This window comes from Gracilinanus agilis, chromosome 6, assembly GCF_016433145.1.
Source record: "Gracilinanus agilis isolate LMUSP501 chromosome 6, AgileGrace, whole genome shotgun sequence".
NCBI lineage: Eukaryota > Metazoa > Chordata > Mammalia > Didelphimorphia > Didelphidae > Gracilinanus > Gracilinanus agilis.
In genome coordinates this window covers 165,859,881-165,985,649 of record NC_058135.1, presented here as the reverse complement: position 1 = coordinate 165,985,649, position 125,769 = coordinate 165,859,881, and the positions used below count along the sequence as shown (strand labels likewise).

Here is a 125,769-nt window from a genome sequence, read left to right as displayed (position 1 = left end):
CCTTTCTTTCTTTCTTTCTTTCTTTCTTACTTTCTTTCTTTCTTTCTTTCTTTCTTTCTTTCTTTCTTTCTTTCTTTCTCTCTCTCTCTCTCCCTTCCTTCCTTCCTTCCTTCCTTCCTTCCTTCCTTCCTTCTTTCTTTCTTTTTTTTTCTTTCTTTAGAATGATTAGGGGAGTGGAATGTCCTTTCCTCCACCATTTTAGCTTTTAGCATACAAACTGCTGGTTCAAAGTATCCTTTATTCTTTCTGAATCTACCCCTGCTTTGTGTCCCTGATGCCTTCTCCTCCTGGGTCTAATGGAATTTTGTCCTTCCTGATTGGGACCTTCCATCCCCCAGCTACTAGAGTCTTTGCTCTTCCAATTTGCTTTGCATGTTTTTTGTATATAATGTATATATTTATAGATGTCTTTTCCAATAGGATATAAGCTCCTTGAACCCTCTTTTCTTTTCTTTGTCTATATTCTTTCTTGATGAGCTCATCAGCTCCCTTTGATTCAATTATTATTTCTATACTGAAAACTCTCAAATCCAGCTCTCATTTCTTTCCTCAACTCTGATCTCATTTCTCAGACTATTGAACAACTCCAACTGGAACTTCTACAGACATCTCAAATTTAACCTATCCAAAAGAGAACTTATCTTTCCTCTTAAATCCACCATTCCTCCTAATCTGTCTATTTCTGTTAAGAGAATTCTTCTTTCAGTTACTCAATTTATAGCCATCATCCTGCATTTTTCACTAATATCCAATCAATTGCTAAGTTTACTTCTTCAATTTTTTTCTAGTTATGCCAGTACCACCCTAGTCCAGACCTGCTTCACTTTTTGCCTAGACCAGTGATGGGCAAACTTTTTTAAGGAGGGGGCCAAAGGAAAGGATATGCTCATCCATCAGTCTGTTTCTAAGGCAACTCTTTTGAAGTTTCATTGTATTGTGTCCTACCCATTGTATTGGTCAGATTAGGAATAATGTCGTGTAGCCCTATAGAACATTTCAGGGAGCCACATCTAGTTTGCCCATCACTGACCTAGACCATTGCAAGAGCCTCCTTATTCCTTGCCCTGTCTCCAATATCTTGCTTTACTAATTAATTCATCGTCCAAATAGCTGCTAAATTGATTTCCTAATGCAAACATCTGATGAGCTCACTCTTCTGTTCAGGAAGCTACAGCGGTGCCTCATTGCCTAGAGGATCAAATATAAATTTCTGTGTTTGGCATTTAACGTCCTTTAAAATCTGGCTCTAGTCTATCATTCTAGACTGATTATATTTTATTCCCCTTCACATACTCTAAATTCTAGCCAAACTGGCTCTCTCCCTGTTCCTCACAAATGTCATTCCCTCTTAGTCCAGACTGTCTGTCATGTCTAGAATGTTCTCCTTCCTCACCTGCTTCTCTGGAAAGCCTTACTTCTCTTTAAGACCCAACTCAAGTGCTACCAGCTTTAGAAGTCCTTCTCTGACTCTCCAAGTTGTTAAGCCTCCAACCATTTTGCATTTATTTTGCCCCTACTTTACATTATTTATTTTCTATATACCTTGCATTATACTGACTTATCTGTGAACTGACCATATTCTAACAGTTTGTAAGCTCCCCAAGGATAGAGATTGCTTCATCTTTGCATTTATATACCTTGTGTTCAATTCTGGGTGACACAGTATAGGAAGGACATTGTTAAACTGGAAAATGTCCAGAAGAGTTTGAACAAGATGGTGAAAGGTCTTGAATCAATGTTCAATGAGGATTGGTTGAAGAAAATGGGGGTGGTTAACCTGAAGAAGAAAAACCTTAGAGAGTACATGCTAGTTGGGTTCAAGTTATCATGTGGAAGAGGGACAAAATTTATTCTGTTTGGCTTCATAAAGAAGAACCATGGACAATAGTTAGAAATCACAGACAAATTTAGGTTTGATGCTGGGAAACAAGTAGAACTATCCAAGAAAGGAATGGGTTGCTTCAGGAGATAATGGGTTCCCCAGCCTCTTTGAGGTTTTTCAGGAGATGTTGGGTTGCCATTTGTGGAGTGTTATAATACAGATCCCTTTTGGGGTAATGGGTTAGATTAGATGGCCACTGATGTCTGTTCCAATGATAGAATTCTGAGTCATAGAGAAGAGAGTCTATGGTAATCATCTCATAGTATACTTCCAAATTCTTAGGACATTTTCATTAGACTGTAAGTTATAGATTTTATCAGACAAATTCTGGTAAATTTTCCCTTAGAAATTTCTATCCCTTTTGTTCCTTCTTTTATATTTCCATCGCCACTGCCTGAAGATTTGTTACCTCAAGGCTGGACATTTGCAATAGCCTAGTGATCTTGACTTCAGGCTCTTTCCCCTCTAATATATACTACATATGACCCCAAAGATCGACTTTCCCAAATGTCAGTTTTGCCATATCACTGTGATCCCTGATTATGAACTTCCCATAGTTCTTTGAGGTTGACTGGATAAAATCTGAATTGATTAGGAATTCAAGGCTCTTTATGGTCCAGCACCAGGGTAACCATGCAAATTTACTTCTGCCTTTTTTCTCCTTTCTTCAGATTGCTCTCCTCTCTGAGCACTGAGTAGGGATTAAATAGTTTTTTCTCTCAAAGTCCTCTTCTGATATCTCATCATGGTGTAGAGGTGAACCTGAGTTTCTATACTTATTTTGGTTGTAAGGAGTTGAAAAATCTCCCTCTGTTCAAGCTGCCATCTTGGCCAAATCAAGAAGTCAGATTTTTCAAACTTTAATTCCTGGAACACAATATTAAAGAGATGTTTTATGATCACTTAAAAAGGAAACAGAGATCACCATGAAGCAGCATTGGTTCAGAAGAACAAGTCATTCCAGACTTATCTCATTGCCTTTATTTGACAGGTTTACTCACTGGTAGATCAAGGAAATAATGTTGGCTCAATGTGTCTGGAATTTAACATGACATTTGGCACACTATAATAATAATAACTAACATGTATATAGCTCTTTAAGTTTTGCAAAGTACTTTAGATATATTAAAAATATCCTCATGGGCAAGGTCTGAAAAGATCTTGAGATGAGAACACAATTAAGTGGATACAGGACTGGCTGCATTCCCAGACTCAAAGAAAGATGATGAATGGATTCATGGTAAGCAGGAAGATTTTAGTGTAGTGCCCTAGGAATCACTTCTTGATCCTATTTGATTCAATTTCTTAGACGGAAACCTTTATATAATTTGCAGATAACATAAAGCCACTTGTGAGGAAGAACTAACATATAGGACAAAAGAAAGCAGGGCTTATCAAAAGATTCTGACACATCAGAATGAGTTCCTGAATCTAAGAAAAAATGAAATTTAGGAAGGTTAAATGTTGAATACATACATAGTATTGAGAATGTGAAAAAGATTGGGCATTTTAACATACTGATTGATAGCTTATGAGCATGGCTCACTAAAAGAATAGTAGGAGCTTTCTTAGGCTGCGTTCATACTACTAATGTAACACATTTAAATAGCACTTTATGGTTGACAAAGTTTGTTATATATTATCTCTTTGGAGCTTCACAATAATCCTCTAAGGCAGATAGTATTATTTCTAGCTAAGCTAATGTTTAGCACAGTGCCTGAGACATAGTAAGTGAATAATAATATTTCCTGGACTTCTTTATTAATTTTACAGATGAGGAAACTGAGGCTCAAAAAGATTGTAAGTTGCCTAGCTTGTATTGTCTGCAAAAGGATTTGAAGAATGTAGGTCTTCTTGACCCTCAGGGTCCCAATGTTGTTGCCTCTCCACAACTGAAGCAATGTCCAGATTGAAGAAGGGGTTAGTTAACTCTGCTGTCCTTGGCCCTGGTCAGACCACATGGAAAATATTGCTGCAGCTTTGAGTATAACCTATATGAAAGAAAGTTGACAAGTGCATCCAGAGGAGGGTGACTTGAAACTATACTACGGAAAGCAAAATAAGAGACTGAAGATAGTAAGTCTAGAGCAGTGATTCCCAAAGTGGGCGCCACCGCCCCCTGGTGGGTGCTGCAGTGATCCAGGAGGGCCGTGATGGCCACGGGTGCATTTATCTTTCCTATTAATTGCTATTAAAATAAAAAAAAATAATTTCCAGGGGGCTAAGCAATATTTTTTCTGGAAAGGGGGCAGTAGGCCAAAAAAGTTTGGGAACCACTGCTCTAGAGGAATGAAGGCTGAGAAGTGCTAGGAAAACCCTCTTCAAGAATCTGAAGGGCTGTCATGGAGAGCAGGAATGGGACTTGTATTGCTCGGCGGCGGCTCACAGTGAAACCAGGAGTAATAGGTACAAGTCGGGGGAATGTACCATCTCTGGAGTTTCTGGGTTCTCTGTCACCAGCAGGCTTTAAACAGAGCCTCGATGACTGTTTTTTGGGCTCATTGTAGAAGATTTCAGAGGAGGTAGATGGGCTACACTCACCCAAGGGAAGGAAGAAGAAACATTTATATAGTGCTTATATACCAGGTGCTGTATGAAGTGCTTTACAAATATTTTCTTTGATTCTTCTGACCATCCTGCAAGGTAGGTGCTCTTGTTATCTCCATTTTATATTGGAGGAAATGGAGGCAAACAGAGGTTAAATGCTTTGCCCAGGGTTACATCTTTCTGAGACTGGGTCCAGGTCTCTATCCACTACGCTATTCTAGATGCCTCCAAAAAAAAAGTAGAGGTTCTTTTCATTTTTGAGATTCTATGGTTCCCTGAATTTCTGTTAAGATGTTAGGGCCCAGCTCAGATCCCATCTCTTCTGTGAAGTCTTCCCCAAACCTCAGTGGTAGATAATTTGTCACTCTCCTTGGATTTCATAAAGCTTTTAAAAAACTTTCATGCACTTGTACTTCTTCAATTTGTATTACACACATCTATGTATGTTTCTCATTTTCCACAAGAATATAAGCTCCTTTAGGGCAGTGGCTTAATCATTTTTTGCATTCTTCAACACTCTGCAAAGTCCTTTTTATGGAGTAGAATATTAAAACATGGTTGTTTCATTGGATTAACTTCCTAACTCCTTTTGTACACAAAAGGATACAACCTTTTATCCATAAATAATCCCCTTGTCAAAATAATGTTTTTTTTTGTTTGTTTTTTAATTTTAAACCCTTAACTTCTGTGTATTGACTTATAGGTGGAAGATTGGTAAGGGTAGGCAATGGGGGTCAAGTGACTTGCCCAGGATCACACAGCTGGGAAGTGGCTGAGGCCGGGTTTGAACCTAGGACCTCCTGTCTCTAGGCCTGGCTCTCAATCCACTGAGCTACCCAGCTGCCCCCTCAAAATAATGTTTTTAAGTAATTGAAGGGTTAAATTTCATTTAGTGCTTAATAAAGATTTTAATTGTAATAAATAAAAATGAAAAGTTTAATAACATTAAAATAAGGATGTAATTTTCCTCCATCAAAATCATGAACCTCTTCAAATCTGTTCTGTGAACAGTCCCCCCCCCCAACTTTGAAGTTTGTTAACTGCAGGTTAATAACTCCTGTTACAAGAGTTTTGTAAGAAGAGTTACAAATGTCCTGGAGAACATAGTGATGAGAGATTTATAACATCTTTGTTTTATGCAATTTCAGGGAGCTAAGTTTGTAAATTTATTATATATAAATATATGAGTAGTTATATAAAATTTATACAAAAATATAATAGTAAATATCTATTTACTTAATATCTATTTATATCATATATATGTTTAAAACTTATTTATAATTACAATCTTTAAATACAGAAATGTTTATCAAACTGTCACAAAAAATAATATGATCAGCATTTGTTGTAAGAATAGTTAAAAACCATCATTTCTTTATTGAACATTCACTGTCTACTATGTAAGAAACACAAAAATAGATGGAAAATAGACTGTGCTCTCAGGGGAATCTAAAGTGGAGAAAGCCAAGTATACAAATAAATATGATACAAGGGATAGTGAGATAAGGGTAAAGAAAAGCTCCAAGCAGAGCAGGATAAGTAATATGAGCAGGAGCAATCTTTCAGCTGGGGGATGGGATGGGATGGGGCAGGGAAGATTTCAGAGACCAAGGGGCATTTGAGTAAGGGTTTGCGGGAAGGGAGGATCTTGGGAAAGGGGAGATTGTGCAATTCTTTGAAGAGAAAGATGGGGTTAAAAACAATTTTTTGACGAGAGATTTAAACATTTCTATGTGAAAAATCATTTTACCTTCTTTTGTTTGTTCTTATTAGGTCCCCTTGCACATTGCTGTTGTCGAACCAGTGTTTCATTAATGTAATATGCCTTGGGCTCTGGTCCCCTCACCTCCCACACCTGATTGGTCTGGGCTTCTCTGCAGCAGCTTTTGGACAGAAACATAACAACCATCAGGGGACTTCAGTCTGGGCCTCCCAAGGCATGATGGATGACCTGGGCCACACTACTTGCTATAATACCCCAACAGACATTTTCTAAGTGCCCCAGTATCTGTTTTGTTTATTCTTGCTGTGTTAGGGCAATGCTGACCTCCTTTTCCTTTGTTAGATGTTTCAGATTTCATCCCAACATTGAACTTGAGGGGGGATGTTGGCATAGGAGCCCTCTAACAATCACATTACCACCAGAATACTGACGTTCAGAATAGAGAGATGGAAGAAACCTTCGTATGCCTTAAGGTGAAAGATTTTCATTTCTCAAATTGAAAAAACTACAATTATAGAACAAGTTTCTGTGGGAATTGGAAACTAAAGTAAATGTACAGGTTTTTTCAGGGGATGGAATAATGGGACATATGGAAGTGGGAAGTGGAAGGATAAGAGGAAAAGCAAAACCATGCTAGCAAAGGAGAAATAGAAAAAAATGAAGGAAAAAGCAGATGAGACATTCATGGGATCACAATACTTTAGTTGGAAAGTTTTTGTTGAAAATGAAAGTGTTCTAACATAATTTAGGAGGTTCTATCACTTTTAAGACAATGTACATTTTTAGATTCTTGGGTGAATTGAAGGTACACTTAAAATAGATTCACTTTTACTTACTCTTAGGGTAATCAGATTGAGAAGGGACGGGGGGCAGGTCTTCAGGTGACCTTCTGAAGTAGTCTGAAAATATTGGTAGCAAGCCTCTTCTCTAACTCGGACTGGGCTATCTTCCTGTGAGCATAAACTGGCTTACCAGGCTATGCTCACCAGGGCATAGTGAGATAGGACATAGCAGGAAGCTAGAGGCCAGCCACCTCAGTGGAGACTAAATTAATAATAATGTCTTTAAAAGCAACAACAACAGCAATAATAATGTCACATTACCAAATGACATTTAATTGTATTAACATGGATTCAATTTTCAAATAGAAACCTATTAAAACATGACTCAACAAATCGGCAGAAATGTATTTATATCATCTTTATTGTAAACAGAGGTTATTAACATGTTACATCAACTAAAGTTAGCAATCTGGAACAGAGTTATAGAATTATTTTTTGTATGGCAGAATTGGTAAACACCAACATCTTTGAAACAAATTACAAATTATTAGCATTTCAAAGGTACAATGGTCTCTTTAGTGTCATGTTTAGCACCACTGAACTCTCACCTCCTAAAATGAATTTAATTACTAATGGGCAACAATAATTACCGTAAGTAATTACTACACAAATTATAATGAAATAATACAAATATATATCTTAAAATGTGTAGACCAGCAAGTTATGTATAGGAAGTTCACGCTTTTCATAGTATCACAGATTTAGAGCAAAAGGGTCCACGTGTAAAAAGGTAGGGAAAACCCCTGTGTTGTTCACAGAAATGACTGGTCAAGTGGTTTGAGTAACTTGACTTGTCACGGTATTCCCCACCTTTAGAACACAGAGTAAATGGCTACCTGCCATCGCTAGACAAAGGAGAATGGTGGGTGAAATGATGTAGCAGTCTGTATCAGGACAGAGAACACCTCAGGAGGAAAGGATAGACATTGGGCTAGGAAATTCTGCTTTAACCTAGCCCTCCTTTGGTGAACTCCTCTGAACAAAACTGCTACCAGAGGGAGAGCAATGGCAGGAGACTCAGGAGGTTTGACTTGACCCAAGTCTGTGAGAGCTCTCCCTTTGGGGAAAAACCTCTACCCACCAAACTCCCTTTGATCTTCTTCTGTTAATAAATCTGACTGCTTTTCCTAAATGTTGGTTGAAGTTTATTACAAGGGTATCAAGGGACAAGGATTGGGGAAAGAGGGCAATAGGAGTTCCCTCACTGAAGGTAATGATCAGTAGTAGTCCCAGTCTTTCAGCTCTTCAGCTAAAAGCCCTGACTGGCCTGAGCCTCTCTGTCTGATGATGAAGTCTGTTATGGCTAACCTAGACTAAATATGAAAAGAGTATAGTCTCTAGAATTAGCTGGTAAGGGACAGATGATCTTCAGGTTTGGCCCAGTCCCTCTCAGGGTGACCCCTTTGAGGTAACTAGCCATTGATCTGGTTTACACAGATATTCCCTCAGTCTAGCACAGCAAGATGTCTTTAGGCTAGTGGTTTTTCTGAGCAGTTGGGAATCACAGCTATCAGGGAAATTTCCAGTCCTCCAGAAGTCCTGGGAGCTGGCTCTCCTTTCAAGTCCAAGACCAGACTACCCCCCCCCCCCAAAAGTCTGTTAAATTTCCCAGCAGCCCCTTGCTTTAGGGTTCCAAATGACCTTTGGTCTGCTCACTGCCTCCTGCATTCTATGGCATATCTGTGTCAGAAATTCAATCCTTCAGACCATCCCCTTTCAAGATTTCGACCTTACCAAGGTCGATGTTCGTGAACCTTATTACGGTTACCTTTAACCTTACTCTATGCTATTTACTAATCCCCCCCAAATAAAAACAAAAATCCTACACTATTCTATGCTATTTCTATATAATTATTCCTAATTCTAAGACATTCCCCAGGAAAGATATGGGTTAAGGGTTTGGGGTTTACAAAAATGACTACAGAAAACAAAATGGAAATGTTGAACATAAGAACATACCAAAAATCAATAACACTATTACCTGTTTTTACAATTCTAGACTAATACAACAATTCTCTAACTATGCTTATCACCATGCAAAAATAACTTCAACTATAAATCTTCCATTCATTCCTTCACAAGTCTCTCATTTCACTGATGAGACTAAAAAGAAGTGACCTGCCCATGGTCACAGAATTATTATATGGCAGGGCTGGGATTAAACCCAGATTCTTTGACTCCAAACCCAGTGCTCTTTCCAACATAACATGGCCATGTCATGAGTCAACTGCTTATTCTAAATATTGTTGAAGCCCAATCCTGAGTTTCAGAACTTTACCCATCCTGGGAGAGGAAGGTTTAGAATCAATAGAAGGGAAATATCCTAGTTAAGAAGGCTGTTCCCAAGTGGATGGGCTGCCTCTGGAGGTAGGTGATTCCCCTTCAATGGAGCTCTTCAAGCGGAGGTCAGATGACCACAGAGAAAGAGCATTATTAGAGGGGATTCCTTTTTAGGTGTCCTTCATAAAGTTAAATCTATGAATTGCATGAACTTGGCTTCAGGAATAGTCAAGCACCATCTGGTGGCAAGGGCAAGTAATGACAAATTTATATTTCATTAAAGCTGTATGGATGTTATGATTACTCCCTTCCCTTCCCTTTTTTTTTTTCTGTTTAGTTTTCCTATGCTGTTTACAAGAATGTATTGTAGCAAAAAACGGGGACTGCTTATTTATGAAGTCTTTTAAGATGCTATACCTTTGAAATAATTCTGTCAGCTGGACCAAATGATCCTATTTAGTCAAAAGCACTTTGGGTGGGGATGAGCATATATATACATAAATATATATACACATGCACATATAAACAAAAAACACAAATGACCAATAAAAGAGAATTAGATAATTTTTGAATATTTAATAAATAATATTATGTAATAAACTGTTACCTACAGTTTATGTAAAATAACTTAAATAATCTGAATAGAGCACATAAACATGCAAAAAGAATTGTCAGGGGAACTTGAATTGAATGAGACTTCCAATTGGAGTATATGTGGAAGGACAAAGTGCTAGCAAAACAGATGCCATAATTAATAGAGGCCATAATTTTGTCATCGATATTTAAAGTGCATCTTTCAGGATTAGGAAAGGATTCAATAGTTATTTCAATTAAATTTAATGTATCCAAGGTAATTATTTAGATTTTGACAAATATTGTTTTTATGCTATTTACATAGATACACAGTAACACTATAAAATATTAATTGCTTTTTTTAGACTTCCTTGTCTACACAATTAAAAAAAATACTTGCTAGATTAAAACACTATATAAATGTGAGTTTAAATCTATTTCCTGGATAAAAAAGAAATAGGTAGAGCCTGTGGTTTATCACCGATGACTTTTTAATAGTAGGCCAATAACTCACTTTAAGGAATCCTTAAAGGGACTTGTTTAGCCTTACATATGTGTATATATATATATATATATATCATATATGTAAATAATATTTAACAAAATAATAATAGTACAAATATGAAATATGTTAAACAATTAAACTGTTGGTAGAAGGGGAGCAGAGGGGCATGTCAAGAACAGAACTGTAATCTTATTTTATTAACTTAAAAATTATTTGTGTTAAATTATTCTTTAATGAAGAAAACAGCTAGCTGTATAGGGCTTATTTTAGTACAGTGCTTTGGAACCAGCTTATTTCTGATTTTTAAAATTTGGCAATGACTAGTCGAATTCTCTTGACAGACTTGAAATTTATTTACTATCTCTTCTGTTCTAGTAAATACATCTTGTCTTCTTAAACAACAAACAAAAAACAACTTAGAGGTTAGTCTGAATTGGTCTTTTGAGGACCAAATACTTTCTTTTTCATCTTCTTAGAGCTTCAGATTAGATATTAAAATGTTTGCTTATACTATTCATGCAATACTACCAGAATGAAAACATTAAATACTCATTAGTATTAAGTGATAGTATAGTTATACTCAACAGTACTTTAAGTAAAAATTTGGCATCACAAAATATTTTCTTCAGGACTTCCAAATAGGTTTCTATTTTCTTAGTACATATAACATGTGTTTAAAATTCCTATGATTTCATTGACATGTAAGAGAGACTCTGGCCAAGACTAATTCAGTATGAAATTTCAAAGTCATTATTCTTAGAAGCCCAAACCACATATAATCTATAAATGCAATTTTAATTTTTCCAGATTTAAAAAATATATTTATAATAGATTGTTTATCTTTTTACTAATTTGATGAGTGGTCAGTCCTCATAATTATCAAAAGCTTACTTATATTGTATCTAACAGCTAAACCAGCCCTTTGTTCTATGGACAAGAAATGATGTTTAAAAAACATTTCTTGAAAATGTTTCATTTTGATTTTATTCATTTCTCATAATATTTAAAAAATAGACTTGTCTGATACCCAGCACAGTGTAACCTAATGGAAAATTTTAAGGTTCTGGCTATTTTCATTCAGAATACTTTAAATGTAGAGATTATATACCAGATATATTAATGCTAGGCAGTTAAAATAACTACAATGCATTATCACAAACTCTGTAAAAACAATGGCTTGCATGCATACACTTAAAAAAATGTAAAGACGAATATAAACACACTGATGACTTTTCTCTCTCCCCCAGCTCATCTAATGTGTGTTTCCACAAGGGTTGTCTGAGATTTGGCAGCCCATATTTTGGCCTGTCACTTGCACTTTGAACAGAGTTCCATCTGCACACATACAGAGCTTGTAGCGTACCCAGTCACCATTGTTTAATTGATCTCCAAAGGAAGAACTTGGTAGGCGAGAGGTGCTGACCATCACAGATCCATTTAGGATGATGCTGTGTTCCTATTGGGAGAGTGATAATATGGTTCATTTACTATTAACAGTAGTAGTGGGAACAATAGTTAATAAATGCATTTTACTGCAAAATAACAAGAGGATTACAATAGACATGAGTTCAAATTTAACTAGACATTTTTTGTCTTAACTTTAAAGTTTGATATGTGATAGTCACCTGTCCTACATTTTGTTTTTCAACCATTAAATTAGTTTTACATTAGAATTCTACTGGTCATGTTAGGTTTATAATGCATGTAAGCATCTACTGAAGATTAAAAAGTAAAACTCAGTTGAATGTCTTTTATAAAGTCTTACACATACCAGGTCATAATGACAGAATAAAGAGTAGACCTGTAACTTCATTTGTAGAGGGAACTCCAGGGATGAAGAATATTTCTTTCTACCAATATAGGTCAGCAACTACTCTGTTAATCTTTGAGTTGCCTAGGCCACTTGAGAGGTTAAGTAATTCATCCATGGTCATAAGACCAGGGCATGTCAGAAGCTATGCTAGAACTCAGGTCTTCCTGGTTCTGAGTTAAGAATATAATGCCACCTCTCAGTCATACTATTAATCATGATGCTACTGACTAAAAATCTGCACAATGATTTTGATAAATAACATGAGGAATGTATAGTTTTTCTAGATCAGGAAAATTATTTAATTCCTATAGCTTTGTCATTACTATAGGATTAAAACCATTATATATCAACATTCCAAACAATTTGGTACAGACCAGACTCCCCAAACTTTTTTTTTTGGTCATGTATGTATTCTAGATTATTTTTCTGTGGGAACCAGCTGGAGTGTTATGTTATAATTTGAACTAAATTTATGTTAAATGAAACTATTTTGGATATAATCTATTAGCTCCGAAAAGTAAAATAAAGTCATTTTTTGCTACAGGATTTCAGGAAGATTATATTACAACACTTCTAAAGTGTTTAACAGTCCTATTTGTTTGTTATCCTGTCTAACCAAATTAATATGTAATTTGGCTACAATTATGATTTGAGCTTTTGATTCTTCCTTGGTATCACTCTTATCAAAGAATCTTCATCAGAAAAGAGAATTTTCTTCTGTAGCAACTAAGATGAATCTGGTAGCATAAGTCTAAAATAATCATTTAACAAAACTGCTAACTCAATCTTAATCGTATTTAAACAAAAAATGCATGCTGAAAAAGAAAACACATTTAGGAAGCATGGAAATCATGCATTTTTTCCTGCTTTTGGCAGTACATAGATTTATATGACTGTATACATAAGTTGGCCTGAACATGTGATTTTTAAGTATTTAGAGAACTCTGAGTTATGAAACTCCCTTTTACCAAATGCAGACTGGCAAATGTTCTGCAATTTGTGGCCTATTGCAATGATGGTGAACCTATGACACGGGTGCCAAAGATGACCCACAGAGTGCTCACTGGGGCATGTAGCCACTATATCCCCCACCTCTCCCCTACCCCAGTTTGTTACTAGAAAGGTAGAGGGACCGGGGTGGAGCTGCTCCCTTTCCCCTCTCCATGCATGCCTGACAACATTTTTTCACATCCCCCACCCCTCTGCCCAATGGAAGTGCTTTCTCTCTCCCCTGTGTGGGGTTAGGGGGGTGGAGTGTGTCCAGCACTTGGTGGGGGAGAGGGGTAGGGCACAAGGTCTCTGGGGGTTGGAGTGGGGCCCAGCACTCTGTCTCTAAAAGTTTCGTCATCACTGGCCTGTAGAATTGCCTGGAGCATCAAGAAATTCTGTGACTCCCTAGGTCAGTGATGGGCAAACTACTGCCCGCGGGCCAGATGTGGCCCCCTGAAATGTTCTATTCGGCCCCACGACATTATTCCTAATCTGACGAGTACAATGAGTAGGATATAATATAATGAAACTTTGAAAGAGTTGCCTTAGAAACAGACTGACAGACGAGCCTTTGCTTTCCTTTGGCCCCCTCTTTAAAAAGTTTGCCCATCACTGACCTAGGTGAAATAATCAGTTTATCAGAGGCAGAATCATCTAAGATCTTGGCGCTGAGGCTACCTCTCTAGCTCCTATGCCACAGTGATTCATATACTAAATTATTTATGCTATTGTTACTTCACAATGATTTCTTTAACTGTATCTTGAAACAAACACAGGAATAGTAACTTTCAAAATCCATACTGCTTCTGCCACCCAGTGGCCAGTTTAATCTCTTAAAACTTAATGTTCTTATTCTAAGTAGTCTATTATGAAAATTTAAATTACTTACTATTGTTCCCATAAGTTGAATTCTATATCTTTTAAACTTGGTTTATTTTAATTTAACTACGGATAAATGCTACTTTTCTACTATTTCAAAGTGCTTTCATAGTTGTGGAATCATTTGTCCTTTTAAGTGCTAATACACTTGACTGATTAAAATGGTAAATTATTCCCGTTTTCAAAATATGAGTGGTACACATGGATCACCACGTTTATACCCATTTTTTATCATAACATTTCTTTGCATACATTCATTACAATTCCTTTTTAGTTTTATACTGCAGCCCATTCACACCTACTATGGGCTTCTTCATTGCCCTAGGAGTGGCACATTAAGCACAGAGGGATTTCAGATTCTCTACATCTTTCAGTTAACTGTGGGATGGTGAAGATGTAGACTACAGTAGAATATCACTTGCAAAACCTGGCTATTCTCTATCAAATACCTTCACAAATGATGCTCTTACACATACTCATATTTTGATGTTTTTTCAATTACCTTTATCTCATTAAGGTTCAAGAATCTTTCCAAACCTTTACTATCTTTTTTTTTGGATACCTTGTGATGCCTCAATGCTCCTACAATTATGTCACCTACAGTATGGATCTGTGTATATGTGATATGATCTGCTCTGTGTATATGTGGTCTAAGATGACTGTTTTTGCTTTTTTCCTCGTTAGTGTTATTTCTACATTTTCTTTAAACACATTTAGGACTGTGAAATTAAGAGTCCAGGTGTGGCTTCTCCACTGTTCTTGATGGTGAAAAAAAGCTGCCATAAATTTTTTTTAGAGCGATTCCATTTTTTCTCTTTATCTTTCTATTTCCCTGAAATATTTTTTTGGGAGGATGAATTCTTAGTTGATTCTCTTACAAAGATTCTTATTTGTTTTACCCTCCACTGCTTATATTTACTTGAATGCACTTATTATTAAAACCTTACTAAATGCCAAGCATGGTGCTATGAGGAAATTTTGCTCAAAATTTCCATTTATCTTTCTCTGAAAGATTTTACAGATGAATTTATATTTTTAACTAGCATTGCTTTTGGCTGTCTTCTTTCCTTCACAGTAAAGGTAAATATTCGTTAAGATCTTTTGGGGGATCTTTTTGCCTCCTTGTTATGGTAAATGTTTTACACTGGTTAAATATCCTTCTGAAATCAACGTAGTGTCAACGTTCTTTTTCTATTCATATCCTATTTTCATCAATAACTTATTTATTAAAGGTCAATTGTACTTGTTTTCCTCATTTTTATCCTAATTTTGATCTTTGCTCTTAACAGGATGGTGATCTGATTACACATACAAGGCTGACATAGAAATGATCCTAAGAAGAGTGATAGGTTGCTGGGTAATAGAATAAATTTCATTTTTTTTTTGTGGTGTTGCTAAGTGCTTATCACATAATGCACTTTTCCCCCTCAAAAATAGTACTTATGATATACAAATGTGAGGCTTTTATGTAGTGGAAAGGTCTTTGATCTCTCTTATTCCAGTTTTCTGATCCATATTTTCCAACAAATTCTCACCTTCTTGATTTATGTCTGCTGTGCACTGAAGTCACCAAGTATCAAAGAAGAGGTTGATTTAATTGGGAAGGTCCAAATGAACCTTTTAGAGTTCTTGACAAAAAATGTATCTACCTCTTCATCTTCTGCAACAGATGTTGCTTGATATTTTGAAATCATTTTTCATTGTAGAATTTTTGTAAATATGTAGCATGAATATTACATTAGAAGATGATAAATGTTTCATAAGTTATGTTTCTTGGGGGGTTTTGTGCACAATAGAGGAAACTTCAGTAAATCAGTATGGCATAATAGAAAAAACACTGGCTCTGAAATTAAAGAATGACAGCTCAAATTCTGTCGTTTATTCTACATGTATAACCTTGGATAAATTACTTAACTTTTCTGCAAAATAAAAATTAGACGAGGTGGCTTCCAACTCTTTGTCATCAGGATCTGATGTCTTTTTTGCATAAGAAAGAACCTGCCACTTTTCCCTTTAGCTATAAGCTTCATTCTTTTTTTCTGGTTTCATATGCAGCATGAGTTTCAACTAATATTTCTCTACTTTCTCTTTTATGATGCATATATACATAGGACAAAAACATTACTGCACCTATCCACCAACAATAATTCCTGAATGCAATGGGTGATCGCCAAAGTGTTCACTACTGCTGCTACTTAACTCCTTGGCAGAATCATGTTTTAATCATTCTTTTAATATCAAAGTACCTTATATCATGAGACATATACCATACATACTTTAAAAATTGCTTAAGAAAAATAAATCTCATTCTCCAAAGCCAAATTTTAAAATGTATTACTGGGGCAGCTGGGGGCCTCAGTGGAGAGAGAGCCAGTGGAGTACTGGGTTCAATCACTATCTTGCTTTGTGATCCTAGGCAAGTCATTTAACTCCAACTGCCTAGCCCTTATGGCTCCTTCTGCCTTGGAACTAATACTTAGTATTGATTCTAAGACAGAGGGTAAGGGTTAAAAAAACATATTACCAAATTATGTAGAATATCAAGTTATTTATTATTATGCATTTTTAGAATGTGTTTATGTTGCTTGGTTTTTTAAATGATGACAATGAATGATTATTAAAGGTGACTAATATCCACCAGATGAAAGAATAATTTGCAAATGCATTTAATTGCTAGGTTGTTTACACTTCTAGTAGCAAGTCTAATTGTTTAAACCCCTTCACACACCTGAAACTACTCTCTCCAAGGTACCCATACCTCTACCCATTGTTAAATCTGCCCTTAATTGTTAACCCCAATGGTTTTTCCCCTCAGTCTTCACCCTTCTTGACATTCTTGGCATTTTGGACCACCGCCTCCACCTGGATACTCTCTCCTGCCTGGGTTTTTTGTAACACTGTTCTCTTGGTTCTCCTTCTACCTCTCTGGCTACTTCTTTGCAGTCTCTATATCCTGTCCTTATCTATGGTTGTCTGCCAAAGTTTTGTCCTATCCTGCTCCTTTTCTTCTCTCTAAATACTTTCACTTGAAGATCTCATCAGTTCTCATGGGTTTAATTACTATCTCTATGTGAATGGCTCCAAGATCTGTATGCATCTCTCTTCTGAGCCCTACTCCTCTCACCAATGGCCTATTGGACATTTCCAATTCAATGTTCAGTAGGCATCTCAAACTCAGCATATCCAAAACAGAATTCATCATCTTTCTTCCCGGAATATACCAGTTTTCACAATTTGACTATTTCTGTTAAAAGAACCAAAATCTTTCAACTAAGTTCAAAAAAGTCATTCTCTATTCCTCACTCTCTCTCACTCTGCCACCCCATAATCCTCCATATCCATTTAATTGCCGAGCCTTATACCTCCACAACTCATACCTCTGTCCCTTTTCCTCCATTCACATAGCTCCACACCAATTCAGGTTATCTTTGCCCCTTGCTTACACTACCTGCAATAACCTGCTCATCCTAGCCTAGATTTTTCTCATCTCTCCAATTCAGACTTCACAGAGTGCCAAATTACTATTGATTCCTAAAGCATACTAACCCTATGATTCTCCTGTCCTCTAGTGGTTCCCTACCACTGCACGTCATTTACAATCCTTCACACTCTGGCTCTAGCCCACCTTTCTGGTTGTATGGCATATTATATCCAAAAAAGGACTCACCATTTTTCCTTCAATACTCTTCCCCTTTACAAACTTTCCAACTTCTGTCAAAGGTACTACTGTCCAATACAATGACCTGGGACAATTCTGGAGGACTCAGGACAGGGAATGCTATCCACCTCCAGAGAAAGAATTGGTGAGTCGGATGGATGAGGATCAAATTGTTGACATCAATGTATTTATGGTTTTATTTCTGGGTTTTGGTTTTGCATGAATGTACTCTTATAACAACGACTAATCTGGAAGTGTTTTCCATGATAATGCATGTATGGTCCAGATCAAATTGGTTATCATCTCCAATTAGGGGGGAGGTAAGGAAGGGAGACAGTGTTGATCTTATAATTTTGGAAAATATATGTTGAAAATTATTATATGTATAATTATAAATTGTAATTGGGAAAATAAAATATCTTCCAATTAAAAAAAGGTACTGCTGTCCTTCTAGTCTTACAGTTTTGTTACCTTGATGTTGTTGTCATCAATTCCACATTTTCCCTAACCCCTAATTAGATGTCAGATCTCTCTATTCCTTCCTTCCTCTACATTACAGTAGTTCCCAAACTTTTTTGGCCTACTGCCCCCTTTCCAGAAAAATATTACTTAGCTCCCTGGAAATTAATTTTTAAAAAAATTTAATAGCAATTAATAGGAAAGATAAATGCACCTGTGGCCATCACCGTCCTCCCTGGATCGCTACAGCACCAACCAGGGGGCGGTATCGCCTACTTTGGGAATCACTGCGAATATACCTGGCTCCAATTGCTTCTCTAAAGAACTAGCACCCGAGTTCAGGCCTTCATGACCTTTTACCTAAATCAAGAGCTTTTAACCTGAGGTTGATCAATTTTTTTTTCAAGTCATGATTATTTCAGTATAATTGGCTTCCTTTGTAACCCTATATATTTTTATGTATTTTAAAAGCATAATTTGGAAAAGGGGTACCTGGGATGCCCCATTTTTCCAAGGGGGTCCAAGACATAAAGGTTGATCCTGGCAATTTCAATGGTTTCCTTTTTTCTCCCTACTTCAGTTCATCCTCCCTACTGCAGACAGTGATTTTCCATAGGCACAGAAGTGATGTCATGCCCCTCCTCCACAAATTCTAGTGGCTCTTTATGTCTCTTGGATAAAATACAAACTTCGATTAGCTTTTAAATCCTCACAGGACTTTACCCCAATCTTTCTACAACATCAGGGTGCATATAGCCTTTTATACTCTTTAATTCAGCCTAACTGTCCTCCTTCCTGTTCATTCACAAAGGAACATATCTTCTACCTCCATCTCACAGAATTCCTTCTTTCTTTCCTCAAGATACAGACCAAGCACCACTTTCTTTTTTCCCCCAAGTTTAGTGATGTTTTGTTTTTACATTGCATTTATAGATTACTGTAACTGTGAAAAGCCTCTTGTTAAACTAAACAGAGCTGACCCCATAGTTATTTAAATTTTTTTGAAAGATTAACTGAAATCTCTTTTTCCTCTGACCCAACCCTAACTCCACTGGAAAAAAAAAAGAATAACAAATTCCTTTTAACAAATATGCATAGCCAAGCAAAACAAAATCCCTCATAGGCTGCATACAAAAATATGTCTCATTCTGTACCCTAAATCTGTCATCTCTGTCAGGAAGAGGATAGTATGTTTCATTACTGATCCTTTGGAATCAGAGATGAGTCACTGTACTGTATTGAGCCTTCAAAATTGTTAGTCTTTAGAGTATTGTTGTTGTTGAAGAAATTATTCTCTTAGTTCTGCTCATTTTGTTTTCCTTTTATTTTTATTTTATTCTAGCTTATTATTATTAAATATTAGATATCACAACTAATTGTAAAATGCAAATTAGAGCAATTATGAGATTCTACCTCATATCAATTGGATCAGAAAAGATGACAAAAAAAGAAGAAAGATAAATGTTTGAGAGATGTAGAAAAATAGGCACATGATGCATTTCTGGTGGACTTGTAAATGGTTATAATCATTCTGGAAATAAATTTAGAATTATGAACCAAAAGGTTACTAAACAGTACACACCCTATACAACTGTAAGGTCTACTGCCCAAAAATGATTTAAAAAGTAGGAAAAAAGTCCTATGTGTACAAAAATATTTATAGTAGATCTTTTATGGCACTAAAAAACTGGAAAATAAAAGGATGTCCAACAATTGAGGAATCTGTGCCCAACCTATGGTAAAGGTTTTTGATGGATTGATCTGATCAGCTACACTTGGACATGCAGCAACTATCTTGTACTGAACTACTTTGTACAGGGTATCCCAAAAATCAATGCAGTTTTAGGCTCTTAAAGCTTAAAGGGGGTTTTGTAAGGCAGGTAATATGTCTATTTTGTATATAAAGAAACTAATATAAAAAGATATTCAGTGACTTACCAAATGATGTACTTTTCTCACTACATATCTATCCTAGTATAATTCTAAAATAGATAAAAACATTTATATTTACAGTTTACAGAATAAGCTTTTAAAACTGCACCAAGGCTCTTGGGATACCCTGTATTGATTCCTTTACATTTATTCTGTATAAATTTATATGTCCTTTGTGTCTCCATCTTTGGAACTTAAGCTCCTTGCAAATAGGTATTGTTTCATTTGTAGTATTTACATCCTCAGTATCTAGCAGAAGAATAGTTGCTTAAGAAATACTTAATGAGTGCTACTATTCCTAATCCCACATTCTATGTTTCAGCCAAATTCACCTATTTGCTAGTTCTTATCTAGGACATACCATCTCCTGTCTCCAAATCTTTGTAGAGGTTATCTTCCTGTACTGAAATATCCCTTCTCACCTCTACCTATTGGAATTCTAGTTTTCTACAAGGCTTGGCTCAAGCCTCTCTCATACCTGAGGTCTTTCCTTATCCCCCTAATTATCAGTGCCCTCCCCTTGCCAGAAATGATTTCTTATTTATTTTGTATTATATTTTGTATTGGCTATTAGTGTGGCCATTTTTTTCCATTAGGCTCTTGAGGGGGGAGGAACTGTTTCATTTTTGTCTTTGTATCCCTAGTCCTCAGCATAATCCTTGGACTTGATTAATAAAAGTTTATTCAATCAATGACTTAACAAGCCTTTATTGTTTATTTTCTACTAGGTTCTGTGCTAAGTACTGATGATATAAGGACAAAGATGAAACAGTCCCTATAGTCAAGAACCTTTCAGTCTACTGGGGGAAAAAATGACTAAGTATAAGCAGGATAATGTGGGGATGGGAAGAAAGCACCAGTATCTGGAGAGCTCATGAAAGAATTCAAGTAGAAGGTGGCACTTATGATGAACTTTGAAGGAAATTAAGAATTTTAAGAGGAAGAACTGATTAATGAACTAATGAATGAATGTACTCTGGTTAGAATTGAGAACATGTGAAAGCATTTAGTAAACCCAGCTTTGTAGCGTGAAACACAAACATTACAAAATTCAAACATGTTTTTGAAATCTAAATAAAATTTCCTGTATATATATGTGTGTGTGATCAATAAACCCTTTTAAAAACAATTCATCATAATAATGGAAATAAAAATAGAAATATAATTTATGACTCTTCTATTTGTTTTCGTGCTGTGTAATCTATAACTGTGTATCTGAATAAGTGATTTCAAATAATTTGTTTTTGACTTCTTAAAATTTGAAAATTTAGTAGCAGTAACAAATGGGAAATGAAGTGCTATATTTTTAATTCTCATACTGAAATAATTTTCTCAATTTTAAAAATATGTACTCACAGCTTTTAATTCCATATTACCACCCACATGAAATTCAATGGTTTTGCCCATAATGAATACACCTTCATTCCCTCGGACAATGGCACGCCCATCAACTTTTATATTTAAATCACTGGTTGCATTACTGGTAATCTAAAAAAGACAAAGAAGTGTATTAAAATATCGCTTTATAAATCTACGTAAGAATTGTTACCACAAATAGCTACACTATGTTTGTAAGATTAATTTTATTTCAAAAGGAAGACTATCCCTGGGAATTTTGAAAAGTAGATATTATGATGTCCATTTTGAAGATGAGGAAACTGAGCTAAAAAGAAATTAAGAGACTTACCAAAGGAAATATAGCCTCATATTCTTCTTATTCAATGAAACTATGTATCTAACCTTGTACAAAGTGTAATTACATAAAACCATACTTCTATTTTAAAGAATCAAAAATGACTCCACTATTATTATTCATATAAAAAACAAAGATAAAATCCATACCCTTTCAGTAGATGCTTTTTGTACATTCAAACTCTTTACTCCACTTGGCAAATGAAATTCGTGGGTTTCATAGTCTGTACTGAATAAAATATTTTGAGTCCTTGGGTCAAAAAACTGCATGCCAATGTCACTTGTAATAGAAGTTTTGTTCTTTTCTACACTGAGTTTCGTTGTTCCTTGCTGAAAAACAATCTTTAGAAACATACTTTATGGTGAATATAGTTTCAAAACATATCATAAACAAAATCCATGGAAATATATTTTAAAACATCCCTCAACAACAAAGATTTTTTGCAGCCCCAATTTTGTTCTATATGAAAAAGCAGCTGCTATAAAAGGATATCTTGTGTCTTTTATATGGAAAAGGGAATAGCAATGGCTACTCCTAATATGATACAAAACAAAGTTTTGAACAAGGCGCTTCAGCATTAGGCTGGTAAAAAGGGACATTGGTAGTGGCACCTATACAGGAAAAGCTCTGGAATAGTGTAAGTTTTCTGGTCCAGAAAGGAACATATTAATAGCCACCTTCTCCTGAAGTAGAAAATGAATATAATGTATATTCTTAATAATGATTAGTAGTGAAATTCCCCATGTAAAAGACTAATCATTATATACTGTGAAAGAATAAAATATGGAATTTGACTCTAAAATATAGAATACACTCTAGTAAAAATAGTTTGATTTTCTACAGAGAAAAATTCTGACTTCTAACATTTCATAAAAAAATTGCAAATCACTGAGTTGGAGGAGACCAGAGAGTTCATATGGTTTAATGTTCACTCTCTGATTAGTAATAAAAATGAGCATACATTCTTTCATAAATAAAAAACATAAATAACTTTCATAAATAGCTAACATAAATAAATCATAAATAAATAAATTATTTCTAATAATATTCCATTCCCATTTTAGATTTAATTAGTATGATAACTTACTGGTTGGTTGTTGCCAGTGATAACCAAATTTTCATTACGTCTGCCTCCTACTGTGCTCTTATAAAGAGGATGTATAACTCCCATATCAGATACTTGTTTAAATCGAAGCAAACCACTCTCATGGAATTCCATACTGTCACAGCCATTGGGTCCAATTCGGATCACAGCCCAGATAACCAGTGTTATCTAAAAAAGTGAGATAAGCTCAATATTACATTTAATATAACACCAGACATAATTAGGGTAAAAAAGAACCCTGTGAATCCTCCCAAAGAAAACAAAAAAGAAATAATGAAGTAATTTCTAAAAGAAATAAAGTGTACATAGTATGATCATAGAAATGATAAACTTTTAAAGAATGTCATTTAAAAACAAATGAGTAATGAAAATAAATGTGTAGTAGACAGTTGGGTAGTTCAGTAGATTAAGAGCCAGGCCCAGAGACAGGAGGTCCTAGGTTCAAATCTGGCTGCAGACATGTCCTAGCTGTGTGACCCTGGGCAAGTCAGTTAACCCCTATTGCCTAGCCCTTACCACTCTTCTGCCTTGGGACCAATACATAGTATTGATTCTAAGACAGAAGGTAAGGGTTTTTTTTTTTTTAAAGACAAAATGGATTATAGTTAGCAGCCTTATTTTTGTGAACAAAACAAATAGTTATTGGAAACCTACTGTGCTAGAGGTAACCCCTCCCCCCATAAACACCACTTAGCCCTTACCCTTGAGTACTTTACTTATCTAAAAATATAGTTGGGGAAACTAAAGAAATGTCTGGCTATATTTGTTTATTCTTATATCACATCTGTATTTTCTCAATTAAGTTACCAAATGATTATGTTAGTGATAGAAGTAATATATTGTTGGTTTTAGACAATAAAACCCAAAAATGAAAATGTGAGAAATAAGAAATTGGGATATAGGAATGCAAGCAAAAAGGATATAATCTGAGAAATCAAGAAAACAGTTTATATCACTACAAGTCTGAAAACCAGAGGAACAAATGAATGCTTTACACTAATAATGGAAAACATTAAACATAAATGTTTTACTTACAATTAAGTTGATGACAGCCAAGATAAAAAGGAGAACAATCACACAGATGGCTAAATTGCCCTTTCTCCCCCTCAGGCCAGTTTTATGGAGCCTATCTTCATCAATTGGAATATATCCAGCTTTAAAGTTACTGTTATGCTCTTTATTAACATTTCTCCTCTCAACAGCCTTCTCACGCATAGACTTCTTTACAGGACCATTTGAACTTTGCTAGACAATGCAAAATAATACCAAGTTAATAAGCATAAAACCTCATATTCATAGTAATTAAAGTTGAACTATCGAATGGAATTTTCACTAGTCATGACAAAGTAAATTTTGTATAACCTGTATCTATAGCAGTCAGCCACTCTATTGTATTAATTAAAATAGAATAGAAGGTTCAGACCACTGTATTCTGTCCTCTCCTCTTCTTGCTGGCCATCTTGTGCACATGTAGTTTAGTTCTGGGAAGAGGTTAAAATGTTCATGGGCATATACGAAAAACCTACATTGTCATTCAACAGCAAAAGCTGATATAAAACCTTTGGATGACCATATTGCACAATGGGAATTGAGCAGAATCCTAAGATTGAAGAGCATTTGGGGGAAGTATATGGAAAGTAACGTATGAGAAGCCAGGAAAGGTCATTTAAATACCAAATATAGGAGTTTCTACTTAATCCTAGAGGTAAAAGGGGGTTAGAGTTTATATTAAGTATGCAGGAGAGGGTAACATGATCATCCCTGTATTTTAGTTAATTACTTTGATGTTTGTGTGAAGGATGAATTAGAGTGGGGATACTTTTGAGGTAGGGAGATTGATGAGAAGTACTAAGAGCATGAAGTAGGGTGGTGGTCGTATAAGTAGAGAGAAGGGGACTTTTTATAGGGATGTTATGGACATAGAAGGGTTGAGGTAGGAGATTTGGGCACATGAATAGATGCATGAGGTGGGAATGGAAAGTTGAGGATGACAGAAGTTGTGAACTTGCATGACTGGGAAGAGGGTAGTGTCTTAGACAATAATAGGAGCATTTTAACAGGGATTACAAATACTCTTCTTCCTAGTTCATGAGTGGGCAAGTCAAGAATGAGATCACAGCTTTCTGTTCCCTCTTCTAAAAGATTTTGGGAAGCAGCCTCAGGTAACTATATGGGGGCCAAAAAAATTAGTGAGTGGGGTGCTCTCTGAGCTTCTAAACGCAGGAAAAAGAAGTATGAAATCAAGGAACACTCTGTTTTAACACCAAAAAAAGAAATATGTGACAGTAAGTTAAAATGGTCCAAGATAGAACTAGAAGAGCTTTACTTGTAAAGCACAAAGCCTAGGACTGTGGTGCCAGTATATGAATTTGAGTTTAAGAAAATAGTCACTCTGGTCTGAAGGTGCCTTTGGAATATAAAAACACTTAGCTAAGACAAAGACTCAGAAGTATCCTTGAATATGAGTTATATGAAAAAACTAGTTCATAGGAGAAATGAATAAATATCATCTGCTAGAGGTGAAGAGAATCCTAGAAGACCAAAAGAAAGAGAGACAAAAGACTTCTTTCCCTGCTGGAAGCTGAGGAAAATGGAGGAACCGTGAAAAATGAAATAGCAAACAGTGATATCTGCTGAGAGCTGCTGGGAAAAGAGCATGACTGAGCAGACAGATGAAGAGGGCTGATGAGGTACCTCCTCCTGGAGCCCTCCCAAAAGTAAGGCTAAATGTGGCTGAGACTGTAGGTATGTGGAAGTGGAAGGGGAAATAGGTTTACTAACTGATGAGTATTACTGATTTTAATCCAAGTCTCATTTATATCTCTTAACTTATCACTGTATTTTGAGTCTTGAGGTCTTGAGTATTTATAGGAGGAACTAGTGACAACATGGGGATGAGGTTACAGAAGTTTCCAGATTATTTGGATGGGATTTTCCTTTCAAGGAAATGATAGTGGGTCCTTTCAAGCCTGTGCTACTGTAGAGATCTAGTCCCTTTCAAGCTGGGCCCTTTCAAGCCTGTGCTGCTGTGGAGATCTAGTCCCGGGCAAAATAACTCACAGTGCTGAGCCTTGCAAGGCAGCAGTAGAGGACAGAGAACCAGTAGCTTTCAGAATTCCCAGTACACAGGCAAAAAAAAAAAGGCTGGGAAAATTAGAAAATAGCAAAAGAAATACCTAACTAGAAAATCTCTATGGAGACAGAGCAAAACCAGAGTCAGTAGGGGATGGTGAGATCCAAGCGACCACATGCAAAACTTCAAAGAAAAATGGAAATTGATCTTGAACACTGGAAGAACTCAAAAAGGAATTAAAAAATCAAGTAAGACAGGTCAAAAATGGGAAAAAGAAATAAAAGTAATGCAAAAAGAAAACAGCTTAAAAAACAAAATTGGTCAAGTGGAAAAAGTTACAAAAACCCAATGAAGAAAATAATAGCTTAAAAATCAGAACTGATGTACTGGAAAAAAAAGAGGTTAAAAAAATCCAATGAAGAAAAGAGTTTCATGAAAAGTAGAATGGCCCAAATGAAAAAGGAGGATCAAAAGGTCATGGAAGAAATTCAGTCTTTAAAAATTAGAATTAGGCAAGTAGAAGCTAATGACTTCACAAAACATCAAGAAAGAAAACAAAATCAAAAGAATGAAAAAATAGAAGAAAATATGAAATATCTCATTGAAAAAGCTGACCTGGAAAATAGATCCAGGAGAGACAATTTAAGAATTATTGGACTACCTGAAAGTCATGATGAAAAAAAAAAGCCTAGACAGCATTTTACAAGAAGTCATCCAAGAAAACTGTGATATTCTTGAATAAGAGGGTAAAATAGAAATTGAAAGAATCCAAAGATCATCTCCTGCAATAAATTCCCAAATGACAACTCCCAGGAATGTTATAGTCAAATTCAAGAGCTCCCAAGCCAAGAAGAAAATACTGCAAGCAGCCAGAAAGAAACAATTCGAATATCATAGAGCTCTAGTCAGGATTACACAGGATCTGATGGCTTCCACGATGAAGGACCAAAAGGCTTAGAATATGATATACCAGAAGGCAAAGGAATTGGGTTTATAACCAGGAATCACCTATGAATCAAAACTGACTATATTCTTTCAGGGGGAAGTATGGTCATTTAATAAAATAGAAGATTTCCAAGCATTCCTGAAGAAAAGACCAGACTCAAACAGAAAATCTAATGTCCAACTACAAAATTCAAAAGAAGCATAAAAAGCTAAATAAGAAAGAGAAAAAAATTTAAGGGTTTCAATAAGGTCAAATCGTTTATATTGCTATATGGAATGATATTTGTTAACTCTGAAAAATTGTTATCATCATCATAGAAGTTAGAAGAAGTATAAATAGAGGGTGTGGTAGTAAGCTGTTAGGATGATATGTAAAAAATATCTAGGGGTGAAAAAGAGGATTATATTAAGAGAAATGGGAAGAGAGAAATAAAATGAGATAAATTATATCACATAAAGAGGCAGAGGGTGGGGGGAGAAGAACTATTACACTGGAGAGAAGGATGAGGGTAGTGATGGGTAATACTTAAACCTTACTCTCATAGGAATTGACTTAGAGAGGGAAAAACAGCCAGATTCATTGGGGTACAGAATCTTTTCTTACCCTATAGAGAAGCAGAAGGGGAATAAGAAAAGGGGTGATGGGGGGGCAGCTGGGTAGCTCAGTGGATTGAGAGCCAGGCCTAGAGATGGGAGGTCCTAGGTTCAAATCTGGCCTCAGACACTTCCCAGCTGTGTGACCTTGGGCAAGTCACTTGACCCCCATCGCCTACCCTTACCACTCTTCCACCAAGGAACTAATACACAGAAGTTAAGGGTTTAAAAATATAAAAAAAAAAAGAAAAAGAAAAAGAAAAGGGATGATGGGGAGGGGAGTAATATAAGGAAGGAAGAAGTTGGGGGGTGATTAAAAGCAAAATACTGGTGGAGGGAAAGAGTGAAAGGAGAAAGAGCAGGATTAAAAGAGGAAATCAAATGGAGGGGAATATGCAGATGGTAATCATAACTGTGAATGTAAATAGGATGAATTACCCAATCACTTCTTGAGGGCTTATCCCATTCTTAATTTTTTTATCTGTATCCCTAGGACCTAGTATAGTGCCTGGCACATTATAGGTACTTAATGGACATTTGCTGAATTGAAATATAAAGTCCTCTGCCTTTTAAAGCTCTTTATAACCTGACCTCTATATTTCCAGGCTTCCTATGCCTTATTCCCCTCCACATATTCTGTGATCCAGTGATAATGGCCTCCTTGCTCTTCCTTGAACATGATACCTCACCTCTGAACATTTTCTAAGTCTATTTTCCATATCTGCAACTTTCTCCTTTCTACTCTCTACTTCTGGCTTCCTTCAAGTATAAGCTAAAGTCTCAACTTTGCAAGAAACTTTTCCAAGTCCTCCTTATTCTTATTGTCTTCCCTCTGAGAATTCCTGAATCTAAGAACAACTAAAGAGTCCTCTAAGCCACTCACTATCATGAGGCTACTCACTGGTGTGTAAACTGGTGTTTAAATGACCATGATACTTATTAGAGCTGGTAATGGAACTATGAACAATAGAAAATGAATGGTTCAAATGATATCTAGGAAGAAAAAGATAGGGAGCAAATTGGGGGAGCACTTTGAGAAGAGGGGATCAAGTTAGACTTGCTATTTTTGAAGACTCAATAGATTGGGGAAACTGGTCAGCTTATATTGGAGAAAGAAGCAGAGTGGAACAAGAAGTAGGATATAGATTTCTTGGCTACTTAAGAAGAGAAACTATATCAGAAACATATTGGACTGGGTAACTAGATAAGAGTCATCAAGAATGATGGGATCTCAAAATAAATTATGGGCTTTCTAAGTAAGATACTTCCAAAGTAGGTCAATGGACTTTTAAATCTTCTCCCTCTGCTAATTATCTATACAAAAATATAAACAAAATACTTCTATACTTGGGCTTTTTATAAATGTTCATGTTTTTAATATTTTGTCACATTCAAGAAAAAAAGACATAAGAACAACTTGCTACTGAGGAGAAAAGAAAAAAAATGAAGGCTCTTCCTGTAGCCATAACCATAAGAATAAGTACCAAGGCTTAGGTGGTATCATTGAAGGGAGCCTGGAATTTTAGGTTCAGAGAAAATTAACATGGAGACCGAAGATCAGGCAGGAAAACAGGTTAACAAAATAGTCATATTTTTTTGAGATATCCAGGAATGGAGAATAGACATGAAAATGCTTGGAGTCCAGAAGAAAGAGAATGGAATATGTACAAGGGAGTTAGGCATAAAAACCCTGGAATTATAGGAAGAGCCCAAGTTATAAAAGACTTTGAATGCCAGCTGAGAATTTTATATTTGATCCTGGGAATAATAGGGAGCCATTGGAATTTTTTGATTAAGAGTGTGAGAAGTGAATGGAAAATGTACTATAGTGGGGAGGCCTGGGACAGGAAGACCAACAAGCAGGTTCTTGCAAGAGTTTAGGCTTGAGGTGATGGGGGCCTGCACCTGGATGGTGGTAGTTGTAACAGGAGAGAAGGAGGTGTGTGTATGTATGTATGTGTATATATATACACACAAAAGAGATGCTCTGAAGATGGGTTCAACAGGACTTGTCACCAGATTGGCCATGGAGAGTGAGAATGGGAGGTTGAAGATAGCAACTCTTTTGAGTTTGGGCAACTGGGAAAATGGTGGTATCCTTAACAGTAATAGGGAAGTTAAGAAGAGGGAAAGGTTTTGAGAAAAAGACAATGAGTTCAATTATAGACTTGCTGGGTTTAGTTGAAGATGTCCAAAAGGCAGCTGGCTATGTGAGACATAAGGTGAGCAGAGGTTGGGGCTTGACCAATGTATCTGAGAATCATCTGCTGAGAGGCAATAACTGGTGAACTCTGCGCCAAGTAAAATAATATAGAAGAGCTTAACGTTATCAACTGAGTAAACAATTCGCCATGGAACTCCTTAGAAGCTTAATACAAAATGGGATTAATGATCAGAATTTTCACATCTTTCAACAGTACTAAATATGATTAAATTTTTCTGTAATAATCATATTTTGTTGTAAAAAGAAGGGGGTGTGTTTTAAGTCTCTCTGTATATTATTTTTGCAGACCCATAAAGTTTTCTTGGATAGGTAGATAATGTATTTACTAATCTAATATTCACACATCTTAAGATGAATTAAAAAAAGAGAGGGGAGTTTAAAACTACACATTAGGAGGTATATGAAGCCTTTATCTCTAGCCCTCACCTACCGGGATTAAGTCTCAGAAACCAGAGCAGGAGAAGGGAGGGTGGAGACTGGAATGACAGGACAGGGTGGGGAAGCAGGTTGATAGCTTGGGAACAGCTGATGGCGGAGGATCAGAGGATGAGGGACAGAGGCCATGCCAGGCAGCAGGGCCCCAGGCTGAGAGTTCTATTTGCCCGCAACTTTTACAGGCTCCTCTCCAGAACCCTCCTTTCTCCCCACTCCTCCCAGGCCCCTGCCCGGCTCCTTCCCTCCCCATCACAGAGAGGCCTTACTACGCAGCTCCAGGCCCCGGCAGGGAGGACCACTGGTCCCCTGGAGGGGTGGGGATGACAAGCTGGTCCGAGGCCCCGGGAGAGGCCCAGAGGGTCCCAGTGTGTGTGCGTGTGTGTCTGGGGAGTAAGGGGAGAAAGGGAGGGGTGTCGATGCAGGCTTACCGACCCTTTCCCTTTTATTTAAAAGCCCCTTCACCCCCCACCTCACCTCCCGCCTTCCCCCAACAGCCCCGGGGCAAGGCCGCCTCCACACGCCTCTTTCTCTCCGGACTGACCTGCTCCGCCGCTGCCCCCGCCGCCGCCGTCGCCATCTTCCCGTTCCCGATCCCCCACGGCTGCCGCCTCCCGCCGGAGGCAGCGCCCTCAGCCCCTGCCCGCCCCCCGCCTCGCGCCCCTGCGCCTGCGCCCGCGCCCGCGCCCGCGCCCCTGTGGCCAGAGCGCGACCGGCGCGCGCGCGGATCTTGCTGCTGCCGGGCTGAGGCGGGTAGGAACAGCGGAACGAGAGGGTTCTTTGCGTGAGCCAGCCCGCCTTACCCGAGGTCTCCTCCTGCTCCCCAGCTTTGCGCCAGGGAGGAAGACCCCGACCAGGTCCCCTCACTACCACGACCACAGTGGCCTGGGGTGGTGGGGCTGAGGGGTTCTGAGGGGCTCTGAGGAGGCCCTAGATATTAAGCCCCACAGCGGCGCTTGAGCTTCTTCTGGACAAACACAAAATACACTCAAACGTGTGGGCCGGTTCTCTGGACAGTTGTGGTGGGAGAGCAATGCTTGCAGGGCCAAAGGGCAGATATGGACCAGAGTCAGACGGGACCAGAGAAAGGCAGAATCATTCAAATTCAAGGTTGGAAGGGACTTTAGACCTCCCCCTAATTCCCCCCCACCCCCACCCTTTACCCCCAACCCCGCCCCAACTTTCCTTTGAGGATTCTAAGGTTGGAAGATCTAACACAGGTCATTGAGCTAGTTGGTGGAAGAGTGAGGATAAAAACCCTATGGCTCTTTGAAAAAAAAGAAAAAGATACTTAAAAATATATATATATATATATATATATATATATATATATGTGTTTCCCAATTCTATTTCCCTGACCCAAACTTTGTAATAGAGGTTTGAAAAGGGGGAGAAAAGCCTCAGAAAAGCCAAACATTTCAACTAAATCTGATTTAGGATGTGATATTCCGCACCCATAATCCTCTCCCCTTTAAACTCTTACTTTATGTTTTAGAATCAATACTGTGGTTGGTTCTAAGACAGAAGAGTGTGGTAAGGGCTAGGCAATGAGGGTTAAGTGACTTGCCCAGCTAGTTAGTCTCTAAGGTAGGATTTGAACCCAGTACCTTCCATCTCTAGGCCTGGATCTCAATCCACTGAGCAACTCAGCTGTGCTGCTCCCCCTACCCCACCAATTGCAAATAAGGGAACGACCTGCCTATTCTCATCTCTTATTTCGAACAAGCTTTCATAGTACTCAGTTTAAGTTTTTTAGAGCCTACCACTCTACTCCAGGTCCATAGATCCTTCTACTTCTATGCTGTGGTCCACAAATTGTCTTGTAGGAGTCGCTTAAAGTGGACTGGTAGATTGGAGAAAAACTCTTTTGTCTCATTCCATATGAAATCCAGGAGCCTAGGCTTCCTCTAATTTTTAATGGTGCAGAGGGGTTCAGTCATAAAAGGGGAGTAAATAAAGTAGGCAGCAATGGTAAAATAAAAACATAGTTTACAAATAAATGACTCATAAAAGTCTTTACTTATGGATAGTGGAATAGGAAGAACTTTGAGCTTGAAATCAGAGCATGTGGTTTTGAATCCTGGATATCCTGAAAAAACAGTTGTGTGACCTTAAGTCATCTAACATCTCCATGCCTCAGTCTTCTCATGTGAAATGAGGGAGTTTAACTAGATGATCTTTGAGAACTCTTCTAGCTTACTGTATATAGTCTAATGATCCTCTTCAAACAAGTGAGATGGGTTGTAACAAATAAGGTGCAAAAATCTATTTGATCTCAGCATGATCCATGAGAACAAATCTGTTGGCAAAGAGTAATTGTTTCTTGTTAGCATCTTCAGTCCCAAGGCAATACATGCTCAACAATGGGGAGATCAGAAGACTAGATCTCTTTTCTATATGATAAGGGTTACTCTTAATTTCTGATTTCTGATGCTCTTATCTTTTTCTACCCTATCCTCCTGGTACCTAAATCTTTGTTTTCCTTGACTTGCTGGAGTTGGTTGCCTCTTTCTACTTCTGCCTTGATCTCCTAGTTTTCAAATCTTTGACTTGTCCCTGGTCTTCCAGATACCATAAATTCCTTAATCAATTTTGATTTGGTGGGTTCTCAGATATTGATTTACTCCTGACAACTTAATGATAGCCTAAACTCCATCAACTGCTTCCTTGACTTCTAAATTTCAGAGTCTTTTGATTGTTAACTTCTACTGTAAATTGAAAATTTCAGGTAAGGTGGTAAAAATATTTTGGGGCAGCAAAAAATTATAAAACATCAGAACTGGAAGGGTCCTTAGAACAAAACCTTCGTTTTCTAGATGAGGAAATTAAGGTCTACAGAGGTGATGACTTCCCCAAATCACAGTGACATAGTAGTGCCAGGACTGGAATCTAGATCACCTGAGTCCTAAGCCAGTACCCTTCCTAGTATACCATGTAATTTTGGCCCTTAAAAACCAAACAAGAGCTTTCCCTTCCTTTTCTTCTTTAGAAACATGAGTCACTGAAACTGTACCATATTTTTATGTGCTAAAATGGTACATTAGTGCTATGTTAAATTGTTCTATTTTAAAAAATGGTTTAGTGCTAGATGTTGGGATTATGACATTGAAAGACCAGTGGTGCCAAAGAGAAATGGGACCACCAAACTGTACATCATGATTCCTACTCACTTAGAAACCATATTATCTCTGTTTTATTGTATTTTGATTTATTTTGTTAATTATTTCCCAATTACATTTTATTTCTGTTCTGGTCCTATACAGACCAGATAGTGGATTTGATACCTCTGGTGTACACTATATTTATTTGAAATGATTTCTTATTTTTAACTTTATATGTGACCTATGTGTACACTATATTTATTTGAAATGATTTCTTATTTTTAACTGTATATGTGACCTAAAAACTACATACAAAATATGTATTTCCTCAAAGATTAATAAGAATTGTGGTTTGAATACTCTCACTTCTAAAGCAGGACATGAAAAATTAGTCAAATTCCCTTTAGTTAAATTGCTTTTTTTTTTAAACCCTTACCTTCTGTTTTATAATCAATATTGTATATTGGTTCTAAGGCAGGAGAGCAGGCAGCGCTAGGCAATGGGGGTTAAATAACTTGTCCAGGGCCACACAGCTAGGAAGTGTCTGAAGCCAGATTTGAACCTAGGACCTCCCATCTCTAGGCCTGGCTCTCAATCCACTGAGCCACTTAGCTGCCCCCTAAAATTGCTTTAAGATAGCTAAAAATGGACTCCAAAAGTTTTAGTGTGTTCATACTCAATTTAAAGCTCCACTTGAACTGAACAGCATTAGTATGCAAGATATCTTTAGATATGTGGAACTGTACTAGATCTTATATTTATCTCCTGTCTTTGAAATATTGTTCATCCTGATTGTAGCAGCATATTCATTTATATAAAAACCAAGTGCTTTTTTAAGGATAAGTTTGGATTTTACACATTTCAGATATTTTGGCATTTCTAGATCTCTTGTTATGTTAGAGATATACAATAACATGGAAAACATATCTTTTTGTTTCCTCATGTATATGAAGCTAGAAATGTTAATTATTCCATTAAAGAGCATAGAATAATTTGTATTCAGAACATATAATCTACTTACATGGTTTTTAAATTAGAAAATAATGGCTGATAATAGTGTTATAACCAGGACTTCAAATTAACTGAACTGCCAACCTTGAATTGGAATGGATAATATCATATTCATTTGTTCAATCCAGAACCTAAGCTGAGTTTCTTCCTCCCCAAATAATCACAACCTAGTTCAGAAGGGAATTGAACCTTCCTTCCCACTAAAACACAAACATCTATTTTCTAAGACTACTAAACCAGAGCAGAATTCTCTAAATAGAATCTGTATGAATATTCATCTTTTTTGAGTCCACTGGTATCCCTACATTTCATTATGAAAAAACATTTATTCTTACTCCAAAGGGCATTAGATATAAATTATGAACCCTGTACTGAAGAAATTTGTAATCTAGGGGAGAAGAAAAGAAACAGAGATAAAAAGAGAAATAAAACTACAGGATAGCGTATTAAAGAGTGGCACAAGTAATAAATGCTCTGACATTGCATATTAGACAAAGCATATTCCACTTTGGATTTGTATAATGAAGCAGATGTGAAATTTAGATCAACATTTCTCTGTTAAGATTTTGACTAAAACAGTTTAGCAAAGAGGATATTCAGTTCTACTATAGGATTAGACCTTTCACTTTGGTATTTATGGAAGGAAGGAATTTAAAAGAAATAAAATTCAAATTGTTCCCTTTTTTAAGGAATGATGTTTGTATATCTACAAATATTTAAAATATTTTTTGTGAATAAGCCACTTTTGGTTGCATGGGAAATAAGCTTGTTTTCATATTCCTCTTTTTAAAAAGACATATCATTAATATTGACATCTTTGTAGACCCTTTCTAATATTAATTTCTCTTATTCTAATCCCACAAAAAGTGTATTTGTGTTAAAAATGATATTTAAAAATGATATTTCAGGTGATACTTCAACATATATGTCTGTTTCTGAATGGACTTCTGTTCTTTGTGCTATTCAAAAAAGATCAGGAAGAGAGAAGGATTTAGAAATATACTTTGGGACTGAATACAGTAAAGCTTCACCATTTAAAAAAAATTGTGTAGGGACCTAAATTATTGAAGAACCAGAATTGTAGAATATGTGACAATAAATGGTTTTAATGCTTTCAAGTACATGAAGTCAAATTAATAGGTTTGATCAGCAGGGGAATGGGCTTAAAAGACCAGATTAGAAAGATATGCCATCTAAAGAGCTGAGGGTGTTTGGAAAGTTTGTTTCCTAAAATATTAAAGCAATTTCCTTGCACTGTTGTTTGGAAATTCTTTTTAAGCAAATAATGCCAGTCGTGTCTTAATTACCAGTTTTTAAATTAAGTAGTTTCTGGATTAATGAGGTTTTATCATATAAGTAACTTTTTATACCATAAAACCTTGTCCAAACCTGTGAAGTTAGGCCTTCATATATGCTCATCTTGGAACCCCCAAAGCCATCCGTCTGCACTGGGAAAAACAAAAAAAAAAAAAAACCCAAGGCAATTAAGGCTAGAAGTTTTTGGTCAATGGTGGTTTCATGTGCATCACCCACAATTTCGCTTACATTAGTCAGGGACGCGATTCCTGGGACATAGTCCACTCATATTGGCGTCTTGCTCATTCCATTGATTTAAGTATTTGGAGCAAAGATTTGCTGATTTATGTGAAGAAGACCTTAAGAGGGATTTGAATTAGATTTTGAAGTAGCATCTGCTTTCTCCTCTAGTTTCATGCCAAAGTTTTCACGTTAGGATTTCACAGGCGCTCAGATTTAGCAATTTCTTTTTTCCTGTTTAGAAGAAGTACTTTTTGGGAGAAATATCTCCCAATGTGTTCTAAGATAGCATTTAAAGATAGCATTTAGGGGTATTGAGCTGGCAATTTATAACATTTTCTTTTCACATTAAAGCCCTTGCCCCTCTAGTTTTCCTCATCCTCCTTACTCTTCAACTTCACCTGCTCTTGCTAAATCTGAAGGCATAGGTGTGAGGAGATAGAGAATGGGTCGAAACACACTGGCTTTCTGTTCTTTCCTAAAAACTGAACCAATTGCTAAACTGTAAAATAAAACTTGCCTCTCTGGTGCTTAATAAAGGCCATGGGGTTTTCTCCCCAAACACAGGACTTGAAATAGGGGAGAAGAATCTGAATTTAGGGAGTTGGAGGGAAAAGTTCACTTGAATATTTCTGACTTGGACTTCTGTTCCCATGCTCTGGATTTTAGTGGCTCTTGCTTTGTAAGGTATAAGAGGTGACTCTCCTCTGTATCAAGGCTCGAGTCATGCCTTTCTGCACCACAGTAGCTTCTGGATCCAGGTTCAGGGGTCAGTTCCCGTAAGAGTTCATCTCAATATCCTTGACCTCTTGCGTCTGTTCCCTCCCCTTCAGAAAGCAGCAGCACTAATAGTAGCATCAATAGCATTAGCAGCAGCAAGAACAGCAGCGACATCATAATCAAGTTGGGAAGAGAGTTACCCCTCTTGGTTTCAACACTAGGAAAAAAAATTGGCAGAAAGGCTTGAAGATCCAAGGGTGGGATGGGGTGGGGATGGGGATGGGAATGGGGAAGGGTTGGGGGGGGGGAGGGGAAGGAAGCGAAGGAAGAGGAAGCGTTGCTACAACTGAGAGCTGCCCTCCCTTTCGCGCAGCGGTGGCGTCCTTGACAGCCGAGCAAAGCAAACGTCAAAGTTTGTTTAATAATCGCCTGGGTATAAATATGCACCAGTGGTCTAGGCAGCACCAGCTGGGGCACCGAGGGGCCGTGGATGCAGGTTGCTGAGGGCCTCCGAACATCTCCCTTCCCCTATCCCCTTCCCTGGCCCTTCCCATCCCTCGGCTGCAGGGGCTAAAGACCCCGGGGTAAAGAATGGAAACATCTGGATTCTAAGGCGTCCTCCCTTCCCCCGGGAAAAAACATCCTTCCTGCCCTCTGCCCTCCTTCCCCCAAACTGACATCACCATACACCTGTAAAACCCAAGGAGTAGCCATGGCGGACAGCCTAAGAAGATTAGTTAACAACGAAAGCTGTCGGATGTTGTCGGAGAAATTGGAGAACTGGTACAAGGACTACCATGTGAGTCCCTTTGGTCCAAGCCCCCAGCAGGAATCGCAGGGCTCGGCTATCGGCAGATCCCTGGGCGGGCAGCTTCCGTGTTAGAGGAAGTCCACACTCCCTCCTTTCCCTTTAAGGGGATAAAAACGTGCTTGGTAGGATCATGGGACTTAGTGCTGAAAGGGTCCTTCTACTCCAAGGATCATCTACTCCAATCCCTTCATTTTATAGATGAGGAACAGAGATCAGAGAGGGAGGGTGAGTCCACACAGAAAATGCTCTCATCACAGTGATTTGCCCAAGGTAACACAGAAAATTGATACTGGATACTTTGGAGTCAGTGGACTTGGGTTCAGATCCCCCTTCTGATGCTTACTACCTACATGACTTTTAGCAAGTACTGTAATGATTTACCTTCTGGACCTCAGTTTCCACATTTGTAAAAGGAGAGGGTTGGACTAGATGATCTGTAAGGTTCTTTCCAGTTCAAGAGATGTGATCCTAACCCAAGTCGGTCTTCTGACTCCATACCCACTGCCTTTTCCACTCCTTGAGCTGTAATTATTTCAGATTGGATTAGTAGCCTTCTGAGGATCCCTTCCAGTTCTAAGATTTTGTGATTCTATGATTTTTTTTGGGCAAAAGTCTCTAAATAGATCAGGACGCGGCCACGCACGCAGCAGACCCATAACATGAAAAAGAGAAGACTCCCACTACTTTTGTTTCTTATTTTTCGGACTATCGGGCAGTTCTGGGTGCTCCCGTCTTGGCGGAGCCTAGAACTAGAACGTTCTTTCTGTATAAAAAGCTGAGGAAACCCGGACTGCTGGGATTTCCTGGGAAAGCGGTAACCAGGGACGCTGGTTGCCATAACGACCAAAATTAAAGCAATTGACTAGTCTGGTCTAGCCTACCCTAGACTGAGGTCTTTCTTGCAGTGCATTCGTCACAATCTAATCCAAAAACTAAATATTACTAAAACACCTTTTTCTATAACCACGCAGCTGGATTTTTTTTGTACACTTATTTTCCACCAATCTCCCAGAGGGTGTGGGTAGCCTTAGAATTTATTATTATTTTTAATTCAAAATTTAAATTTTCTCCCTAATTCATGGAACCAAGGAAATACCTAATTAGGTTACTATAACGTTTATTCCATCTCAGTTCACAAAGGAATGGAATAAGATTATATAGGGCTTACTATGTGCCAGACACTTAACAAATATCTCATTTGATCACACAACTCTGTAAAGTATGTGGGAGGAAACTGAGGCCAACAGAGGTTACAATTCTAAAGTGCTATCCTAATCACAGCTCCACCAACAGTATTAGTGTTTCCCCAAAATCTTTGAGAAAAATGAAAAGTAACTGTTTGGTCAATAAATACTGCATTCACACTATGTTTAGATACTGAGGAATATAAAAAATAACCAAACCTTCAAGGAGTTGAAAAATATATTACAGGGATATAAAATGTATACAAATTCTCATAATACATAATAGAATATGGTTAGTGTAAAAAGAAACATACTAATAGCACAGTGGATAGATGGGGCATCCAGAATCTAGAAGATCTGAGTTCAAACCCGGCTTTAGGCACTGCCTTACCTGTGAGACCCTTGGCCAAGTCACTTAAACTATGGACACATCTCCCAGGATTGTGAGGATTAATGAAGATAATATTTGTAAAAGTATTTAGCACAATGCCCAGCCTTTAGTAGGCACTTAATCAATTTCTTTCCTCCTTTACTATGAATATGATTATAAATCTATGGAAGAAAATACTCATCCATTCAGGAAAGGATAAGGAAAGAATCAGAAGAATAGATAGGATTTCAACAAAGAGGAAGGTCAAGAACATTCCAGGATAAGAAATGGTTTGTGATACTTATTGTGTTGTCTGCTGAAAAAAAAAAAATCCAAAACTTTGTAGCTTGACATTCAAAGCTCACCATAAAATAGTTTTGATCTATGTTTTGTGGCCTATTTCCAACTTCCTCTTGCCCTATATTGTATTTCAAATTGGTTTGCTTATATAATTTCCACTATTTTTGCTATTCAGTAACATATATTCATATACACATAAAAAGATGATTAGAATAGAGGTGGAATAGGACTTATCCTTCAAATATTATCCTTCAAATGGTCTCTTCTACCAACTTTTCTTTTTCTAGTCATCTCAAGTCTAAATTTTGATGTTATTTTGATTTATTCTTCTCTTTTACCCAGTCAGTCATGAAGATGTATTTGTTTTTTTCTTTAGAATATCTCATATTCTTTCTTTTCAATCCATTTCTTTAGCTACTACATCAGCTCAGAACACCATATTCCAGGAATTATTGCTATTGCAGCTTCCTAGTTGGTCTCAGTTGCTCCTGAGAGATCTCTCCTCTCCAGAATATATTCCAGCTTTTATCACATTCATTCTTCTGCTAAGAAACCTTTAAAGATTTTCTAGATTCTGCTGCTTCAAGTTCTCTGCCTGGCTTTCACGTCTTTCCATACTTTTGCCTTATATTTATGTAAACACTTGCCTGACTTAAAAAAAAAATCTAATTATTATATATTTTAAGTACCTACTTTGTACTAAAGCACTGTACTAGGCATTGGGATTACAAATACAAGATGAAAAACAGGCTAGTATCTTACCTGGACAAAGCCTTTTAGAAGAAGAAATACAATATAATTTGAGGAAGGAGTGAAAGACCTCCCATAAAGAGGTTGAGTCTTGAAAGGTCTAGGGATTGATTTAGAGGTGAGGGCTAGAGGAAAGTGTGTTTGTATTGCAGTTTTGTGGGACGTCACCTTTGCAAAGATGGGAAATTGAATGCTAAGTTCAGAGAACTGCAAATAAGATTGTTTGGCTAGAAATTGAAAGTGGGCAAGGGGGGTTACTACATAGTATTATGTAAAGTAAATCTGGAAGAGAAAGTTGGGACTAGACTCCAAAAGACTTTAAATGCCAAATTGACTTGACTTTTATTTTCATTGAGCCTCCTCCCCACACATTCTGACTTTCATGCCTTTGCTCATATTTTTCTTGTATGGAATGCCATCATTTTTCTTCTTACCTTATTATTTCCCCAATTACCTTATCATTAGAGGCTCTGATCAAGTTCTATGAAACCTTCCCTTAAACTCCTTCCTTCTGAATTCTAATGAGTCTTATAAACTTCAGCTCATAATTTGTCACTTTATGTTGTTTTATTTATAATTTCATTTATGTAAGCCTTTATCCTTAATATATATAGCTTGCCCTATATATATAGCAAGCTCTTTGAGGTCAGAAACTATTTCTGAGAATATAACCTCAACAGTGCCTAACAAAACTGATTTGTTAATTAATTCATCAAAGATTGTAATGTTTTTGATCCATTTATGCAAAATTAAGAAAAGATATTCAAATTATAAAATAAATTTAAATGTTATAGGGCCATTTTTTAGCTCTGGAAATTTAATGGGACTCTTCAAAGAAGCCTATCTGCCCAAGATATAATTTGATTTTTTCTTAAGACTTTTAATTTCCTATCCCATTTGAAATTTAGGGATTTTTACAACTTGAACTTTTCAATTAAGATGAAATGGCTTCCTTTCTAGTTTAACCACCACTTGAGGGGATTTGTCCTCTACTACTGAGTTTTAATGCTCCATCTACTTTGTTCAAATTTTATTTGACCATTTACTCTATATAAGGCAACTGTGATAATTGTTGTAGATTTATTGGCACCCAATTTGGAGACCAGATGTAAATAATAACCTCCTTTTGGGTCTTAAAGCTGACTTCAGTTTATTTAATTAAAAAAATCTCATTTTCAAATCTGTCTGATTTAGTGACTGAAATACCATGTGATTTAGAATTTTATTTTTTATTCACACTACAAATTAGCCAAATCCAAATTATGGCTAGCAATTAATTCTGGAAATTTTCACAACTTAATGCTACTGCTGGAAGAGGACCTAGGAGCGTTAAATACATATAAATCAATGGATTTTTGTCACAGATCTGAGTTACTTTGCATCTGCCCTCTAATAGGTTTGCATTCTAGAATTTTTTGAAACTTTTTTGGGTCACACTGAAAACCAGATTTGGGGGAAGGAGGGTTTTTAATGTACTTTTCTATGGTAGTTAAAGGTGAAAAAAATGCCATAGAGACACAAAATTAACCTATTCAAGATCTGGTTATATTTAAGATAAAAAAATATTATTAACCAAGACTCTTGATTATTTTATGGGACTTTAATCTTTCATAATATACTTCTACTATAATGAGTTAAAATTGCACATCCAATATGTGCCAATTCAAAAGTAATAAAGAGATCTTCTTACAGAGATACTATCTGTTTATTTAATGTTTTTTGTTGACTAATTGCAGACTATCCCCTATAAGATGCCATGTACTCTTAAAATACAAAAGGACACAATGGTTGCTATAGCTATGTCCAAACATAGTTTCTTGTAGTCAATCTGTTTATGTAGTTTTAAATCTAGTTAGTGAATTTATATAGAATGTATTTTATAGCTTTAAAAACTTTATCATGACTAATAAAGTCATAGTTTCAAAATTAAAGTATTGATTTTACTTATATGATATCAATTTCTAAATATATGATTTTCCTAATGTTTATCAAGAGCAAAATTTGTTCATGTATTTTATTACTAATATACCCCATACTGTTTTATTACTAATCATATTATAATTATATTTAGCTCTTATTCCTCTAGGATCAAGTATAAAATTATAATATGATATATTATAACTAATGGGATATTACTAGTACCCCAAACACTTCTATTAAGTAGGGGGGCACAACATACTAACAAATTTACAATCAATTTTATCAAGTATAGCTCATGATGATAATGGGGAAGGTTAAATAATAAATTTCACATAGTTGTCAGCATTCATTAAGGTTTAAGGTCATTTCCCTATGCCTGAGATCAATGTTTTTGAAATTATTTTTGGTGAATGAGAAATATGGTATTGAAAATAAAATTTCTATGTTAAAGGATGGGGGGGTGGGCAGAGTTGCATTTTTATGTTGTTGATGAATAAGACTTAAAGTAACAATTTAATCAGAGGAGGAGAAGTGGAAAGAAATTTGATGTATTGGGTATGGTGGAAAAAGCACTGGAGTTTTGGATTCCAAGGACTTTATTCAAATCTCACCTCTTCTACTTAGCATCTTTGGTAAGTTGGGCAAATCATTTCACTTGTCCAGGTTTCAGTTCAGTTGTGGAAGTTGGACTGGAATGTATTAAGCAGAAGTGTGACATGGGTAGACCCATGCTTTAGGAAAATAGTACTTTTTTTTTTTAACCCTTAATTTCTGTGTATTGGCTCATAGGTGGAAGAGAGTGGTAAGGGTGGGCAAATGGGGGTCAAGTGACTTGCCCAGGGTCACACAGCTGGGAAGTGTCTGAGGCCAGATTTGAACCTAAAGAAAATAGTACTTTGACAGCTGAGTGAGGATCCATTGGAAAGGAATGATGAGCCAGGGAGACCAATTAGAAAGTTATTTTGCAATAACAAGGGCCTGAATTTAAAGGAAGCTGTGTGAATAGACAAATGAGATGCTGTAGAGAGATGTTGTAAAGGTGGAAATGACTAAGATTTTGCATAGATTGGGTTGTATACAATTTGAATGAGAACAAAGGGAGAGATCCCTTAGTTGAGTCTGAAGTGAAGAGATCACTTAGGAGCAATTGAAACCAGGTGGGAGATGACTGGGTGGCATCACTGATGAATAGAGATGTTTGAAAAAGAGGAGGATTCTTGGGAAAGGGTTGGAGATAATTATTTCTGTTTTGGCTGTTTGAGAAATTTACTGGGGATATCTAGAATAAGATTTCCAAAAGGCAGTTGACAAAATTAACTCAGGGGACACTCTTGATAGCTCTATATCTCCACATCTATACTGATAAAATCTGAAAATTTTCTGCATAGAGATGAAAACTGAACCCTGGTGAATTCCTTGAGGGGCAGGGATTCTCTTTTGCCTTTTTTGTTTCACTACTGCTTAGCACTATGCCTGAAATATATAATGTACTTAATAAATGTTTATTGATTGATGAACAAGTGAGATAATAAAGAGGGCAAATAGAAACATGGAAACAGAGGAGGAAAAAACAATCACAAAAACCTAGAGAGGAGAGAGCATCTAGGAAGAAAATGTGATTAAATATCAAATACTTATTGAGGTAAAAAATGATGAGGATTGAGAAAAGGCCATTAGATTGAACAATTAAGAGATCATTGGTAACTTTGGAGAAGGCATTTTCATTTGAATAATTAGGACAAATCATATTTCAGAGTTTCAGAGAAGAGTGAGAAGAAAGAAAGCTAGAGGAGGTGTCTACACTTTCTTGAGGACCATAAAAAGGGGAGAATTTTTTTTAAGAATGGCTAAAATGGGTATGAAGGAGCTAGTAGGTAGGGAGAAATTGAAGATAAGAATGAGAATTAGTTCGTCAAGGCGAAGGGAGAGATGGGGTTAAGGGTGTAACTTAAAAGGGTTCGTTTTGGCCAGGAAAAGAGCCACCTTTCTATTCAAGGCCATAGTAAAGGAGGATATTGTGGGGAAAGTAGAGCTCTTATTCCTCTAGGATCAAGTATAAAAGTTTCTATTTGGTTTTTAAAGCTCTTTCTAACTAGACCACTTTCTACCTATCCAGTCTTCTTATCATTTCACTTGAACTTTATGATCCAACTTTACTGGGATTCTTGTTATAACATGACATTCCATTTCTATCTTTTGGGATTTGAATTGCCCTTTCCCCTCCAGACCTGGAATGCTTTAGCTTCTCCCTTTTACCACCTGGCTACCTTCAAGAATCAGTTCAAATTCTACCTTTTTTCAGGTTCCTTTCCTGGACCTCCTGCTACTAGTTGCCTTCTCTTCTGAGATTGTGTAATTAATCAGTCAGTAAACATTTATTAAGCACCTGATTGGTTGTTGGTTATTGTCCTTCATGCTCTAAAAGGACCAAAATGATATCACATAATAATTGGATTTAACCAAGGCAAAGTTGCCCAAAGTCAAAATCCTCACTTTTCCAGTCATCAGTGTCCAATGACAAGACAAAAGTCAAGACAACTAGTGATAGCTTGGGATGATGTCCTTGATGTCTAAACAAATTCCAAGCACTCCACAGTATCTACTTCTACTGCCTTCATGACCTTTGCAATAAATTCTTCTCATCTGCCTCTTCTGCTGAAAGAAGTCTTCACATGCTGGGATAAACATCCTCTAACTCACTGTTGGGTTGGATGCCTTTCTTTTATCCTAATCCTAGTTTAGGCCACCTGAAAAAATGTTTTCTTGGGCTGTCATCACTGTACACAGAACCCGGCATTTGGGACAAAAACCCAATATTTGACAATAACTGCTGGGAAAATTGGAAAACAATATGGAAGAGATTGGGCCTAGATCAACATCTTATACCCTATACCAAGATAAACTCAGAATGGGTGAATGACTTGAATATAAAGAAGGAAACCATAAGTAAATTAGGTGGACACAGTAGTATACTTGTCAGATCTCTGGGAAAGGAAAGATTTTAAAACCAAGCAAGAGTTAGAAAAAATTACAAAATGTAAAATAAATAATTTCGATTACATTAAATTAAAAACTTTTTGTACAAACAAAAACAATGCAACCAAAATCAGAAGGGAAACAACAAACTGGGAAAAAATCTTTATAACAAAAAACTCAGACAAAGGTCTAGTTACTAGGAGTTAGGAGTAGGATTAGAAATCTCTTATAACCTTATTCTAAAATCTCTAAATAATGCCCCCCCCCAAAAAAACTCTAACTGCTTTCTTTGAAGCTTCTTCTTGCCAGTGGACAGGCCTAACTTAAACTACACTTACTATCTACAATTTAAATTCTATCTTACTAACCTATGCTAAAATGAAAAACCTTAAGTTTATAATAAACTCTGCCCAATCAAAACAGAGCACAAACCAAAACAGGTCAGGTTAGCTCTTTGAAGAAGGTAATGATCTTGGCGCTATCTCTTCCTATTAAACAAAGCATAATTCAGTAGCTGCCTTTTCCCTTTCTGCTTTTCTCTCAAACAAGAGTGGATGGAAAAGGGCATCAAACATTTCTGAGAAGCTATTTCTCCCTTAAACTTTAGGTGGCAATGAAGGGCAATAACTGAATTTCAATCTTCATCCAATCAATCAGAAATCACATTACTGAATCTTTCTGTTAGCTGTCTGCTTTTGATATTGGTCTCTTCAAACTGTTCTAACAAATAGCTCTCACAATCCCAGCCATTTCTTCAATCCTTATTTTCTATGTTCTTTCCTCTTCAGCCTCAGTCTCCTGTCTCCAATACTTATCTCTATCAATGACTTAAGTCAAAGCCTCTTGACTGTCAGGAAACTCACATTTCACTTATAAAATCTCTCCTGTGAAATTGATAGCCATTTGAAAATAACATCCCAAATGTTTATACCATAAGACTAAATTTAATGGGTATGACCTTAGACCATGAGCTGAGGGACCATAATGCCATGCAGCTTTAAGTTTCCAGCATGGTTCCATAACTTATTTTGTGCTCCTCTTTATGATCTTTGAGCTTGTTTGCTTTCTTAGGAGATAGTGGTTACTTGCTTAGTAGAAAGGGCTTCAAGTGAAAGAATCCTTTTCTTTGATTCTCCTGTCTCTTCAAGAATAAGGGTTAGTGACTAGTCCTATGCATTTCATTGATAACAGGAACTCAAAGTCAGGAAACTCCCCCTCTCAATATAGGTTGTCACCATGTCACCATTTCTGTAATTTGTGGTCTTAGGAAATTACCTGAGGGATTAAATTACTTATCCAGAGTCACACAAGCCAGTAAATATCAGAGGAAGAACTTGAATCCAGGTCTTCTTGATCTTGAGGCCAGCTCCCCATCCACTCAAAATGCCTTTCATTTCCTCACACTGTTATTTTTTTCTTCTCTTGGCTCATTCTTTTTTCTTCCAATGCTTTTGTATTCATCCGCCATTTGCTTCCATCTTCTTTTATTCTATTACCTGCCTTTGCTTCAATCTTATTTGATACATTTTTAGAATCTCAGTTTCACACAAGTCTCTTAAGGAAGATTTTCTTTTTCCTTTGTACAACTATTTCTTTTTGTCTTTTCAGGAATTATTTGTTGGGCTTAAGCTAGTGTATATATAGGTGCCCCTTTGCCCTGAAGCTTTAAAAGGAAATTTTCAATGCACTCAGGCAATTTTCCTAATTTGGGAGGGGTGGTACAATCCAGAAAGAGCTGAGATCTAAGCACAGATTTGGGAAATGGGCACATTTGGGGCATTGGCACAGCCCTGTCTATGCCACCAGGGTCTGACTGACCATTTCCTACCTCATCCCTATAGACCAGTGATGGGCAAACTTTTTAAAGAGGGGGCCAAAGGAAAGGAAATGCTTATCTGCCAGTCTGTTTCTAAGGCAACTCTTTCGAAGTTTCATTGTATGGTATCCTACTCATTGTATTTGTCAGATTAGGAATAATGTTGCATGGCCAGATAGAACATTTCAGGGGGCCACATCTGGCCCTCGGGCTGTAGTTTGCCCATCACTGCTACAGACTATTGCTAGTAGGAGTTAGGCCTGTGGTAGAATAGTAAGAGTCTTTTATGCCAAGTTTCTGAATCCCAAATGCTAGACAGGGAGGGGCAATGAATGGGAGTGGCAATGCAGTGATATATTGAAGTTAGGTATGCTACCAAACATTTGATGACACTAGGAAATAGGTTCCATATAGTTAAGTGATGGGAGTTTCTCAAGCTCTTGGATAAGGCAGAAATGATTTCCTGAAAAATTTTGAGTTCTTGGAGAACTTGGGCCCAACTCTCTGGAAGAGAGAAGGAATTTCTGAGCTTCATTCCAGATGTTTGAAATTTAATCACTCGTTCTCTTTTAGATGTTAATGAACATTTCTGATCAATGTCCTCTCCACCAACTCAAAGAGGTTGTTAATAGAAATATTGACTTCTTCCATGGAGAGATGTGCTCAGAGTCCTAAGCAAAGCTTCACCTTATAACTTTATTAAGTCAATCAAGGAATTTCTTTGATTTATCTCCCTCACAAACCTATGATATATTAATATAATTTTGACATTTATTTGGCATAAACTTACTAATTACTAAGATGTGTTGGTGTTAATCTTTGTATACTCCAATGAGTTTAGTTAGTACTCTAATGGATCTGAGAGCTCACTGAAGTGGGTAATCCCTCCAAGTGAACATTGCAGTCCATCCTTGCCTGTCCATCCAGTGCAACTTGATTCAAGCCCTCTCATAAACTAAGCACAGATCACCTGGTATGCTATTGACCTTACTCGTCTTCTTTTCCCTTCACATTTGTGGACACCATTGGTACACACAGGCTGCCTACAGGCTGTTCTTTGCACTTGCTATGTGACTAGCCCATCTTTTTCCTCATTTGTATCTATGTCTGATAATATCCTTCATGTGACTTCTATACAATTTCTTGTTTATAATGTGTGTAATCTGCTCACATTTATCACATGTTTCTCCATTGTCCTTTGGGTGATCTTCAGTTGCATTTCTCTGGATATGGAATTGTATAGTACTGCCCAAACTCTTTGTATAACACCATCATTTTGCTTATTTATAACCTTTCTCCCAAAGTCCCTAGAGAGATTCCTTTGGTTTTAATTTTTTTCTTTTGCCACATTGTGATTCTTAGTTTACTATGATCTTTTTTTTTTAAACCCTTGTACTTCGGTGTATTGTCTCATAGGTGGAAGATTGGTAAGGGTGGGCAATGGGGGTCAAGTGACTTGCCCAGGGTCACACAGCTGGGAAGTGGCTGAGGCCGGGTTTGAACCTAGGACCTCCTGTCTCTAGGCCTGACTCTCACTCCACTGAGCTACCCAGCTGCCCCACTATGATCTTTTAAAGTAAGATACAAACCTATCTATTTTTCCTTATTGCTTTCCCCTTCATGTTTCTCTAAGCCAGTTCTTCATCCTTATTAATTCTTATCACTGTCATTTCTGACCACTCCTTCTTTTCCCATCTTCTCACTCTGTTCCATATTGGGTGTCAAGATACAAGAATACACAAAGGATCTGTGACTTTTGCCCATGCATGAAGAAACTCTTGGTGTGAGAATGCCCTCTACTAATACAAATTATAGTTGTCTAGGACTTAAGTAAGTCCTAAGAAGTTTACTGAGGTACACAGAAGTTAAATCACTTGTCCAAGGTGACAAAACTAGTAAATGTCAAGTCCATCACTCTTAGATTGTCATGCTGTCACTCAGGATAAACTCATAGAATAGCAGTGCAAATTTGTTGTAGTTGGCAGGAAAGTAGTATGCAATTTGGGATTATGGAATGGAAGCACCCAATAGTTATAAAAAACCTGCATACACTAGCTGGAAATCATAACTACTATTGTCAGTCACAAGAGTTAGAGCAAGCCATCTTCATTAAGATACCAATGAGAAAAGTAGTATAAAGGGACATAACAGTGGAAGAATAATCACAATTGATTGTTTTCTTGTTAATTGTAACTTTTATTCCAGGTAGTTAGAACCAGAGAATTCCACTGAATCTTCTTATTTGGTCAAATTTTTTTTTTAATAATTTTTATTTTTTAGAAAAGTTATCATGGTTACATGATTCATGTTCTTACTTTCCCCTTCACCCCACCCCACGTCCTCTCCTCCCCCCCCCCATAGCTGATGGTACATTTCCCCTGGTTTTAACATGTGTCATCAATCAAGACTTATTTCCAAATTGTTGATAGTTGCATTGGTGTGGTAGTTTTGGGTCTACATCCCCAATCATGTCCGCCTCAACCCATTTGTTCAAGCTGTTGCTTTTCTTCTGTTTCCTCTCCTGCAGTTCTTCCTCTGAATGTGGGTAGGGTTATTTTCCATAAGTCCCTCAGAATTGTTATGGATTATCACATTGTTTCTAGTACAGTCAATAGTTTTTTAAAGTTTTGTTTAGTTTTTTTAGTTTTGTTTAGTTATTTTCCAGCAGGAAATCTGTGCAGATTCATGCAAAGGACACTCATAAGGGACTGTATGAATTGGAGAGATTTCTATCCTGAGACATCTGTGCTCTATCTCCGAATGAACTTTTGTATGTGTATGTGATTCTTTTCCTGTTCAGGAAGGACGTGGGGAAAACAAAGATATGTGTCTTATTCCTGTGTGCCTAGGAGACTGGGGACCCTGCTAATTTGTACCTTTGTAGCAGAGGGAATTGGAAAACTGGTCTGAGCTGATCAGACCATCTGAGGTTGGAGCTGCTGCTCTGATCTCATTTCATCCAGTGGAAGTTTGTTTCCTAATAATTTGTACTAGGATTTTCTTTGTTTCTCTTCCCAAGGAAAACAACACTCATGATGAAGAAAGCTACCCTCTATTATAGACTGTGTATAGTGGTTCAGGCTAAAGTTGAAATATTTTTTGAAAGCCGAAAGTTATAGTATATAATTTATGGTATATACCCAGATAAACTAATTATTTCTTCTCAGCTATTTGATTGATTAGTATTCAGTGCCTTTCTTTTTCAAATTGTCTTTAAAAATATTCAAGTAACAAAAAGCATCTTTATTAATCTCTTCCTCTCACCAACCCCTAATTAATCAAATCTTCAAAAAATAAAAAAAGTTCAAAATGAGTACATGATTTAGACATAAAGGGTGATACCATAAACAAATTAAGGGGACTATGGAATCATTTACCTCTTGATTTATGGATAAGGGAAGAATTTAGGACCAAACAAGAGGCAGAGAAGACCATTACAAGATATAAAATGAATTTTAAAAGGATTTCATATGAATAAAATCAATGTGAATAAGGCTAGAAGGAAAGCAGAAAGCTGAGAAAAAAATTTTTTACATTAAATATCTCTGGTAAAGGTCTCATTTTTCAAATATATTGAGAACTAAGTCAAATGTATAAATATGTCATTTTCCAATTGAGTGCCTATTTTTATAGAATATTATAATAAGCAACACTGCTTGCTTTTTTATAAAAAAATAAATTACACCTTTTAATTTTAAAAAATCCATTCTTGTCTTACCATCATTTCAATTTGAAAAAAGAAAAAGAAAAAAGAAAACTCTTGTAACAAATGAATAGTCAAGCAAAACAAAGTCACTTATTGGCTATGTCCAAAAAATAGATCTCAATCTGCTCTCTGAGTCCATCATGTCTCTATTAGGAGGTAGCAGATAGCATGTTTTATCATCTATCCTCTGATTAGTTTGTTTCCCAAAGAATACAAATCTCTTTGAAAAATTGCTGATACAGGTAAAAATATGTTTTACTTTATACCAGCAGCATATGAAAGAATCTGAACTAGCAAGACATAATTTATGGAGTGATTATTTTTGTAAAAGAATTTTCCCCAATTCAAAAGGATTTTCTGTAAGGTTCCGTTAGACAGATAGCTATCTCTGAATATACTTAAATATGATTCATTTACACACATTTATCTGATGCACAATATGAAACATATCTGTTGTATAAAATTAGATATTTATCTGGCTTGGAATGATTTTCAGAGTGGAGGACTATACTTATCCTTGATGACTTGGCTTTGCAGATAAACTCATGTGATCAAAACTTGAATTGCTGCTGTGAAATGCTTGAACTGAATTCTAAAATACAAGGGCAACTCTTCACAATCCTGAACCTAATAGCACAAGAAGGTAAGAAAGAGCTTTAAACCTTTGCACATGTCATGCATTTGCTCTCTTTTCTTCCTTTCTATGAGTTCCAAACAGTAGATGAAAATGCATGTCCATGCCTGCTGCCTCTCACTGTCTTGACTTATTTATTCTCCTAGGTGGACATTACGCTGGAGTGGAAATAATAAAATCTCGATTTCTGCCTTGGCTGGGAACTTGTTTCTCCAATACTACCATAACAAAATCCACAGACGGCAACTTGATTCTTTTTCAGGTAGCACATATTAAATGAAAAAACCCCAATTTTCATCAGGGTCATACACTTATTACTTATTATGAGCAATGTGTTCTGGTAGGCTCTGTCAAAGGTTAGAACAATGCTTGGCACAAAGTAAATGCCCATTGATTGAGTTGCTTATAATACATAGTGTCCATTCTCAAGTGCCTTACAATCAGTCTGGCAAACAAGACTTATACAAATATTTCTGCAAACTCTCCTCTGCTAGGTGCCAAATGAGTAGTAGAGACAATGTGTTATTGGCCTTCAGAGGCTATCAAGTGGGAGAATGGAGATGCTTTGAATTTTTGATCTGTATTTTTGAGCATGAAAAACAAAACATATTGAAAACTCCCCAGTACATAAAGGCAGTTTCCTTTCACTGACTCAGCAAATCAGTTCCATAAAGACTTATAGCTAGTATAATGGTGGGGCAATGCCAGTTTTTGCTCAGTCATAGAACAAGGTGGGAAGTAGGTATATTTACTTTTCCCAAGGAGATAGGAAGTGTGGTTGTTACCATGGAAAAGAGGACTATAATTAGTGTCAGGAAACCAGGATTTGAATCCTGACTCTGACCACTCATTAATTAACAATGGACAAAACTAACATTTTAGAAAATGATTGTCAAAAATTGTTTTTACATGTATGTAATTAGGAAAAAATAAAATATTTCTTAAAAACCCAGTAGGCAAAACTCTTAACTTCTTTGAACTCTCAGTTTTCTTACCTACTTTAAAGTTTTAATGAAAAAGGTAAGGTACTTTGTAAACTTCTTAAAGCACATTATAAAAGTGAGCTGTGATAATGGTAATAATGGTGAATATTATAGGTATGATTTTGTCTGGGAAAATAAAGCCATAGTAACTTTTACCCCCCTAAACTTTACAAACTTTTGTGACATTCTCTTTATTATATTATTATATTGTTCAGAAAAAATGCTGCTTTGTGCACAATTTTCTGAAGATATAAGATTTTAGACAATTTAAAAAATTTGTTTCATTGAAGGAGTCATGTGAAAAGGACAAACAGCTACGAGAACTTTCTGCTACTCGGGAACGGGAGATACAGCAGTTAGATTCAGAACTGAATTCAACTCGTGTACAGCTCAACATGGTTCAACAAGAGTAAGAGGAAAAATAAGTTTTTTTTTTCTAAGATAAAATGCTATTTTTTTCCATTCAGTTTCATTAAAAATTTTGTTTTAAGCATGGAAATGAACATTTTGACACACAGTTAATGTGGTCATGGAAACTTTGTAGATAAATAATAAGGTTAAAGGGTTTGAGAAAAATGATGACTTGGTGTTTAGTTACCTAATATTTCTTAAAATATGGTGATCTAAAACACAATAGGGTATATATAGGGGAGTATTTATTCCCTTTCTGGTATACTTCTTTCCAAAGGACTTTCAGCTCTCTTTAGCTAAAAGAGGGTAGCTAAAGACTATCTTGAGATTCAAGATCACTTGGGATTGAAAGATAAACAAAGACAACCGAAGGGTAGGGGTAAAATCTACAAGGGAGTAAAATTGGAAGTAGGATAGAAATATAAGACATCATGATGCAATTATCTAGCACCTTTGGCCAGTTTGCAAACAAAGATCAAATGTCAAATATTTGAAAATTAATAAGTATTACAGTTTTTAAAAAGATATATAAGAAAAAATGACAGGTTTATATCAACCAAAATTTGTCAAATACTACTTGTAAAGTACTATGGAAAGAGGAAAAGGCGATAGTTGGTAGAATTTAGCCTCAAAGGGTCTGTAATTTAATGGGACTGAGGAGACAAACATATATATGAAAATTTTAATAAAATATGTATAACCCTTCCTTTCTACTATGGTATCTCTGTTATTTTTAATGATAGGAACAATGGAATACTTTTTAACCAGTTCTAGTTTGTGATAAAAGAAGACATATAGTACCCTGATATAAATTTAAAAAATATATTACAATATATTACTTTAAAAGCCAAGTTAGAAGATTTTAGAAAAAATAACCTCTTGTATAAGATTGTTAATCTCTGCTACAAAGTATATCTGCCAGTTTGGCCCTACAAATGAGTAATAGGTCCATGAGATGATGAATCATTTAAACCAAGCAAGCAGGTAAACACTTGTTGAACACCTATTGTGTACCAGGCACTGTGCCAGGTGCCATAAAGTTTTGAATTAGAAGGAAGATCAGAGAGGAGAAACCCTTTTTGGAACCACATGGAATGGAGAGATATCCTTGGATGAAGTGAGCTTAGGTCCTAGTTTTGGGATGGTTACTAGATCTGATGCCAGTGTGGGATATAAGTGAAGAGGAGACTGGTCTCTCATCCCCAAGAGCAGAATCAATTCAGATAATTTTGTTAGAAGAATTAGCTTCAGGCATACTTGAATGAGATTCAGAGAAATTGATTGAATCAAGAGAAAGAACTTCTCTCTAAGGATAAATAATCCCTGAAAAGACAAAAAGAAATAGTTGTACAAAGGAAAAAAGAAAATCTTCTCTAAGAGACTTGTGTGGAACTGAGATTTTAAAAATGTATCAAATAAGATTGAAGTAAGGGCAGGTAACAGAATAAAGAAGATGTAAGCAAATGGTGGATTACTACAAAAGCATGGAAGAAAAAAGCTTTCACTCAACTAGCATAGCATTTGGATACTCAGGGTCATCTCTACACTGTGAGAAAGGATTGTAGGAATACTTTACAGGAATTCCTCTTATAGAGCTCTGAAGAAAATCTTTGTAATTGTCTGAAAGGATGAAATACTATTTTTAAGGAGAAAGTAAAGGAAGGGAGAAAATGGGGAGAGGTGGAAGAAATTGTATCCTTCCCCTTCACCAGCTGGGAACAAGGAACCCAAGAAATAGAAGGTAGGGAGAGAACAGCAGATAGTGTTTTGCTGACACAAAAGAATAGCAACATCTATCATACAGAAGGGGCCCTTACTGGAGACCAACAAGACACAAAGAATTTGAATGTCTAGGAAGACTAGGAAATTCTAATAGGCATGGGTAAAACAGAGAAATGTTGCCATACTTAGACCTAGAAAAGACCTAGAGAATTGTAAACTGGCCTGTGATGTCAATCTTAAAATTAGGAACAAAACTGGTGGTCAAAGAAAATGAGCAGTTGAAACTATTAGAGGGGTGAGGTAGAAGAAGAAAGATTCTGAGGGATTTATGGAAAAGAACGCTACCTACATTCAGAGGAAGAATTATAGGAGTGGAAACAGAAGAAAAACAACTGCTTGAACACATGGGTTGAGGTGGACATGATTGGGGATGTAGACTCGAAACTACCACACCAATGCAACTATCAACAATTTGGAAATAGGTCTTGATCAATGACACATGTTAAAACCAGTGGAAAATACGCATCAGCCATGGGGGAGGGGAGCTCGGGGAGTGAAGGGGAAAGTAAGAGCATGAATTATGTAACCATGTTAACTTTTCTAAAAAATAAATATTAATAAATGTTTAAAAAAAAGGATTAGTTAAAAGTAACCTTTATTGTGTGTGCTATATTTTCTTAGCACTAATTATTATATAATGTTTTTTTTGAGAAATGGAATTTCAATTATTTTCTGGCATATTTGCTTTTGTTTACCAAAGACCATTAGTAAATGTTAGCACAGAAACCTCACGTGATATTTTTACTATGAATGAAGATATCTATTCACAACTGGGTCTTCTCTCCCTTTCCCAAATCAGTGAATTTTCTGGAAGAACTTGTGCTTAATTTGTAAAGTCTAGAAGAACTGTGAAAATCTTTCGTTAGCTACTGATCTCTCTTACAGTCTGAGAAAAACTAAGATGGATCTTGAGGATGTCAGGACCAGATCAGCTACAGCCCTTTTGGCTGCTGAGGACGAAATACTTCATCTAAGGTTGCAGTAAGAAAAAAACTGCCTCGGCTATATTTGGTGGTGGCCTGTTGATTAATCTTTGCTTTGCCAATTCTTGCCAATTCTATTTCTGTTTTTCATTATTCTCTTATCATATGGGATAATGGTCAAACTTACTAATCAAATGATAGAGGAGAAGAAATCTTTAAAAAAGCAATAAAAATTGTTTAATCATAGGTTAGGTGACTATGTATCAAGCAAAGAAGTTTTTCTTCCCCTTTTTATTTCTGTTCCTGACCCTGAGATATTGCAGAGTTTTAGCCATCAGTAAGAAATTTTAAAAAATTCAAATATGGATTAATGATTTCAGTTGTGTAGAGAACTGATGATGCAGATGAGGAACTCTTCTATAACTTCATTTTAGGCAATTTTTATTTCTCTTTCCACTAGAGGAAAGCTTTCTTTAATTGCTGTCTCATAAGTTGTCTGGTCTGATTTTTCTGATTGTAATCCCTAAGTGATGAAGATCTTGATAATTTGCATCCCTTTCATCTAGGTATTTAGTAATTTTGTTCTCTTCTTGTATTGCTATTCTTGAATTGTGTCAGTTAAGTTTTTAAAATGGGTTCTTTGAAACCATTCAAAGTATTTTTCCAGATAAAAAATAATTCATTTGAGAAATTATAAAGTTTTCAAGATCTTCAGTACTTATTAGTTCATGCCTAAGATGTATATATGTATATATATATATATATATATATATATATAAGATTAAAATATATTTGAGGGTAAAAGCATGCATTTCTTTCCTCCAACCCCCTTTCATTAATTTTGATAAAGTCCTAATAGATTTTTAGAGGCCAAATTCTTTCACATCTTGTCTAATCTAGACAATTGAAAACATATTTTTTACTCTATAAGGACTTCTAGTTGCCCTTACACTGTTCTGACATGACACCAACGACCTAGGTGAGTATCATCTGTAGGAAAAAAAGAGTTATGCATTCTGAGTCAATAGATATAGAATGACATTCTGACACCTGGGTTTCTTTGCATTAATAAACTTTCTCATTGCTCCTTTGTATTTTCATGGAACTTTTGCTACTGAAAAAAGGGATCTGATAGTGGAGCAGGTGCCATGTTAAGCATGAATGCTATTGCTCATTGAATTTTTTCTTCTCTTGTGATTAAGACTCAAGACTCTTCAATCCCAGGAGGAGGCCCGCAAACGTAGCTTTGACATGCTAACTGACTATGAACGCCAACTTCGGAATCTGAAAGATGAGATTGCTGTCCTGACTGCAGAAAAATCTGCCCTCCAGAACAGGTCTGTGATCTAGCCTGAGACACATGCTTCCAAATTCTCTCATTATAGAAAATATTTCCAAATGAGATTTTAATGTTAGAGAGAAAATATGGAATGATGATGGGACCTGAAGTCAAGAGAAACCTGGGTTGGAATCCTAGCTCTTTCCATTTACATTAGGACCTTGTGCAAGTTGCAGCTTCTCTAAGCCCCAATTTCTAATAAATGGGGATAATAATATTACCACTTCTCTCAAAGTTGTTGTAAGGAAAGTGCTTTGTAAATCAAAAGATTCTGTAAATTTGTTATCATTACGTAAATGAAATATCTTTTTGTTACCACATTGATGGAGGACTGTCTTTTGGGTGGAAACAAAGAAAGTTATGTTTTTCTAATATTATAATATTATGTAACTCAAACAAATAATAAAAGATCGTCTTCTTCTACATTCTTCTACAGGATTTTTGCACTTAGACAACATTCTTGCACTGAGTTCTGGGTCTTGCTGGCACCACCAGCCAGAGGGTATTAGGGAGGCCTATGGCACTACAGTGGGAAGTATATGAAGACAGAAATTGTGGGCAGGGGTTTCTTTATACTTGGGAACATATATTTTGTATGTTTAGGAAGCCTAGGAATTTATTAAAGTCCCAAAGGCATGGGTGAAGAAGACAAATGCCTACCAAGGGAATTTTATGCCAATATTGAAGCTATAGGAAACAAGTCAGAATTATATTTTGAGAAAACTCGTGACCTGAAGTCACACTTGAAAGCCTGAACTCATAATGCAAGGAGGCCTTTGTCTGGTGGGTTCCCATTTCCCAAGGCCTTTGGGCCATATAGGGGGACTTTTTGGTGGGGTTTTGGGGCCAATTCTATAAAAGGGGTGACCTTCTGGCCATATTTCTTGTAGGATCCTATCCTTTCTAGATCTGAGCAATTTCTTTCCCTCTCTTTGCGTTATGTCTTTTTCCCTCGTCCTCTTAGAAACTTAAGCAAAATCGTTCATTCCTTAGTCTAGCATTCAAGGTCCCTGACAGTCTGTCACCAACTCATGTTTGTAGCTGGATCCTAATACCATTCCACTTTATGACTTCTACACTCTAGACTAACTAGATACTCATTGAATCATGAAGACACCTCAGGCTTCCTGTCCCCATGCCTTTGTGCTCATCCCTTTCCTCCTGCCTAGAATGCTCTTCCTTTCCCTCTCCATTACTTCCCTTCCTCTTCTCTTGTTGAAATGTTCCTCAACCTTCCACACCAACTCCATGAAACCTGCCCTCCTCTTCCCTCAATAAGAGCTGAACTTTTGCCCTAAAGAACTCTCACTGTCCCTTGTCTGCTCTTCTTAAATGCACTCATTTTATTTTGTGCTGTAATTATTTTACAGGTCTTATGTCCCCTAATGGTGATAACAGCTCTCATTTATAGAGCGCTTTAAAATTTGCAAAACATTTCCCCCCTTAATAACCCTGTGAAGATAAGTAATGCAAATATTATTACGGTCACAAGGACTCAAACCACACTCTTCCAATGCCAGATCTAGTGCTCCTGCCCCAATGGCCCGTATTCCAGAGAGACTATACATTCTTTAAGAGCAAGGCCTAGTTCTTAATCTTGTTTTCATCTGTGCTTTGTGTCACTGAACGAACATTTAAGAAATGTTTGTGGAATTGAATTCAGGTATAGTCAAATGAAATGGGCATTGTGAGCCCCAAGTAAGCTGTCTGGTTTTGGCTCATTTTATTCAACAAACTCCATTCCTCTTCTGGCTCTTTATACTTCTTTTTGGTTCCTGTGAAGATTGAAAAGAAAAACTACCTGACTCTCTGATCTCTTTTGAAAAAACTTTATTCAAAGAAAAAAAAAACCCACTGGGAGTTCCTTAGCTGAAATGAATTACAGACCCAGCTCCTCTGAATCTTCTCAGTCAAAGGCCTCTCCCAAGCACAGGATTGGTCCTTATATAGACCAATCCTGTGCCTGGAAATAGGGGTGTGTGGACTCTTCCCTGCATGGGATTGGTCCTTCGTTGGACCAATCCCATGCCAGAAAATTGGGGGGAACATGGTCCTTCTCCTAGCATGAGATTTGGTCCATTCAAGGGCAAGTAGAAGGGGGACCCCTGAGGCATACTGAGGGATGCAGTCTCCCCCTATTCCCCCTACCCCCCATAACATTTAGAAACACCCTGAATCCCCACTTTCATCTGTGCTATGGTTTCTCATCTTCTTCTTTATCCTCTATTATTGACACTTTCCATACCATTTGTTCCCCACAGGAACGCATCCCTGTTTCTGGTTCCATTTCTTCAAAGCTAGCCCACCGAATACACTTAGTTGTGGCAAGATATCCCTGCATGCTAATAGCAAAATGGCATTTTGGGGGATGTTCCAGGATATCTGAACAGGAGCAATGTGAAGACAAACAATTCTTTAACTGAAGGAACACCCTAATGCTGGGACATGTAAACAAATAAAATCGTCTCTTTGGATCAGAGTTTTCAGAAGGCTCTTATCAAAATGCGTGTTCATGTGTGGGGCTGATGCTGTTTACACTGATAGAAAGGTTCAGGCTATTTTCTGAACTGTGAACACTTAGGTAGAATCTAATATGTAGAGAAGGTGGAATGGTAGAGCAGAAAGTGCACTAGATTTTGAATGAGAGGACCTGAGTTTAAAAGCCCCGCTCTCCCTGTGGGACAAGAGGGAAATCACTTACTCTCTCTGCCTCTCCATTTCTTTATCTCAAAAACAAGGAGTTTGGACTAGATGGCTTCTAAAGCCCTGCCCACATCGAACTCTATGATCCTGCGTATAAGGAGAAGGAGCTGGGGCTCATAGCACAACCTGCTGCTGACTGAGAGTTTTAAAATGCTTTTCATTCCTTTTCTCTAGTAGATGCTCTAGGAGCCCTTCTCCTTGCCGGACCAGCTATCCCAGCAGGCCCGACAGTCCTGTTAAGAAAGAGAAGCCCTCGTTAGAAACATCTATAGCAATTCCAACCAACAAGATGACAAGCAATGCCACTCGCAAAGCTTGTCTCTTGGACCGTTTTAGTGATGCATATGCTTATGCCCGCCTGGAAGCTCAGAACTTGCTCAAGCAATACATTGATCGTTTGGAAACAATACAGAGGATCATCTATATTGCCACAGTGGTATGACCTAAAATTACTGTGATACTGATGTCTTTGGTGATTGTTTGCACATAGTTTGGTATTTACTAATAGGGTTTGGAAAGGCTATAGTAGATCATTAATTTATTAAAGAAATTCCTCCCTCCCTACCTCTTTTCCTTCCTTCCTTCCTTCCTTCCTTCCTTCCTTCCTTCCTTCCTTCCTTCCTTCCTTCCTTCCTTCCTTCCTTCCTTTTTTCCTTCCTTCCTTCCTTCCTATCTTCTTTCCTCCCACCCTCCCTTCCTTTTTCCTTCCCTTCCTCCTTCCCTTCCTTTCTCCCTCCCTCCCCATGATGTATTTATTTATATATATTTGCACATGTGTATATAATGATGTGCACACACATGCTATATATAATTCTGTAAAATTTTAGTACTATAAGAAACTTGATATTATTTAGTCGTCCAACCTATTCATTATACAAATGAGGAAATAAAACCAGAAAGATCAAATGACTTGGTCAAAGTCACAGTGAATTAATAGTAGAACCATATGATTTCCTGATCTTTCTTGCCCAATAGTATGATGCTTCTTTGGGTTCACCAAATCAGCTACCATGATTAGGCAAATGCTTTTAGAATTTAAATGATTTATTTCTCTATTTCCATGCACCATGCTAAATTATTGACAAACATAGACTTTAGATTACTGTCAGCTGACTTGAAAACTATTCAATTTCTTAGCCTTTTTATTTGTGCACTTTTTGATTCAAGGACAGAGACTCTGTTGAAACCCTTAAAATTTCTTCCCATACCAAAACTTCTATCTTAACATCTTAGGTCAACAGGAAACCAAAAAAGTATTTTGTTTTAATCATGGTTGTTTTGTAGTCCCTGCTTTAACATCCCTTTCACTAAGTAAAAATATGGCATTTTTTTTTAATGTTCAGGAGTCTTTCCATGTAGCCAAGCTGGCATTCATACACTTCAAAGTACATGTGAAGAAGTGTTTAACACCCAGTCATGGGGGCCCAGAAGCTCTTGAGAATGCTGTCATGGATTACACAGCTGACCATCTTGATTTATATGATGTTCAACACAGTGTTAATGTAAGTACCAGATATTTTAAAAATAATGAATGTACTCTGTTAATGAGTTGTTGGCTAGAATATAATCTATGCCACTATAAGTTTATTTTATTTTTATACCATACCTCTATTTGTAAATATCTACTTTATTGCTATAGTTATAACATATACATATATATATATTAAACATATATATATATACATATATATGGAGAGAGAGAGAGAGAGAGAGAGAGAGAGAGAGAGAGAGAGAAGAGAAGAGAAGAGAAGAGAAGAGAAGAGAAGAGAAGAGAAGAGAAGAGAAGAGAAGAGAAGAGAAGAGTTGAGTTACATGCTTGCTGGGCGTTTATTGACTTTGGCTTCTTTAGAAGTTTTATTGGACTAAGTTGACCATACTACCATATTTTGTGTTCTTAAGATAAGCTATGAACAAGATATCTCCAGTATAGGTAAATCTTGAATTTGCTTAGAATGGCAAAATAAAGGTAAGAAAAAAGCCACTCATTTGTATTCTTCATTTTGCATTGCTTAGGCTGGCACTGTACATTTTATATTTCCTTTTGGGATCTCTCCTCTTCTTGCTTCTTTGTTTCTATTATTGTCCTTCCTTCTTTATGCCTTATTGCAGGAGTAGGCAATAGTAAAGATGTAATTTCCATTCTTTTTCTAAATGCATTTTTTCTTCTCTTTTCACAATGGCCCACCCAAATCCATTTTTCTCATCTCCCACATATATAAAAGCTTTAGGAGGTCCTAATTTCTTGTCACAAATGAATAATGTCTTTTATATTTTCAGGATGTGATTTGTGCCATGAATATGAACCCCAAGATTTCTTTTCCACCTCAAGTTGACTATAAGCTCATCGACTGCTTCATCAGGGAGATGTGTTATATTGCATTTGCAATGCAGACTTTGGAGCCTCCCCTAGACATTGCATTTGGTGCTGATGGAGAGGTTTTTAATGATTGCAAGTAAGAAAACTTATCTATAGAAATAAAAGCTAAAAAAAATCTTACAAATCAGCTAGAGTGTAGCTTCTGAGTCTACGTGGGGCTGCCCCCAACTTTGGGAAAATGTTATCCTGGAGAAAGAACATTGACAATGGAGTCAGAAGTCATAGCTTGACCCCTAGATGTGGCTGCTGCCTCCTTATCACTGTTATTACAGTAATAATTATGATAATGAATACTATTATAAGCCTCTTCATTTTGAACAGTTTTCTCCTTATTAAATGGGATTCAGTTGTAGTGTAAGTACAACTCATTAGGATATAGTGTGGGTTAATGGATACATGATTGAAGAATCTTAGAAAAAAGGTGCCATATAAATTCATAATTGTATTACTGAATATTTATGGTATCATAATCATATCAGAACACTGATTCCGCAATCTTTCCAAATTTTGAATTATCTATTTCAGTTTGATATTAGTTTCCCTCTAAAAGTTCCCCATGGTGGGCTTTTCTTTCTAATGATTAGAAATTAAAATTAATTTTGTCTTTTAAAAATCTGACTAATAACACTTAAATCTCACCTCTCCATATAAATGTGATCTCTAAATTGTAACCAAAGCAGAATTGGGAATCACAGCTCTAGGCTTTGTTTGGTTTTTAGGGTTTTGCTGACCTTTAATGGCTACTCAATAGCCACATATGGTCATAAGAGGAGAATAATAAGTACTTTCCTACACCAAATACAATGTACAGTTGTTACAATATTACACTAATATTATATAGTATTACAATAATAATGGATTTTATTATATCTCATCATATCTCATGTTTTCTAGCTGCTGTCATTGCTACTCTTAGTCTTTCAATCAATATCTAGGTTTCAGATAATTTTTCTCTAGTTTCTTTTGCAAGATATTTAATGAAATTTTCCTCATTCCTTTTGTATATATCTCTCCATAGGAGAATTTGCCACTAGAAATCATTGGCAAATTTTAGAACCACAAAATTGTGGAGTACTAAAATTACAAAGGGATTGCAGAGGTCATGCAGTCTAACATTTCTCTCAGGGAAGAATCCCTGACAGATTAAGTATATCTAATGAAATAAAACTCCCTGGCATGTAACTTAGACTAGGACACCATTAGACATAGCTGTCCATTAGAAAAGTTTTCCTGTATGATCAGCCTTTTTCTGCTGTTAGTAACTTTCTCCCAATGGTCCTGGCTTAGCCCTCAGAAGCCAAGGAGATATCAATGCATTTTATCTTGTTTCTCTCTGTTTTCTCTTCTTTAAGCCAAAATGTATGTCTTTATCTGAACTATTTCTCAGTGATTCTTTAAAATTTGCTCACCATCCCAGTCATTCTAATGTGTACATGCTCCAGTTAATTGTCCCTACCAGTTCATGATACCTCAGATCTGGTACATCCAGGACAGAACTTACTTGTGCTATTTGCTTTACTTTAAAATCTAGTCCCATTATGGTAATTACAAATGAAGTTAGAATCAAAAGTGACTGGTGGTGATCCACTATGGATTCATTCTGGCTTCACATTATTCTCAGCTTGTCTATCTTCACTCTGATAAAATTCTCATCTATGTTTAAAACAGGTATCGCCGCAGCTGTGACTCTGATTTCACGGCTCCCTTGGTCGTCTATCACGTGTGGCCGGCTCTGATGGAGAACGACGCTGTCATCATGAAGGGAGAAGTCGTCACCACGAGAGGGGCTTTTGTACGGAGTCATTATGGAATGGAAACTCATCAAAACTGTTTTCCTCACAGATTCCTGACAGTTTTTATAACCAAACGCCACACGATCCATTGATTCCACAAAGAATTTCATAAAAACAATCATTTGAAAAGGTTTCACATAAAGGGGAGAAGGAAGTGTACGGTCCAGTGGGTAGGCTCGAGGAGAACTAAGTCTGTTCTTTGGCTCTGCCGCAGATTTAACAGGTTTTCCTGGGCAGTAAGCTTCCTAATGGGAGAAGTAATATTTATTTACCTTCACCCTCTCTGGAAATTATGTTGTGAAGTTATAGGGGCAAAATCCTTTATTCCATTCCATCATGGAGACCCTGTGGAGTCCTACAACATTTCAAATTTTCAATCAATCTTAAGGATTTTGCTCAAATCCTTATATCCTTTCATTGGAAGTCATAATGAACCTGATCTCCTCCCTACTCATTTTTAGGGAGGAGAGGTGAGGACTTGAAACTAGTGTTCCTCATGGATGCGTTGCTTCCCTATGCATAAGCATCCTGCCCTGTGTATGACTTCCACATTTTGTCCCCAAATGGGGTTTAGTTGGGAGAACATTGAGGGGTTTCAATAGTGGTTGTGGATGCATGACTATATTCTGTATAATGTTCATCATATAACTTATATATCACTGCTTCCTGTAGTGGAGAGTAACATTCTACTCCCAGTCACTATATAAGAGCCTGGAGGCAAACAGAATAGCCTCTGCTTTCTCTTTCCTTTGAGCTGGGGAATGGGGAAGGTAATGACCAGAAGTCTATCTAGAGACCAAGAGGAGAATTAAACCCAACAAGTTTCTTTTGCATAATTTCAATTTTGTAATGAATTAAAAGGAATTTATGCAGCACAGTACAGGCAAAATCCCATTATAATGAATAACATCATAGTAAAGAGTTCTAGATGACAAAACTATTTCCATGTTTCAGTTCAGAAATAGCAATGACATTTTGTTGAAATGATTACAAAAATCTTCATTCACTGAAAGACAAGACAAAAAAAATGTTCTTTTCCGTTCCTGCCCATGAAATAATCACTTCTTGTATTAAAACACCCATTTGCATTGCAGCAGGAATCAGAGGATAGTATTTTATAGCTATAGGAAACAAAAGTGTTGTCCATCAGGGTTAAGATCAGTAATAATTGGGTCCAAAGCTATCCCCATACATATGACCTTTTTTATTTCTGTTTTTAGATTCAGTGGTCACCTGCGACAACCACCATCCGCAGTAGAAGCAGGAGCTTAAGCCCTAGTCGTTACCACAGCAGTATGGCTAGAAGTGAGGTATTTATCAATTTAATGATCTTGAATTCTATGAATCACATTTTTATCTTGAGGAGGCAGTAATTATCATTCCTCTAACAGTTCCTTATAGGAAAATTAATGGCTATATTGATCTGAATATAGGTTAGACTTTCTCCATATCTGGTTTGTAAGAAAACCCTGTGTTCATTATCTTATTCCTTATTTATTTTTTCATTTTTATCATTAACTGTACTCTTTATGACAAAGACCCCCAAATGGCAAAAATTAGTAAAACATTTTATTTGAATTAAAGGAAATTTAAAATAATACATCTCACTGTGAAACATACTTTTATATAATAATTTTCAATTTTTCTATAATGTAGTTTTCAGTTTTATGCGCCCATATGTATCTATGTGTTCTTTTCCTATATTTCCATACATATTTTCACAATATTCTCATGTTAGGGTTGCAGTCTACATTTAGGAAAAAAAATCTATATTTGGATCAATATGATGCCCATCTATGTGTAGAATGATGATTTGCTAGCATAGCATGAGGCAGCTTGGAACTGCAAAGAAAGTACTGACTCAGGATTCTAAGGATCAATATTCATGTTCTGCTTTTGACACTATCTGCATAACTCAGAAAAGCCATTTAACTTCCCAGGGCCTCAGTTAACTTTTCTGTAAAATAAAGGTGTTGTACCAGATGATCTTTGAGGTCCCACTAGAGCTGTTGATGAATCACCAGGCTTCATGGGGGGGTGGTGGGGGGGGGGGTAGCATTTGAGCTGGGTTTTATATAGAGAAAAATATTTCAACAAACGAAAATATGGGAAGTGTGTGTTCCAGATAAGAGGTGGTAGGAAAGGGTAGTAAAGACCAATTAGTAGTATGGCTTGTCTGGAACCTACAATTGTATTAAGGATGGCAGAAATAGAAAGGAAGGCTGGAACAGTAAATGGGAGGCAAATTGTGGAGGCTAGGGTCAGAGTTTAAAGTGCCTGATATAGGAGTGTGTATTGAATTCCTTAGGCAATGGGGAGCTACCCATGAAAGCTTTTGAGCAGAATGATTGATCAACCCTGTACAGTGGGAAGATTACTTTGGCAGGTATGTGAAGGGTAGGTTGGAAGGAGGGAGAGATCTAAGGAAGAAAGACCAGAGGAGAAGCTATAGAAATAGTCTGAGTGAGAAGTTATAAAGGGGAAGTAGGGTCCTGGCAGTGTGCCTAGACTTTGATCACCATATACAGCAACTAAAGGAGGAATAGAGAAAGTCAAAGAAGATTATTTGAGATTTTGCTCCTCTGTATCTTGGAGGATGATGGTACTATCAACAGGAATATTGTTGTTTATTCTTTTATAGAAAATAGTTTATGTCTAGAAAGAATCAGATTTACTCTCCTTCCCCATTAGATTTTAATACTCTTTGTTCTAATATTTGAATGAAAATCACACATAAAGTAGAGATTATGTGATTGTAGGTTCACTTGGTTCTAGTTCATTAGTTCCAGATTCTTCTTTAACTTGCTTATGTGAATCTGGAAAAAGATCTAAATAATCCTGCTTTTTCTATACTTTGATATTATGTATCTTTTTAACAGATAATAAAGCAACTTAATAATAGCTAGCATTTATATAGTTCTTCATTTTGCAAAGCACTTTATCTTACGTGATTTTTATTATTATCCCCATAGGGCAAGTGTTATTATCTCATTTTACAAATGAAGGAACTCACTTGCTTAGGGTCACGTAGCTAGTTAAAGGTCTGAGGTCACATTCGAACCCAGGTCTTCCTGATTCCAACTCCACTGATCTATTCTCTGTGTCCTTGAGCTGCCTCAAACTATGACAAACTAACATTAATTCCCAGTTTTAAAAATTATTATTATTATATTCTTATAAAGTCTAATAAGAGCTACAATTGACAAACAACTTCAAAACAAAAAAAATTAATTCTTAGGTGCCCTGAAGGTAGTCACTATTTAGCCTAGTATTAAGGGGAAAAAAGAATAACTTTGTTATGAGCTTATATATCTGATCTTTTCTTCTTCTTCTATGTTTTGTAGGCACCAAGAAAGCGAAGCCCTTCTCCAGAAAGGACTACACATTCAAGTAAGTGGAGATTAGTTTAGGTAGATTAAAAAATTCAAACTCTTCATAGTTCTTTCAGCCTTTCAAATGTGTCTTCTCTGATGGATGACCCACCACGGTTGGATATCTCAGAGATATTGATGTTCCTGGTTGATGTAGGCAAGCTCTTAAAAGGCAGAACTCAGGAAACTTGGATTCAAATCTTGGCTCCACCACTCACTTACTTATTAGCTGGGGGCCTTAGGACTCAGTTTTTGGGGTTACATGATAAACAGGATGTAAAAACACTTTGGAGACCATACAGTGCAACGTAAATGTAGGTGGTATTTCCATGCCTTTCGCTCTTGACTGTTTGCTAAGGACGTGGAAGCGGACAATCCTGCCCATCCTTTAGGGTGCTTTAGTGTTCTCTAAGAAATAAAGAGCCTTCAGCAAAGGTAGCCTGGTCACTCCTCTGGGAAAAGCTAAAAAGTTTCACCGCTACAAACCTTGTCTGCCCTTCTTGCATTTCAAGCCATGCTCAGAGAAATGGAAAGGAAGTGACAGCTCTGACCCACGTATGTTTTTCTCCACTAGGGTTTTAAGTTGACTGTGGAAGTATTGCTTTGCTCCTGTACATCTGGACAAATGAGCTTCAGTGGTGCTTCCATCTGTTCTAAGAGTTCTTCAAGCCTCACTTAAGGGAATGGGAATATCAATTCTGTATCCCTCTAAGGGGAGAGTTAATTTTTTGGGAGCTTAGTGTGTTTTGATAACTAGATATATTGCTTTCAATATCTTTTAAAAAGATTTAATTTAATTAGTTTGACAAAAATGTGTAAATGTTTATGATCATATTTGTTTGATGTAAGGCTTATCCCAATTGGAATGTTTCCATCCTCATATACCATACTGTATTTTAGCAAACTCTAGAAACAAAGTTAAAAACATTTTAATTCATTGATGTTTAGCCAAAGCTAAAACAACAGGACATTTAATTTCACAGTCTTTTTGTCAGCATCACACATGATCAGCATAATTTTAATTTTAAAACAATTATTGTCATATATGGTGCTTTTTTTGTTTTGTTTTGTTTTGTTTTACCTTTGCGGGAGACAGCATCATCTTGGACTGTGAAAACTTCTATTCTAGCCATAGGGTTAATTATCTGTTTTAAATGTGAAAAGGTTTTAACTAAGGGATTACTGTTACTTTGCTTCTGTGGGCCTTCCACCCCAAATTATAAATACCAGGTCATGAGAATTTACTTATTAAATTTTGACTGTCATTGAGTGCTCATCAGCCCTTCTTTATCTTTTGGAATTACTTTGCTCTGTGTCAATGTATACATGAAGTTTGACATGCTTGATATGTGCTCATTCATGTTTCCATTTAAATGTACATAAAATGTAATTACATTTGAATGAAATCATCCCAACTCCTAAAATCTTGTAAATTACTTCCTCCTTCCCTAGTCAGCTTTTCCTTTATTTGCTGAATAAATAAAATAATTAAAAAAACAAGTTTATAGATGATTGCCTCCTTGGGAACTGATTTTATTCTTTACCCTCTTCACCTACAGACTCAACCTTGAACATAAGCAATAGTTGACCATTTGGGCCCGTGTGTTTTTACAGAGGAATATAGCACTTGTTGCAACAGCTCAAGAAATGGGTTTATTAAATCTATTTTCAAACAAATAGATGATGGTGAAAACTCCTTTTAAGAAATCTTGCTAGCTATACCCTGCTGAGCAAATGGTGAAGGAGTGAGGTTCTTCTCTGCCCCAGTTGTAGTGATTTATCACTTCCATCAGGTGTCATGTTGATATTTTTTCCTCCCTCTTAGTGTTTGTATATTACAATTGCTATGAAACAGCCTCAGAATAGAAAGAATAATGAGGTAGGACTCAGAAGACTGGGGCTCCGCTTGGCTCCTGACTTATAGAACTCATGGTGAGTGAAGGAATCGGGGTCTGTTCCTATCGAGAGATAGGACAACTGCTCCAGTCTCCAAACTCATCCAGCAAAGTCCTCCAAAGCTTAGCCTCTTTGGGCCTCACCTTACTAATTTATGAAATTATAATTAGGCTTGGTGATCTCTATAGTTACTTCTAGACCTCAAATATTCTTTTTTTTGAAAATTTATTATTATTTACTTAGAATACTTTTCCCACCTCTCTTCCCTCTCCCCTCCTAGAGCTGACAAGCAATTCCACTGGGTTATATATGTATCATGTTCAAAACCTATTTCCATGTTATTCATATTTGCAGTAGAGTGATCTTTTAACATCAAAACCCCAAATCACATCCCCTTCGAACAATGTGATCGATCATATATTTTTCTTCTGCATTTCTGCTCCCACAGTTCTTTCTCTGAACGTGGATAGCTTCTTTCTCATAAATCCTCAGAATTGTCCTGGATCATCGCATTGCTGCTAGTAGAAAAACACCTCATATTCTGATTCTGATTCTAATAGTTCTTTTGAAGATCCCATTGCGCGCATGCGCACACGTGCACACACACACAATCCAGCCAATACCAGGGGTTTCTTCTGTGAGCTTATTTATTAACATGTTTGGGAAAGAGCTATATCCATCCCAATTTATATGCACTTTACTCTACAACTGGTAGTTTAGGGCTCCTAAAAGTCTTCAAATCTGTTGAACTATGTTATAACCGAATTGGCAGACCACAATTTTCGAAAAGAACTCTGTGAAATTCCATATGACTAAATCAGGCAGACTCATCGCAGCAAGGTTGGTCTTATTTCATCATCATTATACCTTAGTCTTAGGAACAGTGAAAATGAAAGGCTCATTTCTTGTAGTTTAGGGTGAATGCTTGTTTCCACATCATTGGCAAACCCTCTGATAGTACAATTCAGACAAATTGTGTTTCTGTTAAAACAGGTTGTTTGTAAAGTTCTTTCCTTTCACATGAGAAAGGCCCTTCACACATCAAACACCTATTAGGCTCTGGGATCTAGTTTGATTCTGAATGTCAATGAATCTGATTATCTGTTGCTGGAATCATCAAGAGGTTTCAACTAAAGACTGAATTTGTAATATAAGCCAAGTTAGTGTTCAGATGAGAACACTAAATATTATGTAATTGTTACAGTCAAAGTTTTCCCAACTGTACTTAGGACCCCCCCATACAAATATGACATTGTCCTCATTTTATAGATTAGGAAAACGGATTTGGAAAGATTAAGAGACTACTTCAAAATAGCAAAGGTTATTGAGAAACAGGATTTCCTGACTCCTAATCCAAAATTCTTTTTACGATGCCACATTACTAATATTCAGCCTTCAATATGGATGCAAATATTTAAGAGAACATGGATATACATGAAGTGGTGCACTCAGAATGGAGGACAACATACTATAACTCACTGTAAAGAGAATTTTTGTTCACCATGTAGAATGAAACATAATAATTAGAACAAGGGAAGGCTAATGCTTTAGAATGACCTCAGCTTACTTGCTATTCCTCAGCTTTGACCTTCTACCTCCACCTGTCCTCCTTTCTATAGGCTGTCTCTTATACCTTGATGTACTCCCTCCTCACCAGGGCTTTTTAGAATCCTTTGCTTTCTTCATACTCATATGCTGCTTCCTATGGTAAATCTTTCTGATCCCTTAATATTTTAGAATTCTTTTCCTTCTCATATTATCTTGCATTTACTCATCTGCTTACATGTTCTTTTCCCTGTAGAATATAAGTTCTTTGAGGATAAATAATTAAAAATTTTTTTGTCTTTGTATCCCCAGTACCTAGAACAGCGCCTTGCACACAGTAGACACTTAATAAATGCTTTTGTATTGAGCTGAGTTGCCAAGTACCTCAGAGATCCAGATTTTTTTCTGAAGCATCTCCTACTAGTGATTATCTTGGCACAGTAGACAATTGACCCCGGGGAGGGAAAAGGGGAGAAGGTCAGATTTTTAGGGGTTCCAAGAAGACCTTATAGCATAAAAGAATCCTCCTTGAACATAATAACTGAAATCTTCCCCTGCCCTAAAAGTTTCATTCTTTTAGCTTAAGTTTTGAGCTTAAAAATTTTTTTTTTATTATTTTTCGGCAGGATTGACTTTAAGTTATTACCAGTCATATTTTTGGGTGAGTGAGTTTCAGGCAAATTCCTGAGATTAGGTTTTGACAGTTGAATTTGAAGAGAAATCTGAAAGGGTTGGGAATTGGAGGTAGAGTGGATAAAGGGTGGTAGCAGGGAGGCTAGAGCACCAAAGACATATTTCACTTGAGTCATATTTTTGTCTAGGGCCAGACCTGCCACACACAGACACACACACACCCCATTTGGTTGGTGTAAAAGCCTTGTTCTTTTTCTGCATGCTACCTAGACAGCTTTGGTCTTAAAGAATGGTGTTTGTAAAGCCAAGGGCCCAGCGTGGCATTGATAATTATATATATTATATTGTTATTTCCAAAACCAATTGCTTTGGATTACAAGTTATGGACTTAAAAACAAATTTTATGTCTGTAAATTGTTCTTAGCTTGATTTTAAATCTTTCTTACTGTGCATATTAAAAAAAAGAAAAGAGAAAACAATGCATCTGTTTTTTGTTTGTTTGTTTGTTTGGAATAATACATTTCTTGTGAGTGCTGTTAAGAGAGGTGAAAATCGGACACAGCATAAAGGTTGTATTCATTATATGTGGACAAAAACTGAAGATGACCATAGAACATTTCATAATAAGACAAGAAATCCTTCCTTCCCCTTCTCTTTGCATTCCACATCATCCCCTCCTTTTCAGAAGTAGATTTTAAGTTGCTGTTGATTTCACTGAGAACTGAGTTTCATGAGGGTCCTGAATAATGGTAGTGACCTTTATTCTAAGTGTGAAAAAAGGTATCTGATAGCTTCTCATGATAAGCAAAATTACTATGCAAGATTACTATGCAGTTGTTAGTCACTGGAGGATACATGGTCTGGCAAAAACTTAATATTCATTATATCCTTCATTATCTCAGATAAGAGTTTAAAATTCAAGACATATAGGAAATTAATACAAATATAAAATACCTATTCTGTTAATTCTTTTATTCTAGTTTATTCTAGTAATAGAAAAGCTATTTAATGTTCTGTTGGCAAAGGGATTAAAAAAACTCGTCAATAGAATGACAAGCTAGTAACAGCCAAATGAAAGTTTCTTTCAAATTACTAATAGAGAAATGAAATTCAAAACAATTCTCTGATTTTAGTTCATACTCAGCAAATCTGCAAAGATGACCAAAGTTGTGAATAGTTAATTTTGGAGGTGGTATGAAAAGTCATACTAATATGTTATTTTTAGAGCTGTGAATTGTGCCAACTCTGGAAATTCTTGGAATTCTACTAAAAAAGATTAAAATGATCAAATCCTAGGGGCAGCTGGGTAGCTCAGTGGATTGAGAGCCAGACCTAGAGACAGGAGGTCTTAGGTAGCTGTATGACCCTGGGCAAGTCACTTAACCCCTATTGCCAAGCCCTTACCACTCTTCTGTCTTCGAACTAATACACAGTTTTAATTCTAAGATGGAAGGTAAGGATGTAGAAAAAAATGACTAAATCCTTTGATTCCAAGAAGGTTAAAAAGTCCCAGATCCACCAAATTATTTGCAGCTTTTTTTTTGTAGTATCAAAGAATTGGAAACAAAGTAGACACTCATCTATTATGTAATGGCTGCATAAATTGTGGTACATAAATGTAATTAGAATATTAATGAATTATATAGAATAATGACTATAAAATACAGGAAAGCATGGAAGATTTATGTGAACTCATGCAGAGTGAAGTCAGCAGAACCGGGAAATCAATATATAAGACTTCATTTGTTTCAGTTATGTTCAACTCTTCATGACCCCATTTGGGGTTTTCTTGGCAAAGTTATTTGAGTGGTTTGCCATTTCCTTCTGTAGCATGTTTTATAGATGAGGAAACTGAGGCAAATAGGGTTAAGTGATTTTCCTAGGGTCATATGGCTATTGTCTAAGGCCAGATTTGAACTCAGGAAGATGAGTCTATCTGTTCCATCTGCTGCTCCACCTCGCTGCCTCCTCTACAATGACCTTGACAATGTAAATGGAAAGAACAAAAAAAAACAACTGAAAACTCAGTGCTATATAGTTATAAGGACCCAACCTTGACAATGAAGAAGAATTTGGGGAATGCATCTTCTTCCTTTCTTTTTAGAAGTGAAGGACTCTGAATGAGGAACAATACATAATTCTATTCAAACTACATTGATGTATTGATTAGCTCTGTAGAATTACTTTTGGCTCTTTTTTATTCTTCATTTCAAAGGATGACTTTCTGGCTAGGATGGAAGGAGAAGGGATATAAACAAAAGATATCAAAAACATTTTTCTAGATGCTAGATAGGGATGAGGGGAGAAGAAGATTAGTTTAAAGAAGTTTAGATAAGACAAAGCTCATTCCTTCATTCAGCATCTCTGAATATATACATATAAATAGGGGCATGGTACTAAACATACCAAATATTTAGCCTAAATCATCCTCATAATTTTGTGTTATTTGAATATATACTCTACAAACACAAGCATTTTGGTCCAAATGGTTGTAGTTCATTGAAGAGAAATAATTTATAAGCTTTGTTCTGCCATTACCCGTTTCCATAATGGAACTAATAGAATGTTAATTTAATCTGTGTTTTGGGGACATTTGGTGATTCGTCACAAAAACAGAAATATGAAGATCTTTACAAGTCTGATATCCTCAAGAATGTAATGGAATGAGAACAATTACATACATATATGAGTACAATAAGTTTGTAGTGATCAGTTATGTAATTAAGCATACCATCGAAAATAAAGAGCAGTAAACTAAGGAATAGAAGAAGAAAAGTTATAGAATGGCTATTTTCTTATCTTTCTAGGAGTTTTACATTTCCTTTTGCTCAGATGTAATGTTTGAGCATGAATTTGTGTTTAAAGTTGTGTATATATTTCTTGTGATATGCATTTATATTGTAGGAAACTGGCATAATGGATGCAGAGTTGACCTTGAAGTGAGAAAGATCTAGATTTAAGTTTTGTCTCTAACACATCCTGGCTGTGGGAAAAAAAGGAAGTCCCTTAACTTCTCAGCACTCTTGGCAACTCTAGTAATCTCATATTAAAGATAAGTTGCTGATTTGTATTATTAGTAATACAAAGTCATGAAATTGTGTGTAGACTAAAAAAAATCAGCAATTCTTTTTACACTATAGAGGAAATGAGCAAGACATCTACTATGTGCCACATACTTTGATGAGTGTTTTATAATGTTATTTCACTTGATTCTCATATTATTATTCCCACTTTATAGTTGAGGAAACTGAGGCAATACAGAGGTCAAATGACTTGTCCAGGGTCATATAGCTAATACAATTCTAAGGCTGGATTTAAATTCAGTCTTTCTGATTCCCTATGTCCCCCTAAGTCTGCAGATTGTAAGTGTGCTAGTGAGCACTAGAAGTAGTAGTTATCCTTGATCAAGAAAGATGACTATCATTTTGTCATCCTTTCAAATGATCTATGTCCTTTTGCCTGGTATAGTGGAGTGGAAAGAGGGTTCAAGATCTCTCTTGACATATGCTGGCTAGGTGACCCTCTGCATTGCTCTGGGCCATTCTCCTAAGACCATAAGTTGAAGAGAAGATGCTGATCTGCCTGGTATGTCAATGACATCACAAATTGAGTCGCTATGCCTTTCCTCATCTTGTCAAAGGGTTCTAAATACTTGAGAGTTAGAAGAGTCTTCATACTAGTTCATCAGTGAATTGGTCAGAAGAAAAACTCAGGAAAGTGCCAAAAAAAGTATATCATGCAATTCAAGCTTAACTTAAGCCTGCATCCCTAAACCTGGGCTGAAATCTGATGATCTCACCAGGTCCTTCCCCCCCCCCCCATCTCCATCAGTGCCCATTTTTAGAGGCAATAGGAGAAAATCAATGAAACTAAATTGCCTTTCCTTAGGTTTGCATCATGGCCCCAGATATCAGACTCTTGGATTGATCTTCCTTAGCTAGAATTTTACCCACAGGTAGTTGTAGCTGAAGTAACTTGACTCTATCTCTCTTTATATAGCAAAACCCCAAATACTTCAAGAGCATAAAGCACTTGAAAAGTGTCCATATAGGAAAATCCAAGACTTTTGTAGGGTTAGAAAAACAAACACAAATTCCTGTTCCTGAAAAATGGGTCCCATCTGAATTTATATAGGGAAATATCCAAATTTGACCTCACTATGAATATGAATACCTGTGCCAAATTCTTCTAGAAGATGGCTCCCTTCCTGGAGTTAGCAGCTCTTTATCAGATAGCAAAAGAGCTATACTATGAAGATGAAAGCTTATATACAACTCTTTTAAAATTTTATTTATTTATTTTTAATATTCTTAAAAAAAATTGAGTTCTGATTCCTCTTCCTCCTTCCCTCCCTTTCCTCACCCATTGAGAAAGTAAGAAATGTAATATTAATTATACATGTGAAATCATACAAAATATATTTTCACATTAGCCATGTTACAAAAAAGCAATACAAATAAAGTGAAAAAAATTATGCTTCAGATCTGCACTCAGGCTTTATCAATTCCCTCTCTTGAGATAGATAGCATTTTTTAAAGATCATAAGTACTTAGAAATTGTCATTGAGCATTACATAGCGGAGAATAGCTAAGTCACTCACAAGTTAATCATTGTACTATTGCTGTTATTGTATACAATGTACTGTATACAATGTTCTTGTGGTTCTGCTCATTATATTACTGCATCTGTTATAGAAGTCCTTCCAGGTTTTTCTAAAAAATTTCCCTTCATTACTTCTTATAGCATAATATAGTATTCCATCACAATCAGATATTGTAACTTGTTCAACCATATCCCAAATGAAGGACATGCTCTTACTTTCCAATTTTTTGCCACCACAAAAAGCTGCTTATAAATATTTTTATAAATATAGATCCTTTTCCTTTTCCTTTGATTTCTTTGGGATACAGACCTAATAGTGGTATTGCTGGATGCAAGTATGCAGTTTTATAGTTTTTTGGGCATGGTTTTGAACTGTTCTCTAGAATGGTTAGATCAGTTCACAACTCCACCATTAATGTCCCAATTTTTCCACATTCCTCCAACATTCCACATTCTTCTTTTCAGACTTGTTAGCCAATCTGATTAGTATGAGATGATATCTCAGAGTTGTTTTAATTTGCATTTCTCTAATTAATAGTGATGTGTAGAGCATTTTCATATGACTATTGACAGCTTTGATTTCTTCTTCTGAAAACTGTCAGTATCCTTTGATTATTTGTCAGTTGAGATTGGTTTTTGGTTGTTCTTTATACTTGAAGGGGACAAAAATGACATTGATTGGGGAATGCCTTTATATATACCTCTTGACTATGCTTAGTGTAGTACCCTTCAGGATTGGGTACTGGAAATGATGAGGAGGAATCTGTTTCCTGAGAAACCCCTCATTCCATATCTCCCTGGGTCGAGTTTTAGAGAAGTAAACAACAACAACAACAGCAACAACAACAACAAACAACAACAACAACAACCACCATCACCACCACCACCACCAATTTCAGTGCACAGGAAAGACTCTCCCTTTTGCTAAGGTTCTCCTGTCACCTAGTGTCATATTAATATTTATCCAGAAGATGGCACTGCTGCTTAAGAGATAGAAAGGGAAAAAAATAAAATTCCAAAAATAGAAAATACATTCTTGGAGTATGTAGCTTAATTGTGAGTTTGATGGTCCCACAAATTGAGAGGATCATTTCAGTTGTCGAGAGATGATCCAGGAATGGCCTGTGAAGGGCACAAATAAACCTGAAATGTCTGATTGCTTTCTTTAGATGCAAATGAATCTGTGCACTTTGTCTACATTAGGGCAGAAGGAGTCTATGCCAAGCACCAATTATTTACCTTAATCATATGGCTTAAATCCATTGGAGAATTGGAGTTATTGGAGAATGCCCAGTATTGTTCAAATACTTCCCTATAAACTTGTATTGAAAGTAACAGAGAACTCTATCCTTAAAGCACACCTGGACTCTCCTTGATTATTAGCCTTTTCTATCCAGAGTACCCACATTTGGGACTGGGCATGAGATCTGCAGCCAGAGAATGCTGAGGCTTGCCTCTTGCCTGGAAAATAAAATGTTACACAAAAATCCCTTTCCATTTTGGACCTTCTACGATTCTAACACTCTAGTGATGACTAATCAAACTGATACAGAACGGATTAAAAAAGGATGTGATGATCAGAGAACTAACATTAATGATAATTCATTCTTTAAGTCCTTTATAGTTTTTATTGACATCTTCTGTTTTCACATCATCTTCATTTTACAATATATCTTCACTTCCGTGTTCCAGAGAGTGAGCCACCAATTCTAACAAAAACCAAAAAGAAGCCAGGGGTTGGGGGTGGAACAATTCAGCAGAATTAGCCTGGAGATGCATCAACGGATTCTTCCAGTAGTAGGATCTGTGGTGCGCCATATCCAGTTCTCCACTTCTGCAAAGAAGAGAGGGAAGTGTATTTTTCTTCTCTCTTCTTTGGGGACAAGTTTACTCATTATGATAGCATTTATATAGCACTTTAAGGTCTGAAAAGCACTTTTACATGTGTTATCTCATTGGGGTATCCTTTTTTTGTTCTTTCTGTTCCTGCTGTTTATCATTTTCTTGGTTCTATTTACTTTACCCTACACTGGGTCATCGAAGTCTTTCCAGGCTTCTCTGCAGTCAGTAATTGGGTGCATACAGGACCTTTCTTCCCATCTTTCACTTCTTTGAGGGTCCATTCTGACCCTGACTCAAAGAACATGGATATTTTAATTGCTTCCTTAGCAAAATTTCAAATGGCTCTCCAGAATTGGTTAAACGAATTCTCAGTTCCTCCAGCAATGTGTTAATGTGCCTATCTTTCCATTGTCTCTTATTCGGCATCATTTTTATGGTATATATCTGCTCATTTTCAGGAAGACTTTTCCTGACAAATTTGTGTGATTCCTATTTTGATCTCTCTGGGGCTGTTTTGGGGTGTTTTTAGTATTTTCTTGTGAAGCAGGGAAATTTATTGTAGGCGTATTTTTACATCTTCCTTCATGGAAAATTATAGTAAGCTGTTTCTTTAAAAATGGTTTACAGCAGATTTCTTCTCTCCTCTTACGTTCTTTAATGAATGGTTTTTGCATGTACTTACGAATAAAGGTGAAGGACAAAATTGGGTAGAATCAATCAGTTGAAATAAAACTTGAGCTGATGGCCTTAAGCATAAATTTAAACAGTAGCTTCCCAAGTAAAATTTTTCAAAGGCGTGTCATTTCTCATTCTACTTACCTCCTCTACCTCAAAGCCCTCCAACCCCCAGAACAACCCTCCTTTACATTTAAAGATATAGTAAAGAAAACCCAAGGTGGCTCAGTGGACTGAGAACCAGGCCCAGAGATGGGAGGGGAGGTCCTGGGTTTAAATCTGGTTTCAGATACTTCCTAGCTGGGTGAACCTGGGCAAGTCACTTAATCCCCATTGCCTGGACCTTACTGCTCTTTTGCCTTGGAACCAATACTCAGTATTGATTCAAAGATGGAAAGGTAAGAGCTTTAAAAAAAAAAAAAAAAGAAAACCACATATGGATCTTTGGGTGTCTCAGTCAATAATGAATCCTTTTGCATATTTTCATTCAGGGGTGAGAAAGTCTGATTTTAATTTCTGTTGGAAAGAAACATGTGACAATAATTCAGATGAAGATATTTTTTATATTCCAAAGCATTCTGATTATTCTTTTGGCTATGGGTCTATACCTTACTCTAAGGAAACTTCTCTTTTGAATATATTGAGTGATAATGAATAACAATAATAATAATAGCATTTATATAGTGCTTTAACTTTTACTAAGTGCTTTACAAATACTCATTTTTATCATCACAAAATCCTTATGAGATATTAGGATGCTGTTATTCTCCCCATTTTACAGATGAGGAAAACTAAGGCAGACTGGTTAAATGGTTTGCCTCAGGATCATATAGCTAGAAAACTAGGAAGTGTCATAGGCAAGATTTGAACTCAGGTCTTCATAACCTGCAGATCAAAGTTCAGTGCTCTTATTCATTGTACTACTAAAAATTAGAAGCTTTTCATCATGATGATCATCATTTATTATTTTAAATTATATTGTAATTTATTAATTAAATTTGTTGTTGAGTTATTTCAGTTGTATGTGGGGCCTTACTGACCCCATTTGAGGTTTTTCTTGGCAAAGATACTGGAATGGTTTGCCATTTCTTTCTCCTGATGGTACCAAATAAATTGAAATATAATTTCGGTTAAAAGATGACTCAGGAATGAAATGTGAAGGACACAAAATGTGAACCTGAAGTGTTTTAACTGCTTTCTCATGTTATTAATGAATTTGTTCACTTTGTCCTCATTAGGGAAATATAGGAATCTATGCCAAGCACCAACTATTTACCTTAATCATGTGACCTAAACCTACCACTGGAGACCACAGCTGCTATTGGAGAACATATAATATTTTAGCAAATACTGCTAAAGTCTTCTCCAACTCATTTTACAGATTAGGAGACTGAGACAAACAGAGTCAAGTGACTTGCCTAGAGTCACACAGATAGTATGTGCCTAAGGCTGGATTCAATGAGTCTTTCTGACTCCAAGTCTGGCACTCTGTCCACTGTACCACTTAGCTATCCATTAATTCAATTATTACTTATTGACATAATTATTTATTTGTTTTCAGTAACTTTTTTACTCATTTTACTCATTTAACATTTTTACTCATTAGAGAAAACCAAGATTAAGTGATTTGTCCCGAATAAACATGGGCAATAAAGAGCAGAGACAGGATTCAAACCTGACTTTTCTGACTCTAAATTCTATGCCTTTTGATGCATTAACCTGACCTTGGCTCTGCCATGAATTAGCTGTGTGACCTTGGGTAATCACCATTCCTCTCTGGGCTTCCATTTCTTTGGTTTTTCATAGGAGAGTGTGTCAAATGGGTTTGAATCTTGCCTAGATTACCACTCACCACTAAGGTCCCTTCTACTTCTGTAGCTATGCTCCTAGGATATTGCAATAATGAAGATGTTTCTTTCTAATAAAAATGTCCTGGTTTGGAACACTGATAGCTGTACACTCCTGTGGCTAGGGCTTTCTTAAGCTTCATCTGCCTTGATTCTCTCCCCAATGAACAATGTCCTTTCTTGTGAATTTTTGTATGGAAATTTGCGTTTGCCTTGTGAAGAGTTAACCTACTGGTGATGCATAGGCTGGCTAAGTGTACAATGACAAATGAGTATTTTCTGGGCTCAAGGAAGGAACAATGAGTGCTTTATAGAAACCATAGAAAAACATTCCATTTGGAAACAATCCTGGCTGTCCATCCCACTCTCTTATACTACAGTTTCCTCTCCAGGAACAAACGTCTCTCCAAGGACAGTAAATAAACCCAAATTAAGCAATTAGCTAGCTTTTCCTAAAGATTCTAGAATTGTAAAATTCTTGAAATAAACAACAAAAAAAAGGTTTTTCTTCTCCTCATCCCTCATCTAAAATCATTCCATTTTTAAACACTTTGAAAGCTAAGCAAATTGGGCAAAATGATGACTTTAGGCTCTGGAGTGGTCAGCCTAATCCCAGAATCCTCATTTTGTCACAATCTTCACTCTCTTTGCCTCTGGATGTCATACTTGCCTATGGTTTGAGTTTACAGTATGACCTTTCCCTGATTTTTATTACCAGAAACCATGACGGGGGAGAAGGAGGGGGGAAAGTTCTTGGTTTTAGGAGTATTGTCTTTGCTTAAATTGCTTATTCCTTATTTCAAGTCATAATCCCTCCTGACATCAGAACCTTCTCCATGGCAAGCTCATATGATGTCACGGCCAAATGGTTTTGACTTCAACTTCAAACTTCATTTGCTGGGTGGATGATTGGAGTCAAAGAAGGCAGCCTTGTTCATTCCCTCTCAGAGATGGGGAAAGAGATAGACAGAGAAAGGATGAAAGTCAGAGAAAAAAGTCAGAGTAGTTTTCCATAAATAAAATGCTTTCTCAAGTTTTTCTTGAGAAGGAGTGGGTTACAGATAATGAACCTGGCTGCCTTTGCTTCTTCCTAAGACTTCAAGGCAGCCCTCATCTATCTATCTGTGCATTGCACAGGGCTAGAGTTAATGAAGTTGTTTTGGAGATGTTGAGGCCAAGTCAGGGTGTTTTCACAGAGCAAGTTTCCCTCCCAATTAATGCCCAGTTGGCCTCCAGAATTAGTCTAATAAACCATAGTCTCTGCTTCCTGCAGACGCACAGAACTACTCATTTGCTATGCCCAACTGCACTGATTTATTATCAGTGATGTACCACACGTGGCTCTGGGCAAATTCTCTTTCAAATGACCGTGTTTGCCCAAAAATCCTGAGAGAAAGAAATAACAAAGCACGTAGAGTTCATATGTGTAGTGACTGAGAGGGGCTGGTTAATTGAGATGTGGTTTGTTCCTTGAAATCTATCAGTGTTTTGGGGAAAATCAGCCAGGCTCACGAAGGAAGTAGAATTTTTCTCTCTTAAGGTAGCCCTGGAACCCAAGTGACTCCAGCTCCATTATAAACATTGGGCTATAAGTGTATCAAATTGCAAAATCTAGTATTGTGCTGTGTATTCTGTCAGACACAAAATTTAGCATTGAGTGTAGGAAGTGGCAAGTCCTTCTTGGAGGGAGAGAAAATGCAGAGTTTATGGAACTCATGTACTCTTCTGCCCATGTATAAAGTTTTGGAGACCATAACTATTAGGTGTCTGAGGCTAATTTTGAACTCACAAAGGCTTCCTGCCTCCAAAACTAGCACTCTATCCACTGCACTACCTCGCTGCCCCCTAGTCAATTTAGGACAATAATAGGTTACCATTTCCCTACTGTAACATTACCTCTCTCATGGCATTACCTCAGGAACTAGCGTTGAAACATATGGATGGTTATTTTTCCTATACTAAGTAACTCCACCATGAATGATAGTAGTTGAGGACTAGTTCTAACTATGACATCTGACCTTAGGGAATTTTCTTAGGCAAATGGTACCACTGGTGAGGCAGAAAGATGGCAGACATTTTAAAACCAAAAGTAGTATGCAATAATTGCACAGCTTCAACAGCCATTCGAAAAAACTGTACATGGGATAATCAAATGGCCATAATTTACAAGGTGGAAGGGACTCACAGGAACTCTGACAAAGCATGAAGGATACTGGGGTTCAGGGATAGAAAGCCCTGCAATTAACCAAGAAATCCAGACACCAATTCCTGCTTTAACAAGACCACTTTAATGTGGATTTCTAAAAACAATTGGCATCTTTTATGATATGGTCTGGACCTCTGATGAGCGAAAAGCTAACTTTCAGATTTTCATATTTGTAATCTTCAACCTGGCTGCAAAGAGGAAAGAGTTTCTTAGGAATAATATTCTCTCTGAATTCCGAATGGAATTCCTTTGCTGAACAAGTTCTCATTATCCCCTCCACACAATCACTGTGGAAGCTTAAGGAAACTGATGGAGCCATAACTCCACCCCTACTCCCTTATTAAAATCAAGACCAAGAGCAAAGTGGCCTCCCTCAGGCTCAGTTTGACCACCCCCATCCTCACCTCCAAAACACCCACTAATTGGCTTTGGGAGACTGGAGGATTTTTTGCCTTCAGTGTTATTCTAATTCTTGATTCACTAAATCCCTTCCCAACTGGTCTCACTTTTAATAATTAAAAACTCAATTAAACCAAATCTATAAACAAAGGCAGTATGCAGCTTTTGTTTCATTTGGAGCCTGACTGGAGTGAGGGGCAGACAGTTTATGGGGTTTCCTGGGAGGAGCTAGAGGGACTTGTTAACCAGAGAAAGCATTGCTGACTACTCGTGGACCCTACTGAGCCCAGGGAAATAATCAACAACAGATTCAGCCTGACATGGAACTGGAGTTGACAGGCCACTAAGCAGTTAGTGCAGTGTAAGAAACTAAGAGCTGAGCAGCTGGAGGCCCACAGCTTTGGGAGAGTCTGATTCTGAAATGGAATTTCAGATCTATTTCTTCATTTTCCAGGTGATGGGAGCTTAGCTTAGGCCCTTGGACCCCAGGAAAGCTGCTTTGGAGCCTTTTGGCTCTTTTTAGCCTTTGGCTATAGCTAAGAAGGCTGATAAACTCCTTTTCTAAGCTTACATTGGTAAGAAATTATGTACAGTGGGGAAGTTAACCATGGTGGTGTAGAAATAGTATCCACCTTGGAACCACAGGACCTGGGTTCAATTTTTGACTGTCATTTTTTAATTTATTAAAACCCTTACTTCTGTCTTAGAATAGATGCTAAGTATTGATTCTAAGGCAGAAGAATGCTAAGGGCTAGGCTATTGGGGTTAAGTGACTTGCCCAGAGTCACACAGCTAGGCAATATCTGAAAGCAGTATTTGAACCTAGGTCCTCCCGATTCTAGGTCTGAGGCTCTATCTTCTGTGCTCCTTGGCCGTCCCCTGCCATATTTTTATTATGTGGTTCTTAAATTTCCCTCCAAAGCTAACATTCTATAATTCTGATTTCACATTCATATTTGTGACTTCCTTGAGTTGCCAGAAAAGTTGGTGGGGAGAAAAAAATATATATTTTTATACTGAATATTATAATCTTTTAGGTCTCAGGTGTGTAATTTTCAAGATTTGACTTTAAATCATTTCAATATCACTATATGAAAGCCCCTTGTGGGAGGTAGTAGGATATTGGGTAAAATGACCTTGACAAAAATGAAGAGAAAAATGATGGCTGGTGTTTTAAGGGGTTTTATAGATACTGGTAGAGAACAGCTGACATTTGTTACCATATAAAGAATACTTGATGACAAATTGCCTAGATTGTGACCTTCTTCGTTCTTGTGTTCCTAGGACCTTTTTCCCATAGAAATCATAAAGAGTTGGAATAAGAAGCCTCACCTGTGCTCTTAAGACCATGGTAGGCTCCAATTTGCAATGCTATCCTACCTAGCTGAGGTAGGAAAGGCTTGGGATTTTCTCTGGCACAGAGTGAAATGTCTCCTGTGCTCACTGAGAGTGGCTGAAATAGCTGTGGAACCTTGGGGCAAGAGTTTTTAATTGCCCTTGCCCTCGTTCTTCATCTGTAAAATAAGAATAATAATAAATACCCAGCCTATCATCCATTTTAATTTAATCTTCAAGCATTTAAGTACCTGCTATGTGTCAAACACCAGCTATTGTTGTGAGGCTCAAATGAAAGGTATACTATAGAAAATATAGACTATATTTTAAACTATTAAAATTTAAACTGCATTATTCACCCAGTATTATAAAAGCTCCTTTTTCAAGGGTTAGGGCTAGTGGCCCCTCATGTGAATCTACTCCATTTTTCCTTGATTGGTCTATATTTTCTCTCAGCACAGAATCACTTCATGAGTTCTTTGTTTTATTAACTTCTCCTGATACAGAGGCTACTGGGAAAACACACATTTATGTCATCTTGGTAACACCTCAGTGGCACTCCTATGAGCCAAGCAAACACCTGCTTATATATTTCTTCTTTGCAGAGGGAAGTTCAGATGGGACCAGATAATAGCAGGGACTGGTTCCCTGATGCTCATTTAGGAGAATGCAGGAGGGCTTTGGTTGATCTCAATTGTTGTGAAAGTTCACTGAGAGAAAAATCTCAAGGTAGTCCACAGTAACCAGGGCTTTTTTCTGGATAAGCATCCACAGTGATTGGAAATAAATAGGTTTAAAGCTTGTGAAGACCACAGGGTAAGAGTTAGCTAGCTGCCTTTCATTCTCACTGATTACACAAATGAAGGGAATGCCTTCAAACTGTAGTAGCAGAAGCCAAAGTTAGAGATAATAAAGAACTTTCTGATCATTAGAATTAATTCTGGAACAAATCCTCCCTTGTGGTGGTCTTTAAACCAGATATGTTTTCATCTGTGCAGAATGACTTAGAATCGTGTAGCTGGGTCATTCGATGGCATTATATGTGTCATTTGGCACTGATGTGTCCCAAAATGTAAGAGTTGGGTAGTATAATCCCTGTAGCCTCATCACTGAGTCAGACAGGGCTCTCTTACCTTTTGATGGGACTAACAGATCTGCCTTCACCTTTTACACTTTAAAAATGCCACTCAGTCTATTCTCATTTGGTTTCTAGCTCAAATGTTTTTCCAGGATTACTTGCACTATTACCCACATGAATAGTGCCTGCACGCTCCAGTGAGAATACAGAATAATATGGCAAGAAGCTTATATTTTGGGGAGAGGTGCTAGTCTAGACATTGTCTAAATTTCTCTAGCCCTGCTTCCAAGACAGAACAATTTCAGCTCACCCATTTATATTAATAACACCAAGTGCTATATCTATTTACAGAAAATTGCCCTTCATTCCCATCTATTAAACACTTGAAGGAAATAGTTTGGACCTGTACTTTTTACTTCACTTTTGGGATTTTGATTGTACCTTCCTATGGATGGTGTGGACAGATCCCTTGTTGCCTCCTGTAGAATGAGTTTCATTCCTGTCAGAAACTCTGACCCTTGTCTCCCCTTTTAGAATGTAAGCTCTTTGAGGGCAAAGATTTAATTTTTGTCTTTGTATTATCGGTTTTAAACTTGACACACAATGGGCACTTAATACATACTTACTGACCAATTAATTGATTTTTGTGGGAAGAGTAGCTCAGTGTGTATTCCTTTTATAGGTGATTCATCTCACAAGTATTTGAGACAAAAGGGATGGAGATGATAAATTTGGGACTGACATCAGTGAAACCCATCTTCTCTCCTAGGTCCCAAGGATTATACCTACACCTTCCATTGGAAGGTATAATCAAAATCCTAAACAATGGGTTGTTGAAGATTAGGGGGATGCCTTGATTAACTCAATGCATGTAGAATTTTATCTGAGCTGAATTTAGGGGGAAAAATCCCAAACCACTCAAGTCATTAACCATATGTACAGTTTTTCAATATACAAAGAGATGTAATTTCATTGGTGGGTACTGTCTCCACCAAATCCCCTCTATGACCTAGTAGAAGGTCTGCAGTAGTTGCTGTGGTTGAAAATTTCATTTTCCTGTGGTCAGCCGCATGATGAGTCTTTCCAAATTTAGGTAGTCTGGTCCTTATGTGTTGGCAAGATCCTAGTCAAAGACTTTCTTTTCATTATTATATGTTTTCAATTATTAAGCATTTAGTAACTGCCCAACCTCTTAAAAAAACAAACCAAAAACAAACAAACAAACAACCCTATCTTCTGTTTTAGAATTGATCCTAAGTGTTGGTTCTAAGGGGAGAAGAGTGATAAGGGCTAAGCAATTAGGGTTAAGTGACTTGCTGCCCAGGGTCACACAGCTAGGAAGTATCCAAGGTCAGATTTGAATCCAGGTCTTTCCATCTCCAGTCCTTGTTCTCTATCTACTAAACCACCTAGTTGCCCTTCCCTTATCTGCTTTTTTTTTAAAAAAAAAAAACAAGGGAAAAGAAATAAATGGAAAATAGAAAAAAATAGAATTTCTGTATCACATAAGCACAGTCAAGTACAACAAATTCTCACATTGGCCACATCCAAAAATGCCTTTTGTATTCTGTATATTGGCCCATCATCTCTATGGCATGAGGTAGCTATCATTCTTCCTTCTAAGTTCTGGGTGTGAAATCATGGTTGATTGTTTAATTAATTGACCAGAATCCCTAAGTCTTTCAGTATGGTCAATTTTAAAAAATTGTAATATTGATTTCAAAGTATAAATTATTCCTCTGGTTCTGCTCAATAAAACATTCCATCATGGAAGTATCTGACAGAAATTGTGGTCCATTGACATGTTGTTTTTGTTCAGCCTATGAGAATTCAGGAGTGACTTCCTGAAGCATGAGAGCCAGTGTTTGGTGCAATCACTAGGATAATCTAGGCTTACTGTGTGGGAAACATATGAAGGAAACATTAAGCCCATCCCACACTCAAAAAGCAGAGGTCAACTCTAGCTTTAGGTTACCAAGAGCAGGATTTTTGTTGTTCAATTCCCAGAGTGGGCGCCACTGCCCCCTGGTGGGTGCTGCAGCGATCCAGGGGAGTGGTGATGGTCACAGGTGGTGCATTTATCTTTCCTATTAATTGCTATTAAAATTAAAAAAAAATTAATTTCTAGGGGCACTAAGTAATATTTTTTTTCTGGAAAGGGGGCGGTAGGCCAAAAAAGCTTGGGAGCCACTGCTCTAGAGAAAGAAAATAGGACTTCGTTCACCACAATTTCCAAGGTCCTAGTTCATCCAAGTATTACTCATCAATGCAGCTAATGGGAACTAAAAATAATATGAGATTCAATGGGGAAAAATTAACTATGTACTGTACTTGACTCAGGGACATTGGGAGGGAAAATATTCCTACCAGTCATACCCTCAAAGCGGTGGCTCATATACCACATACCCCACCCCTAAGCTTCTGTTTTCTTCTGCAGACAAACCTTATGTAATCTTACTGGAAATCTTTAAATGAAATATAGCCCAGTATCCACCCACAAGCTGGTGAAATGTGCTAGAATTTTTTTTAGTTTTTCAATATTTTGTTTTCCTAGTTCCAAGAAAATACTCAGGATTAATTTTATTGGCTCAACCCTTCCTTCCCTCCCATGCTTATGAGTTCCTTGGAATATAAAAGACTTTACATCTTTCCAGGGCATGGATCCCAAATACTAGAGGTACTGGAAACCCAAAGACAAGGTTGCTTGTGCAGCAAGAGGCTGAGTGCTGGCTGTTTCCACTTCAAGCCTCACTTGAGGAGACTTGTTGTCTAGTGAAGGGGGGGTGGGGGGGTGGGGCATCCCTATCACTCAAGGGATCTCTAAGACCACAACCTCTTACATTCTTTTCCCCAACCTTTTAAAAATTCCTTTCCTTCTCTTGCTCTGTGGTTCCACCCGACTATCTCTCCTGCTGTTCCTTATATATAATATTCCATTTATCTCTATGCCTTTGCATTGACTCTACCCATGTCTGAGTTGTTTTTTCTTTTCAAATCTGCCTCTTGGAATCTTGTTTCCTTCAATTCTAAGCTCAAGCATCCCCTCCTTCATGAAACCATAACTGATCTCATGTGCTCTTATGTATAGAATTGTCTTATGTTCATTCTCTGGGCAGGTGGATAGACCGCTGAACCTGAAATCAGAAAGATTCATCTTCCTGAGTTCAAATCTCGCCTCAGATACTTACAAACTGGGTGAGCCTGAGCAAGTCACTTAGCCCTATTTTTTGCCTCCTTTTCCCTCATCTATAAAATAAGCAGGAGAATGAAATGGAAAACCACTCTAATGTCTTTGCCAAGAATGGAGAGTTGGACACAACTAAGAAATGATTGAACAAATTTATTCTCTTCCTATTTATTCTATTTAAATGTTGATATAGAGTTGCTGTCATTCCCTTTAGACTAAGTTTCTCAGATTTCATTCTTCTGTATTTGTATTCCCAGTACTTAGTGCAGTTCTTACCTCAAGGAAGGGATTCAATTGATAGATTGATTGATTGATTGATTGGTTATGGCAGCTAGTTTCAGTTGAGGACTTCAGTTGAGGTGCTCCTCTTTTTCATAAAAGGAAGAGAGTGTTTTACTGTATTTCTCTTAATTTAAGACTCAAAATCTTAAGCTTTCTTTGTTTTAGAAAGTCAGGCTCCTTACATTCATTGTTATTGTTCAATTACTAAGTTGTGTTTAATTTTCTTTTAAACCCTTACCTTTCAACTTGGAGTCAATATTATGTATTGGCTCCAAGGCAGAAGAGTGGTAAGGGCTAGGCAATGGGGGTTACTAGTGACTTGCCCAGGGTTACACAGCTGGGAAGTTTCTGAGGCCAGATTTGAACCTAGGACCTCCTGTCTCTAGGCCTGGCTCTCAATTCACTGAGCTACCCAGCTACCCACCTGCCCCCTGTTTGATTCTTTATGACAGATACTGGAGTGGTTCACCATTTCTCTTCTCCAGCTCATTTTACAGATGAGGAAACTGAGGCAAACAGGCTTAAGTGACTTACCCAGGGTCACACAGCTAGAACATGTCTGAGGCCAGATTTCAACTCAGATCTTCCTGACTCCAGGCCTGGCACTCTAGCCATTGTGCCATCTAGCTGCCCTAAATCAGTTTATAAATGCTAACTATTTTTTACTCTTAATAATAAAATTCACTTTTAAAAAAACAGATGGGAACTAATAAACTGGGGACATGTAGAAGAGAACCAAAGCCCTTTTCCTGTTTTACAGTGGGATCTTTCAACAGGGGAAAATCAAATCATGTTGAAGCAGTCTCATTGCATTTTAAATTTTAAAGTGCTTTTTGGGTCTTCAACTGTGCTCTTTTAAGAATGTTTATTTTTCATCTTCTTTCTTTGTTTTTTAAAAAAATATATATTTTTTGTAACTATCTTGGGCTTACAAGAGGTAGTGTGGTGTTGTGAATGGCCAACCTTGGAGCCAGTTTGAGAACTACCTCTTTAACATACTGTCTGTGTAACCCTGGAAAAGTTTTTTAACCCCTCAGTGATGTTCTAAGACCCTAAGTAGCCGGATAGTTGCTGATCTACTCTGATTCTCAAAGAATTTCCTATGCCATGGAATTCACAGTTACAGAAGAAAAACCCCAACAACCTATGGACTCTCTCCTTGAAGTAATCGCTGTATCTTCTGAAATAGGAATTCCTTTCTGCCAAGTGCTCAATTTTATTGTTTTCTTTAACTGAAAAATAATGGTGTCCAGGAGCTTTTTCCCCCATTGCTGGCAAGAAGGTAGAATAATTAGAAGTTGACTTTAAGCACGTTTTTATTGGGTTAAATGCTTTCCAGTTCAGCCAAGGAACTGAGTTCATCTTAAATGAGACCAGAATAAAAGAATCTTCTGCATGATTAAAAAAAAATCCCTACAAATGCTTTGAAATTGACTTGGATTCCCTCAGCAGAATTTTAATTTGAGACTCTAGTCCATGCATATGATACAGATGATGGGGCACTCCACAGAAAGCAACAGGGGCATCCACTCTGCTAAGCAAAACAGGCTCTGTGCATTAGTCAAACAGATGCAGGTTGACCTCTTGCAGAGAACTGGGACAATGTGTGGTAAGGAACCATTCTTGGCTTCTTGTTTGTGCTGGTGCCTCTGGTTTTCATCCCAGGAGAGGGACGGATGGGTGTCCTTTAAGTGGTAGTTAATTTCTTCCATTTGCAGTGCCATAAAGATATCTTAACTTGTGAATCTCTCTCTCACTTGAGATCTTGTGATCAATTAAGATGAGGGGTTTGGAAGGGATTCATTTCCAAAACAGAACCAGGAAATTTTGCATAGCATCTGGGAAAACGAATAGCCTTTTAATTAAAAAAGAGGTTCATTTGGAAAGAGTATGAAGCCAAGATGCTTGCCCTTTGGTGATGCAATTCAATTAATTCACTTGAATTCAATATAATTCAACCATGACTTATTCAATGCCTACTATTTGCCATGCAAAGACAAAAACATTTTCTGCCCCCATTGATTTTCCATCCTACTGAGTGGGCCTGGCAAAGTTCAGTCTATAAGTCATCTGAACTATATATCTCTATTTTAGAAAATATCCCCAGATTCAGAGACAAAATGAAAACAGGAAGGAGATTGGGGTTTGGGGGAAGGGGAAGAGAGAGACAGAGGCTGAGATCTCTAACCCAAATCTCCAATTCCAAAGCAGAACAAAGAAAAAGAACCTAAGCATGTCTTCAAGGGAATAATCACCCATGTTGGTTTTGACTTTGACTGGTTGATTGCCCAGAGATTACCCAACCTTAGTTTTCACTATACCATGAAGGCTTTTCTGGGAAAGCAGGTCATCGTGCCAAAGGAAAAAGACAAACAAACATCAAACCACAGCCGGCAGAGACCCCAAAGAGTGGAGGAGGAGGGAATTCAGAATTCTTTGCCTTTCTATTGATTCCTTGCCAAAGATCATTGGGTTTGAGGAGAAGGTGAAGGCCATGGCTGTTGGAAACTTCTTAGGATTGTCAGAGTAGTCAAGGGGAACTGAATCTGAGATAACGATAAGGGTATCAACCACTGGCCAGTTGTATAATGTGGTAGATATTTACATTATATTTAGAAATCTCTCCCTGCCACCTCCCCTTTTGTCTCACTTCTTTGAAGGCAACATCTGCTAAAAATGATGTGGTAGTCCACAGGCTGATGCTATTCTTTTAGCTGAATCTATGGACGTCACTGTATTATAAACGGGACTCGATTATTTCTTCATTTTTTTTAATACAACTCTTTGAAAACACCCTGTTTTTTTCATGAAGAAGATCAAGCACCACTAGCCACACATTTTTCTATGGTTTCTGGTGTTCTACAAATTGTCTTTTTAGAGTTTTGCTCACTCTTATTTCTTCCTTGCTTTTGTAACCACCTCTTTGAAATAGGTTATCTGAAGACCAAGCAGGGAAAAGAGAAAGGGACTGCTAGGCAGGTCATTTTTTAAAATATTGCAAATGCTTTGATTGTTTGGTCATTGTTATCTGTTGGGAAATAGTTCTCACTAAGTCTTAATCCTGAGTAGGAAGTTATTTGGGAGCCACAAATTGCTTTGCTTCTAGCAAACGTCTAAAGGCTACTAATTTTTTTTCTGATGATGAATAAATTTTAAAAGCATTTATTCCATACTTTCTATCTACCAGGCACTGTCCTATGAGCTGGATACAAATACAAAAACCATATAACCCCTGTCTTCAAAGAACATATTCTAAAAGGGGGCTACAAGACACATAGGTGTGGCAGTAACCCAGGGACAACTGGGAAAGAATGAAGACAGGAAATGAATATTTAAGTCTGAAACTCTCCCATGTATGCTTTCCTTTTTGCCCTCCAACTCTATTATTGAAGTCTAAGGAAGGGGGGGAGGGGTCTTTAGACACAGTAGTTGTATTGCCTCTGAGCCTGTTTCCTTAACTGTAAAATGGGGATAATAATAGTACTTACCCCCCAAAGCAATGAGGGCAGTCTAATTTTTTTCAGCCTTTTGGTTGAAACTGCTGAGCACTCTTTTCTGTATTCTCTGAATTCTCTGGGTTTTCATGGTACTACTCTCTCCTGGATGATGCCTTGATTATTCCACTTGACAACTCTTCAAATTAAGATAATTGTATCCTCTTTCCTCCTCCCTCCTCCCAACATAGACACAGTTTTAACAAGTTGCAATCTGGCTTCCAGTGTCTCATCAACCAACTGAAACTACCCTCTTAAAAGTTAATGTTGGTGTGTGTGTGTGTGTGTGTGTGTGTGTGTGTGTGTGTGTGCGTGTACATGGACATTTCCTTTTAGACATGGTTAATATGGAAATGTATTGCTTGACTATATACATGCTTATATTAAGGGCTTTGTTTTATCTTTGTCATTGGATCCCCAATTCCTAATAATAGTTCCTGGCCCAGAAAAGGTATTTAATCAATGATTGTTGATGAGTTTTTAATCTGGATTAAATTTAAAATTAAACTCTTTAAAATATAAATGCCTGGATGAAATTTTTTTTAAACCCTTAACTTCTGTGTATTGGCTCCTTGGCAGAAGAGTGGTAAGGGTAGGCAATGGGGGTCAGGTGACTTGCCCAGAGTCACACAGCTGGGAAATGTCTGAGGTCAGATTTGAACCTAGGACCTCCCATCTCTAGGCCTGACTCTCAATCCACTCTCAACCCAGCTGCCACCTGGATGAATTTTTAAAAAGTTAGTGTTGATCTCATTGACAAATCTGATGTTGTTTTTTTCCCATTTTTTTTTAATCCTTCTTGATCTGTCTGCTTCATGTGTTCCTGTTGAAGACCCTCTCCTCTTGGATTCTCTCTCTTCCTTGGATTTCTTGACACCTACTCATTTCTATGTCTCCTTCCATTTCCTGATCATTCCTTCTCCACCTTCTTTGCTGTTCATCATCCATAGCACAAGCCCCGACCTGTGGCTGTTCCTCCAGGGCTCTGTCCTGGCTCTCTTCTCTTCTCCCTCTACAATTTCTCTTGGAAACTTCATCAGTTCCTATGACCTTAACTATCACTTCTGAGATCTCTATTTCTAGCCCAAGTCTCTCCCCTGAGCTTCAGATCTATATATCACCAAATGCCTATTCGATATTTCAAACTGTTCTGTAGATATCTAAAACTCAATGTATCCAATCCTGAGTTGATTGTCTTTTCTCCTAAATTTTTCTCCTTTTCAATCTCCCTTTTTCCTCTTGAAAGTACCACCACTATTCCACTCTCCCAGGCACATAACCTTGACCTTATCCTCTTCTGACTCTTCCTCATCCCTCACATCCAACCAATTGCCAAGTCTTGCTATTTCCACCTTCACAACATTTCTTGAATCTTTCTTTTCTTTCCATTCCCTCAGCTGTTATCACAGTGCAGGCCACCATCACCTCTGGCATGGACTATTGAAAGAAATTTCTGGTTAGAAGTTCTACACTCTCCTCACTGCAGTCCATCCTCCACTCTGCTGCCAGAGGATTTCCTTCAACACAAATCTGATCTCTTCTTCATTAACTCTGGTGTCTTCTTTTTTGTATTAGGATAAAATATAAAATATTCTCTTTAGCATTTCAACTTCTCCGCAATCTGTACCCAACTTATCTTTCTAACTTTATTGGACATGACTCCTCTTCTGGATACTGGATATACTGGCTGGATACTCTGATACTCAGCCAAATTAGCCTCCTCTCTTTTCCTCACCCCTGGCAGTCCATTGTCTAGATCAGTGATGGGCAAACTTTTTAAAGAGGGGAGGACCAAAGGAAAGGAAATGCTCATCTGTCAGTCTGTTTCTAAGGCAACTCTTTCGAAGTTTCATTGTATTGTATTCTACTTATTGTATTCATCAGATTAGGAATAATGTCACACAGCCAGATAGAACATTTCAGGGGGCCATATATGGCCTGCGGGCTGTAGTTTGCCCATCACTGGTCTAGATCTGTCCTTTTGCACTGACCATCCCACATACCTGGAAGATGTTCCTTACTTATCTCCACTTCCTAGAGTTCTCTTTCCCTAAGATGCAGTACAAGTACCGTCTACTACATGAAGCTTTTTCAAATCTCACCAACTCATGATGCCTTCTCTCCCAAACTACTTTTTGAATATATTTGTATTTGTGTTAATGTTATATGTAAATCTCATTTTTATTTATCTCCTGAATTAGAATGTAAGTTGCTTGGGAATAGGGTTTGTTTTGGTCTTTGTACTCGCAACCCTAGTGCCTCAGTAGTTTCAATAGTGTCCAACTCTTCATGGCTCCATTTGTGGAACTTCAAGCCCAGGCTGTCATCCATTGAGCTACCTAGCTGTTTAATGAGTATTTACTAATTAACTGACAAAACATTCCAAAAACCTTAAAATGTTCTATAAAAGGTGACCATTTAAAAAAATCAGATGTATGATTTTATCTTATGGGGAACTCCCACTGAAAAACTCTCTATCTATGAAGCTGTGCACTTTCTCTTCAACCTGCAGCCAGAGAGAATGACCTAGTACACTGACAAGTTAAGTTACTTGTCTAGGGTCCCATACCCAGGATGTATCAAGGTCAGGACATAACCTGAATCCAGGTCATGGTATGTAGACAAATGTTTAATACCTGGTTTCCTGTGGTGACAACTGCTTATATATTATGCATTTGTAAATTTAATCTATATTTTATTTAATGTGTTTTCCCATCCTTTTTTTTTTTTGGTCTAGGCAATCAAAAAAACAGTAAGTTGAATCCTGAATTTGTAATGTTTGCTGATTTCTGAGCTATAAGTGCTCCTACTCAAAAATTAACTTTTTGACTTCTTTTACAAAATAGCTAAGATAGAAAACTATTTTATATGGTTGTGCATGTAAAATCCATATTGGATTGTTTATTGTCTAGGGAGAGAGGAGGAGGAAGGGAAAGAATTTGGAACTCCAAAAAAGAATGAATGTTTAAAACTTGCTTTTACATGTAATTAGAGAAAAATTAAATACTATTTTAAAAAATTAGCTCCTCTGAACCGGCGCCATCATGTTCCTGAATCCAGGTCTCCTTGACTCTCTCAGATCTCAATCTATTTCACCTTCCATGCTTCTATTGATATTAGTTCCATGCTGTGGTCTCCTCCCCTTCTCAAAAATTTTCAGCATTTTCCTCATTCATCAGCCCCTCAATGGGTTCTCCTTCTGTCCTGTTCTTAGTTTACTTTTCATATCTAGTTCTCATTGCTTTAGAAGAGTGTGGCTCTGCTCCTGACCCACCTCACATCTTCCTTGGTTTTCTAATGATGGAAAATGTTGGTGATCCATCATCTCTCCTTAAAGGGTCTGCTCTTAATTCTCTGGACTTTCTCTTATCACGTCATAGCAGTCTTCTCATCCTCTACATTCACTTTGCTCCTGTGGTCTCTTTACTCTGGAAGTTCATTCTTTCCCTGATTTACTCACTGAGACCTCTTCCCCTGGCTGATTGTTGTTGTCTAGGTGTTTCAATCATGTCTAATTCTTCATGTCCCCATCTGGGGTTTTCTTTGCAGAGACATTGGAGTGCTTTGCCATTTCCTTTTCCAGCTTACTTTACAGATGAGGAAACGGAGGCAGAAAGAGTTAAGTGACTTTCTCAGGGTCACAAAGCTAATAAGTGTCTAAGGTCATATTCGAACTTAGGAAGATGAGTCTTTCTGATGCAAGTATGGTACTAAAATTGATGTAGGGACAGATTTCTGCCTTTCACAGCTAGTTTTATCCCCCAATTATTTCAAATAGCAGTTGGGCAGAATAGCTCTCTTGGAGGACTATATGGGCTTGTCTGCCCTTAAAGAATGATAGAGAGAGGGAGAGCAGGGTACTAAGTCTCAAGTTGCCTCCTAAATTTAATATGGGAACTGGTGAGCTGGCGACTGTATTATAAAACTTGGTGGCGACTTCTTTACAGGGCTTCCAAATCTCTTCTATGAAAACTCAGCAGAATGGAAAGGCCCTCAAGCCAGTATAATTGAAACTGAAAAGCAGGCAAACCAATTTAATATCTTTTTTGGGGAGTGGGGTTGGGGATAGAGGGAATGTTAACACATAATTAAATCCACAGCAAGAGTGATTACAGTGTGACTCTAAGGCTGTTAAACTCTGAAGTTCTCTATAAATTAAGCAAATACAATTTTGGCTGTGTTATGTTTATATTGCAGACCTAGGCATCTTACTCCTATTCTTTCTGTGCCTGAATTTTTAGGCTCATGTGCAAATTGCCAAGGGACAAGGGATTCATGACTTATTTGAGTACACAACGGGGAGAGCCAGAGGACTTACTTTTTTTATTTTTATTTTTAAATTTAGCCTTAAGTCTAGGTTTGGTTGGTGAAGCATTTGCCAACATACATAGAGTTCTATTTAGATTGCGTGGCTTCCTTCTGGGATCAATAGAGTGAACCCTGGGAATTTAAAATCACCTAGAGGACCGATGCTGGTAACCTTCAGTCAAATGTTTCCCAGATTCTACATCTGGGTGGATTCTGAGAGCCTCTAGAAATCACTGGAGCAGCTATTCATTTCCAAAGAGAATAGCTTATGCCCACAACCATGAAGAACTATTATCATTGTTTGTAATAATAATAATAATAATAATAACATATCATAGAGCACTTTGTTTATATTACTAATCCTCCAGTTTTGAGCCTGTGAGGTCAGTCGCACATGTTACCATTTTTCCTATTTTTCAGGTGGAGAGCATGTGGCTCGGAAGGACAAACTGATTGTTGTGAAAAAGTCAATATTGCTAGTAAGTGGCAAGCCAACTTCTCGAAAACCCCACCGACGAGCACTTTTAGTATTTATCCAAAACGCCTCTTTTCTGAACGCAACGGTCGCCCAAGAGGTCTTGGACATAGGCAGGAAGTGAACGACAAGACTTGCTCTGATAACCTTGCAGCATCCAGGCACCAAAAAGAACCAGCAGAAGACATTTCGCTTTATCATGGGGGAAGGTACCTTTCCAGAGTGGAACTCCGCTCATACCACTCCAATCTCTACTAAACACATCCCTCCCATGTGCTTTGGGGAAAATAAATTTCAACCTGGCAAACATATATTCTTATCTTCTTAAAGTTCTTAAAGATTAGGCCACTGTGGGGCAGCTAGGTAGCCCCATGGATAAAGCACCAGACCTGGAATTTGGAGGACCTGGGTTCAAATTTGACTTCAGATATTTCCTAGATATGGGACTCTTCCCTCATTTAACTCCAGTTGCTTAGTCCTTTGCCATTCTTCTGTCTCAGAGTTGGTACTAAGACAGAAAATAAAGGATATTTAAAAAATTTAAAAAATGAAAAAAGACTAGGCCAGTGGAGGGAAAACTTTGGCAGGTCTTACCATGTCAGAAAGGGGGCTGAGTATGGTCCCAGGGTTAGATTGTGTCCCATTTCTGTAGACCAGCATAGCCTAAGCCCAGAGAGGCTTATCACTTGCAGGCTAGTCATTTAATGATGAATGATTTGGTTGCAACAATCCATGAAACAGGGATATAATTAGAAGAGTTCCTCAGTCCCGTGTAACTTCCTGCTTGTGCAATGAGAATGACTGAGGGGGGGAGAAGGGCTTCAGAGAGTATTAGAAATGCTGGATTTAAAGTGAATAGAAATATTAACTATGAATAATATATAATAAGTAAATTTATTGTTAATAAAAATTATAAATTATCATCTGTTTTATTAGAAATATATTGTTCTATAAATATTATATACTATGTTATATTATTATAAATAATAACATGCATATAAATATGAGATCCTGGTCCAATGATCCAAACATAGAGGAAAAGTTTTCTATATATACATCTAAGTGGCTAAGTAAATAGTATATTAGACTTGGAATCCGGAAGACTCATCTTTTAAAAATTTACTAGTTGTGTGGCCACGGGCAAATCACTTTATCCTGATTGCTGCCTCAGTTTTCTTATCTGTAAAATGAGCTGGAGAAGGAAATGGAATGGCAAACCATTCCAGTATCTATGCCAAGAAAATCTCAAATGGGGTCACAAAGAGTCAGACCTTGTCTAAACAACGACTGAATAACAACAAAGAATAACTCTAGGTCTTCATTTGATAACTAAAGAGACAGTGATATACAATGAAAAAACAGTTCCAGTGCCATTACTAACTAGCTGTGTGATCCTGGGTAAGTAACTTCACCCTTTTTGCCTCCGTTTCCTCATCTGTAAATTGAGCTGGAGAAGAAAATGGCAAACCACTCCATTGTGTTGGCCAAGAAAACCCCAAATGGGGTCACAAAGAGTCAGACATGTCTAAAAAACAACCGAACATCAACAAAGAATAGCTCTAGGACTTCATTTGGGTAATAGAAGAGACAGTGATATACAATGAAAAAACAGTTCTAGTGCCATTACTTTACTAGCTGTGTGACCTTAGCAAATCATTTAACCTCACTATGTCTGGGTCTTGCCTACTTGGAGGGTTTCTGGGATGATCAAATGAGCTAATGTTTGTCAGCAACTTGTATGATCCCTTCTAACTCTGATCACAATGCTGAAGAAATGTTTTGGAAGAACTTTTTTTTTTGGTAAAAAGTGTATAACTGGTGTCTACTGTTTTTCTGAAAATTAGTGCACAGATCTGTAAACCATGGAATGGATTCAAGTGACTATAAGATTATTTCTGGCCCCACCAATTGGCCTTGGGTTTTGGCAAGCATGCCTGCTCCTTATTATTCCACTCACAGCTAGCTGTTGGCCCTCTAGCGTAGGACCACTCCCATTTGTATTTTGTAGTATTTTGAGTCATTGCTGTGGCTCTTATTTTCTACATCTCATTTCTCTGGCCCAAAACTTCTAAGTAATCTTGACAAAGAACTGGCAAACATGATTAGTACAATTAAAATGAGATATGTGCACTAATGTGCTGGTAGGTATGTTTAATCTGGATAAAAATACATTTCTTCCATTACTTTCTTAAGTCTAGGCAATTAAAAAAATTCCAATAAATCAAGGCCCAGTTTATAGCATCTGCTCATTTCCTAGGTGTCAATGTTCACACTGAAAATTTAACAATTGGGTACGAGCTGGCTCCAATATACCCCAGGTGTGGGATGTCCTTCTGAAGAATATTTGACCTTTGGGGTTTTCAGACAGCCAGAAAGACTTTTCGTTTCATAGTATCTTGTGTAGTCAAGGCATCTTTGTTTTTCCTTTGTACCTCAAAGAAAAGATAGTTGTATATTATTATCATACACTGTTACAGTTTAAGACTTTTATTAGGGGAAGTCATATTTCTTTAAAGGTATGATTTAAAAGGCATGAAACATGCTTCAATATTGTTGTACTTTGCTACATGGTAAAACTTTGGGTCAGAGGATTATACTGAATACCTTTGGGGAACAGGATTTGCCATGCAGAAATTTGCTTTTGAGTTGCTGTCTTTGGAAAACACATTTGTTTTGCAGAATTATTTTGACCTGTAGACCTTTAACTGAGAGAAGTCAAGGAACAAAGGCCACGGAGTTGGGAGGAAGACACAGGGTCAGGATTGCAACTGCTATGGGAGAGACAAGATGAAGTATAATATAGCTTTGCTCTTAAAAAAAACCCAACAAAAGACTTGCTTAAAAATATGTTGGGATAGACAATAGCCATGGTCCCAGAACAGAGCTATACCTAGAAACTTTTATGCCCCTGGGGCAACTACCAAAGTCTAAAAGCACGGGATGGGAAGAGAGTAGGAACATGTTGGTTTCCTTCCCTACAGAATTAGGAGGTTGCCTTGAATAACCTCTATGCTCCCTTCCAACTCTAACAGTCTATAAAAGTACCTTTTGCTTCCTTATGGCCAAGGTGAGCACAATCCAAGCCTTTAGGGGTTCTGGGAAGCCATTGAATATAGACTAAGTAAGTAATGGCTTCTGTATTTGCCATTGGTATACCAGTCAAGTGTGGAGAAGACTCATTACCAAGAGGATGATTGATGTGTAAGATGGGGATGTGTCAATAGAGGAAATACCTGTGTGGCTGAATTTGCAGATCTTTTGGAGTCTTAAAATATTAAAGTTTAAAGACAGCTTAGCAATGTCAGGTGATGATGACAAATTATTCGTGGGTCATCAAACTGGAATGAAAAAAAATGTTTTTGGGGATTACAGGAGGGTCAAACAGCCAGACTGACAAATCAGATACCCAGATATCCTCTTACTTGGATGGTGACAAAGTTTATTGATTTAGAGTGTACAATTTATAGGGAAAATGACATAGACTAAGGCTTTTGCAGGAACAATGGTGAGTAATGATTTACAAGATGGAAACAGTGGATATAGATTACCTCAGTGGTTCTGAACAGAGTTTTCTATAGGATAATAAATCACAGGTAACATGCCAATTCAGCATGTCAGTGTATGATGCAATACTGTATATTCTTCTCATAGAACTCTTGTATTATTATTTTCTTGGCTGTACATACAGTGTTTGTTTTCCTCATGCTAGGGAGCAGGCTATGTATCTTGCAATTTCTAAACTATGGTTTCCCAGAGACCCTGCAAACGGTGGTGCATTGGGCATTCTAGAGCCTTGCTGGAATGGAAGCCACTAATGCTCTTATGCTGTTCCCACATAGCAAGAGACCCCAAAGAGCAAATATAAATTCAATTCTTTTTTTAAAAAATCAACTCCAGGTGAATATTTATAAGATAATCTAATATCAAGTGACAACTATATATAACATATGACTATAATGGTCCTAATGTGACCAATTAGAAAGTGAAAAACTCAGGTAAGTGACTTTTGATTTTCTTCTGTGTGATTTTCATGTTCTTGATGTTTTGGAGACATTGTGGTTGGGTGGAATGTGCCCTGGATTTGGAGGTAGGGGATTTTTGTACTTCCATTAGAATATATGCTTCTTGAAAAAAAGGGATTATTTCACTCTATAAATTTGTATCCCAGTGTATCACAGGGCATGACACACAGTAGGTGATTAATAAATGCTTTGGGGTTGGTTTCCTAGATTTAAATCCCAGCCCTGCTCATTATGCGCATGTGCCCCAAGTTCCCTTTTAGCTTTAGATTGTATGAACATTTTGTTTTCACTGAAAGGAACTTTTGTTGTCTCCTTGTGTAGAAATTGCTAAAGAATCTCACACTTTGCCAATGGAGCAGAGAGTAGGTGGAATCTACTTCCCTGATCTATTTCAGGGGTCAATAATCTCAAATAGTTCATGTGTCATCCACCCATTACGTTAGGATGCTAAACTTTTATTTATTTGAACCCTTGCTTTCCATCTTAGTAACAACTCTAACACAGAAGGGCAAGGGGCTAGGTCTTTCTCAGGTCCACACAGCTAGGAAGTATCTGAGGCCAAATTTGGACTCAGGTCCTCCCCACTCCAGACCTACCTCTCTATCTAATCTGTGACTCAGGTGCCTCCAAGCTCTTTAAAAAAATTGATATTTGTATTTCGATATAATTGATTCCCTTTGCAATCTCATGTATTTTATGCATTTAAAACGAAGGGGTTCATAGGTTTCACCATTTGCTGGAAAAGCCTATGATACACGAAAAAGGTCAACAACTTCTTCATGACATGTGAGCTCCGTATCCTATCTAAGTTTTGTATTTTTCCAAAGTGCTGCCTAGCACAGAACTTTGTCCAGAGTAGGCATCTAATACATATTTGTAGCATTAAACTATTTGTACAGGAGGCAAGTAAATGACAAAGCCAGATCTTAAACCCAGCTCGTCTGACTCCATATCCTTTACCCTTCTCATTGTACCTTAATTTTTCTCTTTTCTGTCTACTTCATAAGGATCCTTCATCCTCTTTGGATTTGGGGAAGGAAGATCCAAATCCATCACTACTTTTTCTCTGGGCCAACATTTAAGGATCTGCAGATGACTTTCCAGGGTAGTTTTCCTTCTGATTAGGACTGGAGAGGTCTGCTTACATTGACCCATTTTATTTCCCATCTGGGATCTATCTTGGTTTAATGTTTTGGCCTTCCCCCTCCTTCTTGTTAGGAGTCTCAGGCTGTTCCTCTGAGGCTGAGCTACACCTGCATTGGCCAGGATTGGCAGATAGCTTTGGCTGCTCTAGGTCTCTAAGTCACAAAATCCCAAGAGTTGGATTTAGGTCTGTTGTTACTCTAACGAGGATCTTTTTCCACTTAGTAAGTCAGTCCTTCCCAAGCATGTGAATTAAATGGGCTCATAAGGAAAAACCTCTTAGTGGACATGCCAGGGTGATTCTGGTCTTCCTCAAATCTGGACTAGAAACAGGTATAATGTGCTGCCCTTCATATGCTCAAATTGCATTACTTGGTGCAAAGAAACCAAAGACATCAGAAATACCAACTATAATAAAGCTTGACATAAAGAGATTCAGTATTGCACAGATTTGGAACTGCCATGGGTTGGTTAGATCATACAATATAATAATAATGCAATAATTAATCATGAAATAAAATGTGCTACAAAACCATGCAGCATCTGATATTAGCATGTCCAATTTAACTCAATAGACATTTATTAAATATTTCCCATGGGCATGACACTCTTCTTGGTATACAAAGAAAAAGAAAACAGTTACTTCCCTTAAGAAGCTGGCGTTTCTAAAGGTTGGGATCGGGGGTGTTGGTAGAGACGACATAAGTATCAATGAAGTAAAAGGGAGAGAACAATTATAACGGGGACCTTTGGAAGGCCTCCAATATGAGATGGTGCCTGAACTGAGCCTTGAAGGAAGCCAGGGATTCAAAGAGGTGAGGGTAGTGGGGAAGGAGGGAGTACATTCAAGGCATGGGGGACAGCCTGAATCAATGAGATCGAAGGTAGAATGCCTCACCAGGGGAATAGCTAGTATGCTGCTATGTCTACTAGTTTTCTCTCCCAACAAGATTGTCAGAAAGGACTTCCACCATATGTTTTCTGTTTAGACCATGTTAAAGAATAGCCTCTAGAAATTGACTAAAGCATTTGTTTGATGAAATGCAATTGTGAGTCCAAATGTAATAAGCCAAAAAGAAGATATTTCATTCTTTCTCATTAAATTCAGCTATCTGTCAATAAATATTTAATGAGCACCTACTTTGTAGAGCACTTTGGGGATACAAAGAAATAGAAGGAATTTGGAAACAGAACAGAATTTGAATCCTGACTCTGCTATTTTGACCATGGGCAAGCCATCAATTCTCTCTTGGACTGAGATTCTTTATCTACAAACTAAGGGAATGGGCTAATTAGTTGATCCCTTGGGCCTCTCTCACATCTCTGAATCTATAAGAGTTGGCTCATGACTTCCAAGAGCTTATCATTTAGTTATCAAATATGACATTTCTTATTAACTGTATAGATTTAAGTTTGCTATTGCTTTGGTCTGATAATGGGGAAGGCAGTCATGCAAAGAAAGTGTTACAGCAAAAGAATCCTTGGAGGGTAGAGTTTGGGACATTTTAAGGTATAAAATGCTTCCTTCCTTCTCTCCTTTCTTCCTTCCTTCCTTCCTTCCTCACTCTGTCTCTTCCTCCCTCTTTGATAATGGTCATATAGCTATGAAGTGTTTAAGGCCAGATTCAAATCCAGGTCCTCCTAACTCCAGGCCTGGTACTCTATCCTCCGTGTTTATCGAGCTTCCCCATATTGATCTTTAAAAAAACCACTTCTGTTATTTCCCAGTTCCTGCAATTTTTTGAAGTATGAGGATTCCCTTTTCTAAAAGTCAAATAAAGTTTCGGACTCCTGCATTTCATTATTTGAATCTATTGAGTGAAAAAACACATGATGGCAAATACTATCATGCAGTCAGAAATATTTTCAATGAATTCACACTTTGTTAATAACAATAGCTATGTATTTGAATAACTTAATTTACATATCTGAAAGACACTGTAATCTATAGAATTTATGTTTGCTTATTCATTCTTCTGAATCACACTTTATGTTTTATTGGAACTAAGATCAAATTTTAAAATCAAAATGGCACAACCTAGCATACAAATGGGTTGAAGATTCTTTGTAATACCTGGATAACCTCTCATCCACTGAGTTCACAGTCAGAGCTTTAACCAGGGTGATATGACGAGATCTTTGTTTCAAGATCCTGAAATTTGTAGGGTACATCTGATAGCATTTACATTTATTTCCCAGCATGGACTAGTTCCCAAGAATAACTAGCCAAAACAGTTAGCTATATAGCTGCTGAGTTATCATCAGGGCTGGATGAATGGCTTTTGACTGAGGGCTTTGATAATAGCACTTATAGCACTTCAGCAATGTAGAAACACCAGAGTTCAGTGAGTAGTTTGTAAGAAGCAAATTCAGAGTTCTTTTTTTCCTTACCACATTATTCCATTTGAATTGAGTTGCTCTGCATGTTTTTCTGGGCTCTTGAGAGCAATCGGTAATAAGGGATAAAAGTGAGGGTAGTTCCTTGTTTCTCATTTTTCTGATAGAATAGAAATTATTAGTCATTGAGTTCTTCTACCTATCCCACTGCCCTTTCTGAGGAGGGTGATTGAGTCACAGTAAATGAAGACTCCCATAAGAGATGACTAATTTCACAGATGAAGAAAGCAAAGCCAAGAAACTTGTCCAAAGTTGTCCAGAGAGTAAGTAGAAGAAAGGGGATTCAAATCTATGTTGTCTGACTACAAATCCCTGGCTCTTTCTATGTTGGCATATTATCTTCACATTTCTATGGCACCTGCAGATTTATAAATGAGGGAGCAGGCAAGAACTTTTCAGATATCACAAGACTCTTCAGACCCAGAGCAGATTCAGCTCTGAGTCTGAGGAAATTTGGAGTCCTGTCTGCAGTTTCCTTCCATAGCAGTCAGTGAATGTGGGCCTCCCAAAGACACAGTACATTAGTGCATCATTGTGCTAGACCTGGAAGGGGTCTCAAATGCCATCTAGTCTAATTCCTCCAAGCAGATGAGAAAACAGAGACCCTGTATTATGCAAGAATTCCATGCTGCCCTCTGCTACATTACATTACACACAGGTAATAAACATCAGAGGTGGGATTTAGACCCAGGTCTCTGATCTGGAGCTCCTGAACTGGAACCCATGCTCTTTCCATCGGGAGTAGGGCCTGCATTTTTAGCACAGGTAGTCTCAGCAGATCTGGTTTCTTCATATTGATTGGTTCCACCTAGTTCCAGCACTGTTCTAGGGGAGACCATTGAGTCATCCACAAGAATCTAGATCTCGAACAAACTGGTGCCAAGTTAACTTTGGCCCAACATGAAGAAATCTGATGTATTTATAGTTAACCTATTTTGGGGAGAGAGGCACTGAGTCAGTAGGAATTACTATTGTTTTTTAATCATTTTCAGTTCTGTCTGATCTTTTGCAACTCTTTTTGGGGTTTTCTAGGCAAAGACATTGGAATAGTTTTCCATTTCCTTCTCTAGCTCATTTTATAGATGAGGAAACTGAGGAAAACAAGGTTGTTAAGTTAAAAAAATAGGGTTAGGGATAACTAACTCAGTGGATTGAGAGTCAGACCCAGAGATGGGAGGTCCTGGGTTCAAATCTGACCTCAGATACTGTTATATTGAATCTCTGGGAGCTTGAAATTCATTCAATAATTGACAGATAAGTCAGTTGGATAGAATGTTCCCAGAGAGGCATGTGAAAGGCCGGAGTGGTCGGTTGAGAACCCTGAGGAGAAGTTCTGGGGTCTTTTACCTGTCCTAAGGCTAGAGATCGGTGTGGATCCTGGTCTTGGAGTGAGAGAGTGCAAACACCACTCTGCAAGCTCTTCCTGTCCTTCATATACCGTTATCAACCTGTACTTGACCACCACTTCGGTGTCTACTGCCCTAGATATTAGGAGTTTCATCATCTAGTTATCTAGGCTTCCCAGGGCCCAGGAGGGATCCGGGAAGTGGGCAGGAGATGAAGAAGACAGTGGAAGGGTGGATACATCTCAACTGTTAAGGCTTAAGATCTACAGAAGAAGAAGCTGAAGATTTCCCAGCAGTTTACCTACTCTGGTTTAGCCTTGGCCAGGCTGAACCAGAGGGAAGCTAACATTGATTCTTCATTTGCCAACAGTGAGAGTTTCATTAGTAACAATTAAAGTAGGATCTCCTAATACCTCAGTCCTTTTCCCTTATCCTTCTTACTATATATATATATATATATATATATATATATATATATANGTCCTGAGGCTAGAGATCGGTGTGGATCCTGGTCTTGGAGTGAGTGAGTGCAAACAGCACTCTGCAAGCTCTTCCTGTCCTTCATATACCATTATCAACCTGTACTTGACCGCCACCTTGGTGTCTACTGCCCCTAGATATTAGGAGTTTCATCATCTAGCTATCTAGGTTTCCCAGAGCCTGGGAGGGATCCGGGAAGTGGGCAGAAGATGAAGAAAAGGGTGGAAAGGGTGGATATATCTCAACTGTTAAGGCTTAAGATCTATAGAAGAAGCTGAAGATTTCCCAGCAGTTTACCGACTCTGGTTAGCCCTGGCCAGGCTGAACCAGAGGGAAGCTAACATTTGATTCATCATTGCCTGCAGTTAGTTTCATTACTAGCAATTTAAATAGGGTCTCCTATTACCTCAATCCTTTTCCCTTATCCTTCTTATTAATATATATATAAAAAGTTTAAAGTACCTTCCTAAATCAGATTCAAAGCTTGTTTTGGGAAGGGAGAAATCACAGTCAGAATATCAACGTTATCCCAGCTGAAGAGCCCAAATTAATATATCAATTAACCCCAGGTGGGTCCTGAAGGGATAAACCACTTTGACCTAAAGGATCCTGCCTGGGCAACTGTTATAAAGGAGAAGTACCATCTTATCCTCTCTGTACATCATTTCTACTACCTCAAATAGATACTAGTGACCTCCTTTAAATATAACAATACCTCCTAGCTGTGTGACCCTTGGCAAGCCACTTAACTTCCATTGTCTAGCCCTTGCCATTCTTATGCCTTAGAACCAATACCCAGTATTGATTCTAAGACATAAGGTAAGGGTTAAAAAAATAGAGTTAAATGATTAGCTCAGTGTTACAAAGCTAGTAAGTGTCCAAGGCTGAATTTGAACTCAGGAAGAGGAGTCTTCTCGAGTCCAAGCCTGGGATTCTATCTACTATGCCATCTAGCTTCCCCAAAAGGAGTTAGTAGTGTCAACCAAAGGCAGCAGAGACATGTTATTGCTGAATTTGGAGTCCCAGTTTATTTTAGCTATAGGAGAGAAAGCCTGGAATAGAGAAATAGTATAAAGTAGAATTGAGGAACCAACCAAGCTAATGGAACAAGACCATCCTAACAAGCTGAAAGTTGTACTCCAAAGGGCAGAAATTCAACTCCAAAATGCTCTGATGAATCTGATAATTCTTTGATGAAATGTGAGGTTTCATTCTTTCATTTAGCCATCCAAGTAAATGTTTGAATGCCTATTGCATTTATCAAATACTATGCTAAATGGATATTGAATTGGGCTTTAAGACAACTCAAGGATTCATTAAAATTATCCAAAATCTGTAATTTTTTTCAGGATTCCTCTTTTTGAATTAAAATCTGTTCTTAGATACTTACTATCTGTGTGACCCTGGACAAGTCCCTTAAACCTATTTGCCTCAATTTCCTCATCTATAAAAAATGAGCTAGAGCAGGAAAGTGCAAACTGCTCTCATTATCTCTGCCTAGAAAACCCAAAATGGGGTCATGAAGAGTCAGACATGATTGAAACAACTACAACAAAAAGCTTAAAAAATACTTTAAGATCTTCAGATAATTAGTAAAATCTGACAAATACTAAAAACTTTGAAATAGAGTTGTAATGTTTGGCAATATTTGTCTAAAAGACATCTTCTTAGGGTAGGTATTTGAAAGTTGAAAGGCACCAAATCTCTTGATGGAAAGGAAAACTTAAAGCCTAGATTTTTCTCACATAAAGTTGGAAAACAGAAATATATCTCTAAATTTTTCACAGATGCCATGTAGGCCAAGCCACTGGACATCTGTGATGTAGACCATGCAATCTCTTTCAATTTCTTACTGGAAACCAAGGGGCTCTTCTGACAGCAGCAATAAATCAAATGATGTTCCCAGGAAACAAAGAGATAGTTGAAATGAAACACAAGCTGTGTAATGCATTTACCAAGGTCATGCCATACCTTTTCTCAATGGGTTACTCTAGATGGGTCAGTTGGAAAGGTATTTTTTGAGGGAGGATGTATAAGTCAAAAGATGTCAACATTGATATTTTCATAGCAACATTCACTTGGCCACAATGTATGTAGGTCAGAGCTATCCGAAACAATGTAGGCTGCAAAATAAGATAATCTATAGAATAAGAGAATGTTCAGGCTGGACTTTCAAGAGACATCGTGGTTGGTATAGTGGTAAGAAGGATTTGGAGTGAAAAGACTTCTGAGTTCAAATCCCATCTCTCACATTTGCTTGCTTTGCTTGCCATGCCATCTCTTTTGAGTCTTAGTTCTTTCAACTGCAAAATAGGGATATAAGTACGTGCCTTAAAAAGGGTTGTTGGGGAGCTTCATTGTTGCATATATACAAAGTGCTTTGCAAATATGGAAGTGCTTATATAAATGCCAGTGATTGTTATGATCATCTAATCCAACCCCCTTATTTAAAAAATGAGGAATCTGAAGTCCATAGAGGCAAAGTGATTTGTCTAAGTTCACATGGAACATTAGTGGCAGCACATTAAAGAGTTAAAAATGTTTTCATTGAGTCATAGAATCTTTGAATTAGAATGGAGTTTTGAGTCAACTAATGTATCTCATATACCAGTGATGGGCAAACTTTTTAAAGAGGGGGCCAAAGGATAGGAAATGTTCATCTGTCAGTCTGTTTCTAAGGCAACTCTTTTGAAGTTTCATTGTATTGTATCCTACTCATTGTATTCATCAGATTAGGAATAATGTCATGTGGCCAGATAGAACATTTCAGTGGGCAGCATCTGGCCCGAGGGCCATAGTTTGCCCATCACTGTCATATACCATTTCCCCAAAAAACCAAACATACAACCCAGAAATCGTTCTGGACTCATCACACTCATCCCCCCTTTCCCCCATCCAAACAGTTACCAGGTCTTGTTGATTTGTCCTTCATTATATTTCTACCATTCATCCCTTTTTCTATACTCATACCACAATTATCCAAGCTTAGACCCTTAGGGCAGGTAGGTGGAGAAGTGGATAGAGCACCTGGCCTGAAGTCAGAAAAGACTCATTCTTCATCTTCCTGAGTTCAAATTTGACTTCAGACACTAGCTGTGTGACCCTGAGCAAGTCACTTCTGATTGCTTCAATTTTCTCATCTATAAAATGAGCTGGAGAAGGAAATGGGAAACCAGCATCTTTGCCAAGAAAATCCCAAATGGGGTTCAGGAAGAATCAGACATGACTGAAACAACAACAACAAATGACTCTCATCACCTCTTCCAGGTAATAACTTCCTAATTGGACTTTCTCTACCCAATCTCTCCCCTTTCCAAAACATCTTTCCTAGAGATGTTAAACTGATATTCTTAAAGCACAATTCATGACCATATGACTTTCTTCCTCAAGAAGCTTTAGCCCTATTATTTCTGATATAAAATATACACTCCTTTGTTTAGCATTTAACATCCTTCATGATCTGCCTTCAATTTTATATATTACACTCTGTCACATAGCATCTTCCATATATAAAACTCCGTCTGGGTCCACTCCCCAAACCTGCACTGGCACTGGTATGTTGCATTCCCAAAGGGACAACTGTTACCTCAGGTTCTAGAATAAATCCATGGGAAGCTATCCTTTAAAAATGAACTTGGAAGCCCCCAGTGGTGTGTTTTCTTATAATAATCAGCCAATAGAATTGGTAAAATGAAAAGGCATTTGCTCAAATGGCATAACAGGAACAAAGTATTCTCTCCACTAATACATAGTTAATACTTTTCAGAATTCTCTTGTGGATACTGCAAATGAGAGGTATTAGACAATTGTTATTAATGCAAGTCTGTGCCCTGTGTTCATTGTCTCTCCCTTCACTTTTTATGCAATTGAGTTATGCAAGTCCCAGATTATTTCTAAGGTATAGAATATTTCTTTTGCATCTGACTTTCCTGTTTAAATTTCTGTTTTTCGTCTTTTCTGACCTTCAGTTTTTCTAAGTCTCAAAGAGGCAGACTATCTGATTTGAGCTATTTGTTTTCCCTTATACTATTTTCCATCTCATCTTCCCTCTTTGTACAGGCTATTGTCTTTTTTTTTTACCTCTATCTCTTGAAATCACTAATTTCCTTCAAGCTCAGCCCATGTACCACTTCCATCAAGAGATTTTTTCCCCGATTTCCTCAATTGTTAGTATCTTCCCCCAAATGAACTCATTTTTACTTTATATAAAATAGACTATATTTATTTATTTGGAAACACATAATCCTTGTAGTAGACTGTAACCTCTTTGAGGTTAGGAACTTTCTCATTTCTCATTTGTATCCTTAGCACCTAGCACAGTGCCTGATTGAAACTCCCCTATATGAAAGGGAATTCTTATTCTCTTTGCTATTTTGAGTTAACACTTGTGAAAGGGAACTCTTTATTCTTTTTGTCTATTTTGAGTTAACACTTGGTTAACACTAACTTAAGTACCCTTAGTTAGTACCTCACCAGACTGTGAAGTGTGAATCCGACTTTCTTTTATTACCCCTACTTAGTACCTCACCAGACTCTAAGTAAGAATACTCTTGCAAGTCATTTGCTAAAGTGGATAACAACTCAATCAGTCAGGAAATTGTGAATCCTTTTGATAAGAGTTTACACCTCCAGAGAATGAGAAGTAGATCCCACAAAACACTGTCCCTCTGGCCAATGCTAGACAATTTGAAAGCTGTGATTGGCCCCTTTGAAGAGGGGAAGGGACAAGAAGTCACTATAAAAGCTCTGAATTTCCAGAACTGGAGGTCAGCCTCAGGAGTCATCCTCAACAGGTCGTTGTCTTCATCTTGAACTGCCTCTTGGAGAGAACTTGGGTGTGCGAATAGCTGTCTTTCCTTTCCTGACTTCTGGAGAGAGATTAATTCTGGTCAAGAGTTAATAAGTCATGTTGGGTTGAGTTGAGCACCCGAGCAATATTTAGTGTGATAGGCTCTACCCTTTTTTTGTATTTCTCAATTTTCACTCTCTCTACCTATTTTGTAAATAAAAACTTTTGAAAGGCATTTTGACTTGAGCTATGATATTTTAAATTGGAGACCACAATATTATTTATAATTTTAATATATTTTAGTCAAACCCTTAATTTTAATTCCTTACACCTATGACATACTTACCCTTTAGTCATCTACTAGTGATGGGAAACTCACTCCGACAATTGTTACTACTATACTACTACTACACTACTACTAATTGTTAAGAAGTATCTCCTTATAACTGAGTTATTCAACTCCAAATACTTTTATAAAATTATACTTTCTAACTGGTAAAATATATAACAATGAGCACAATTAAGAATAATGGAAACTCACATATGTATGATAGTGCCTTAAGATGTACAAACTACTTTCTTTTAAAATAATTATTGATATTTTTTGTTTTTAAATTATTATTACTTCCCCCAAACTTCTCCCACCATAGAATCCTGCCAAAGAGACAGCTAGGTAGCACAGTGGAAAGAGGACTGGGTGTGGAGTTAGGAAGAGTTCAAATTTGCCTCTGACACTTATTAACTGGTGACCCTGCGCAGCCCACTTAACCTTTTAGAATGGGGATAAAAATAGCACATTTTTCACAGGATTGTTGAGAGGATGCATTTGTAAAGCATATAATACAGTGCTTAGCACATAGTAGACACCCAATAAATGCTTGTTTTCTTTTTTCCCTTTAAGAAATAAAAATGCTGCTTTATCTGTAATTAAAATAGTAAAAATGAGTAGTATCCACATGAATTGTATGCAGGCACACAATTGTATTATATACACTGCATTAACATACCCAGGGGCAGGTAGGTGGTGCAGTGTATAGAGCACAGGGCTGTGAGTCAGGAAGACCTGAGTTCAAATCCAGCCTCAGACATGCGTAAGAATTAAATTAAAGTTGAATATTTCAAGTATTAATTATATGTAGTTTATTATCTGACAAAATAGATCCACGTGACTAAGTTTTTCTACCTGCTCAAAATTCCCCACTTTCACAGCTGCCCTCATAGGAAGAGAAGAGCGCTAGACACAGAACTCTACCTAATTTATGTCCTGTCTATGTCAGCACATTATGACAGGAAGTGAGTAGGGTTCTGGGAATCGTAGTTTTTGCTGGGGATTGTAGTTTTGCTGGGAATCATAGTTTTTAGGGTAACAGATTCTAATTTCACACATGTACTGGCTGTGTGGGATCCTGGGCAAGTTGATTAACTTCTCTTTGCCTCAGCTTCCTCATCAGTAAAATGAATTGGAGAAAGAAATGGCACCACTCAAATATCTTTGTCAAGAAAAGCCCAGATGGGGTCAGGAAGTATCAGACGTGATTGAAACAATACTATGACAACAACAACAACAATAATAAACATATATTTCAGTTATAGTTGAGGAGTCTGAGTAACTGGAGCATACTAACAGTTTAAGTAATCCCTGGTTGTTTGTTTTAAGTTGAGTTTCCGTTACTATCTCTACTCACATTTGGTTCATCCATTTGATTGACTGTGGAATCCAGAGCACAATGGCTTCAATAATACTATAAAAAGAATAGCAAAAATTTGTCAAACTCTGATTGATTGTAATAACCTACCTTATCTTTGATGAAGAAACACTTCTCCCTCAGTAGACAGAGGGTGCCCCGTGAAGAGTATGACATATACATATACATCAGTTGGTTTAACTTGATTATGCATATGCGTTGGTTGGTGCTAGAGATGGGGCACAAGTCATATGTCATGGCGAAAGGAATTGAGTGTAAAAATAAAAAACAACGAAGATAAAACAAAACCAAGGGATTGCCTCAGCTAAGGAGTTTTTAAAAAAAGATGGTCAGATGCTAGCTTGGCTGTTTTGGGAACCAATGTTTTGTTGTTGTGATTAATGATCTACTTTAAACTTTTACTATCTTTCAATATGATTTTCAAATTTTAAAACCATCCACTATAGGAACAGCTCTGATCTGCATTTAAAATAAGACAATTTAGCCTCTGATTCTTATGTGGATATAGGAAGTTTAGCTCCTGAGTATTTACTCTTTGTTTTGTTATTGCTCAGCTACCTGCCTTGGCTATTGGTGCCAATGTGCTCTCTTGGCAACCTACTGTCAGACTGCCTCAACAAAAACTAATGGGCACATTTTTTGATTCTACTGACTAAGACTTCTAAAAGTAGTCAGCCATGGTGATTTCTCCCAGTTCCTTTTGAGGTAATACAACACAATGTGTCCAACCAAGTATATTTTTCTTCTTCCTTAAAGTGGGAGTGATTAAAGCTCATAGAATTTTAGAGCCTAAAGGTTATTTAGAGAACATTTAGTTTGGGGGCAGCTAGGTGGCTCAGTGAATTGAGAACCAGGTCTAGAGATGGGATGTCCTGGGTTCAAATCTGATCTCAAATATTTCCTAGCTGTGAGAGACCCTTGGAAAATCACAACCCTCAATGCCTAGCCCTTACTGCTCTTCCATCTTGAAGCCAATACACAGTCTTGATTCTAAGATAAAAGGTATGGGTTTAAAAAATATAATTCACTGTGCCCCTCCCCATCCAATTTTACACATAGAGAAATGGAGGCCTACAGTGGATAAATGGCTCCTTGGAGGTTCTATCATTGGTCAGTGACATTCAGGACTAGAACCCAAATCTTCTTTTCTTTTCTTTCTTTCTCCTTTTCACCTGTCCTCTCTACCTGCTTCCATTCAGTGAAATAGTAGTTCCTGGACAATGTACAAGCTATTACACTTATTTCTTCAATAACAATTTAGCTTGCACATTATAGAAGTTGGAGAATATTATGTAAACTTAACCAGTATAGGAAGTCCATCAGTTTCTGTAGTTTGTTTAAACATACATTGTATCATCAGATTAGGAATAATGTCACACAGCAGGATAAAACATTTCAGGGGGCCACATCTGACCCACGTGCTGTAGTTTGCCCATCACTGCCCTAGATAGAATTTTAATCATTGTTTTTTGACATTTTGTAATCCATTTTCTCTACCTTCCTCCTACCCCATCCTTCTGAAGAATGGAATGTTTCAATCTGCATTCAGACTGCATCAGTTCCTTCTATGTCCTTGGAGAATCTTTTTTCATCTTGAGTCCCTTGGCATTGTCTTGGATACCTGCATTCCTGATAATAGTTGTCATTCACATTTCCCATCAGATATTATTGCTGTTACTGTGTAAAATATTCTCCTGGTTCTGCTCACTTCACTTTGTATCACTTCACATAAATCTGTCCAGGTTTTTTGTGATCATTTTATTTGTCATTTCTTATGGCACAATAGTATTCCATTACAAGCAGATATCACATGTTCAGCTATTCCCCAATTGATGGACATCCCTCCAATTCCTATAAAAAGAGCTACTGTCAATATTTTTGTACAAGTAGACCCATTCATTTTCAACATGTCTCAAGACCAGTCATCTAGTCAATCAGTCACTCAGTCAGGTAGCATTTATCAATTATATGCCAGGCACCATACTAAGCACCACAGATAGAAGAAAAGGCAAAAAAAAAGTCCATCCTCTCAAGGAGCTCCACTGCCATGAGAGTAGAAAGAGCAGTCTGAATGCAGATTGAAACATTCCATTCTTCAGAAGGATGGGGTAGGAGGAAGGTAGAGAAAATGGATTACAAAATGTCAGAAAACAATGATTAAAATTCTATCTAGGGCAGTGATGGGCAAACTACAGCACGTGGGTCAGATGTGGCCCCCTGAAATGTTTTATCCTGCTGTGTGACATTATTCCTAATCTGATGATACAATGAGTAGGATACAATACAATGAAACTTTGAAAGAGTTACCTTAGAAACAGATTGACAGATGAGCATTTGCTTTCCTTTGGCCTCTTCTTTAAAAGTTTGCCCATCACTGATCTGGGGGCATTTGGTAGCTCATTGGGTAGAGCATCTCGTCTAGAGTTGGGAGGACTTAGATTCAAATCTGACCTCACACACTTCCTAGCTTTGTGACTCTGGGCAAGTCACTTAACCCCGTGTGTCTAGCTTTTGTTCTGTTTTGGAGTTGTTAACTAGGACAGAAACTAAAGGTTTAAAAAATTATATTAAACATTTTTTAAAAAGAAAAATGTGTCTGAAAATTTTCCTGAAATGATTCAGATTCATCAAATGAGAAAAGAAAATAAGATTTTAATACATAGTATTAATTCTTGAGAGATGGTGTATTGTGACTTTGGAGTCAGCAAGAACTGAATTAAGTCTGTCTCTGATGTGTTCAAACAAGTCACTCCCTGGTCCTGTCAACTCTGTCTTTTTAGTCAAAATAAATCACATGAACTATTTCTTTCCTCCTCAGCCATGAAAGTTTGCATCTGTTGGTGCAAAAGTTATCACAATTTCATATGAATGTTCTACACAATTTTCTCTTCACCAGTGTGTAAGACTTAATTTCTCTTTCTTGATTTTTTTGGGGAACTATCCATTACAATATCCTAATTAGCTTTCTGAAATTATTTTGCATCTCAGTCTCTTCATCTGTCAAATGAGGAGATTAGATCAGATTATGTCTCACATTCTTTCGAAAAGATAGTGGTATAGTCACTGGAGGGTCTACTTTCAGATCAGAAACATGGGGTTCAAGGAGACCTCAGACATATATGGTACTAGCTATTTAATCCATGACAAGTCATTTAACATCTAGAGCCCTGAGGCAATTCTATAAGACTTACAGTTCTAGATAAGGTGCTCCTAGTCTGCATGATAGGAGGAAGTTTCCCTGCCAGGAGTTCCATGGACTGCTGCTGATTAGAGTAAAAATTTGCATCAATGTCATGTTTTAAGTTTTGCAAAGTTCTTTATATAAATCATCTCATTGGATCTATGAAGTCATAGCTCTAGACAGAAAGAACACTTATTGTGGAATGATTATGAAAGTCTAACTGCCCAAGAAATCTAAAGGTTGTTTGTTCTTTTTCCGAGCGAATAGGCTCTTATGAAATAGAACTTTAACTGGATATGGTGATATATTAAATACTGGGTTAATGCCATCTGCTATATGTGCCCAATTATAAAGCTCAGTTGGGGAACCCAAATGGTTAAAGGACATTCTGTATTCTTTCAGCTTTATCTCATTATAATAATTTTTTGTTGTTGTTAACACTGGAGAGGGGGTAAAAAACCCCTTACATCAGCCTTATCCATCGCCAAAGTAGACATGTGTTTTTCATTAACTTCACATCCCTTCTCTTCTGGGCTTACCACGACTCAGTAGACTCCAGAGGCTGGGTCTGTTTTATATAAGCCTTCCACTGATAAGGAAGGATAAGAGAATCTCCCATCTAAAGTGAATTTCTTCTTTTGGGAATTCTTTCTTTCCAGTGTTCATCTGGGTGCTTCCCCATCAGAGGTCTTAGAATTAGCTCCATTCTCAGATGCTGCTGCTAAAATAAATACTCAGAACAGACAGAGCTATAGCTTATGTTTTGGGGGAATGAGCTGTTGCTGCCTTCCATATGTGCTCCAGACTGAGAGGGGGCTCAGTTGGATCACAGGGCTTCATAGTAAGGGATTTCTGGGAAGGGTATGGTACTTAGGTGAATCTCTGCATTTCAATTCCCATCATTTTCCTGAGGGTGGCAACTGCTACATAAGGTGGCAGATTTAGAACTGGAACTGGAGCTCAGAGGTTCCTAGCCTTTTTGTATCAAAGATCTCTCTGGCAGCCTGGTGAAGTCTATGGACACCTACTCAGAACACTGTTTTTTCCAGGCATAAAATAAAATAAAATAAAACAAAATACCCAGGATTACCAAGGAAACCAGACATATTACAATGGAGTCTATAGACAGAAAGACAGTATTCTGGAGATGAATCTAATAACTAAAATAATTTTGAAGTGATGATGAGTGTAAATGATCTTTCAAGAACACTTGTAATGTGATATGAAAACAGCTGTGAGTCCTGTTGGTCCCAGTCACAGGAATTGCTAATATTGTGGCAGTTTGTGGCTTACATTCATAACTGAAGAATTCTCAGCACCACATGGAGCTTTTACAAAAATTGATCCTATAGTAAAGCATTGAAATGTTATATATGTATACATATTGTTATAAGGAAGAGAGGGTTATAGTAAGAGTTGATGGTATGCAGCGGACAGATGAAAGAGGAAAGATTCTGGAATGTTGAAAGGAAGGGTTGAGCTGGAACTCCGGAGCTGTTAGTCCCTCTCTCTCTGGGGTTTGCTGACTGCAAGCACCTGGAAGGAGAGGCTGCCAAATACCTGGTGGAGTTCCTTTACCTGTCCTTGCTACTGAGACCTGTGTTTCCCTTGGAAGAAGATCTTTGAACCTGAAGCTAGCCTGAACCAACATCCAGCCATCTGCAGCTGTCAGTAAGTGGAGGTCTGAGTCCATCTGGACTTGGGATCTTTCCCTTGGGTCCCTGTCTAATCGGCCACAGACCAATGCCTCTAATAATAATCAAGAGAGGTTTGGTTGGTGTAGGGTAGCTAGATTTTAGGGTTTGGGGTTTTAGGTGGGAGAGGAGAGGGAAATAAGAGTAGTCCATCAATTCTCTGAAGACCCTTCTCATGAAGGTTTAGTTCCTGGGGTACTTAGCTAGTAAAATAGTGATAGTAATTCCCTTTCCCCTCCAAACCTCTCTTTGACAATAAATGACAACTTCTGGTGACTTTTGTCACCAGACAAAAGTCTGCGACCGTGTGATCTGCGACTGAGTATGGTCTGTGTGCTGGACCCTGGACCAGGCTCTGCCTTGGTCAGGGCTGTCTGTTAGGCCCTTTCACCCCCAGTGGGTAAACCTTGGTACTGGCCCAAAGTAATTAGTTTAATCCTATCTAATCCCATCTTTCAAATATCCGTATTACAGTATACATAATCAGGAATAGTAAACACATACTTTCTAGAGTATAAAGCAATAGAAATAGTACTTAGTTCAGCTAGCACAAACAAAAGACCCAGACCCAAATGGGAATCTAACAATGAAATTCTAGAAAATGAGTAGGTCAAAAAACAAATCCTAGGAAAATATCAATAAGGATGATGAGACCACATCCCCAATTTTCTGGGTGCATTAACTATGCTCAGTTATATGCTAACAATACTAAGAATATATAACTGAAGGAGATGCCAAATTTCAGTTAGAGATTAGTGAAAATAAAGATATAACACAAGTCCATAGACCCTCTGAATTCTATCCATAGACTCCTTGAGAATCCATGAACCTCCCATGAAGAACCCTGTTCTATCCAACCTTCTCATTTTACAGAGAAGAAAGTAGCAGCAATGCGCTTAAAGGTACACAGCTAGTAAGCAGTTGGGATAGGATCCAAACCTTCAAATTCAGCATTTTTTTCCAATAAAAAATCTTATAATCTTATTATCGCTATGATATTGACTCATAATAGTATCTCAAGCCCCCAAAGACTGACTTCTGTAAACATCCTTGAGACAGAGGCTGGGGGTACAAGGAGACAGGAATGGTATGAGACCAGAGGAGAACAATAGATGACTTCACATTATCGCGATGTCATTGAGTACAGGGACATGTGAAAGAAAAGTGGTAATTTAGGGTAGAAAAAGAAGCTTGGAATAATAATATTATTAGCAACAACCATAACCCCTCACAGTTATATGCTGCTTTACATCTTTCAAAGCACTTTTATATAAATATAGATATGAATTAATATATCTATGGATATCATTATATGTAAAATATAGTTATCTAAAGATATCACTATCTAATTTCTTTTGATTTTTGTGACAACCCTGTTGCAAAGGTATCTACAAATATTGATATCTTTCTAATTTCTTCTTTTATCTTTGTGACAACCCTGTGGGGGTAAGCAGGGCAGGTACTATTTCTTTCTCTTTTGTTTTTTAGAAAACCTTTCCCTTCTGTCTTAGAATCAATAGTGTATATTGGTCTCAAGGCAGAAGAGCGGTAAGTACTAGGCAATGTGAGGTTAAGTTACTTGCCCAGGCTTACACAACTAGGAAACATTTGAGATCACATTTGAACCCAGGATCTCCCATCACTAGGCCTGGCTCTCAATTCACTGAACCATCTAGCTATCCCTGGCAGGTAATATTTCATTATTCTATATCAGTGGTTCCCAATCTTTTTTGGCCTACTGCCCCCTTCAGAAAAAATATTACTTAGCGCCCCCTGGAAGTTATGAAACTATTTATTGAACTCAGAATAGAATATAATACAAAAAAAGTGTGGCCATCACCGCCCCCCTGGATCGCTGCAGCACCCACCAGGGGGTGGTGGTGCCCACTTTGGGAATCACTGTCCTATATGATGAAACCTAGACTCAAAGACATTAAATGAATTTTCCAAGGTGATGTAACTAGTGTATAGCAAAGTCAGACATATGTAGTCAACAAGATTGACATTCTTATTTTCCCAAAGGAAAGCAATGAGAAACAGGCTTAGGTAGGGTTTCCCTATAAAAGCAGACTTAATGGGCAGTCCCAGCTATGCCAAAGGCTGAATGAGAGCAAGCAGATGAGTTCTGTGAAGCATCTCAATGTAATGAAGTGGAAGAGTGAAGAGAAGAGGGTCAGTGACTCCGCTTGGTTGAAACCCTTGGAGCTCTTCTGCTTGGGCCAGCTGTGATTCAAGGGCAGGGTATATAAAGATGGAAGATGCAGCTGGAGGTCAGGACCAATCACCAAGGCAATCAGGGCCACACAGACTGCTGTAGACCTTCAGAGATAGATGCAGACAGGAGCCTGTGCCAGGAGATCCAGCACCCAACTTCCACACACAAGAAACCTTCCCCAGTCCCCCTTAAACTTAGAGCCTTCCCTCTGAGATTATTTCTAATTTTTCTTATATATGTTGTTTGTATGTAGTTGTTTATGTGTTCTCACCCCTGTTAGATTGTAAGCCTCTTGAGAGAAGGGACTTTTTGGGGGGGGATGGGGGAAGGCAGGGGAAAGATATCTTTTTATCTCTACCCTAAGTACAATGCCTGATATATTGCTCTTGTTGCTTAATCATTTCAGTTTTACCCAACTCTCCATGATCCCATTTGAGTTTTCTGGCAAAGATATTGGAGTGATTGCACTTAGCTCCTAGGGTTGTTGTGAGGATCAAGTGAGATAATATTTGTAAAATCCTTAACACAGTGCCTGGCTCATAGTAGATGCTGTATAAATCTTGATTCTCTTCCCTCCTTCTCTGCTCCCCCAAGGAGGAAAAGTCACAGCTAAGTGGAATGATTCTATCTTGTTATTTGGACTCTAATGTGTTGTGATACGGAGGGCATGAATCTAGTTTATTTCTCCTTCTTTGGAGGAGTGCCTTGACTAACAGAGAGCCTCGGTGAAGGTGAAGGTGAAGGAGCTCATTATTCTGTGAATAGACTCAGTACTGGAGACAAGGCATTTTCTGGGTGTTGGGGTCTCTCCTAGTCAGTCCCATTATTTACCTGTATACATATTTCACCATACATATATGGGTACTTTGACACAAGGATCCATATCCTGGCATTTTTCAAGATGGTGAGTCTTTCAATCCCTGGTTACAGGATTAAAGAAGGACTCTTTGCAAGGCCACGTATGATGTGACCACTAAATTAGTCCACATAAAGCTTTTAGATCCTGCCCTTGAGTCCAAGTCTATAATTTCCCTTTTCCTAAATCCTTCTTTTGACAAGGCACATCTGGGACTCACTGAAGCTGAAGGACAAATAGCAAGAAACGTTTCTTAAACCATCTGTAATTCGCAAACACTAAAAATGCCATCAGTATAATTACAGTGAAGGTAAAAGGAGCCAAGGCAAATTTCTCTGGATTCACTTCAAACCCAGGCTGCCCCTGACCAGTGAGTAGCACATGCCCTGATATTTTAGACAGTACTCCCAAGGCTTTTCTTGGAGCTCAGTCTTCTCTCTAGAGGGGTGTGTTCTACTGGCAGGGCATGCCACGAATCTTCAGATACAAGAGTTCTCTTTTTGATGCTAGTTGTGGATTTAATTTCTGCTTTAGATTATTGGCCTTTGCCTCTGAAAGTGACACAGTTGCCAGGGGCTTATTTGAGGGGGATGAGTGTGACAGAGTAAATTTGTGTGACTTCAGCAGCCTTTCCCATACTCCATGTATGTAAAGGCCTTCTATCAACTTCTGGACTTGTGTTTGTACACTGTTTAGGTATTTATTTTATTTCATTTAGCTGAAATCTTATTGGATCTATCAGCAATCACTTTCTGTAGTTGTTGTTCAGTTGTTTCAGTTCCATCTGATCCATTGTGACTCCATTTGGGATTTTCTTGGCAGAAATACTGGAGTGGCTTGCTATTTCCTTCTCCAGCTCTTTTTACAGATGAAGGAAACAAGGCAAATAGGGTTAACGGACTTGCTTAGGGTCATGCAACTAGTAAGTGTCTGAAGCTGGATTTGAACTTGGAAAGAAGAGTTTTTAACTTTTAGAGACCCAGTTTGTCAATGGAATTAAAAGGATTCATTTTCTCCTGAAGCCACAATTATAGATCATGAGACTTAGAGCTGGAAGGGACCTCAAAGAAGAAACTGAGGGGTGCATCTAGGATGCTCAGTGGATTGAGAGCCTGACCTAGAGATGGGTCATCCTGGGTTCAGATCTGACTTCAGACACTTCCGAGCTATGTAACCCTGGGCAAGTCACTTCACTCCCATTGCTTAGCCCTTACTGATCTTCTGCCTTATATACAGAGTATTGGTTCTAAGACAGAAGGTAAGGGTTTAAAAAGAGAAGAAGAGGCTAAAGTCTAGAAAAATAAAGGGATTTTCTCAAGATCACACATCTAGTAAATATGAGGACTTGGATTTGAACTCAACTCCTCTGACTTTACTTATCACATCACAGTGATTTCCCAGAACCTTGGGGATCCTATAAAATCATGAGATCACAGTGCCATTGATTTAGAGCCAGAGAAGAAAGGATCTCAGAAGTCATCTGGTCCAATGCCCTGAATTTGCAGATAAGGAAACTGAGGCTAGAGACATGAATTGACTGGCCCAAGGTCACCAAAATGGTAAGTGAAAGAGCTGTGATTCATATCCATTTCCCTCCAACTCTAAATCCAATGTTTTTCCCCTTGCCAACCTGCCAAATATGAAACACTAGAAAGTATGGATGAACAGAGAGGTAAGGTACCATAGTACCAATAGAAAAAGCAATAGAAAGGAAAGAAAGATGAGGCAACTAGAATACATATAGTTTAAAAGAAGACTTCTCTGCCTTAGGACATGGTACAGGACATAGTTTTTAATAAGAATCTCCATTTTGGATATCATCGCCTAGAATGGACCAGTGGAAAAAAGCCAAGCCTTTCTTTGCTGGCTTCACAGTTGAAAGAGAGAGAGAGAGAAGTAGGTCACTCAAGCCATATTGTTTTCATTGGCACCTCTTGGGTGCTTCTCCTGGCCAAGGATCTTGCTACTGAAATGGAAGACAACAAACATGAGGCTACACGTGGGGAGATGGATATGAGATGTAACTTGAAAGTCTGAATCAAAACGGAAGTCACCACGGAGGGAAAGGGATTGGTTCCTGAGCCAAATGGGAACATCTGGGAGCACACCAGGCATGCAAAAATGCAGTGACACCTGTGTAGAAAATAATTTGATGGCTCAGGGGTTACTGACATGGGGCTCAAAGTTGAAGGCTTGGCTCTTGTTTTGGAAAGAGAATAGTGACTGAGCTCTCATCGAGCAGTTGCTGCTTCACCAGGATTACAATGTGGCTCTGTCAGAGGGGTTCAATGTGTGTTTTCTTTCTTTCTTTCTTTCTTTCTTTTCCATACCTGCTGAGTTTGTCTGTTGTAAATTCAGTCCTGGAGGCTCCTTTTACTCTTCCTGTTTTGCTTATGGATTGCCAGTATCTCTGTTTCCTGTGTCCTCTCACTCCCCCCCTGGATTTTTGACATCAATACAGCACTTGACCTTAAGAACTGGTGGGGGAGCTGGGAGAGAGAGGAGGGAAGCAGAACAGTGACTCCATGGTCTTCTAATCCCAGGGGAAAGAGCACACTGAAACTTCTTTGCGATAACAAAAAATGTTATGGCAGGTCAAGTAAATAGCTCCTGAAGACTTTTTGGTTTGGCAGCTTAGGGAGTAACCTCTAAAAGGTCTAAGAGAAAAATGTCAGAGAACAACTGACAGCTGCACCAAAGGATGCCTTGGATTCTACATCGCAGCCCCTTCTAGGAAAGTCTGGTGGGGGAATGGGAGTCCATTTTTTTTTTTTTAGGTTGATTGATTTACTCAAGATCATGCAACTAGTGAGTGTCTGAGACTGGGTTTGAATTCAGATCTTCCTGACTCAATCCACTACAACACACAGGCTTCACCCCCGCCCCTCCTTCCCCCACCCCAGGCTCTTACACAAGACCCCTTGCAAAGTGCTCTGCAGCTATTAATGGCTGACTGTATCAGTGAGAGATTTCTCACTGGCAAGTTAAAAGTTTTACTATTTATTTCGATAGTCATCCAGCTCTGCCTGCCAACCATGTGCAAGGCACTTGGACTATGTGCTAGGGATCTAAAGATTATAACATAATGTTTCCCACCCTCAAAGAGTTTCCATTCCTCTGGAAACATATTTTCTATGATTCAGTACACAGATACTTTGTAAACATTAGAATTCAAGACTTAGTGGCATTTGAGGCATAATAGAATTAGATAAATGCTTTCCATGACCTTTTTTTGGTCATAAGCTAATAATTTCCTTGAACTTTTCCCAGGATTTACTTCTAAAACATCTTTAGTTGGTCTTTTGTTTCCTAATACCACCATCTTTTGAATTGCTGTGGTCTGTGCCTCCCCATTCAGGTCAAACTAAAAGGAAAAACAAAACAGGTTTCTAATATTTGGAAGCAAAAGACTGATTTAGTGTGGATTTGTGCTAATAAGTTCACTGAGTTCTGGGAAAGCTTTGCCAGGTCAGCCCTTTTCAGGATCCAAGTGGATATCAAAAAACCTTTTTTTTTCCTTCCATGAATTTTCATGCAGGTTCCTGTAGAGCATTTAAGTAAACAGCCTGAAACAGAGAAGTTCATTCAGAAAACTGGAGAACTCTGGCAAGTTTGTAGATCACTGTAATTCTTCCTTCTTGCCTCAAAAATGGGCCATTTGAGAATGTAGATACTCATATTGAGAGGTCAGAATTGTAGAGTCAGATGGATCCTGCTCACACAGATTATTGAAGGGTCCCAAAGACAGGGTGGGGGAGATGAGAAATATACTTGGGATCAGGAGGACCAGAGAAAAGCTGATTGATAATCAATGATAAAGTTTATTGATTGTGCATTCTATTTTATAGAGAGCCTGAAACAGGCTGAGAGCTTAGGTAAGCTTTCACATACACAATGACAAGGCAGTGTGGTACAATGGATCTGATTTACCTCATTGAACCTTGAATCATTGAAATCTTTATTAAGAGCTTACTATATACTAGGCACTTTGCTAAATGATGAAGAAACAAAAGATAGTCCCTGACCTGAAGGAGCTTATGATCTAATGAGAGAAGTGTGTAAATGGAATCAGCTCATCCTCATTCATTGTTAGACTCTAGCCATCAGAAATAATGTCACCCCCACCTAACTTAGAATTAAGTGGGGAGGGGAAGATTAGTTACCCACATGTGACAATAAGTAACAAATCAAGAACAATCGACTGCCCTTTGGGCAGTCCAAAACAGTGTTGAGGCTGCCATTTGTCCACTTGAAATTAGAGATGGATGCAGGAAGTGGCGAAAGATGCTATCTTTTAAATATGATGGTAACTTCCTGTGGAAGCAGCTGGGGCTTTGAACTTGGTGTAGAAGGATCTCTGGCAAGACCTCAGATGGCTTCCCTCTGAATTGTTACGTGGGTAAGTTAGGCTGACTTCCTTTCTCCTCCCTTGGCGTTTCTGGAGGCTCTACCCTCAAGGAGGCCTCTCTTGCCTCTCTAATTGTAAAAGGCCTTGTGGGTAGAAGCCTTGTTTAATTAAACTCTGTGCTCCTTTGCTGGGACCTCTAAATTCTCATCTGGTCCAGGCCAGAGTTTCTCTCTCTCTATTTCCCTACCTTCAACCTTCCTAATTGTAAATAAACTTCCATAAAAGTCACCCTGACTTGGGTCTATTTTTTTATTTGAAATCGAGTTAATCCAATTTCTGGTGACCGTATCTAGTTTCCCCTCTTACAGAAGACAACATACAAAAGAAAGCTGAAATGATGAGGGAAGGTACTCAGCATACGAGTATGGTAGAGAAGTCAAAGAAGTCCAAAATGAATGCATCTGGGTGAGAAATGAAATATCTCTCTTGTGCCTTATTCTTAAATGGAGGTTGCAGAATTCCTACCTCTTTCTTCCAATTTGATGGGCAGAGGGTACTGATTGGATCTTGCAGAATGATGAAATTTTCCATTGAGGTTCTGGGGGGCATCATGGAGAAGTCAAAGAAATGCAAAATGAATGCAGCAGAGTGGGGAATGAATTAAAGTCCTTTCCACTTCAGAAAGAGTCCAGATCTATGAATTTTCTGCTTTTAGATCATCTTTACATTCTATAGGGAAAAAATAAGCAAACTATCATCAAAAATCAACCTCCCTCCCTAATGGCACTGTGAACATGACATGGCAAATGATTAGGGTAGAATATTATAATTAGAAGAGATCTCAAAGATTCTAAACCACACCTGGATTTTTTAAATAATCTTCCCAACAAGATAGCATCTGGATTCCACTTGAAAATTTACTTTGAGGGAGAACCAAGGTGACTCCCAACCCAGTCTCCTTTTAAAAAATTCCACTTGTTAGAAAGTTTTTCCTTGTGTCAGTTTCCTTCTTTTTTGGGTTCTACTCTTCACTATCTCTTTCTACACACATATAAATACATATACATATATTTTCTAGAACACTATTTTAGAAAATTGTTATATGGCTACAAATATAACTAG

At 37.5% G+C, this 125,769-nt stretch overlaps 2 protein-coding genes across 2 annotated transcripts; one reads left to right on the top strand and one right to left on the bottom strand.

Annotated features, from left to right (window-relative positions):
* Positions 1–11,548: 11,548 nt before the first annotated feature.
* SGCB (sarcoglycan beta) lies at positions 11,549–30,741 on the bottom strand. Its single transcript, XM_044680942.1, has 6 exons — positions 30,694–30,741; positions 23,917–24,126; positions 22,864–23,049; positions 21,926–22,117; positions 21,440–21,571; positions 11,549–11,808 (listed from the first exon to the last, which is right to left on the bottom strand). Exons 1-6 carry the CDS (start codon positions 30,727–30,729, stop codon positions 11,605–11,607), a joined length of 960 nt encoding a protein of 319 aa, XP_044536877.1. The 5' UTR covers positions 30,730–30,741; the 3' UTR covers positions 11,549–11,604.
* A 6,488-nt stretch (positions 30,742–37,229) lies between these two features.
* On the top strand, positions 37,230–96,594 carry SPATA18 (spermatogenesis associated 18). Its single transcript, XM_044681733.1, has 14 exons — positions 37,230–37,316; positions 50,888–50,993; positions 51,131–51,246; positions 52,273–52,376; positions 55,046–55,135; positions 56,286–56,420; positions 59,303–59,561; positions 60,469–60,627; positions 61,403–61,578; positions 63,171–63,294; positions 64,522–64,600; positions 66,640–66,685; positions 70,734–70,768; positions 96,416–96,594. Exons 1-14 carry the CDS (start codon positions 37,230–37,232, stop codon positions 96,592–96,594), a joined length of 1,695 nt encoding a protein of 564 aa, XP_044537668.1.
* The last annotated feature ends 29,175 nt before the right edge of the window (positions 96,595–125,769 follow it).

Bases quoted from the DNA above. Each gene is read 5' to 3' on its own strand.
- SGCB (XM_044680942.1), bottom strand. From the start codon at position 30,729: ATGGCGACGGCGGCGGCGGGGGCAGCGGCGGAGCAG. The intron at 23,050-23,916 runs GTAAGTAAAACA...TCACTTTTTTAG, and splicing joins TGGCTGTCATCAACTTAATT to ATAACACTGGTTATCTGGGC. The intron at 22,118-22,863 runs GTAAGTTATCAT...ATGTTTCTAAAG, and splicing joins TCACTGGCAACAACCAACCA to ATTGTTTTTCAGCAAGGAAC.
- SPATA18 (XM_044681733.1), top strand. From the start codon at position 37,230: ATGGCGGACAGCCTAAGAAGATTAGTTAACAACGAAAGCTGTCGGATG. The intron at 37,317-50,887 runs GTGAGTCCCTTT...TTGGCTTTGCAG, and splicing joins ACTGGTACAAGGACTACCAT to ATAAACTCATGTGATCAAAA. The intron at 52,377-55,045 runs GTAAGAGGAAAA...TCTCTCTTACAG, and splicing joins CTCAACATGGTTCAACAAGA to TCTGAGAAAAACTAAGATGG.